We start from the raw sequence: 143,214 nt of genomic DNA on the forward strand, positions 1-143,214 counted from the left end.
ATCCAGAGATCAGGGGCGTGGAGTGAGTTGCCCAAGGGCACATAAGAGACAATGTGACAGATTCCTACAACTGGTCACTAAGGACTAGGTCTTTTGCCTCCAGATAATTAATACGCGTCACAGCTACACTGCACAAAGAGCCTCTTCAAGGGCTAGTTCTTGTCTCAGATGTTGGAAAATTTGGCCCAGAGTGTGTGGGACCTTGAGGGCTCTGCTATGTAGCTTGGACTTGAGACTTAGTGGACATGTTGTTAAGCAAGACATGCAGAGGCAGACTCTAGAAGGCTCGTTCTAGAGGCTCCAGGCCCAGTAGCATCCACCCCTTTGCCAGGAGCCAGACTCTCCCAGACCACAGCCCCACGCCCGGCCAAACTCACGTCCAGACTCCACACCCAGGGCCTCTGAGAGGGGCAGGATATGACCCCAAGGCCCCCAGAAACCCTCCTCCTCCCAACGCTGTCCTCCCTGGGACCAGAAATCCCCTGTACCATTTCCTTCTTCGTCAAGGGCCTCCCTCAGGAGGGATCTTCGCGTGAGAGAGGAACAATGATGCTTTAGGAGGATGTGGCAGGCCAGCCTGGGAGAGCTCGCGGACTGGCCCAGCCTGGTCGTCTTTCTGCACCAGGCAAGGTGGAGGCGGGTGTCAGAGGAGAGGGTGTGTTGAGGGGAAGGGGCTTGGAGACCCTTGGGATGAGGTGGGCTGGGGTCGGGGGCCTTTCTCTCACGAAGGACCCTAAGCCCCAGGGGCTGGGGCAGGTGCAAGGGAGTCAGGCAGGTCAAGATTCCTGCCCTTTTGGCCAGTCAACCCTCAGAGCCTCGGTTTCCTCACCTGTAACTTGGGCCTGGCGGGAGGAGAAGATGAAGCAGCATATGGAAGGGCCTAGAACTGTGCCTGGCCCAGAGGCTCCGTGGGACTGGTAACCTCCCAGCGATTCCTTCTGCGGCAGGAGACTCAGAATGGCTTGCACAGGGTGGAGAAGGGAGCCCTGGTTGTGTTCTGCCCCGCGGGGCTGTTTTCCTTCTGAGGCTGGCTGTGGCTGCTTTGGGGGTAGGGGTGGCTGAGCTTAGCTCTTAGCCAGAGATGTCTTGGCATTTGATGTGATACTGCTGTTGTTTTTGGCTCTCCATCTAAGACTCCTGCACGGCTAATTACTCATTGTCTTGGAGGACTGGCTCAGGAGCCTGAGAAAGGAGGCTGGTTGCTGTTTTTCTCCTGGTTAAGGAGGCAGCAGCGCTGGGCAGATGAGTTAAGTCTTTTGCATGCTCTCAGCTTTAATGACAAATAATCTATATACAATAAAATGCACATGATTTAGGACACAGTTCAGTTAGTTTGCATAAAACTCCCATAAACCAATAAAACCAATAAACACATAAAACTACCAACCCAATCAAGATATGGAACATTTCCTTCTCTGGATGAAACTTGCCTCTTGCCCTCTGTCAATACTCCCACCGCTACCCCAAATAACCGCTAATCCCCTTCCTGTCATTATACGTTATTTTTATCTTTTCTAAAATGTCATATAAGCGGAGTCCTCCAGCACGGATTCTTTTTCATCAGGCTGCTTTCACGAAGCATTTCTCAGATTCATCTACCTGGTGGTGTGTCAGTGCTCCATTCCATTTTATTGCTGAGTTGTATTCCATTATGTGTATATAACACAATTTCTTTATCCATTCATTTCCTGTGAAACATGTTGGTTGCTTTTAGTTTGGGGCTTTTATGAATATAGCTGCTATGAATGTTCTCGTACAAGTCTTTAGGTGAACACATGTTTTCATTTCTTTCAAGCAAATACCAGGAAATGGAGATTCTGGGTCATACGATAAGCGTACATGTAGTTTCATGAGGAATTTCCAGACCTTTTCTCAAAGTAGTCATACCATCTTATATTCCCGTTAGCTATGTCTAAAAGTTTCAGTTGCCCTGTTTCCTCACCAACACTTGATATTGGCAATCTTTTAGATAGTAGCCGTTCAGGTGGTAGGTAGTGGTATCTTATCACGGTTTCAAATTTGCATTTCTCTGGTGATAAACAATGTGAAGCATCGTTTCCTAGGTTTACATCTTTCATGGGATTTTGAAAATGAAACGTGAGTCCTGAACCAGGCCCTTGACCTTCTCATGAGGAGAATTTGGAGATTTGGGAGGGAATTAGAGGACCGTGTGCCATAATCTTATCTCAGCTAACTTAATTTTTAAACTTGAATTTTTCATTATGTAATATATGTAAATAAATTCATATGACAAGAATAGTAAAACATTTTGTGTAAGCCTTGAGATCCCTTTGACCAAGAGCTTCCCTCCTAATCCACTTGCATCTCCTCAGAGGTCCTTCTTTATATTTGCAGACATGTTCCCATAGAAAAATACCAAGTATTTATTTGTGTGTGTGTGTGTGTGTGTGTGTGTGTGTGTGTGTGTGTGTGTTCTTATATAAATAATATAATTCTATACAAATAATTCTTCAGCTTGCTTGTTCCAGTAATCAAACTATCGTAAAGACCTTGCCATGTCACTACCTATAGATCTGCCCTGTTCTTTTTAGTTGCTAAGAATTCCATTGTAAGGTGAATCAGGGTTTATTCATAAATTTCCCTACTGCTGGATATTTAAGTTAGCTTGCAGTATTTTGCTGTTACAAACAATGACGCAGGGAACATCCTTGTCCTTTGTTGCCATGTGTGTTTCTCAAAGCAGATTCTAAGGAGTAGAACTTGATGTAGTTGTTGTATCAGTTATCTCTTGCCACAATAATGCTGTGTAACAAACAACCCAAGACTCAATGGCTTAGAAAAACAATCATTTATTCTTTCTAACCAGTTAACAAGGTGGCTGGGCAGCTCTGCAGATCTGATTGTGGCTGTGCTTACTTATGTGTCTGAGGTTCACTGACGAGTCAGCTGGGGGATGGCTGGTCTTGAATGGCCTTAGCTGGGACAACACATCTCTGCTCTATATGGCCTCTCTTCCCCAATTAGATTAGCCTGGGCTTGTTCTCACGGTGGAGGCAGGGGTCTAAGAGAGCACGGGCAAGTGTGCAGGGCCTCTTGAAGTCTGGGCTCAGAACTGGCTCACCATCATATTTGCTCCATTCTATTGGCCAAAACAGGTCACAAGGCCACCCAGATTCAAGGGCTGGGAACTAAAATCCACCTCTTGATAGGAAGAGTGACAAGTCACATTGCAAAGTATGTGGATGGAGGTGGGGGTGGGGATAGAATTGGGGCCATTTTTTGCAATCAATCCACCACAGTTTTTGAGTGGGCACACATTCCATTTAATGGGATGCTGCCAAATTGTCCCCCCAAGTGGTTGGTCCAGTCTGCACCACGTGGGCAATGGGCAGGAAGGACTATTTCCCTACAGCATCACCCACACAGAGTCTGTGCACTTGGCCAGCACTTGGGCTAGATCTGTCATTCTCCACACAGTGCAAGCATTCACAAGATACAGGAGAAATGAAATGCATCCTCTTAGAGCATCAGTGTTACTCATCTTTTTAAGGGTCAAAAACCCATTTTCAAAAATCAAAACACAGATATAATGCATCAAAATGCAAAATTTACATGAAGTCTTAAGAAAAAAAAGCCAGATTTCAAAGAGATATCTTGCTGTCAAGGCCAGCTACTTCAGACTTGACACCATACTCTCAGAATTTTTGCATTTGTTCACTTGTGGTTCAACTAATACTGGGAGAACACCTCCCACATACCGGGTATGGTTCCAGTGCCAGAGATATAGGGGGAGACGTGAGAGTCAAGGTCTCTGCCCTCTTGGAGCTAAACATTTAGGGGGAGGAAAGAGACTAAAAACATTAATATTGTGATTTCAGAAAATGATAGATGCTATGAAGAAAATAAAACAGGGTGATACGGTAGAGCGCCTCTGGGGCTGGGGGACTTCCTTGATTCCTTGATGGTTTCAGCAAATATTTATTGAGTTCCTTTTGAGTATCAAGGCACCATTCTAGGTGCTTCTACAGAATGAAGATCCTTGCCCATCTGGAGCTGATATTCCAGGGGAAGCAGGATGGCTGAGACAGACAACAAACAGTAAAGATAATAAATAAGTCACCTGGTGTGTTAGGTGATAAGGGTTATGCCCCCCACCCTATCCCCCAGCAGAAAAAGAAGAGCAGGATAGAGAGGGGGATCAGGCCTGCGAGATGTTGGGGGCAGTGATGAAATCGGGAGGCGGGGGCCTCCTGGCAGACTTGAAGAGGGGAGGGAGGAGCCACGCCCTCCTCTGGGATGACAGCAGCGATCTTGAGCAGGTAATGATCATCCTGACCCTCAGCTTCCCATCTACAAAATGGGAAGAAGAGGCCGCCTCAGAGTTCACGCGAGGATAACATAGCGTGACCCCATCTGTAAGGAGGGTAACCCGGTGCTTGTCACAAGGGCGCTCTCAGGAGACGCGGGCCCTCTCCTGGTGGCTGAACGAGCTTGGGTGAGAGCAGCTTCCGTCTGCAGGCGGGCAGTCTGCCCACATGGCATCGGGAAGCCAAAGCGTTTCCATGGCAGACCTGGTCGGTGTTTCTATTTTCAGATGACACCTAGTGACATCTTAACAATGCTGGAATGAGATAGGACCTGGCGAAACAACCATTTCCTCCCAAGGATCCGAGCCTTGATGGGCAGGGAGGGAGGTGTCCCTGACCCAGTGCAGCCCTGAGCTGGGTTTTAGCTGAGCAATAGGGATGGGGCCTCAGGGGGGCGCTGTGGTCCCTGTAGCCACGCCTGATGGCCTCCACTCTTCCCTCGCTGCCCTGGATTCACCCTCCATCCTCTGCTCCGTGACCTGGGCCTCAGGAAGCCGACCTGCTTGGACTCATTCAGCTGCTCCCTTGCACAATGGCTTCTTGCTGGTTCTGGTCGACAGGAGTCTGGCAGGGGTCAGGGCACTGTTTCCCCAACTGCCTCCCCACGGGGCTTCCACCAGGGCAGCCCTCCTGCTTGGTATCACCACACAGGTAACCTGTCCCCTTACCCTTTCATTACGTAAAACTGGCTTCCCCGGTAACCAGCATTACGCCATGTTGGTCTCCCTACACCCGGCCCAGACCTTTGAAAACGTCCTCAAATTACCCAGCTTGAGTGTACCATAGGCTCCTTCTGGATCCTACCTTCAGTCGCTCTTTCCTCCGTCCTCCCTCCTTTCTTCTGTCCTTCTTTCTTTTCTCCCTTCCTGTCCCCTCACCTGTCCTCTCCTCCAGGCCAGGTGAAACACTAAGAATCCTCCCATACCTGGCTCAAACGTCAGCCCCCTGAGAGGTGAGGACTCTCTCCTCTCAGCCTCCTCAGCATCAGGGCTCCCCACCCCTGAATCCTGGATCCCTTTGCATTGTTACAATCTGCGGATGCCCGTCTCCCCAGCAGGACAGGAAGGGAGCTCCTTCCAGTCCAGCCTACGGACAAGTCACCTTTGTGCCCCCTGAGCCCAACACAGGGCGTGGCCCAGGGTAGATAGATGTGTGATAAACATTTACTGAGTTAAATGAGTGTACAGATGGCAAGTGTCCGGGGAGTTCAAAGGGAAGAATGGTCATAAGGAGCCCAAATCAGGGAAGGCTTCCTAGAGAAGGTGGAACTTGACCTTGGCCTCGAAGCAGGGGATGGAAGGACGAGAGAGGGGATTCCTGGCAGAGGGAATGGCATGTGCAAAGGCCCAGAGGTAGGACTGCCAGGATGTATCAGGATCTGCTGAAGTTAAGGAGACGCCAGAGAGATGGAGCTGGAAAGAGAAGGTAAAACCTTTATGAGCCTCTGTCTCCCCATCTGGAAACTGGGATCTCCATCCTGCCCTCACTAAATGAGATCACGTGGTGTGGCATAGACCTGGCCTGGAAGGTTGTGGGTAAATGAGAACTGGTGTCAGCCCAGCACGCACAGAGCCTAGGTCCTGAGCCCATCTCCATGCGTGCCCCAATCAGACGCTTGGTTCTCTGGGACTCAAATGCTTGGCTTCCTGGATCTGACTGGGTGGGAAATCAGCAGGCTCTGCCTCACCTGCCTAATCCATCCCCATCCACAGTCCCAGAGGCTGCCAGCCTCCAGCCCCATTCTGCTGTGGGCATCGCTGATGCCAGTAGGCTTTCCCTGAAAATACCCAGAAGGACAGTGGTTTTCTCAGGTGTGTTAAGCTTGGTTCAATAGCTGATGGGACATTTCACAATTAGTGTTAGAAATATCACAGGGCCCGGGACTGACATCCACCAGGCACCCTAGGTACAGTGCCTAAGCCTATTAGACCTTTAGGGACCCATGAAAATGTTCTCATGTCTCATCAACTCATAAAAAAATTAATATGACCTAATCTAGATACATATATCTTTATACCGATGCAGTTATGAAATATAATTTTCAATAAATTTTTGTGGAGTAAGGGCTATGAAGAGGAAAGTAGCCAGGATGCACATAAGTCACAATGTGGCCCTGACAATTGGGCGGCGGGACAAGCTGTCGGAGAGGAAATGGAAACTGAAGCTCAGGCCTGGGCGGCCCGAAAGGATGTGGAGCTGGGATTGGGACACAAGGCCACCCGGCTCCTACAACACTTGTTTGTTGGTTGACAGGTATTCTTCGGGTGACCTATCAAACCTCCGTGTCCAGTGTTCATTAAGGCCTCAGACTTCCTGGTTTCAATGGCCAGGAAATTGGTAGACATTCCCCCATCTCTACCCCCTCCTCTTCCTGCCATGGCTGTTCTAATGGGCAGAGCTGGGAGGGACCTTCCCAAGTGCCTGGTCTAGTGGCTCACTTACAGATGGGCCCTGAGGCTCAGCTTGGGGAGTTAAATCTCATGGCCCCAAGGGGTAGGGGATGAGGTTGGGACTAGCCCTCCCCCAGCTCCCGATTCACCATCCAGTGCTCCCCACTCCCACCCCACCTTGTTTACATTGAATCTGAATTAGACAGGAATCTGACGTTGTCCACACGGAAAGTCCCCAGTTTTTGGCTGAAAAACTTCTTGCTCAGGAAGCTCTTGGAGGCGAGCGTACTACAGCTCAGCCCTGCTGGAACAGGGTTCAGAGATCTGCTTTCTCTCCTGCCCTCACCCCAGTCCCGTCCCACCTGTCCCTGTTAGGCAGGCTAGCTGTGTCCATTCAAGGGTGAGCTCTCATCACCTGCAGGGATGGGGCCACTCCTCAGTGGTACACTGACCTGAAGACATCTCCCTCTTGAGAGCTTAAAACCCCACGATTTGCGCTTGATTCAGAGCAGAAACGTTGTTTACTGGGCATTTCCTTTAAAGGCAAAGAAGGGAATGACTCTGTCAGATCATCTTTCACTGTGGCCAAGTGCCTGGGCAGCCTGGGGATGTTGAGGTTCTCTCTAAGAGTTTGCACAGGGGGAGGGGGGAGGGGGGATGTAATCACCGCCTTAGCCCTATATGGCCCCTTAGAGTCAACACCCTTGACCAGGGCCGGGGGCCGTGAGTTCTGCCTGGGTTGAGAGCCAGGCACGTGTGTGTTAGGGCAGGGGCTTGTTGGGAGTCATGGATAGCTAAGGTGAGAAAGGTAAGATGTGAGCTGTGTTGGCGGACAGACAAAGACGGGAGGGAGGGCACTCCAGGCGGCAGGAATGGCGTGAGCAAAGGCATGGCAACCAGAGAGCCCGTGGTGTGTCTGGGGAAGAGCTGTGGCTGGAGCACAGGCTGCCGGGGCGTGGGTAGGGGGTCAGCGTGTGTGAGTGGCAGCGGGTCAGAGGGGAGGCTGGAGAGACTGGTTTCTGACCCAGGAAGTCTGGGGTCAAGAGGCCAGGAATCTGTTTTCAGTCAGCGCCCAGGTGTTTCCCATGCGAGTTGTCCGTGGTTTACACTTTGGGAATCACAGGCTATATCTAGGCGACTAGCGCTGAGGCCACTGCTCCAGGGTTAGGAAGAAAAGACAGTGTAGTTCCATAAGGAAGCAGAAAGCCCTGGGTGCCAGTCCAGCTCTGGCATTGTTGGCTGTGTGTCCTTGGGAAAGTTACTTTGCCTCTCTGTGCCCTGAGCTCCTTGCAGGTAATATTACGGCTTAATTTCCAAAGTGGTTATGAGGATTAGCTCTGAAATAGATCACCCAGCATGGTGCCTGATCCACAGCAGGCACAAGAGACATGGTTTCTTTCTTTCTCCCTTCATTCACAGGGTGCTTTTTTCCTGCTATGTTAGCAAAACCAGTGACCATCTGAGTTAGGTTGGTTTAATTGTCATCAGAGACAGAAGCCAACTCAAACTGGCTTAAGGGAAAACTGAAGAGCCTAATGCCAAAGGGCCCAGCACTGAAGGAGGCAGTGTGGGTGCTGGTCAGTCAACATTCTGTCTCTTCCTCTCTCTGCCTGTCAGCCTTGTCTTTTCCTCCTACTGCTGCACCATCTTCAAGAGGCCAAGACTGAGGCTCTCAGAATCCTCTGCTCAGCAAACAGGGGAGGGAGAGCTGCTTTCTCCTGTGACTATAGCTCAGTCCCAGGGAAGGAATCTGACTGGCTCTGCTTGGGTCAAGTGCCCATTTCTTGGACCAATCACTCTGATCAGGGATGGAGTATTTTAAGTGGTCTTAAAGGCCTATGGCCAGGTGGCAACATCTAATACCAGAGGAATAAGGAGCCCTCATTGGACAGAAAAAAGGAAATTTTTATGAGAGAGAAGGCCAAGCTATACAGCTGGAAACCTATTAAGGCCTTTCTTGCTCTATTCAGCTCTCCACCTCCAATTTTCCCTTCCAGAACAAGTTTAGGCGCCTCTCCCGCCCTGAGCACCCCTTGCCCCATACGCACCTTCCACACTGGGTCTGCCCCGCCTGGGCGTTCCTCAAGGTGGGACTGGACTCTGCACCTCTGTGGCCCTGATGTCCGTCCTGGGGCTGTGCACAGAGCAGGGTTTGAAACCACATCTTTACAACCAGCATCCTGCATCCTCCCCACTGCCTGCATCTGAACCCACCTCTGCTCTCTGCCATCCGAGCCCTGCTTTCTCCTGGGGGACATGTGACTGCCAGTTCTTCTAGGTGGGGGGCAGGTGCCCAGCCCTTGCTTCCTTCTGAGTCCCCAAGGATCTGGCTGGAATCTCCGAGGGGCTGGTACCCAGGTCACACACAGTTATTTAGCCTGCCTGAGGCTTTCTCTTTCTTCCTCGCTTGTTAGTGTGACCTGGTCACAGAGTGACCAGGCTGCATTACGCACCCGGCCCCAACTCTGGCCATGAGGCTGAAGAGGGGAAGGGCTGCAGCTGTTCCTGCCAGGTTAGGATGACCCAGCTCACAACCCTGTCGTCTTCCCCAAATCCACCCCACACGGGAGACAGGGAGCTGCTGACTTTCCCCGAGACAGTCCCTGCAAGCGCCACTGGGCAGTCATTTTATTCCCCCCAGTGGTTCATACCTCCCGGCAAAGAGACATTCATTTTTTTCTTTCTTTCCTTTTTTCCCGCCCCCCTCTTTGGTACTTTTGAAAAGAGAGTAATGTAAGTCTCAGATCCCCTCACATCATGTTAATGTTAAGGTAGGACTAAAAATAAATCTTGGGTTGCCATGGGAACCCTGTCTGTTGCTAGGTTTAGTCTGTGGGGGATTGGAAGCCCTGCTTTTTCTGGCCCTGCTGGAAGGCGGCCTTTGTGGCTGTGCAGAGCACCTGGGAGGGGCCCCCAGAGCATCACCCCACCCCCCCCCAAACTCCCACTGAAGGTGACTGGGAGTCGACTCTCCATGGGGCGTCCTACAGGGCATTGGGATCCACCTTGTAAGGAGGACGAGGGGTCTACAAAGCCACTGAAGAGAAGTTTCCAAGAAAGGGGTGGAGAAGGAGAAAATAAAGACAGGAAGAGAGAGAGGTAAAGAGAAGGAAAGAAGGGAGGGAGGGAGGGAGGAAAAAGAGAAGGAAAGAAAGGAGAGGGTACGGGTTTGCTGGGCGCCCCCTCTGTGCCACGTTCTTCTGGACAGAGCGCTGCCTCTCTGTAACCACCCTGCTGTGCAGACTTTGGAGCAGAGGTGGAGTAACATCCCCGTGTCACACAGCCGGCCCACCTGGGCCCAGAGCACAGGCTTTCTGGCCCAGTCCTGGACTTGGGACACAGGACCTCTCCTTCCCTCCCCACTCCTCTCAGCCCTCTCTGCGGCCAGCCCTGCAGGCATCCAGTGGGCCTTAAGCCACTGTGGCCCTGTCCACCCTCGCTCCTGATCTGGGCATGCCAAAGACACTGTATGCCACCCCAGCATACAGCTTCCCGTGACCTGTGGGAAGTCCCTATGTCCCTTCTCGGTTAGCCCTGTTTGCTGCAAAGCCTGTGCTCAGAAGGGCAGACTTGACAGTCAGGCCGACAGGAGTTCAAATCCAGCCTCAACACTGACTGCTGTGTGAGTTCAAGCAGTCTCCCCACCTCTGTGTGCTTCAGTCTCCCCCTCCTCATGATGGAGGCATGGGTACCTCCCAGGGGATCACTGTGGGTATGCGTGAGAAGCACCGTGTGGGCCGTGGGCCCCGGGCTGGGCACGTTGCCGCTGTTCCGATGACGATCTTGGAGAACTGCCCTGCTGGGACAGCCCGTGGCACCGGCTTCTGCCCACAGGCGCTGTGGCCCTGGCCATGTTACCCACGTGGGCACAGGGGTGCTTGAGTGTCGCGCATGAAGGCCCAAGGGTGGGGATTCTCACTGGCCTCGCAAATGATACTTCTCCCAACCGGAGCACAAGCCCCAGGCCATGGACCACCATATGCATTTCTGGAACTGGCCAGATAATGCTGCCTGAGGGAGCCCCTTGCAAAGAAATATCAGTGGGCAGTGAAAGAAGGCTGCTATCGTGCAAACGCCACCATTCCAGACTCTGCTCCGTCCCCTCCACAAACATTTCCTGACTGGATCCCAAGTGCTGCACGCAGGGCCAGGCTTGAGAAAGTGAGATGACCGCTCTGCTTTTAGTCCATGACATGCACAATAAACAGAAGAAAGATTGTTAGAAGGGGATCTGAGAGCCCCCCAAGCTCGGAGAACTCCCCTCCAGTGACGTCGCTGGGCAGAGGGGAGCAGAAGCTCTCACAGCCACCAGGGCAGGGACAGTGTCTATTTTCTGAATCATATGCTGGAGCTCATGGGTTCACAGTCCCAGTGGGTTCACAGGACCTTGATGTTTCTGCAGTCAGGTGGCGCTTAGAGAGAACCACAGAGAGATGGCTTTCGTTCAAACAAGAAGAGTTTTTAAGGGGAAGTTTGAGCAAATGCTGTGCTAGGTGCTTTGCAAGTAACATCTCATTTTATCCACATAAACACACAATAAATGGTATTGTTCTTCCCATTTTACAGATGGGGAATCTGAGGCTCAGAGAGATTGAATGACCTGCCCAAGGTCACACAAGGAAGTCCCTAAGCCCATGCTCTTTCGATTACACTAATACAGTATCTGTACTGCATAAGCAAGAACTTGGTAAGGGGGTCAAGGAAAGCGAGGTAACATTCACTAAGCACCTACCACGTGTCAAGTACTTTCTTTATTTAACGGGGTATTATACCCACTTTACAGATGGGGAAATGGAAGGCTCAGAGAGGGAAAGGCCCTTGGGCAAAGAGGAAGAGCTGTGTCTTGTTAAATTTCATATTGCCAGCCCCTAGCTCATAGGTGGTGCATAATTGCTGACTGATGCATGTTTGCTGAGGTAAGCTGCAGGGCTGGGGCAAGTCGGATTCTCAGATCTAGAGAGGGCCATGGCTGCCTCACTAGGTAGTGAGTTGCCCATTTTGAGAAGCATTCAAGTGGAGGTGATTGGCTCCTGCATGGAGCATCGTGGAGAGGAGAGGACCAACCATGAGCAATTTTTCCTGAATGTCAGTCTCTTAAGTTCAACATCGACCATATCAGCCCCACTACTTATACTGAGGCTTCACATTCATCATTTATCATCTCCCACTTTTTATTTAATTAGATGTATCCTCATTCTAAACTGTATCATTAAATCACATATGTTATGGCCTAGTTATGTAATTTTTCTAATTAAAGTTAATGCACACATATTAAATTTTTAAAGAAAAGGCTTGTCTTTGTCCCCCCAAATCCTCTCATGTACCCCAGTGGCCCCCACCTGGGGAGTGCTGTCCTAGGGGGCCACCAAGGTTTCCTCAGTCCCTCGAGTCTGGGAGAGGTGTAAATGCAGCTGGGAGGTGGGATGCCCTAAACTGGCATCTGAAGGTAGACAGGGCCATCTGGTTTGGCTCTGTTGGTTACAGGATGACAGGGGTTTGATGTAAGATACACAGAAGCTAATGAGGAACTCCGGCCTGGCGGCATGGGGTTATCTTTGAGGGGGCCTTTGGGGGTGATAGATTCGCTCTCTTCTCCACCCATGATGTGACCTGCCTGCCTGCACTCTGCCTGCTGGGACTCTGGGTCACTGTCATTTTCATCCTCCCACCAATGGGCTCCTTCCCACTCTCCTCTCTATCCTTTTTTCTCATGGCTCCAGCGTTCTCATGGCTGGTTGTGGCCCTCTGGCCTCTCAACCTCCAGAGCTAGACACCTCTGCCCCTGCTGCTTCCAGCTCAGGTCTCTCATTCCAATTCCCGGTCTGCGGAGCTGGGACGTGCTCGGAGCAGCCTTGCGTCAGTCCACACTGTGACCTGGGAGAGAGGATGGAGAGACATCTGTGCCAGAGCATGACTCTGTGTCAGACGTTCCCAGGACACCCCCCTCCCAAATGAACCGGCACGGGACAAGGACAGATAACCACAGCCGGAATCCCATCCCAGTCCTGTGAGCTGAAAGCCCCATTTGGGTCAAAAACCTCACAGCCTCACTGTCCTCTGAGCCAAGGACCACGCACCCCAGAGGATTCTAAATACCATGGGAACTGGTCCCCCACAAGCAGAAGACCAACGGGCACCTGACTCCTGGCTGCCCCCTTCTACACCCTTCACCCGACGTGCTGCTGGCTGGAGCTGGGGGTGGGGGGCAGGTATCAAAGAGCCTATCTCTTTTTTTCTTTTTTAATTTAATTTAATTTAATTTAACATCTTTATTGGAGTATAATTGCTTTACAATGGTGTGTTATTTTCTGCTGTATAACAAAGTGAATCAGCTATACATATACATATATCTCCTCCCTCTTGCGTCTCCCTCCCTCCCACCCTCCCTATCCCACCCCTCTAGGCGGTCACAAAGCACTGAGCTGATCTCCCTGTGCTGTGCGGCTGCTTCCCGCTAGCTATCTATTTTACGTTTGGTAGTGTATATATGTCCATGCCAATCTCTCACTTTGTCCCAGCTTACCCTTCCCCCTCCCCATATCCTCAAGTCCATTCTCTAGTAGGTTTGTGTCCTTATTCCCGCCTTACCCCTAGGTTCTTCATGACCTTTTTTTTTTTTTCTTAGATTCCATATATATGTGTTAGCATACGGTATTTGTTTTTCTCTTTCTGACTTACTTCACTCTGTATGACAGACTCTAGGTCCATCCACCTCACTACAAATAACTCAATTTCGTTTCTTTTTATGGCTGAGTAATTTTCCATTGTATATATGTGCCACATCTTCTTTATCTATTCATCCTATGATGGACACTTAGGTTGCTTCCATGTCCTGGCTATTGTAAATAGAGCTGCAATGAACATTTTGGTACATGACTCTTTTTGAATTATGGTTTTCTCAGGGTATATGCCCAGTAGTGGGATTGCTGGGTCGTATGGTAGTTCTATTTTTAGTTTTTTAAGGAACCTCTATACTGTTCTCCATAGTGGCTGTATCAATTTACATTCCCACCAACAGTGCAAGAGTGTTCCCTTTTCTCCACACCCTCTCCAACATTTATTGTTTCTAGATTTTGAGTGTCACAATGATACCATCGCTCTTGGCCCAACCTGGCTGGCTTCCACATGGCCCCTGGAAATGGCACTCCGCCTGGAGAGTAGGAGACAAGCCCACCGAGGCCTCGTCACTGCCGCTTATCTCCACCTACTCCCCACCCGCTTCTCCCCTGGTGTGTGGCAGCAGCCTTCCAGCTGGTCCTCCTGCTTTCAGGATCTCTCCTCTGTCGCACTTTTCCACAGCCCCCAAATGATCCTCCAATACACACCTGCCTGACCCTTGTGGTAGCGCACAGGTTAACCCACAGGTTAGCATCCAAGCTCATGGGCATGATATTCAAGGTTCCCCTGGACCCAGCCCCACCTGGCTCTCTAGCCTCCCAACTGCATGCGTGGCTCCCACATAATGCCCTGGTGACACCGGCCAGCTCAGCTTCCCTGTGTCCCATGCTGGTTCTAGCTTTATATTTGCTGTGCTCCTCTACCTAGAATGGCCTTTTAACTCCCCCATTCCTCTGCTACCAACTCTTCCTTACGGGTTAAGACTTGACAGAGACATTTGCTCCTACCCCAGGAAGCCACAGGCCCCTCTGAGATGCTCCTAGAGTCAGACCACAGCCCCAGCAGGGCTTCTGTCTCAAGATTTCCATGATGTCACAGTTGCCTGGGGGGACCCACGTTTTCCACTGCTCCTGGGGAGCAGGCACCGTGTCTGAGCCGTCTGATTCCCCAGTGCCCAGGGTAGGGTGCCAGGCACAGTCAGTTCTGGAACTGTTTTAACCCTGGTTCTCATCAAACACATCATGCCCCTACGTGCAGGGTTGGAGGTGGCTCTTTTCCGTGTGATAAATTTCCTTTGCCAAGCCTTCCATGGGTTGCCTTGAAGCCTGGGGATTTGTCTAAGGCCTGCTTTCGGTGGGGGGGGGGGGGGGAGATCAAGCTTAGTTTTGGGGGTTTCCATTTTGGTAGTGGTAGGATAAATAGATGCAGGGGTTTAGAGATTCAGCCACTACAGAGAGACCGCAAAATAAGCTAACTTGGGAATTTGCGGGCTGGGCCCAGGCCAGCTGCTGAGGTCAGAAGCCCCGTGCAGCCCAGACAGGATGCTCAGAGTAGCTGAGCGTCTTGGCCTGTGTCTCTCAAACACCAGAAAAGGAATTCCTAGTGTGTAACAACTTGTCTCAAAGTCCTCTTTTTTGCTTCCACCTGTCTCCTCTATGCCCCCACAGATCTGCCAGAAGCTCCTCTCCCTCCTCTTTTCTCCCAAATCGGCATCATACACAGCCCCCAGGAATTGTCAGCAGCAGTATATCTTTCCTGGGAGGGGTGGGGCGGGGAGGGAAGCCAAGTGGCCCTACCAGTGCAGGTCCCAGGAGACAGATGGTACAAGGGGAAGTGAGTCTCCCAAAGAGGGGTTGTAGAGTTTCTGTTGCAGAGGGGCAGGCAAATGCTAGAAACCACAAGGTACCCACCCTCAGGCTGAAGGGAAGAGGGGAGGAAGCCACTCAGCAGAACCCCGAGGTTCTATCCATGACTTCACTCTCCCGTCTCCCTCCGTTTTCCTGCCAGTGCTACCCATTGGGCCACCCAACTGGAAGTCAAAGGACATGAAGGGCCTTTGATGAGGTCCACACAGGTCAGGTCAGTGCAGCACCAAGCCAGGTAGGAAGAGGAGAGGGGCCTGGAGAGACAAAGACCAGACATCCACGCCAGGATGCGCTTTGGTAGTGGGGGAGGGGAAAGGCAGACACTGAGACCTGCATCATTTTTGCTTGGAGTGAATGGTTAAGAACAATCAAACTCCCAAAACAAGTTTTTGATAATAATAGATTTAATTCTTTATACCAATGTATAAAGGAAAAAACAAAGGATAGCCAACTCCAAGAACATGCCTTGGAAACTTCCAGAAGATGATACACGCATCAGGCAGCTGAGAGGAACGCAGAAAGGGCCTTGAGAATGTGAATCTCCGGAGCATGGAGCCACCTACCTGGCACCAAAGAAACCCATTAACTGACAAGACGCTGTCTCATTTTCGTTCATTTGCATATCCTGATGTAAGATCTCAACCTCCAGATTCACAAGATGAAAAGAAAATAATTACTGTAATCTTCTGCAATTGTTTTTGAGCTTAATATGCTGCCTAGAACCTGTGTCGAGAAATGTAATTGCATTCTAAACTGCAATGTGAAAGAAAGGGGTTGAGGCCAGGCAACCCAAGTGCAGGAAGAGAAGCTGCATCTCCAAGACCGACCAGAGGCCAAGGAGGCCTGGAGGCACAAGGAGTTCCCGGGAGAGATTTCCAACAAGCAAGGTTAATGAAGGTGGGCAGAGAGCGTGGTGGACGAGCTGCTCCACAAGCCCTTCTAAGCTCAGAAGAGCTGGGGGAACTAGAGACTATCCCTGTGCACAGAGTAGGGACTTAAGTGCTGTTCAAATGAAATCAGTGCAACAACACTGATTGAAATTTCACTCCACAGAGTGTATTGTTCATCCTCCTGGCCTCTCGAGACGCCTTTGGAACAGAGAGTTTCATGGGCAAATAACTATGGGAAGAAATGTATATAAGTCACAGGGCTCGTTAGGCTGGTGAAGGAGACTCTGAAAGAAAGGCAGGCCTGGTCTTATTTAACCCAGACTGGCCGTTTCACCATGTTGAGCACAGAGCCTGTTGCCTTTTACAGCTACTCACATCCTACGGCATTGCCTTGAGCAGAACTCCTGGGTGGGTGCTCCTGTATTAAACCAGTGACAAGGAGGCCCCTGCAGAGGAAGGTTATCAGTTTTCGAAGGGTGAGATGGTCAAATATAGCCCGAATAAGGTTCCATCTAACTCTGTCTCTTCCAAGGTGCTGGGGTTCATTCATTCAGCAAACTGTCTCTTAGCTCACACAGTATGCCAGGCACTGTTCTAGGCACTGGATACATCAGGGCACAACATAGACAAAAATTCCGGCCCTGGAGGAACTTCTGTCCTGGGGCAGAGCCTTGTCCCCTCCTCTCTCCATAGCTCTGGAGTGCTAGGGGACACCCCAGCCTTGTGGCCATTGCTGATGGGGCCAGGAAGGGACACCTGATCCAGGACAATCATTCAGAAGCTGAGTGGGGCTAATCAATTTCAGGACTGAGACACTGGAGCTGGGCTGTCAGGGTTCCGCACTCACGAGCTGAGTGATCCTAGGCAAGTTACTCAATCACTCTGAGCTCCTATTCCCTTCTAGGGTGAGGATACTGATAAAACCTGCCTTGTAGGGTTATTTTGAGAATTAAATGAGAAAGCCCATATTTAAGCTCAGACCAGTGCCCAGCACACAACTGGGGTGCAAGTGTTTGTGACCGTGTGTTTGCAGTCAGGTGAGTTGGTAATTCTTGCTCCCAGGTGTGAAGAAACTGGATTTGTCGGCTGGGCGTGGGGACCCTGTAAGGTCTGAGAACAAGGCTGACATCTGGGGACTCTGAGAAGTAAACAAAGGGAACTGATCTCCAAAGAATCAGAAAAAGGGTGCAGATGGGCTGAGAGAGGTGGACCCAGATAGAGGGAGAATGTGGCCACCTTGGTGTCTGAGAGTTTTCCTCTGTAGGCTGGTCCTCGTGTCCCATGTTGTTCCAGGTTATCTTGACGGGGTTTTCTGTTCCTGAGAAACAAGCAATCCCTGACCAAGCTGAGGTCTCCTCAAAACCCTGCTGAAGAAAAGAACTGTTTACAGCGAACACAACCTGGAGACAAGCCGGGCTTCCTCTGCCTGGGCTGCCGCTCTACCTGCAGGCTTGTCATCATGTGTTTTCCTCCTGGAGAAGGAAGAGGAAGGGGGCAGGCCAAGGTGACAGGTCAAGGGGGACCAGGCCTTAGGGAAGCCGGCCAAAGCTAATTAGCAAGGCCCAGAGCCACTTCCTACCATTCTTCAAGGCCCACAGGGTCACTCGGGGGAACAGAAGACAGACATCTGCTGTTTCTTCCCCTGCTGGAGATAGAGTCCCCATCCAGCTAAAAGTCTCCCGGCCTCAGTTCCCTCTTCCTGGAAGGAGAGCTGAGCAAGGCCGTGCCCTCCACGGCTCCGCTGAGAGGCCTGAGCAGAGGGTTGATGCTTAGAGAAGGCGGAGAGGGCACGTGTCCCACAGGGACCCCGGTGAGATCGATGGTGGTGGAGATGCTGACACACAGCTCCTTCAGTCCCGCACCCATCCGCCCTGTGCCAGCCTGCATGGGGCAGGGCCTCGAGGGAGAGCTCCTGGCTGACAAGGGAGGCCTAGGGAGCCCTGGGCTGGAGCAGGAGATGGGTGGGGGACAGCACAGGGAGGACAACTTTATAGGAAAGAGATATATTTATTCATTCAACAAACACTCCCTGCACCTCTGGGCTGAGCCCTGAGCCGACACACTTCAAGCTTCTGCTTCTGCTTTCCTCTCCCTCCCTCTCCCTCCCTCTCCTCCTCCTGTCTCTTTTTTAAAACTCTCAGCCCTTTCTAGTACACAAGTATGACAAGTCCAAGAGCTGCCGTAACAAATTGCAGTAACTGGGTGTCTTAAAACAACAAGAGTTCATTCCCTCCTCGTTCTAGAAGCTACAACTCTGAAATCAAGGTGTCAGCAGGGCCGTGCTCTCTCTGGAGGCTCTAGGAGAGAATCTTCCTTGTCCTTCCCTTAGCTGCTGGCGCTGCTGGCAATCCTCAGTGCTCCTTGGCCTGTCCATGTATCGCTCCGATCTCCCTCTGCGGTCACATGGCATTCTCCCTGTGTGTGTCTCTGTGTCTTTTCTCTTCTTATTAGGGAAGCCAGTCATATTGGATTAGGGTGCACGTGAATCCATGATGACCTCCTCTTAACCCGATTCCATCTGGACAGATGACTATTTCCAAATACGATCACATGCATAGGTACCAGGGGTTAGGATGTCAACATATCTTGTAGGGGGACGCCATTCGACCCACAGCCCTCATAGGAAAAAATATAGAAAGTAAAGATGAGTAATAAATAAATGAATAAAATCATTTAAGATTTGCTTCATGCAGAGATAACCACTCCAACGTCTTGGGATGCTCTCCCCTCTATCAAAAATATGTTATTGTTTTTGCAAAGATTCAGTTCTCCTGTGCACACCACTGGGATCTGTTTATTTCACCTGATGTTCTGTAGTGCCTTTTCTAATTGCTGTTTTTCACGCCCTGGATTAGATCTTCCCTATTACATCTGGGAATCCACTACCTACGTCTCCTTCTGGATGCAGAAAATAATAACGATATGGTCATAGCTGTAGGTTTTGGGGCCATTACAATGGCAGGATCAAGTCCATACCTATCTCACGTTAATGTAAATCTCATGACCACCCCATAAGGGCAATATTTTTGGTCTCGTTCTACACGTAAGGAAATAGATACAGAGAGGTTAAGTACCTTGCCCCAGGTCACACAGCCAATAATCAGTACACTGGCATTTGCACCCAGGCCCATCTAGTATTAGCAGACTAATACTTGAAGCTGCCTTCTTTAATGGAGATGCCTCTGAGATATTATTACGTCAGGATGCTATTAAGATTCACCTCACAGGTCTCGATGGCGGTGCATGAGGGAGAATTTGCCAGGTGAAAAAGCAGGTAGAGGATATGGTAGCTGCAAGGGCACAAAAACACTGACCAGCTCACCCTGGGAGGGAGACCTTGCTCTCTGCTTATAGTGTGTGGTGAGGGGTGGGGAGCGGCTGGGCAAGGTCAGCTAAGGCTGTGTCCTGTGAGAAGTCTGGGCGTTATCCAGAGAGCAGTGGGGAGCCCCTGAAAATGTGTCAGCAGGGAGAGAGCTGATTCTGGAGAGTACACTCCGGCTGCAGCACGGAGGATGGATGGGAAAAGCAGGCTGGGGCAGAGAGACAAGGGAGAAATGGGGCAGGCTGACCAGTTGTACAAGTAGAAATAGGGGTGGGGAAAGCAGTCAGGCCTGGAGGATCAACAGCTGCTCCCTCAGTCTTTGAGGAAAGCTGAAGTGTGAGCCATGCCTTGAGTGAGCCCCAGCTGACAGCTGCCCAGGGGGCATCTACTGCCGTCTTTTCTTTTTCTTGGCAGGGTGCCTCCCAGGTAGCATCAGGCAAAGCCTCAGCCTCGCTGGTGGGAAGCCTGGCTCCTCGCCAAGGAAGGCACAGAGATAAGTGGAGTAATGGATGTACTGAACACACAGGATTACACACTTAGGAGCTGACATAAAGCCACCCTTCTGAAGCCAGGAGATGGGGATCAGGTCCCGCCTCCTGCTTGGGAAGTTTGCGCAGCTGGGAATGGAGGAAACAGTTCCTCCTCGGGGTGGTGAAGGCAGGCCCACCCTAGTCTTTTATAGAGGCTGCTGCCCAGGATCTGCCCCTCTTCTCTTTGCATTCCCTTCATCTGCCCCCCGCCACGTAGTGGATTTAGCCTGTACTTCCAAGTTCTAAGCAGCGTCCTACCCTGCCTCAAACAGCTGTCCTCGTCCACCCCTCAGGTCTAGGGATGCACCCACATGCCAGTGATACAGTCCACCCTCAGGAGGATGGGCTCAGGCCCTGGAAATGTGGGCAGAGAATTCTGGGGTCCTGGGTGTCTGGAGTGAGGTCATAAGGGGAGACACGGGCTCTGGGTTTTGGGCTTGTGCCGCTGAGTGGACAGTGCCACTCTTGGGTATGGGAACCCGGGAGAAAAGAAGTGGCAGAGATGGTGAGGGTGAGCTTGGTTTAGACAGGTTGCCTTGAGGGGGCTTGTGGACAGAGGAGACTCTGGGGCAGAGTCAGAGGCAGGGGCTTCCCCAGACCAGGCTTAGCTACGGACACTGAGGTGGACCCCCCAGCTGCTGACAGCCACCGCCCTGAGAGACAAAGGGTTCGTTCCAAACTCCTGGGCTGGGTGGGGTCCTCCCCTCTCAGGCTGCCAGCTGTAGTCACAGGGCTTGAAGGAGGGTCAGCTGTGCCTCCTCTGGTCCTTCCCCCCGCCTGACCGCCTTGTGGAAGGTCTCTGGAGGGGCGGGGCCTTCCAGGAAGAGGGAAAAACAGGATGTCTTAGTCAGCTTCAAGGTCAGGGCAGTTTTCTAAGGAGCACGTGGACGTGGAAGAGGAGGCAAAGGCGTCCAAAGATTAAGCCTGGACAGGCCAGAGCATGAACTCTGCAACAGGGCCTTGAAGGGAGCCACTGTTGATTGACTGATTGATTGTAGTAAAATACACATAACATAAAAATTGCCATTGAGCCATTTTAAAGTGTACAATTCAGTGGCAGTAAGAACATGTACGATGTTGTGCAACCATCACCACTATCCAGAACTTTTCGTCACCTCAAACAGAAACCCTGTAAGCTACCACTGATGGAGGACGTACTATGTGGTTACACTCATTAGCTCAGCCATCCCTCCCCATAGCTTTGAGACGAACCCACTTTACAGATGAGGAGAGTGAGGCTCAGGAAAGGACAGCAACTTGCCCAAAGCTACACAGGCTGTAAGTGCCCAAGGCAGGATCGGAGTCTAGGCTTGTGTAGCTCCAGAGCCCACCATGTCTGAGGGGGCCACTGGAGGCTGTCGAGACTGGAGGGGACAGGTGGGCCAGCTAGCCCAGCTGCCAACGCTCTTCCCTGGGGGGTGCAGCTGCATCAGTTCGTATATAGGCCCCAGAAGATGGTGAGGAGGAATTCTGGTCTGCTCGGGAACTGTCTAGATAAACCAAGGCATCCAGACTGGGGGCAGGGCTCAGCTGGGGGGCAGAGGGAGCATGGCCTATACCAGGGCTTTTGATCTATTGAGGGTAACCCCAGTTAGGGACTGGTAATAGGGACAGATCCTGTCCCCAGGGGAGGGTGCTGGCCACAGCTGAGCAGAGGGTCAGAGTCCCAACTGAGCGGGAACCACTGACCAAGGTTGTAAGGCGGAGAACAGGTTGAAGCCTTGGGGATACAGGTGGGGAGCAGGCCAGTGTCAGAGAGGTCCTGCATACCAGGCAAGGGGCTGTTGACAGCTGCTGGGAGTACGAGGAAGGAGCAAGGCTTGACTCTAGATCCCAAACCATCCTAGGCAAGGGTCTGAGTCCAGGACAGCAAGCGCTGTGGCCCTCAAGTCTGTGTCTGCAGTAGACCCTGAAGTTCAGGTTCAAGACTTTGTTGTGGTGCAAAGGCCTGGAACATGCTTGCTCAGCAGAAAAGCATTAAAGTACTCCCCGTCCTCTCTCATTTCCTCTTTTCTCTACGTGTGTAAAAATGGGATTTTAGTTTACATCCAGTTTTCGCCACCCGTCTCTTTTTTCTACTTAAAAATGTCATGGAAATCTTTCCAAGTCATTTTATAAACCATCCTTCTGAAAGGCCACACAGCATTCCATTGTGCGGCTGCCTCTTAGTTTATCTAATCCAGCGGTTCTCATTCAACAGTGTCTGGGGACATTTTAGGTTGTCGCAACTTGGAGGGAGTGGGGTGCTCCTGGCAACTACTGGATAGAGGTCCAGGACGTTGCTAAGCATCCTACAAGACAAAGGACGGCGTCCCCACTCCCAATAACAAAGAATTATCTGGCCCCAAATGTCAATGGTGCCAAGGTCTGAGAAACCTCGGCCTAATCCATCCTTACGAATTGGCATTTAGGCCATATCCGGTGGTTGTGTTATCACAATGTTGCCATCAACAGCTTTTTGGCACGCAGTTGATGCTCATTATTCAAAGATTCCATACTTTTGAATTTGCCTACTTACCAAAATTTATTTGCAGTCTCAAAAGTCCATACTTGCGGCACTTTCGTGGTCATTGGCAGACACGCGCAGAGCAGCAAAAAATGTGAGTCACCCCACACGGACATCCCCAGCTGAGGGCAAACAAGGAGAGGTGCTTCTTTCTTGTTTCAGCTCTTTCTGCGATCTATTTAGTGCCACGTTTTCCACATTTCTGTGCTTTTTGGTGGTGATTCTGCTTTTTGACATGGCCCCCCAAGCTAGCACTGAAGTGCTGTCCAGTGATGCTAAGCTCAAGACGGCTGGGATGTGTCTTATGAAGAAAATACATGTGTTAGATAAGCTTCCTTCAGGCATGAGTTATAGTGCCACTGGCCGTGGGTTCAGTGTTAATTCATGAACAGCATATATTAAATAAGGTGTCTTTAAACAGAAACACACATAAAACAGGGTAATGTACTGATTGGTTGATCAAATGTAGTGACCAGATGCTCGCAGGCCCCTCACCCTGTATTTGCCCTAGAAGCAATGTTTTCAGTATTTGCTAATTCAGTGTTCGGGTGACTTCTTAGAACAGGACTACCGCAGATCATGAGAATCTACTGTATACCATGACTGCTCTGTATACATATATCCTTGAAGTGTGATGACTTGTTCAGAGGGTGTGGTCCTTGGAGTCCTTTCTTTTTTCCCATCTCTATTGAGACATAATTGACAAATAAAACTTGTATATATTTAAGGTGTACAACTCAATGTCTTGATATACATACATTGTGAAAAAAATCGCCACAATCAAGCTAATTAACATATCCATCACCTTGTGTAGTTAACTTTTGTGTGGTGAGAATACCTGAGATCTAGTCTCTTGGCAAATTTCAAGTATACCGTATTGTTTACTAGAGTCACCATGCTGTACATAAGATCTCCAGAACTTACCCATCTTGCATACTTGAAACTTTGTACCCCTTGACCAAACTTGTCTCCATTTCCCCCTTGCCCTCCCCACCCCAGCCCTGGCAACCATCATTCCACTCTCAGCTTCTATGCGTTGGACTATTTTAGATTCCACATATAAGTGAGATCAGACAGTATTCGCCCTTCTGTGTCAGGCTTATTTCATTTAGCGTTACATCCTTTAGGTCCATTCATGTTGCTGCAAATGGCAAGGTTTCCTCTTTTTAAAGGCTGAATAATATTCCATTGTGTAAATATATACCACATTTTCTTTATTCATTCATCCATCGATGGACATTTAGGCTGTTTCCATATGTTGGCTATCATGAATAAAGCTGCAATGAATATGGAAGTATAGATATCTCTTTGAGATACTGATTTTATATCCTTCAGATATATACCCAGAAGTAGAATTGCAGAATCATAAGGTTTTTCCACTTCTAATTTTTTTAAGGAGCTTCCATACTTTTATTCATAATGACTGTACCAATTTACATTTCCACCAACAGTATGTGAGGATTATCCTTTCTCCACATCCTCTCCAACAATTGTTATCTTCTGTCCTTTTGATAATAGCCATTCTAACAGGATACAATAATCAAAACAGTATAGTAATGGCATAAAAACAGATACATTAGTCTTAATAGAACAGAATAGAAATCCTAGAAATAAATCTATGCATCTATGGTCAACTGACTTTTGACAAGGGTACCAAAAACATACAAGGGGGAAAGCTTAGTCTCTTCAATAAAGGGCGTTGGAAAAACTGGATATCCACATGTAGAAGAATGAAAATGGACCCTTAACTCACACCATATACAAAAATCAACTCAAACTGGATTAAAGACTTAAACATAAGAAACCATAGAAATACTAGAAAACTGAGGGAAAAGCTTCTTGACATTGGTCTGGGCAATGATTTTTTTAGATATCACACCAAAAGCATGGGCACTAGAGACCATCAACAGACTGAAAAGGCAACCTACAGAATGAGATAAAATATTTGCAAATCATGTATCTGATAGGGGGTTAATATCTAAAATACATAAGGAACTTATACAACTCAATAAGAAAAAAACCAAAGAGCCTGATTAAAAAATGGGCAAAGGACCTGGATAGACATTTTTCTAAAGAAGACATACAAATGGGCCAACAGGCGTATGAAAGGGTGTTCAACATCACTAATCATCAGGGAAATACAAATCAAAATCACAATGAGATGTTGCCTTATACCTCTTAGGATGGCCATTATCAAAAAGACAAGAGGTAACAGGTTTGGTGAGGGTGTGGTGAAAAGGGAACCCTTATACGCTGTTGGTGGGAACGTTAATTGGTGAGGCCACTATGGAAAATAGTATGGAGTTTCTTCAAAAGATAAAAAATAGAACTACCATATGATCCAGCCATCCCATATCTGGGTATACATCCAAAGGAAACTAAATGAGGATCTCGAAGAGATATCTGCACTCTCATGTTCATTGCAGCATCGTTGACAACAGCCAAGGTAAGGTTAGGAAACGTAGACTGAAGGCAGAATCTCAGAATAATATCATTTTAGGTCCACCTCCTACCCTTTGTTATAAGCATTATTTTACAGCGTATGGAGGGGCTCTGGAGTCAAACGGATCTCAAATTTATTCCTAGCTCAGCTTCCTCCTAGTTGTGTGATGTTGGGTAAGTCACTTTACCTCTCTGAGCTTTTCCTCCCCCCACGCTGCCTCAGGGTCTTTACAAGGCCAGAAGGCTTGGTGGAGCAGGAGGTCCTTGTAGCCACAGTCTCAAAAAAGAAAGAAAAAAAAAATATCTTGTACTGGGAGAAATAAGTTAGAGGATGTCATCCGGACTCTGATATTTACTATCTCTGGGTCTCAGTTTCCCCATCTGTAAATGAGGATCTTAGATGCATGTGGATCAAAAATGTGAATTCAAAACTGCTTTATATGGCTTTATCTTACATTTCCAGTTAGACGGACCCCTTTGATTGGATTCGTTCAGTTCAGTTCAGTTTATTTCATCTTGATACAGATCAGTAGCCATGACCTGAGCCCCTTTAATATGTCAGGCGCAGGCGGGGTCAGCGGCTTCAGGAAGAGGCAGAAAATGTGTGGTTCCTGCCCCCACAGTACCCACAGCTAGACCAAGAAAAATGAGCAGGCTCTTAATGTCTGGGGCCCAGGAGGCATTTATTAAGCCTTGGGTCCAGGAAGTCTTCCTGGAGCAGGAGGGTTCTGGACCCCAGGGTAAGTAGGAGTCAGATACCCCAGGAAGGGTAAAGCCTTGGCCGTGAGATGAAACACGGCATAGTGCCAGGAGTGAACGGAGGCTGGTGGCAGCTTGGGGTGGGGGACAGCCACAGAGGTCTGCAGGGCCTGATCATGGAGGGCTTTGCAAAGATGCTAAAGAACCCGGGCTTCCTTCTGAGCAGGGAGAACGGTTTTGACCTGAGGAATGACAAAGTCAGGTTTGCATCTTACCAAGAGCGCTCTGGTTGTAGAGAAGATGCCAAGGATGGACTGGAGGGAGGGAGACCAGTGAGGAGGGGGATGGAGAGAGGAGGTGACCCTCTTTGGACCAGGCCTGTGTTGGGCCCAGCCCAAGGATGAAATAGACCAAGATCCCCACCCTCAGCCTCTGCACTAGTGTGGGACAAAGGCAACGATGAATGGAGAAGGTCTTCAAGGTCCATCAGGTGTGGAAGGTGCTGTGGAGGAAAGAGAGTAGAGGCAGGGCTGGGGGTGGGAGAAGGGCTGACTATCTAGGGGAGGGGTGACAATTCTACATGGAGTGACCAGGGAAGATCTCACTGGCAAGGAAGCTTGGGAAAAACCTGTCCCTTCATCCTTGATTCTCTCATCCACTCATCCATGTGTGCAGCGGTATCCAGGAAGGGGCAGCCTAGGGGGCCACTGCAGAGCTTACCTGGGACCCACTGTGGGTGTCTGTCCTCTCATGGTGAGTCTAGGGCGAAGCAGGGGACCAGGTCGCAGGTAGAGTAGGGAACCTCCAAAGCTGGCAGCACCCCTCACCAGCTGGCTTTTGGGAATAGCAGAAACTATGGGAAAAAGAAAAAAAAAAAAAAAAAAGCAGGACAGCTGTCATTTTACCTTGGTTTTTTTTTTTTTTTTTTTTTTTCTATTTATAAATCAGGTCTTCTTTTCAACTTTATTTCAAAGGCCCATGGTGCATCATTCCCCAGTACCCCCAGCACCGGCTCGCCATCCTGTCCCCTCCCCATGCATGGCCTGGCTGGCCTCTTGCTTTCACCATTTTTAGAATAGCTGAGTGCAAGCCTGTCTCCTGCAGTGAGCAGGCTGGAACACAAGAGCATGAGCACAGTTGCCAAGAAAATGTCCTTGGCCTAGATTCAAACCCCTGTTCCACCTCTGTCCCACTGTGTGTCCATGGGGAGGCCACTTCACTCTCTAGGCCTCTGTTTTCCTCTCTGTAAAATGGGTACAAGAGTCCATATACCTTCTGGGAGTCCGTGGGATGGTCACTTACACTCTCTGAACCTTTCTGAACCTCCAGTCAGACCATAAGCCCAGCAGGGTCTCTGTCTCAAGAGTTCTGGGAGAGGCAAATGAAGCCATGAAACTATAGCAGAGGGTCTGTGATAGGGATGGCAAGGAAAAATGTTTTCAATGCATCTGCCAAGGGGATAAGGGTGATCGTCAGAATAAGGAGGCTATGGGATAGGAAAGCAAGATGCCGGGGAACTTAGTTCAAGCCTTGCTTTTTACAGGTAAGGAAAAGGAGGCCCAGAGAAGTTGTGTGACTTGCCCTAAGGTCACATAGCATTTCAGGGGCAGATCCTGGGCTAGAACTGGGCAGGGAGCCCTCTCTCTGTGCCACTGAGCCGATTCTAGCCAGAGGCTAGGAGTTCTCCTCCAAACACCCTTCCAGGGGCCTGGGAAGAACCTGCTCAGGACCCCTCCCCTGCCCTGGAGGTGTTCTTTGCAGGAAATAATCCAAGTCCCCATCAATAGGGGAGTGATTAAATAGGATACATCTTATAGAGGAATACTGTGGGAGTATTGAAAAGGTTGAAACGGGTCCATGACACCACCAAGATATATTAAGTTAAAAAAAGAAGCCAGGTTGCTAATCAAAACCACAGTGAGCTCCCACTTCATACCCACCAAGATGGTTAGAATCAAAGAGACAGATAATAACAAGTGTTGGTTTTGAAGTGGAGAAATTGGAACCCTCATACGTTGCTGGTGGGAGCGTACAATGATATAGCTGGGGTGGAAAACAGTCTGGCAGTTCCTCAAATGGTTAAACAAAGAGATACCACATGACCCAGCAATTCCACTCCTAGGTATATACCCAAGAGAAATATGTCCAGACAAAAACTTGTACATGAACATTCATAGCAGCATTATTCATCATAGCCAAAAGGTAGAAAAAAACCCAAATGTCCACCAGTGGAGGAATGGATGCATAAAATGGGGTCTATCCATGCAATGGAATATTAGTCAGCCATAAAAAGAGGTACTGAGACGTGTTACAACATGGACGAACCTCAGAAACATGATGCTAAATGAAAGAAACCAGTCACAAAAGACCACGTACTGTATGATTCCATTTATATGAAATGTCCACAATAGGCAGGTCTGTATAGACAGAAAGTAGATTAGTGTTTACCTAGGGATGGGAGTATAGAGGGATTGGAGGGTGATGGCTAAGGATTGGGGATTTCTTTCTGGGGTACCCAAAATATTCTAAAACTGGTTATGGTGAAGCTTACACAACTGTGAATTTAGTAAAAGCCATTGAGTTGTACACTTTAAATGGGTGAATTCTATGGTATGTGAATTCTATTTCAATAAAGCTCTTTGAAAAATCAGGTTGTAGAAAAGCAGTTATAGTATGATTCTACATGTGTGAGAAAAAAAGACATACGTGAGTATGCTTGTCTGGGTATTAAATGCTCTGGAAAGGTATCGCCAACTCACTGTCTGCTAGGGATGCTCTGAGGAGAGGCGCTGGGGCTGCACACAGAGGGAGCTCTATGTCTCAACATAAAGTACAGGGTGTAAAGTTTTCACCACCTGTGTTGCTTTCATGATGAAAACAAAGACCCGCCCCGCATTTGGTCACCTTGGGCTGGCCCAGCCTTCCTTGGGAAGCAGGCCTTGGGGCTGTGAGGGCCGGTGTAGAGGCCCCTGAAGTTCCAAGAGGACAGGTCAAGAAGTCCTTCTCCCTGGGCCTGGAATCAAGTTCCCATTAAAAACCTAGCAAAGCAACTCTTTTTGGCCACCTGGCCTACCAGAGACAGGCCTGAGAGCCAGCTGGGGCGCTGCACCCAGGTTCCTGGATGGTCCCCCGGGCCCGAATCAGAGTACCTCCAACCCCTGCTCCAAGAAGCTGCTTTCCCCGAGGCCCATGGGCTAGGATTTTAGGAGGCTCCTCTTACAAGCCCAGAAGCAAGATTGGTCAGTAGCCCAAGGGCAAGGTCCCAGAGCATGCAATCCTGGGGCCAAGTATTACATTAGAGGTGCCAATCATGCTAGTCTCTCCCAACAGCCCAGTCCATCAGGGCTGGCCATCATCATCTTACAGGTGAGAAAACTGAGGCTCAGAGAGGGAAGTGACCCACCAGAGATCCCACACCTGGAGCTAGATCTGAAATTCAGGTCTGCGGCCTGACCCTACTATACCACATGCATCATTCAAGATACAAGTGAAAAACCCCCAACTCAAACTGATGCGGATAAGAGAAGAGATTTATCGATTCACGTAGCTGGGAATTAAGAGTGTGTGAGCTTCGGGTGAGGCTTGATCAGGGCTCCGACTCCATTTTTCAGTTGTTCTCTCAGTTCTACCTTCTGTTGTGTGTCTGTAAGCTTCATCCTTAAGCTGATTTCCCTCCTGGTAGCCAGATGGCTTCTAACATCTGCCAGAAAAGGAATCTTCACGCATCCTCAAACAAATCCAGAAAGTCAGAAAGAGCATTCTGTCCCAGCATTTCCAAACAAGACTCTGGAGACTCACTGTGATTAGGTATATTTGGCTCTCTCTTCCCCCTCACCGATTACTGTTGCCAGGGGCCCTAAGGCAATAGGGTCCAACCCAAGTCTGGGATGAGCGTCCGCTTTCCACGGAGGGTAGACGATCTGGGGAGCTGGGCAGGTTGTTGAGTGAAAACTAGGATAGAGAGAGGGTAGAGGATGGTGTGTAGGAAATCATTAAGACCCCCACCCCACTCTTCTTGATGAACTACTCTAAGACAATTCTGAGCACACAGTACTGAATAAAATTGTATCTCAGTTTCTCCATCTGTCAAATGGGTGAGCAGCTAGACTATGTGTTCTCTATGGCTTTGTATGTAGGTTTATTATTTATTTTTAATCAGTCACACCCTGGCTTGGGACAGCACGTTGGTAACTGGATTTATTGATATCTGAATGTTTGCCTTTGTCACCCATGTCCTGGTCTGACCACCCACCCCACCTTACCCCTTCACTCCGATCCTCTCCAGGCTCTGCTTAGGATCCTCCTGAAAGACATCTTTGCCCTCATATGACCCTGTCCAAGCCCCTTGGTCAGGCATCATGATCCTTGCCACCCTGCCTCCTGCCCACTGCTACAGCCACTGTTGCCAGAAGGGAAGAATGGTTACCCCTGTCTAGGCTGGCTCACAGGCTCCTCCCAGACTCCGAGTGGAGTCAGCGTCCCCGAATCACTCAGATCCCTAAATGGAAACAGGAGTTGCTGGGAGAGGGACCCAGGGAATGGTCACTGAGAGGCCAGTGGTCAGATACGCACTCCCCCTGGCTGTGTGTCCTTGGGCAGGCCCCTTCCCTCTCTGAGCTTCCATTTCTCTGTCTGTGAAATGGGGGGACTGATGACTCTCACCATATGACTAGCGATGATGACTAAACGTACAGTCTGTACTCACAGAACATTCCCTTCCAGAGCCCCTGGGCTGCTCCGCAACTTTCCTTACCTCCTCCCCATCTCTCTAGGCATCCCTCATCCTGGCGTCCCTCCTCCGCAGGCCAGGCTGCCCCCCCACCCAGCCCCATCCCCACCCACTGCAAACCAGCCCAGTCTACGCAAAGGGCCTTCTCCCAGCCTCGGCGACTCGAACCCACGAACTGTGAAGGAAACCCAGTCCTGTCTCCTGCCAGCATCTCGGAGAAGACACGGAAACAGAGGGGACCAGGGAGGCGGGCAGCAGCCTCGGGGCCCTGGCCCGTCTGGGTTTCCATGAACAGCTCACTGGCTGCTCCTGAAAATAAATGCAATGTGTATCTTGTCAGCCTCGTGCTGCAGATGTTTAAGATAAACCCTCGTAAATCTCTGTCCAGGGCCCGTTAGAAAAATGCTGAAAATCAGAGGAACGTGGCGATGGCCACGAGCTCAAAATCCTCCTCCCATCTCTCTCTCTCTCTCTCATCTGTTTCTTACTCTGACTCTGATTCTCTCTTTCTCCATCTCTCTTTGAGTCTCTGTCACTCTCTGTGTTCTCTCTCTACTTCTGAGTGTCCCCTTCTCTGTCTGCCCCTCCCATTTCGTCCTTCCTCTGTTCACTCCCCTTATTAAGCCGTGAGAGAGGCCCCAGCACAGAGCACATATTTTAATGTGGCTTCACAGTCTTCCAGAGAAACAGACCCACCATCTACGACATTCTTCCTGCTCCCTGGAACAGCAATTAAACAGAGGACTGGGTGAGGGGGGAAGGAGAGGAGAAAAGAAAGACTCCTTGGTAGGGGGAGGGGGCGGCTCTTCTCAGCAAAGCCAGCTGAGGGTGCAGGGGCCCTTGTGTGACTGTCCAGTGCTGTGACATCTTTCTTCCCTGGACATCAGCCTGGGGAGGGCGGCCAGGCTGACAGTGGCTCAGTGGTCAAAGCCTGACATTGGAGAGACAGTCAGGGGGACAGCAGGTGGGCCAGGGTCTCCCAGCCGAGTGATGCTGTAGGAGAGCACAGGATTCTGAGTCCCATATTCAACTCTGGGTTCTGCTCCTTGGGCCCACGTACACTTGGGCAGCTTTAATCTATTCACTCATGCTTTGGTTCATTCCCTAACTCATTCATTCATTCAACAAGCATGTTTTGAGCCCCGAGCGGGTGCGAGGTCTATGGATCTGTGGCAGGACTATGGGTTAATAATTACAGAACAACACGAGGGCATGTGGACAGGGTTGCCTGGGGATCCTGGCAGCGCTTCCAGAAATGAGACGTCTCAAGTCTGAAGGACAGGAAACATTTGGCTGAATGGGATGGGGTGAGGATGGCTGTCTGAAGGGACTGGAGTTGCCGCGGAGAAGACTACAACTTACAAATGGGAAAACAGAGGGTGTCTGAGAGGACGAGGGCCTGCCAGGGTCGGCCAGGGTGGTAAAAGTCTCCAAGGAGACAGGAAAACTGCCCAGGTCTCACCATAACCAGGGCCACCGTAATCAGATGCCCGCTGGGGCAGGCAGAGGTAGTGGGTAGGTGAGGCAGGCCAGGCAGTGGGGACCAGCACAACACTCAAAGATCTGTGCCCATCAGAAGAGGCACCAATGCTTGCCATATAGGACTAGGGGCCCGGAGTTGCCCAATGGTCCAATTTTTCATGAGAAGATACGAAATATATGATCTGGGTCCTCCGAATCCAGAAAGAAGAGGGTGACACAGATGTCGGTGAGGGAGCCATTAGCCACTGGAATCTCTACCCTTCCCAGGAATCAATATGGAACTTGATTCCTCATGTTGGCCAACCAATAAGGCAGCTCCTGGACCACCAAAGTCTCCCCCTAGTTGGCATCTCCTTCTTCCAGACATCCTCACTGTTCTCTGTGGTCTTAAAGCACAGGAAACGTGCCCATTGGTCACCGACCTTTCTCACATGGAGTTGTTTTCAGTTTGATGGACACTTGAGAGAGCAGAGATCTCCTGGGTCAGCTATATCCTCTCTTGGGGCTAAGGCAGGGGGCTTCTTTGAGTTCCTCGCCTTTCTAACATGTTATCAGCTCATCCACTCAGCTTAGAATGCACTATCATTTCACTAAGGAGAAAAAAGTAGCCACATGCAAGCAGAAACTTCTCATACAAGATACCAGAGCTCTTACTGCAAAGATTAACGGCAGTCTCCAAGGACACATAAATTAGAGCAAACTACACACATAAATAGTAGAGCAAGTGAAGAAACAAATGACTAAGCTGGGACATAAATGAAACCACAACTAAAGCTCACTTAAAAAAAGCACACATGAGGTTCTAGAAATTTGCTATGGTTGGGGAACAAGAGTGATGCTGAGCTTCCTAGCAGCCAGTGTGAAAAGGGAAATTTGGTCAGTGACATAAATCACAATGATCATGCCATTTGAACAAACCAGTTACCCAGGAGGATTATAATAATAGCTAGCCTCTATTAGGTGTTTACTACTTCTCACAAGGGAGGCACTATTTTTATCCTCACTAACAGGAAAAGAAAGATCCACAACTTGTCCCCAGTCATACCGTTGGTGGAACAAACGTTGGAATACAGACCATCTAAATTCAGAGCCTCAGCTCTAATCCATCTCGTGGTTCTAAGACAAGAATCTCTCCCAAGAATTCTCACAAGTGTGGATGGTGTGTAATGACCAACATTCTCGAAGTAGGCACAGGAGAAATTTCATGTTTCATCCCATCCATCTACGCAGTTACACTTTCCCAGCAACACACATTTCATGTCTGCAGCCCCAGTTCCCATGGAGAGTCGCCATTCCCAAATGGCTGCCATCTGGCTGCCTCCAGGAAAGATTGGAGAATATCTGGAAAGGAAGGTGGACAATCTGTCTTGAAAGCAATTCTTGCTCAATACTGTTTCTCTCACTGAGCTTTGGCTAAATATTGCCTCACTCATTCAACACATTTATCTTGAGGCTGTATGCTGCCAGGCATAGTCCTAAGCTCCAGTCCCACCACTATGAGCACAGCAAGCAGGATCCCCATCCTCATAAACCTACACTCTTCCAGAAGAGACAAACTTTAAATGAGTAAAAACACAGAGAAAACACAACTTCACATATTATGATAAGTCTGTGAACGAAGCATCATGAAGGGGGCATGATTTCTGCTGGGGTGGGGCAATGCAAGTGGTCTTGGAGGAAATACCATTTAATCTGGAAACTAAATGATGAAAAGAAACTGGCTAGGCCAAGAGGAGAGACAAAAGCCCTCCAGGCCAAGGAACAGCATGGGCAAAGCCCTGAGTAGGGAAATAGCTGAGTGTGTTCCAGGGACTATCAGTTGACTGTGTTGCTGGAATGTGGTGGATGAGGGGGAGGGTGGTAGCAGATGAAATTGGAGAGATGGCTACGGTCATATCATGATGGTCAGGGTAAAATTGGGTGTGGTTGTTTTTTTAAATTTGCTTGAAAGTAGAACCCCTGGCAAATGCCTGGATTTCTGTGATACTGTGTTGTAGCTGAGAACAGACATAAGCAATCAATTTGTTGGATGGATGGATGGATGGATGGATGGATGGATGGATGGATGGATGGATTAAAGGCTGTGTCCTGAAAGACTCATGAAGACATCTGGGCAGGACAAATTGGCTGGGGGAGACAGGAGGTAAGAGCTCCATTAAGACACTTTTGTCCCCACCCAAGCAAAGGCAGAAAGGACCTATTGGAGGAAGGTCCTTGAAGAAGCCTTTAGCTCTGCTCTGAGAAAAGTCATGTTTGGTCAAATGAAGGCACTGTGTTCAAGGAATTCAAAGGGGGTCCAGTCCATTCCAGAGAAGATTGGCTTTGGAACTGGACATGTGAGGTCTATGGTGACCTCTCTGATCAGAGCAGAGGGGCTAGAAGAAACATGGAGGATGGTAATGGTACTACTTCACATTTGTATATACCCCTGTGGTTTACAAGGCACTCTGATAGTGTGATAAAATGATTGATGATGACGATGATTGTTATTTGTTGCATATCTACCAGATGCCAGACCCTGTGCTAAGCACTTAAAATGCATTTGCTCATTTAATTCTCACTGCAATCTTGCATAGGCTGTGCTATTGCCACCTCACCCCCTACGCCCATTTTGCAGATAAGAGCACTGAGGCTCAGAGAGGTGACATAACTTGTCCAAGGCCACACAGCTGCCTCTCCAGAACATCTCCTTTATTTGTAAAGCGCCTCAGATACTTCACACTGCCCACCTCCACCTTCCCCGAGCACAGCTCTTAGTTGGCACCTGTATCCACAGCACGCTGAGTGGACGCTCTGGTATTTCCAGATGTATTTGCCTGAGACAAAGGTAGGAGCAGGGAGGGTGTAGGGGGCAGAGTGACTGGGACAAAATGAGATTGAGTAACATGGCAAGTAAGGTGCCTTCTGGGCAAAGCATTGAAGCTGTTTGGTGAGTGAATGGATCTCCTGTTAGATCTCATCCATAAACAAAGCCATGCAAGAAAAGCCATGTTCTCAAATTGCTTCTCGGACACTGATAATCCCCAGAGACTTTGTGAAATGTTCTGAAAGTTGCCCAAATAAAATTTCACTTGACTATAAGCTTGCAAAAAAGAGTTATTCACCCAAAACAATGCAAATGAAACTAGCAATGAGCTACAATTATTTCATCTATCAGACAGGAGAGATGAAAAGACAGGATAACAGGCATGGTTGGAGGGGCAGGGTGAGATGAGCAAGGATCTCTAGCACTAGGCTGAGGGAGCATACGCTGATAACGTCTTTCTGGAGGGCACTTTGGTATTGCTCATCCACAGCTTTGGGATCGAGCATATGCTTTGACAATCCTTCAGTTTGGGGAATTTATTCCTAGGAAGGAATTAGGAATATGCACCAAGGTGGTCCCAAAGGTCATCGGTGGGGCTCTGGTGTGCTGGAAGCTGCTTACACAGGGTTCCACGGACTGTGCTCCTTTGGGGTCTTCAGTAGCCTAAAATCAGCCACGGTGGAATGGGAATATTTACACCATAGAAATGGGCAAGCACCGTAAATCAGGGCTTTTTTCTCCCCCAGACAGCCTAACATTTACCCATTTAACACACTGGGTGGTCAAGATGATTTATAATTGGTAACAACTGAAATGCCCAACAATTGGAAATGGGTTCCATAAATAAGGGCAGCCAACAAATAGAATAATGTGTGGGAAGGAGCGTTGATTGATGGACACGGGAACACATTCCCAAAGGAGGCTGAGTGAAGAAGTATTTACAGTACAGTAGGTACATTCTGATATCAAACACACAGATGTGTGCTCACACATGCGCACACACACCCCCTTCCATAACGACAGACTGTATGGAAGTCTCTACAAGATGTAGCATGAGTTATTTCTAGGGAAAGCAAAGAGGGGGGCTGGGCCGGGTTGGAAGATGAACTTACTTTCTCATTATGAACTCTTTTCACCATAGAGATTTTGTTAGGAGCATGCTTTCCTTAAACTTTTTTAAAAATACATTCATCAAAATGTAACTCAGCACCTTTCTAACTCCAGCACAGAAAAAAAGGCTGGACATATATAGGCTAAAGTGTTAGCAGGACTGTGGAGCAGACTATGGAGGACCATCTGTTAGTTAGCAGACTATGGAGGACTTTTTTCAAGTTTTATTTATTTTTTTGGGTTTCCTTTGCTTCATGCTTTTCTGCATTTTCTGCATACGAGTACGATATTCTATTTCAGAAAAATGGCAACCTGTTTCACGTGTGAGGTCTTTTCTTGAGAGGAATAAGAGCGTGTTGCAAGAATCAGGATCATCAGTTCTAATGGGTCAAGAGCCTCCATTTGGAACAAAACAAGATTTTATGGTGATAACAGGAAAAATGGCTTCCCAGCTCCAGGGTCCCGAGGGGAAGCCGGCAAAACCGCTGAGTTCGAGTAAAGGCTGCCATCCCTTGACTCCTGCTGTGGGGTTTTCAGGGCAGATTTGAGGTCAGGGAATTTAGTGACCAGCCTCCGTCGCATGGGTTTTGGGAGGTGAGGGTGGGAGGGTAGATATTGTGTGAGATTTGCAAGCCTGGGGAGGTGAGTAGGCAGGGTGGCTTTGTGATCAAATATGCATTCATTCATTCATTCATTCATTCCTACAGTGAATTCTTTCACTCCTAGCTCCTAGGTACCTCCTCTGGGGCAGATCCAGGTTAGATACCTGTTGTGTCTAAGCCTTGAATCATGACGAGAATATTTAACAGTTGAGGAAACTGATGCTCAGGGAGACGAGGATGCTTGCCCAGGTATTTCTTTAGATGCAGGTTCTCTGATGCCGGAGGACATGGTTTCCTTCTAGACTTGAGGGATTCTTGCAGGATGGCCATGGCTAAGACATAATCATCAGTCTTTGGAAATTCATTCTACCTTCCCTTCTCCATCCTCTCATCAGCAGCAAACCCACTGACCCTTCCATACACAGATGAATGAGGAGGCCCTTGCTCATCAGCCCACCCCACAGCCGTGCAGGGCGCAGAAGGGGTCCTGCCCCATAGGTGAGGACAAGGGTAGCTGTCACACAGGCCCTCCTGCCGCCCTCGCCTCTGCCTGCTGCCTGTACTGGGAACCCCACCCCAGCTGCAGAGGCCTGGCAAGCCCCACTCCTGACTCCCACACCACCAAGGTCCAGGGGATGGAGGGAACAGGCAGGACAGCTAACCTGGGTTCCAGAACCCGCGAAGGCCTTGTCCTGCCTCAGCTTGGCCTTCGGTCCCAGCCCACCCTGCAGCTGGTGATTGTGAATCCCAAAGCTTGAAGCACGAGGCCGGCCTCCTGCCCCCCTGCTACTCAGCCACCCCCGGTTCAGGCCAGCTCTCTGCCCAGAGGCAATAGTTGGAGTAGAGGGAAGGGACTTCAAATCAGCCAAGCCTAGTGCGAATCCTGGCTCTAGCACTTACTCGCTGTGCAACCTGGGCAAGTCAATTAACCTCTCTGTGTCTCCCCTTGCCAAAGATCCTGGGCCCTGAAAAAGGCACTAGAGCATGGGGTTAATGATAGTCGTTAATCACAGCTAATGCAGGGACTGCTGCTTCTGACCGCCATAGAGGAACAGAATCTGGATTGACCCTCCAACCTGAAACAAAAAAAAGCGGGACATACTATACACAATAACACTTTTCAAGACACTGGGCAGGAGGCAACAGTGATTCAGGAAACAAAGGAGGACAGGTTCACTGGCTAGAGAGTTCCCAGACCATAGCATGGGGCAGAGCGAGGGGTGGAAACCAGGCAGATCTCGATGGTCTCTCTGATTTGAAGAGATGGAATTGAGAGCCCAGGGAGTCCCAAGTGGCTAGAGTTTCCAGAAGAGAGTATTGGACAGGAGGGTGCTCCAGAGACAGAGACATCCAGGGAAACTCAGGGGGCCTCCTTGACCAGTGCACACAGCAAGTAAGCTATCTGAGCTGGGGGAAAAACTACCTGAAAGAATTAGATGGAGCAGTGCCCGGTACTTATACAGGGCCAGGAACAGTGCCCGTTCGCACCACCCAGACTGGCAAACCTTGTGATGCACGGACCAACACGCAGGACACATAGAAGGATCTTACCTTAGTAGTAGAGAACAATCAGCCCTAACTCCTAAGCACTGCTCTAGTCTAACCTAACAAATCTTAAAAGCAAGACTGGAAAGGATGAAACCATTTCTAAATAATTGAATTTCATCCTAGAACAAAATATTCAGTTCCCAACAAGGTAAAACTCACCATGTCTGGCATCTAATTACAAATGTCCAGGCAGGCAAAGAGGCAGGGAAATACAACCCATAGTAAGGAGAAACATTCATCAACGAAAGCCGGCCCAGAACTGACATGAATGTTAGAACAAGCAGACAAGGACATCGAAACAGTTATTATAACTGCATTCCATATGTCGAAGAAGTTAAACAGAGACTTGGAAGATGGAAAACAGACTTCAGGAGATGAAAACTACAACTTCTGAGACATTACACTGGATGGGCTCCATGGCAAAAGATTAGTGAATATGGAGACACGGCAGTAGAGACTACCAAAAATGAAACACAAAAAGAAAAATTATTTTTAAAGGATAGAGCATCCACTGGTGCTGTGGGACAATTTCAAGCTGCTTAATATATGTGTAATTAGGTGAGTAAAAGAAAAACTGTTTGAAGAAATAATGGCCTCAAACTTCCCAACCGAGGAAATAATAGCTACTGCTTACAGGTGGTTTGCTGTGTGCCAGGTGCCATTCTAAGTGCTTACACACATTAACTCATCTACTTCTTACAATGCCTATAAAAGCTCTATAATTCTTGATTTATCCCCACTTTAAAATTAAAAAAAACAGAGGCCCGGAGGGTTAACCGATGGCCTAACAACACACAGCTGATCAGTGGTTGAGCCCAACCTGGGATCCAGGGACTTCACAGACTATTCAAATCTTGGCTCTGCCATTTGTGACTGGTTTTTTTTTTTTTTTTTTTCGGTACGCCTCTCACTGCCCCTCCCGTTGTGGCCCCTCCCGTTGCGGAGCACAGGCTCCGGACGCGCAGGCTCAGCGGCCATGGCTCACGGGCCCAGCCGCTCCGCGGCATGTGGGATCTTCCCGGACCGGGGCACGAACCCGCGTCCCCTGCATCGGCAGGTGGACTCTCAACCACTGTGCCATCAGGGAAGCCCTGTGACTGTTTTTGACATCAGTAAACAGCATGCATCTGTTATTTTTAATGGCTGCATAGTATTCCATTGTTAGAGCTTATTTCACAAATTCCTCATGGCTGAAACATGGCCTCTAGTTTTTCCCATGATGAAGGACGCTTCCTAGAACATGCACAGAGCTGAGGTGGTGGCCCTTGCCTGATTATATTCCTCAGTTTCTCAAAGTGGGGCAACTGGGTCAAAAACAGGCACATTTTGAGGGCTTTTTCTGCATATTGTCAGCTTGTCCGTAGGTAGTTTTCACAGCCCCCAGAGCCCCACCACTGACTCCCTGTGCTGCCTTGGGTAAGTGACTTAACCTCTCTGAGCCTCAGGGTCCTCATCTATAAAAAGAGTATGATATCCCTCATCTCTCAGGGCTGTGGTGAGGATTAAATCAGACACCAGGTGCCAAGCAGTCGTCATGTTACACTGTGTGGCATGTAGTAGGTACTTCCTTTTTATGACATGAATGGCATCTCAGGATGGTGTTGGTGCTTCCTTAGAACTGACCCATGGGGGTGCCTTCCAGCTTTGAGGCCAGCTCCCATGCATCTCCCTCAGAGAACCGAGGACTGCTTTGAGCGTCTCCAGCTGGAACCTTCCCCCTCTTGATCCACCCGCTGACTCACGGTCTCTCCTAAGCTGTGGAAAAACAAACCCTAGCTTGTTTTCTTTGTGTGTGGGTCCCTCTCCGCTTTTCTATCAGCTTCTTTCAGGTAGAGGAGGTTTACGCTTTACAGGCGTAACACGAAATCCCCCCACTCCACACAGACACACACACAGACACACACACACACACACACACACACACACTGTGTCTCCCCAACCCCACTGCATCCCCCCAGGGACCCATTATGACCAAAGAGCTATTTTTCTACAGGGACTTCTAGAGAGAACAGTTAATGCAAAGGGTGATGGTAACGGCAGAACCGTAGGCACCATGGGTGCACGGGCTGTATCCCATACCCTGAGCTGCGAGAGCTGGCCTTGGTCCACTGGCCATTCCCATCATGCCTTCTTCACTGTTAATGCGATTGGACCCCAAACAAGAATTTCCTAACTCAAAGATCATTTCCCACTAAATCAAATTCACGAGGAAATGTCTTCCCTTCCCTGCCTCCTCCCAAGAACACAGCTTTTAAAAATATGGTGTTAATGGGATTTTTAAAGCCTACTAGCTAATGTGAAGAGAGAAAGATCCTGGGATAAACAGGTTCTCCTGATGGATTAAATTACAAGCTTATTTGCAACAAGGAGGGGATGAATGTTTATTGAGCACATACTGTGTGCCGGGCACAGGGTCAGCATCTGCCTCCAATTGCTCACCTCTGACAATGCAGAAGGCAGCTGTGATGATCTCCCAGGTGAGGGATCTGAGGCCCAGACAGGCCAAGGGATTTGCCCAGGTCACACAGAAAGTTGTGTGCGGGCCGAGGAAGTGGGTCCAGGCTTCTCTGACTCAGATATGGGGAAGAAGTCCCCTACCCTTGGGGCTGCATGGGATTGAATGAGTCCTTTGTGGAAGCCACTGGCCTAGGGAATCAAGGTTGGTCTCTTCCCAGCCTCCCCTCACCCATCTGGATCTCTCTGCACGACTAAGCTCTGTGCACATAGTAGGTCCTTCCTCCCTAATGATTTCTGTGCTCTGTCTGTCCTTTGTTCATTCAGCCAGCATTCGTTGAGTACATACTACATGCTGGCCCTGTGCCAGAAGCCAGGGATGCTGCACTGAACAGATGATTATGTTGCTGCCCATGTGAGCTCATAGTCTAGGGGGGAGGAGCAGTAACTAAATAACCTCATGAATAAATGCATACTTGTCCCCTTGAAAAGTTCCACAAAGGAAAAGTGTATGTGTGGTGGGATGGGGGAGGGAGGTTGCTCAGAGCAAGAGAAGAGAGAGAAGGGGTAAAGGCAAGGCTTCCTTGAGGTCTGAGGGCTGTATCCAGGGGAAGAAGGAGGGGTGGGAAGCATTCCAGGCAAAGGAAACAGAATGGACCAAGAACAGGTACCTGGAGGGAGAGATCCTATGGGCAGAACCAAGAGGGACGAGATAAAGTCAGATGAGCAGAGGTCAGGCCATGCAAAGGTCAAAAGGCCATAGGGAAGAACTGGGGTTTGACACCAAGATGGTAGGAAACCACTTAAGTGTTTTAAGCAGAAGTATGACATGATCAGATTTGTGGGGAAGAGACTCTAGGTCCTGAGGAGAAAAAAGATTATTGCAGGTGAGAGGTTTAGTTTGCATGGGGCTATCTCTAAGCTTGGAGGTGCTGCCTTGGTCAGGCTGGCTGGGAAGGTAGAAGGCACTGGGGCAACAACCACACAGTACAGTCTTGTGGAAAATCAACCTCCTTCTCAAATGTCTCTCTGATCTGTTTGCACTTCCTACTCATTGAGAGACTTAGTAGAAATGTCTGCCCCTCTCCTTCTTTCTACTAGCATGTCCCCGACATAGTCCCCACCCCTAACCCTTACAGGCCACTTACACTCCAGGCATGGTTACATATCTGTTTCCTTCTTTGAATCTTCCAACAAGTCTATGAGGCAGATTTTATTTGATACCCATTTTACAGAGGTGGAAATTGAGGTTCTAAGCAGAAGAGAGGAGAATCAAAGTCCCCAGGTCATTGGCCTCTAAGATATAGAACGAGAATAGAGGAGAGTTCTAGTGGGCAGATTCTTTCGGCCTTGTCATCAATTATAAAATAAACTTGTGCTTCCTGGAAGAGCATGACAGATGCCCTCTGGCTACTGCTGAGTGTCCAGGCTGTGGGCTTTCCGAGGCAGGGACCTTCCTTATCCACCCGAATACACTCCATGAATGGCTGGAGAAAATATTGCAACGGCCTTCTCACCGGGGTACATGTCTCCACTCTCTCTGTCCTCCAATCCCTTTGCCACCTGCTCAAAATCCCCATTATCCTAGAGTAGCAGGCAAACTCTCAGGCCTATAGGGCTCTCACCATCCAGGCTCGCACTCACCCCTCCAGCCTTGCGTTTTGGTAAGAGGTGTCTGAGGAGCCATAAGGACATCAACGCAAGGCTGTAAATAGGAGAGCTCAGGAGGAAGGCCCGGGCCCTTCGGTTTTTCTATAAACTATTGCTGGACCACGTACCAAGTGCCAGGGACATACACAGGAGCATTGTTAGTCCTATTACCAGCGGCTTGCAACCGGGCCTAGAGTTCCACCATTGGCGTTGCTCCTTTGCGTGAAGGTGTTATCTCCTGACAGCCCTTGTGAACACAGAGCAGTGAACACTCGCACCTACACTGTACACCTTTACCTTGGCACCTCAAAAAGGCCAGGGTGTCAGGGAGCCGGAGCTCTACCAGTAATACCAGAACTCTAAGCAATGCATGGATAGGAGGGGTAAGTTTCTTTTTCTGTTTTTTTTTTAAATTTTAGTTGACATACAATATTATGTTAGTTTGAGGTGTACAACATAGTGATTTGATGTTCAAATACTTTGCAAAATCATTACCACGATAAGTCTAGTAACGGTCTGTCACCATACAAAGTTATTACAGTATTATTGACTACATTCTTTATGCTGAGCTGAACCTTACATCCCCGTGACTTATTTATTATTTTTTTTTTTTTTTTTTATTGAAGTACAGTTGATTTAGGAGTGGTAAGTTTTGACTCCAGTAGGGATAAACAGGTAGGTCAGCCTGGGTGGGATGGTGTAATCTACTAATAAACGTTTGGGGCAGGTATGTTTGTTATCGTATTGCTTTCCCACTTTACAACTAGAGGGTCCTGATTGCTCAGTTCACAGGGGCAACCTCCCTGGGGGCCATCCTGCCAGTCCAGACGACCTCAGACTCTAAAGCTTAGAGCAGCGGTTTGCAAAGTCTCCCACAACTGAATCACAGGGCAGGATTGTAGAAGTGCAGATTCCGGGGCCTCACCCAGACCTAGCCAATCAGGAATTCTAAGGGGAGGGCCCAGAACTCTGCATTACAGACACACTCCCCCTTGTGATTCTTAAGTCCATTGAGGTCTGATAGTCCATGACAAGGAGGAACGAAGCCCCTCAGGTGATCCTATCTACGTCACGGCTGACAGACGATGGGGAACCGGACTGTCACAGCCCTGGAAGAACTGATGAACCGCTTTCCAGGTCAGGCTGCCAACAGAGGCTCATCCACAGAGCGCAGAGGCCAGGGAGGGCCAGAGAGGGGGTCATGTCTGGGCCAGGCGTCTCACCAGGCTGGAGTGGGGCCGATGACTGGGAAGGATGCTCTAAGCAGAAGGAACAGCAGAAAGGCTTGGTGGCTGGGCACACAGTGGAGAGGGTGGGGAGCCAGACCAAGCAGCTGGGAGGACCTCCCCCGCCCACAACAGAGCATCATTTGTCCTCTCTGAGCCTGAGCATCTTTGTGTGTAAGATGAGGATAATTCCAGGTTTCATCGAGTCTACAAGGCACGTGTGTTCACATTGTTTGTGTGCCGGAAATCGAAACGCATCTTACGATGGATGGCATCTTAATTTTGGCTCACCATGGCAAAAGTACCCGCTTCCCACGGTTGGGGGGAGGATTTGATGGAAAAATGTAAGGAAAGCACCCAGCGTGGCATTTGACACACAGTAGGAACCCAGTAAGCATGAGCTCCCTTCCCCCTAAGCTGGTGAAAGGTTTTGGGAGTTGGCTCAGAAATTTCTAAAAAGGCCTCTCCCCGGTCACCTTCATTCCAAGGCCCTTTATGGAAAGTAATGCCCTGTAATAACCTGACTTGATGAGAGCAAGCTCCGGTAAGCTGCTTGTCAGTGCCGCTGGCCTGAATGACACAATTGTCTTTATAGGTGGAGTTCCTGTCCTGTCACCTGTGGGCTGTGATCAAAGGTCCATCCTCTCTGCATGGAGGCCCCTGCACTGGTTAGTTAGACAGACTTTGCTCAGTCTTTCACTGCATGCCCCTCAAGATTTATTCCCTGAGGAGAGAAGGAGGGTTTGTGCTCCAGGTGAGATTCTCAACCCCAGACCTACTGCGGGGCTCATGGGACCAGGGGGATCCCTGTGTACAGGCTGTGTGACCTTAGACAAGTTACTTAACCTCTCTGGGTCTCAGTTTCTTCATCTGTAACACAGGAGAAATAGCAATAGCATTGCTGAGGGTTCATTCATTGGTTTAACAGATATTTATTGAACACCTGCTGTGTGTCACATAGGCTCTGAAGATACAGTGGTGAACAAGGAAGTTGAGATTCCTGCTCTCATGTTGCTGGCCTCCTAGGAAGACGATAAATGAGTAGCCCTATCTGTATTACAGGAATTCTTTTAAGACAATAAAATAGAAGGCTGAGATAACTTGTGCCTGAGGGAGGAGGGGCAGGAAGGTTAAGCCCAGCTAGTCAGGATGGTCAATGTCTAGGGGACTTTTCTGAGGACACAACACTTGAGCTGAGACCTGAGTGATGAGATGAAGCCACTCAGGAGATCTGGGGAAAAAACATTCCAGTCAGGGTGAAGAGCAGGTGCCAAGGCCCTGAGGCCAGGTGAAGCTCGGAATACCTACAGAGCACCGCGAGCACAGGCCAGCCTAGTGGAAGGTGTGTTGGAAAAGTCCTCAGGAGCCAGATCGGAGAGGGCCTTGTGGGCAGGGCAGGAGGTGAGCTTTTATGCACTGGACGGGACACCACAGGAGGGATTCAGCCAGGGCGTGCCGCAGGGTGAGAACTCTGCCGGCTGTGAGCAAAATGGATACAGGAAGCCCAGCTCAGTAGGTGGTAGGCCTCACTATGATTCCAGCCCCTTCCCTGGGGGATGAGGAGAACCCCACAGACAGACCACCAGGATTGAGCACCAGGATGTCCACACTCACTGAGCCCGCCAGTCTGTTCCTGTTATCTTAAGACCCCAAACGGTGACTCACATAATAAGACCGTCGACAGCTGATGCGCTTGGGTTAAAATTATGCAGACCGCATGTGATATGAAAAATCTAAGGAGCATATATTTCGAGCACAGGGGATGCCAAAATGTAGCTGTCTTTATTTAAGGAATTATTGGGTGTGAATGAATGTTCATCCGAGCTTTTGCTCCTGGTGGTGGGGTGGTGGTGGTGGTGGCGGGTGGCAGGGAACAGGTACATGCAGCTTGCTTGCTAAAAATAGGGGGATCCTCAGTCTGTTTTCACGTGATGGGTCCTGAAATATAGCCCCCGCCTTTCCCACCCCCGTGTCAAGCTGAAGGTCAGGACAGATTCACAGAGACCCGACCAGGATGAGCTTTGCCCGGGAAAGGATCTGCGGCCACAGAGGGCCTGCCCCCCGGGGGCAAGCGCGCACCCAGGGCCTCCAGAGCCCAACTCCCAGGAGTGACTCTGGCTCTCGCTCCCCCGTGTAATATTGTGCTGGGATGCCAGGTCCAAGTGGCTGCTTCTGCCCCTAGACTACAGGGACAGGAGCGCCCACTGTGAGGGCTGCTTAGAGACTGGCAGTGCCAACACTCAGGGCTGGGATGTGCACCGTAAACAAGAGCTGCTTATCCCAGAGGCTCCCCTCATGCAATCGTGAGTGCTGTGGAGTTCAGAAGCTGATGGCCTCTGGCCAGTGGCCAGAATTGGGTCAGTTGGAGGGAGAGGCACTCACTGCTTGCAGAGTCCATAATGGGTCCATTTCAGAGATGGGCACATGAGCCTCGGGGTTGGGGTTAAAGGAGGCCCAGCTGAGTCTAACCTTTCATGGCATCCCCCTCTGACCTCCTCCCCTGTCTGACCTCTCTGGAGCCTCCTGCCTCTCAGCTCTCCAGGCCACCCGGCTGCTTGCGCATCCCTTTCATTCATTGTCACTCCCTCTTCATTCATTCATTTCCTCATTAATATTCAGCAATGGCCCTGGTCCTCAACTGGGGCACCTGAGGCCAGAGAGTGGCCTGCACTGGCAAGAAGCCCAGGCCGGAGATGGCTTTGCGCCCTCAGCTGTCTGAGTCCTAGGAGGTCGCAAGGACCCCAAAGGACCCCAGCTGGGCTATGCGGGAATCCCAGTCTCTGACAAGGTGGCCGAGAGTGGCTGGACAGTTTAGAGGGATGCCTGATCCTGGAACTCCTCCCGCAGGGTCCAGCTCAGGGGCAGTAGAGACCGGAGGGACAGGAACCTGGAGGGATCAGTGGGGAGCGCTCCACTGGGCTGTGACCAGGGCTGGCTGAGTGGGAACCATCCTGCGCTAAGCCCCGCCCACCCCCACCCCTGCTCTTCCAAGAAAGAGAGGAGGACTTTGACCTTTTGATAAGGTGAGAGATGCAAGGCAGGCAGCATTCAGCTGGGGGAGGCTTCAGGGTCAAAGACTCTGGGGTCAGAAAGACGTGGATTGAAATCTCTTAGCTCAGCCACTCAGCATCCTAGGTGGCCTTGACCTTGATTCTTTGTCCTCCTGAGCTCCCCTTTCCTCAGGTGATACCTATGTCATGTGCAAGCACACGGGGCTGCCTCCGAGCTCATGCCCTTGCAGGCCCTCCTGCCTGGTGCACCCTTCCTCAGACGTCCACCTGGCTTCCTTCCTGCTTCCCTCCCCCCTCCTCAGAGAGGCCTTCCCTGACTGCCTGGCTGGAAAGGCCACTGCCACCCACCCATCCCACTGATCTGTTTTCCCTCATTCCACGTATCACCCTGGTTTCTTGTCTGTCTTGTCCACTAGAATGGACTTTCCTTAGTTCAGGGGCCTCAGCTCCCTCTGAGTGTGTGGGTGGGCTGCGGACAGTACTCAGAGTGTTCCACTCTCCTCCCCGGGGGACACACCCACCCCTTTCAACTTCGGTGGAGGAGGGATGGGGGTAGGGATTCATGCCGTGGAGGACCCAGAATATTGCATCAATCTTCTGAGACTGGTACTAAACCTAGCTCCATTTAGCAGATGAGGAAATAAGGCTCAGAGAGGTAAAGAACTTGTTCAAGATCACACAGCGGTGGCAGAGTTGGGATGCACATCCTAACTGGCTGACTCTAGAGACCCAGCTATTTTCTTTTGGGGAGAATTTGACCAGAGGTAACAAGAATACATAGCAAACTGGCTGCGGTGGAGGTTTACAGAGAGCACAGTTTCACTTTGATCTTTCTGCCGATGTTGGCACTATTTGAAATTTCAAATTTTATTATAGCCACTCTTTCGTATTGACAATTTTCCGAAGAGAGATGTGAAGGACAGAGTCGCCCCCAGCGGCCTCTGTCCCCAGGCACAGGGCTAGGTGGCTGGGTGGCCTTCCACCTCCCTCCCCTGCCCCACCCCTGGCCAAGAAAGGCCAGTGTTGCTGGGAAACCCTGGTGCTAGTGGGGGATGGGAGCTGGTGGCAGATGGGTGGGCACAAGGTCTTTTCAAGGCAGCTGCCAGAGTAGGGGGCCTGCTTTGTTGGGTCTTTTCAAGAGCTGTGGCTACACACAACGAGGGGCCAGGGATGCCCCCTTTCTTTGCTTTCTTCTCCTACATCTGCTTGACCACCTGTTCATGTAAAGGCTCCCAGCCCCTGGCCTTTTCTTCCTGCTGGCTCTCCTGGGCTCTACTTCCCCAGTGCCTAGGCCTCTTCCTGCTCTCCCTCCTGCAGGCCCTCAGGGGTGACTCTTCAGGGCTCCCCCGCAGACCAGACAACCATTCTTCTTCCCCCAGCCCCTTCCCAGCGCAGCTGGCCTTCCAGGTCTCTGCCCATTCTCTACCACCCGGCTTGCCTCTTTCCACCTGTCTATTCATACAGGGGTCTTCACACTGGGGCCTCACATAGCCCCTAAAAGAATTTTGAAAACTACCTACAGCACACAAACAGTTTTAGTTGGCAGCTAAATGTTTTCATCATAGAAGCAAATAATTGCAAAGGATGTAACTTCCAGCATGCTGTATACCCAATAAGTGCTTTAAATAAAATCTCATCACAACTTTGGAGCTGTAGATTCCACTCCTACATTTTCCAAAAAACTCCACCTCGCAAACTGAACAGCTGACCATCTCTGCCAAACAGTGCAGCCAGGTCTGCCTGACTTTCAGTCAGAAAACTATATGCATTTATTTTCCAGTGTGTAAACATGCTAATGCACGTCTCTGCATTGCCCCTCTCTCTCTTGAATTCTGTTTCTAATTCTAAGATGGGTAAGGCATTTGACGCCTAGATAAAATAAGGCTTCGATGTCTTCTGTGTTTCTTACTGACAGTATCTTGATCTACTGCCCCAGGGATGCTCCCTCGGGAGCCGGACTCTTTCAAATTGCCTTCCCTCTGGTGCCCTGGAAGTTTTTTTTTCTTTTAAACTTTTTGTTGTGAAATATAACATGCACAGAGAAGCCACATTGTGTGGGGCTAAAGCTTGCATCAAAACTAAAATGTGCAGCTCAATAATTTATCAAAAGGCAAACATCCAGGTCAAGAAATAGGACATTTCTCGCTCCCCAGAGGCCCCTCCTTTGGGCCGCTCCAAACGGTACCCCTCCCTCCTGTTCAAAGTTGACCACTACTCTGAATTTTATGATAGTCACGTCTTGCTTTTCTCTACACTTTTATAACCTACACATACCTGTTTTTCAACATCACATAAATAAAGTCATGTCGTATGTTCTCTCTGGTGCCTGGCTTCTTTCACAGGACATTATGTTGCTGAGTCATCCAGGTTGGTATGTGGACTGTACTTCATTCTCATTACTGAATTATATTCCATTGTATGAGTATATCCCAATTTATTGACCATTCTACTGTTGATGGACACGTGGGTTGTTCTTAGTTTGGGGCTATTTGAATAAAACTGCTAGGAACATTCATGAACAGGTCTCTGTTGGGTCTATATCTAGGAGGGTTTTGCTGGATCACGGGGGTACATGTATGTTTAACTCTAACAGATACCACCAAATAATTTTCCAAAGTGATTGTATGGCTTTACACTCCCATCAACAGTGTATGAGGGGTCCTGTTGCTCCACATCCTTGCCAGTTCTTGGTATTGTCAAAAGTTTAAATTTAGCCAATCCGGCTGGGGTGCCATGGTTATCTCATTGTGAAATTGATTTTTCATTTCCCTGATTATCAGTGAGATTCAGTACTGTTTTATATATTTATTGGCCATTGGAATGTTCTTATTTTGAAATGCCTGTTTTTTTCCCCACTTTTATACAGGCATATCTCGGAGATATTGAGGATTTGGTTCCAGAACATCTCAATAAAGAGAATATTGCAATAAAGCAAGTCACATGAAGTTTTTGGTTTCCCAGTGCATAGAATTTTATATTTACACTATACTGTAGTCTGTTAAGTGTGCAATAGGATTATGTCTAAAAATGGTAAACCTTAATTAAAAAAATACTTGATTGCTGAAAAATGCTAAGCATCATCTGAGCCTTCAGGGAGTAGTAATCCTTTTGCTGGTGGAGGGTCTCACTTCCATGTTGATGGCTGCTGACTGATCAGCATGGTGGTTGCTGAAGGTTGGGATAGTTGTGGAACTTTCTTCAAATAAGACAACAGTGAAGTTTGCCACATCAATTGACTCTTCCCTTCACGAATGACTTCTCTGTAGCATGCAATGCTGTTTGATAGCATTTTACCCACTGTAGAACTCCTTTCAAAATTGGAATCAATCCTCCCAAGCCCTGCCACTGCTTTATCAACTAAGTTTATGTCATATTCTAAATCTTTTGCTGTCATTTCAACAATCTTCACAGCATCTTCACCAGGAGTAAAGTCCATGTCAGGAAACCACTTTCTTTCTTCATCCAGAAGAAGCAACTCCTCATCCGTTCAAATTTTAGCATGAGATTGCAGCAATTCGGTCCCATCTTCAGGCTCCACTTCTAATTCTAGTTCTCTTGCTATTTCCACCACACCTGCAGTTATTTACCCCACTGAAGTCTTGAACCCCTCAAAGTCAGCCGTGAGGGTTGGAATCAACTTCTTCCAAACTCATATTAATGATGACATTTTGACCTCTTCCCATGAATCATGACTGTTCTTAATGGTATCTAGAATGGTGAACACTTTCCAGAATGTTTTCAACTGACCTTGCCCAGATCCATCAAAAGAATCACTATCGGGCTTCCCTGGTGGCGCAGTGGTTGAGAGTCCACCTGCCGATGCAGGGGACACGGGTTCGTGCCCCGGTCCGGGAAGATCCCGCGTGCCGCGGAGCAGCTGGGCCCGTGAGCCGTGGCCGCTGGGCCTGCGCGTCCGGAGCATGTGCTCCGCGATGGGAGAGGCCACAGCAGTGAGAGGCCTGCATACTAAAAAAAAAAAAAAAAAAAAAAAAAATCACTATCTATGGCAGCTATAGCCTTATGAAATGTATTTCTTAAATGAGGAGACCTGAATATCGAAATTACTCCTTGATTCACGGTCTGCAGAATGGATATTGTGTTAGCAGGCATGAAAACAACATTAATCTCGTTGTTCATCTCCATCAGAGATCTTGGGTGACCAGGTGCATTGTCAATGAGCAGTAATATTTTTAAACAAATCTTTTTCCTGAGCAGCAGATCTCAGCAGTGGGCTTAAAATATTCAGTAAACCATGTTGTAAACAGATGTGCTGTCATCCAGGCTTTGTTCTTACATTCATAGAGCACAGGCAGAGTAGATTGAACGTAGTTCTTAAGGGCCATAGGATTTTCAGAATAGTAAATTAGCATTGGCTTCAACTTAAAGTCACCAGCTGCATTAGCCCCCTAAGAAGAAAGTCAGCCTGTCCTTTGAAGCTTCAAAGCCAGGTATTGACTTCTCCTCTGTAGCTATGAAAGTCTTAGATGGAATCTTCTTCCAATATAAGGCTGTTTTGTCCACATGAAAATCTGTTGTTTGGTGTATCCACCTTCATGAATTCTCTGAGCTAGATCTTCTGGATAACTTGCTGCAGCTTCTACATCAGCACTTGTTGCTTCACCTTGCACTTTCATGTTATAGAGACAGTTTCTTTCCTTAAACTTAATGAAGCAAACTCTGCTAGCTTCAAACATTTTTCTGGAGCTTCCTCACCTCTCTCAGCTTTCATAGAATTGAATAGAGTTAGGGTCTTGCTCTGGGTTAGGCTTTGCCTTAAGGGAATGTTGTGGCTGGTCTGATCTTCTATCTAGACCTCTAAAATTTTCTCCATACTGGCAAGAAGGCTCTTCCGCTTTCTAATCATTCATGTGTTCACTGGAGTAGCACTTTTTTGTGTGTGTGTGTGGTACGCAGGCCTCTCACTGCTTACTGTTGTGGCCTCTCGCATTGCGGAGCACAGGCTCCGGACGCACAGGCTCAGCGGCATGTGGGAACTTCCCGGACTGGGGCACGAACCCGTGTCCCCTGCATCAGCAGGTGGACTCTCAACCACTGCGCCACCAGGGAAGCCCTGAAGTAGCGCTTTTAATTTCCTTCAAGAACTTTTCCTTTGCACTCACAGCTTGGCTGACTGTTTGGCACAAGAGGCTTAGCTTTCAGTCTGTCTTAGCTTTTGACATGCCTTCCTCACTAATCTTAATCATTTCAAGCTTTTGATTTAAAGTGAGACGTGTATGACTCTTCCTTTCACTTGAACACTCAGAGGCCATTGTAGGGTCATTAATTGGCCTAATTTCAATATTATTGTGTCTCAGGGAATAGGGAGGTCCGAGGAGAGGGAGAGAGACAGGGGACCAGCTGGTCAGTGGAGGAGTAAGAACACACATGACATTTATCAATTAAGTTCTCTGTCTTATAATGTTAGCAGTTCATGGCACTCCCAAACAATTATAAGAGTAACAAGAAAGACTCTTGATCACAGATCACCATAACACATATAATAATAATGAAAAGTTTGAAATATTGCAAGAATTACCAAAATATGACACAGAGACACAAAGTGAGAAAAAGCGCTGTTGGAAAAATGGTGCCGATAGACTTGCTCAACACAGCGTTGCCACAAAACTTCAAATTGTAAAACATTCAGTATCTGTCAAGCACAGTAAACAAAACTGAATAAAGTGAAGTATTCCTGTATTGAGTTGTTAGTCTTTTTCATATCAATTTGTAGTTGTATTTATTCTGGAAACAAGTCCTTTGTTGGTTATATGTGTATGATATATTTTTCCCACTCTGTAACTTGCCTTTTAATTTCTCATTAATATCTTTTGACAAAAAGAATGTTAACTTTTATTGTAGTCAATTTTATCAATCCATTTTTATGATCAGTACTTTCTGTGTCTTGTTAAAGAATTTTTCTATCACTTTGAGGTCATTGAGACATTCTCTTACATTATTGTCTAGAAGTTTTACTGTTTTGCCTTTAACATGTAGATCTATAATTCCCCTGAAATTGATGTTGTGAGTGGTGTGAGGTAGGGATCAAGTTTCTTTTTTTCCTATATAGGTATCCAATTGGCACAGCACTAGTCATTGAAAAGATGTTCCTTTTCCCCCACTACTTGGTAATGTCACATTTGTCAAAAAACATATGAGTCCATGTATGTCTGGCATCTGTCTCTCTTCCGTTGGTCTATTTGTCTATCCTGTACCCATACCACACTATCTTAGTTACTTAGCTATATAATAGGTATTGGCATCCAGTAGAGCAAATCCTTCCACTTTGTTCCTTTTTATCAAAAAATGTCTTTTTCAAAAAATGGCTATCCTTCACCCTTTGTGTTTCCACACAGGGTTTACAAACTTGTTTTCCAAGTTATAATACATACTACATACACACACACACACGCACGCACACACCTGTTAGGATTTTGATTAGGGTTGTATGCACTGAATCTATAAATTGGTTTGCAGTGCATTGATTTCTTTAAAATACGGGATCTTCAATTCATGAATGTGATATATCATTCCATTTAGTTTTTGGATTCCTCTCAATAATGTTTTACAGTTTTCTGAGTATTTTTTAGGTGAACCAATTTTTTTTTAAACTCTGAAGTGAGTGATAGTACAGGCAACATCTGGATATGGCAAAATCATGAAGACAGCAATGTTCCCAGAATATTTTTTGGTACCTCCTGCCAGCTTGGTATCAAGGGGACTTCAAGCTGTGCCTAGGCCCTCCCCCAAGGCCCACTTCCCTTGCACACTTTGCACACTCTGAAGCTGACCCAGGGCTGGGACTTAGTAAATATGCATGAACTAAGCACTACCTGTCACACTCCCATCCCACAGCGTTCAACTCATTGCTTGAAAACTGACAACCCAATCCACACCAAAATGCTAAGGACCGGTCAGGCAGTGGTTCAGCCACTAGATAAAACTCTACCTTTGAAAAGTAGTCTGTTGAGTCCTTTACCATTAGAAAAGTTTTGTACATGCTCATTACAGAACATTTAAAAATTACCCACAGAGGGCTTCCCTGGTGGTGCAGTGGTTGGGAGTCCGCCGGCCGATGCAGGGGACACGGGTTCGTGCCCAGGTCCGGGAAGTCCCACATGCCGCAGAGCGGCTGGGCCCATGAGCCACGGCCGCTGGGCCTGCGCGTCCGGAGCCTGTGCTCCACAACGGGAGAGGTCACAACAGTGAGAGGCCCGCGTACAGAAAAAAAAAAAGAAAAAAAAATTACCCACAGATAGAAGGGGATAAAAACACCCATATTCCTTATTACTCAGAGAAAATGACTTGTCATGTTTTGACGCATTTCCTTTCACCTTGTTTTTATACACATTGTTCAGCCTTTCTCATTTAACATTATGACGTAAGCTTTCTCTCCCGTGACTCCAGACTCTTCAGAAGCATCATGGCCAGGAGCTCTGTAAGGTTCTGTGAGCGACAGCTGTTTACTGAACATTACCTGTGGTAGGAGATGTTTGTGAATTCATACTGGAGTACGCAATGTGTACTGAAGAACTCTGGGCATTTCTTAGCTTAGTCCCTATCCGTCTGGGATTACATCCTCAGGATAGATGCTTAGAAGTGTATTTCAGACTCAAAGAATGCAAACAGAATCTTATGAGGCATTTCAAAGCAGGAGTTAGAACCTGTAACCGTGGCTGCCCGTGGGGCATGTGTTTCTTGAGAACTCACTATTGCCAGACACCCCTGTAAATGCTTCAGGCCTATCAGCTCATTCCCTCCTCACACACCTCTCAGGGAGTTCCTATCATTTGCCTCATTTCACAGAAATAGAACCTGAGGCACAGAGAGTTGGAGTGGCTAGCCCAAGGTCACAGGCAGTGCGTACCCAGGCTGGGATTCGAACCCAGACACTCTGCCCCCAGGTCTCCCACCCTTAACCACTCCGGGAGGATGGAGGATAATGTGGACTCTTCTCCACGTGCTTGCCTCCTCTCATGGTCTCCTTCCTCTTGGTCTAAGGAGCCTCTTCCCTCTGCAGGTGAGGGGTCAGTGAGAGTGAGGACCCGACTGTAGGGGTCCCACCACAAGCACGAGTCCCCTGAGTCCAGCTGTGTGACACGGGCAAATCCTTCCCCTCTCTGAGCTTCAGTTTCTTCATCAGTGAAAAGGGCGAAAAGGCCACGAAGGGAAATGGCTCGGTGAACTGGACAGCGCTCCTGGGTGCTGGGCTTCCACGGCCAGTGCCTCGGCACCAGCTCTCAGGGCCACCTCCCAGTCACCCATCTCTGCTGGCTCGGGTCCCATCTCCTCCCATCCCACCTGTACTGTCTGATTCTCTCCAGCCAGCGAGGGCGCGACCCTAGGCCTGGCGCAGAACGGGTGCTCCTGCAATGGTTGTGGGACTGAGTTTTAAAGAGCCCTCGTGAGATTTCACCCAGTTACGGGACAAGTGGGGGCAGAGCAAGCAGGGACCAGAAATTGTTGGGGGAAGGAGTGGGAGATAAAAGAGGGTATTTATCTTTCTATATCTATCCCTCTGATAGAATTAATGGTCCTTGTTTCACGAGAGTTTAGCCTGTCACTGAGTCCCCATCGCTCTGAGACATAAGGGCAAGTCACAGGGCAAGTAAGAAGGCGAATCACTATTTGAACCCTGGTCTATGGGACCAAATCCTGGACTGCCAACCTGGTCCTGTGCTTCCGACTGCAGTGTTGCAATACACACAGCCTGAATATCACAGTCCAAGACGAATCCCATCTGATCCCCAGTAAACCCAGAAACTGATTTTTCCTGGCCATTTTACAGATGAGGACACTGAGGCCTGCCTGAGGCCCCAGTTGGGTAAGTGCTGCAGCCTCGAGTTGATCCTGGGCTTTCCAAGTCCCAATACGTACCAGAGCTCCCCCAGCCACACGGCACAGACACCTTCCCTCAGGCTGGGCAGACGATGATGAAGAAACCTCTGAGCGTGAACCAGACCGTGGTGAGAAGCCTCCAGCACGGGCTGGGGTGGCTTTGATGGATTCCCTACATAAACAAGGAATAGCGTCCCTCAGCACAGAGAGCAGACAGAGGCCCCAGCCTTTCTCTTCCTGAGGCAGTAACAGTGGTTGCTGAGATGAAGAGCCTGGTCTGAGCCAGTCTCCATGCCAGGCTCTGGGGCAACGGAAGGGCCACTGGCCTCATTTACTCTTCCCAATAGTCAGAGAAACAGACCCTGTCCCCCGTCCTTATTTTTCAGGGGGAGAAACTGAGGCTTAGTGAAGGAAGTTGCTTGTCAGAGGCCACGTGGCCAAGAAAGGGCAAGCCAGGGGTTTTGAAAAAGTCAGCCTGGCCGCAGGGTCCAAACCGTACCCTGCTGCACCTGCTGTGGCCCCTGGTGGCATCCTTCCACCACCTCACCCCCAACCTGTCCCACCAAGGTCTGCCTCTGTTCTCTGGCCTTTACCAGCCTCGCCGGGCTCCTGGCAACGTCTCAAGAAATGCAGCCCAATCGCGTTTTACACTACAGATGTGTTTTGGAGAAAAAGTGTGCTCCACACTGGATCTTATTCCAAACTCGCGGTAATTCTAACCTCAGGCCATTTGGACTGAGCCTCCACTCTGCGCCGATCCCTTCCCAGGCTGCTTCTCATTTCATTCCCACACTGGGAACAACTGTCCTCATTCTACAGATAAGGAACTTGAGGCAGAGCAGGCACGTGACATGCTCAAAGACCCTCAGCTAGGCAGTAGTGGGCTGGGTGTGCACCCAAGCCAGGGGCCCGGGGCTGGACTCTTTCCCTCTGCACCATCTCCCATCAGGGCTGGAGGAGGACCTGGGTCTGCCCCCCAATCCTGGAGCCCACCGAACCCACTGGTGGTGCAAGTGGCCTGGCCTCCTGGACCAACAAGGCCCTGCACATTAAGATACACACATCCCAGCTGTCCCAGATCCCAATCTGCCTCAAATCCCTGACAACCTGGGATCCTCCACTCAGGTTCCTGCTGCAGCCCACATGGCCCCAGAGCCTCCGTGATTCCCCTGATGCTCTCTAGCCAGTGCAGGGCCAGCTGAGGGAGGTGAAGATTGCCTGAAAGACCCCAGGGTCACAGGAAGCCAAGCGTCCCAGGCCTGCCAGGCATAACCCACGCTTCACATGGCCTGCAGTGGCACCACGGGGCCCCAGGCTGGCGTAACTCCTCTGGTCCCCTGCTCAGGCTCCCCAGACCTGGCAGCTCCTGACCCAGCTCTGAGGAGCTCCCCCAGGACATGAGACACCACAGTGTTCAAGGCCAAGAGAAGCAGCTTCTTCTACTGTCCCACCCCATGTCCGCACTCTGTTCCCTTCCTCTAGAAGAAACGTCCTCTTCCCCAAGCAACTGACCCCAGGAATAACAAGAGTTACTAATTAATAAGAATGGTGGCTTAGTTTTATTGTGCATTTACCATGTGCCAGGCACTGTTCTAAGCACTTGACGTGTATTATCTCATTTAATCCTCAAAACAATCCCATGAGGCTAGTACCCTTATTAGCCCATTTTACACGAGGGGAGTGAGGCACAGAGAATTTGAGTAACATGCTCAGGGTCACACATCTAGATAGGAGGGAAGCCAGACTATGAAGCCAGGTAGGCTGGTTCCAGAGACTGAGCCCTTAGCCAGCACATCATCTGTGGATGAGATCCAACCCCTGTCCCTGGGGTTTATCTATTGACTCATCAATTCGTTCATTCATTAAACACTTACTGACCACCTATTCTGTGTCAAGCACTTTGCAATCATAATCTCATTGAAAGTTTATAGCGCCTATCAGGTAGGCGTTATTATCATCCTCATATTACAAATGAGGCAACTGATGTCCAGAGAGGTTAAGTAACTATGCAGAGACACACAGCCAACAAGATTCAAGGTAATCAAGTAAGTAGCCTAGCTAGGATTTGGCCCTTTCCACATGCATTATTCCAGTTTTTCTTTAAAAGTCCATGTCCCCCTGGTGGGTTCTCCACAGCTCTAGGAAGGCAGCAGGGAAGAGTGGGCTCTCCCAGGGCCAGGACAAGCTGTGTGCCGGACCCTGGGATGGATCAGCACAGGCCTGCCCTCAAGTTGCTCTAGGTAGGATGGGCTGGGCTCTTTGCAAACTCCCAGCCACCTGAGGGGCCGACAGGAGGAATGCACAGACTCTGGGGTCAGAGCAGGCTGGGCTCCTGTTCGGGTCCTGCCCTCTTGGCTGCGTAGATTTGGGCAAGTTGCTGTACCTCTCTGAGCCTCCCAGCATGTCATATAGGAGGGAGATGATAATGGCCCCCACCTCTGCTGGAGGGGATGAAGATTTTAAAAGGCAACAAATACAAGCAACTCCTTAACAACCCTTCACTCCTTTTCTCACTCATAGGGTTTTTATGAAGATTAAATAAATCAGAACCTAACATGTTCAGCCATACTGCTCTCTGCCTATGTGACCGGGGCCTTGCTACCTACACTCTCTGGGCTTTGGTTTCCCCATCTGTAAAATGGGCATATTAATAATACTAGGGTTGTTGTTAGCTTAATACATCTAAAGGACTCAAAACAGCATCCAACACTCAATAAATGTTAGCTATTACTGTGTCGTAATTATCATTGTAACTGCACAGTAAGTGCAAGTTATTGGGATGATAAATTGATTTCAATTCACCCCCTGCCTCAGGCTTCCATCCCATGGCCATCATGACCATGTGTCTCAGAGCATCTAAGCTCTGTCCTTGTGTTATGAGAAAGCTGAGTCCAGGACACCCATGACCCCAGCCTGTGGCAGAGAGGCCTCCACTGGATTTCAGGAAAATGCCAGTGCTTGGCGTTTTCGGATGGCCACCATGGGACCCATCCATCTGAATGTTGTTGATGTGTCTCTGGGTAGACTCTAGAGGAAGATTCTGTCCATTCAGCCTTCCTGTGCACCAGTGATGAGCTCCCCTTTGGAACTGATGCCAGCACCAAGTATGTATCTGCAAGGGAACAGGACAAGGAAAGCCATGTGCCAGGGCTTCTTTCCCTTTTTGCCTTGGCTGCCAGGTAAACTGTGGCCAGATTTAGTATCACACAAACGTGATTTGCTCATTGAGGGCGGCCCTGCATGAACATAGGTATGGGAGCCAGAAAAACTCAAGACACCTGTCTCCTCTGTTCACGACTGTGCCACACTGGATGAGTGGCTTTGTGGTTCTGAGCCTGTTTCCTCTTCTGTAAAAAGAGAGAGAGAGCTAGAAGTCTCTGAGTTCTGCTTCCTCCTGGATGTGTGAACTTGGCAGTTCCCTCTTCGCCCTTCACTTCCGTTTCCTCTCCTGTCAAACAGGAATTATGTTAATGACCACGTTACTAGGCTGTGAGGAGGATCGCTCAAAGGGCACAGCCTGGTGCCCACTGCATGATTGGCACTTTGTAACCAGGAACTGAAAATATATTGCTTTTGTGGGTGAAGACCGTTGGTTTTGGAAATCGAGGTTTGATGGGCAGTTTGCTGAAAAGTAGAGGCCTCCCGTAGCAATTTTAAAACCAAGATTTGTGGTTTGATTGTAGCCTGGATTCTCAGTTCTTGAGTTGCAAGGACGAGTCTGTGCAAATACCCTTGGATTCCCTGGAGGAAGGAGTCTTCTACCCAGGAGTCTGCAGTGGCCATAACCCCCACCAGCTCAGTGTGTGCCCTTTTTACGAGGTGCACTTGACGGCCTGCCATGCATGGGGCAGGATCTGCTAGGGCATGCCCAGAGGGAGCAATGCCAGGGAGCAGAGCCTGGGCCCTCCCTCTACCCACTGCCATGGGAGACTGTGCCAACACTGCACAGTCAAGAGAGGCAGCCCCACCCAGGGGCCCCTGCAACCCAAGCACGGGTCCTGGTGCCAAGGGAGGGTAGCATTGTCTCCACGGTTTTGGATGTGGCTAAGGGTGGGGGGCAGTGTGGAAGTCAAAGCCAGGAGAGGTTATGACTAGAGGCTGCTGTCCTGGCCCAAGGATGCCCCGCGTCCTCTGCTTCTGTTTGCACACCTCCTGTGACTGGGAGCTCCCTCTCTCCCAAAGCCACCTGCAGCTTTGCCTTCCTTCTCAAGTGTGGTGCCCAGAACCAAAGCAACTTCTCCCAGAATGGTCTAATCATGCACTGGAGCGGCAAGCTCTTCCTTTGCTCTACAGACCATACTTCTGTTAATGCGTCCCTATTTTATTTGTTTCTCCCCACACATATCACTATTGATGACACCCAAGTCCAGGGCTGCTATCAACTAAAACTCATTCCTTCACAACTCTTTTTTACCCCTTCCTTCTTCCATCCCTTCCTCCCTCCCTTCTTCCATCCTTCTTTCCTTTCTTCTCCCGTTTTAGAACAATGCCCCTCTGCAGTCAGTTTTTTCAAATGTGTATTGAGCATTTGGGCATGCTACTCCTACTCTGGGCACTGGGGATTCATAAGTGAATATGTCCTGGGTCCTGCCCACAGGAGGCTTCCCATCTGCCAATGGAGAGGACAGAGGGGTAACAGCTAAAGCAGCTGCCCTGAGGGTATAATTGACAGAAAAGACAAAGTGCAGGGGGACCTCAGAGGGGTGAGCAACTACCATATATGCCCAAATATTAGGTCACCCAAGTAAAGGTTAAGGGCAATCCCTATTCTCCCAATGAGAAGATGCACAGTAAAGTTAAATAATATAAACTTTAAGGTGTGGAGACGAAATAGTCAAACGGCTATTGTAATATTTATTTCTTTACTGAGAGAGATATATTTTAAATCACTTTTATATAGTTAAATTTTTAATATTTCATTTATTTAATAAAATATTAATTTGGAAAGACTGCTTTTGTCCAATCTAAAATTTCAAGAAACTACTTGGTTCAAACTCTTTACACGTGGCTTTGACACTAGTGTCACCATCAGCTGGTGGGAGGGTGGGGGGAAAGAAGTTTTGGTTTTCCAGAGCACATCTTAATCACAGGGACCAAGATGCTAAAACACAGCCCTTTTGGATCCAAGCGTCAGGTGACCACTGGACACTGTGTCCCCTCTGCAGGTACCATCTGCATTGCATTAGGACAGCTGGGGCTTCATTTGCAGGTGTGCATTTGTGATCTGCACAACCCTGCCACTTATTTGGGTGCTCTGAAAGTGACCTTTAAAAGGCCTGTTTACGACAACCTCCCTTGCCGTCACCCTTTGTGACCCTACCTTTGTGACACTTGCAGTTACAAAATCCTATTTGCACTGCACTGCTTTATATGAGTAAAATTTCCTAGACTCCTTTTATAATAATACTGACCTCTATACGCATCCCAAACTCACGTGGATTGAGGGTATATGGAACTACTGCACCTTTCCCGAACAGGACTTTGTGTTTAAAAAATAAGTGACTGAGAGAGTACCCGTAATATGAGAAATTGTGACTCAAACACAAGCCAACCTTATGTTCAGACGTATATGATAAATCAGGGTGTGGTGGGGAATAGAGAAGGCTTCCCAGAGGTGGAGGCTTTGAGCTGACCTTGAAGGACGAGAACCCTTTTGGGATGGGTCAGGCACTCGAGGCAGAAGGCACCAGAGAAACTGAGCTGCGGGGGCTGGGGGCGGGCGGGGGCTTGTTCTCCCGGATACCCATCTTTCAATCACATATCTCCAGGCCAGCTTTGCCCCTTACTGGGAAATTTGGAGCACCTGTTTTCCACTCTCTGCGCCTCAATCTGCCTATCTGTGAAGTGGGGGTAATAACACATTTCATAAGGTCATAAAGGTTACAAGAGCATGGAAAGTAAAGCCGGAAAAAAAAAAAACTGGTTTGGAATTGGGTCTTCTTGGGCAAATCATTTCACCTCCTAAGCCTCAGTGTTCTGATCTGAAAAATGGAGCCCAATGAAGGCAGGGGTTAGCAAGCTTCATGCCCCACTGAGTGTGGTCTGGGTTCCTGCACAGGAGAGGTACCGAGATCTGTGGGGTGAATGAATGAATAAGGAATGCCTGTTACTCCCTCTGCCAGAGACACTGTCTCCAGCTCTTCCCCTGCCGATTCTTTGCTGTGCGTCGGATGGAGCTGACACGCCCCCAGGTTCTCCCTGAGCCCCGCAGAGTTACCCCATCAGTCTTGTTTTATTTTCCTCCTGGCTTTGATCATTATATTATGTGATCTTAATTGCTTGCTATTTCTGTCTTCACCACTAGACTAGCATGGCTTGTCTGTATCTACAGTGCCCGGCACAGCCTGTGGCACAGAGGATGTGCTCAATAAATATTTTAATGAATGAGCGAGTGAGTGAATTGATGAATGTATGTTCCCTCCTCCCAACCTTTGGACACTGTCTAGGTTTCTCCTACTTGTAGGCACGAGATCCCAGCCCAACCCATCACCCTGGTTGAACTGTTTTCAAGCCCTTTACACTGTCCGAGTTGACCTTGTGCTTGTGTTTCCGTCCCGGACCTCCTCATCCCCCACCCCTACCCCCGCACCTTCAACATCCCGCATAGAAGCTCCGCAGGGCGAGGGCTTGGCCCCCCTGTGGCCCAGCGCCTGGCACACGTAGGCCTTCTTACAGTGTTGCAATTAATGACAGAAAGGCCAGCAGGCTAACGAGTCTGGCATCCTGAGGGCACCTAGCTGCCCAGCGCGCCTTCCTGCCCCGGGCGCGGGAGCCGCGAGGGCGGGAGGCTCGGCCGTTCCCCTCCCGCCTCCCGGTGCAAACTTTCAAAAGATGCTGCGGCCGCGGCCCCGCCCCTCTCCGCGTGGTTGGAGGCAGCGGGAGGCGGGGGCGGAGCCGGCAGGCCCCGGCCGGTGGCTCCGCCTCCTCCTCCCGTCGCTGCTTTCCTCACCGCACCCTCCCCAGCTGCAGCCCGCCGGCTCGCCAGTGCAGCCGCGATGCCCCGGAGCCCGAGCCCGACCCCGGCCCGGGTTCCCGGCCCACCGCGTATTTAGCCTCCGTGCGTCCCGAGCGCGCCACCGCCAACGCCGCGCCCCGACGCAGCTATGGGCAACACTGTGCACAGGACCCTGCCAGGTACGCCGGGGAGCCCCTCCCGGGAGTCGGGCGCTGGGGTTCTTCTCTCCTCGGGGGACCCTCTGGGTGACTTCCGGAGAGCCACCCCACCTACCCTTGGAGCCCTCGGCGGGCGCGGCGGCTGGAATCTCTGGTGCTTCCCGACTCCCGGCTCAGCGCGCGCGGAGCGGCTGAGCTTTGCGCTCTGGGAGGGCGGGTACCGCGTCCTGGTTACCTTGGGGACCCCGGTGCTCTTTCTCCCGGCTTTGGCCAGATGCGCGAAGGGGCCGTTGGGACGATGCTGCGCGACCCCTTGCCTTTGTTCCAGCCCAAGGGCGCTGATGAAGGAGCCCGGGGCGCTCCAGGGGGGTGAATGGAACCAGGCTCCGCAGGGCTTCCGACGGCCAAAAGCCGCCCGATGTGCCGAGACTGCAGCGGCTGAGAGTTGGGGGGGGGGTGCTCGCAGGGGTACCTCAGTTACCAGCCGCTCAGCGCCCCCGCGGTACATGCTGCCTTGGTTTGGCCACGTTCCCACGCGCACCCTGGCTGCGCCCCCCTCTGGTGTCTGCTCAGCTGGGAGCTCTCTAGCCCCTTGCAGTCGCCGCTGTCGAGCGCATCGCCCCCTAGTTAACACCGCCCCAGAATTTCCGGAGCCAGAGTAAGGGGATCCAGAGCTGGAAGGAGGTGGGGGTGTGAAGACAGAGAGGCCTTGCTAGAAAATACCTGATAATTGTGGGAATAGATCAGCGCTGCTCAAAGGTTTGGAGGCTCAGCGTCTGGCACTTTGCCTACCCCAGCGCGATATGCAAAGAAGCTTCACAGTAAAGGCGTGTATTCCAATTTTATAATGAAGAAATTGAGTTTCAGTGGAGGCGAAATGACACACCCAAGGCCATGTTGCTAGTGGGGAGGGGGTCTGGATTGGGACCTATGTCTGTCTGCCCACCCTCCTCCCTGCCAAGTCTTTAGAATAAATCTTTATTTTGCCTTAAGGCTGGGCATTTGTAGCAGCCTTTAGGCAGAAGGTGAGAGACACATATGTGAGGTTTTAGGAGGAGAGGGAGGTATCACCTCCTCTATGCTCTAACAGTCCCATATAGCTCTCTCCTTCATAATTACATATAAAAAAATAATTATTTCTTCCCCTGGAAGGGATTGAAATGGACGGTGCTGAGCCCCACATTCCCAAGGCCTGCTTATAGGAGAGGAGCCCCTCCTTCTGCTTTATAAGCCCCTGGGCAGCTTTCAGGCCACTGCACACAGAATTTACCAAATCCCCTGAGAGGTGAAGTCACCAGCAGAGCGTCACCAGTTAATCAGTGGCAGAGGTGGGATTCGAATCCAGGTCCTCTTACCTGAGAGTGGCCACGCCTCCTATGGCCAGGGCTACTGACGGCATGGGGATGGGAATGGGATGGGGAGAGCCTGCCACCCAGTCTGGAGGTGTCCAGGGATATTGGCAAATAGAGCAGCAGATGTCCTCCCAGCCACAAAGACATGAGCCCCTTTGTGGGATTTCTTAATTAAGAAATGTTTATGCTGTTCTAGTAGAAAAGCCATTCTGCCACCTGTGGGTCAGCCTTGGGGTAGATGAAGGGACAGAGGCATGCCAGGCGGGCTAAATATAGCTGGATATTTATGTAGTCTCCATCCCACTCGGCCCTCTCTCTGTGGACAGGGCCACCCCGCGCTGGGAGCCTGGGGTTAAGGTCGGTTACTCACGGCAGTAGCTAATCATGGAAAATTCAAGCTCCACTGGTGCTGAAGCTTGCATTGAGTTTGAGGAAGGAGATGGAACTGGCATTCCTGTGCCACATCAGGCTGTAGGTGCCAAAAACATGAAGAAACATTTATTGTTTTCTGACCTGCCCGTAATTAGTTTCTCACACACATTGTGCTGTTTTTTGCACCTCTGTGCTCAGTACGTGACGCTCCCCACACCTGGAATATCCTTTCAGTGTCTAGTCCATCTCTCAAAACCCAGCTCAGTTGTCACCTCCTCCAGGAAGCTTTCCCTGACCACCCACACCTTTGCTCTGCCACCTAAATACCTTCTTGTCTCTGCTTGTTCATCAGACCACTTTGCATTGTCATCACCCGTCTCTACTACTCGCCTTGGGGCTGCCTGAGGACAGAGCCCACGTCTTGATCATCTTGTATCCCTGATTGCCCAGCTCAGAGCCTGGTGCCTGGCGGGAGCCCAAAAATTGGCGGTGGAGCTCACATGTTGCCTGCATCTTAGGCTGAAAGAACACTTGGCTCAGTGTTGCCCTGTAGAAATCCTTGTGCTTTCATTCTCAGGAAAAGGACACATGCGTGGGGTTCCTTCTACGGGACTTGAAATAGAGAGCTGGCATTTGCCGAGCACCTGGATTCCATGCCAGGCTTCCTGCATATGTGGCTTCATTTATATGCCAAGCATGCTTCTCCTTAAGGCTTCCGCACTTGCCGATCCCTCTGCCTGGAACATCCTTACCCCAGATCTCCACATGGTCTCCCCCTGCTTCTTTCACGCGACTCCTGCCATTGCCCCTGCCCCCATCGTCTCCCACTCCCTCTCCCCTGCTTTGTGTTTTTTCTTAGCATGGCTCACCATGTGCCATGCTGTACATGTAGTTAGCTGTTTATCGTCTGTCTCCCCAGGGAGGATTTTGCCTGTTTTATTCACTGGGGTATATTCAGCATCTGGAGCAGTGGCTGGGACATAGGAGATGTTCAGTCAATATTTGCTGAATGAATGAATTTAGTTCTTGCAACAGCTCTGCAAGGTAGGGATTATCATCTCCATTTTACAGATAAGGAAACCAAGTCTCAGAGAGGTAAAATGACGCATCCCATTTCACATGGGCCAACCAGTTGGCAGAACCAGGATTGAATCCAGGTTTATTTAGCTCCAAAGTCCTGCAGTCTTCCCCTGACATCCATGGTTCAGATACCATTTATTGGGTGCCCCAGAGCACACCTGGCATGCTATTGTATACAGTAAGGAAATGCCCCCAGAAAAGAATGTCTTTTGTGATCGGTTGAGGGAAAGCCCCTTGGTGGCCCTCACAAAGGGCATCAGCAATTCAGATCAATGGCCCATAAACAAGTGTGCAGGGTTCAGCATGGGAATTTGCACTTGCTATGCTCTTACTGTGTGCATTCCCCATTCCCTTTCTAGTTGCAGTTCAGACCTGCAAAATAAGGTGCCATTCTCCTCCATTTTACAGATGAGGAGACTGAGGCACAGAGAGGTTGAGACACCTGCCCCAACTCACACAGTAAGGCAGTGGTAAAGCTGGGCTTAGCAGACCCAGGTCTGTCTTGTTTGTGATATACTACATGGTCCTTTTTTCTGCACTCCTTTAGCCTTAATCTGGGTTTTGCAAAGCAAAGAAAGAAAAGTGTAAACATGCGTGGGGTTGGGGGGAGAGGAGGGCACAATTCCAGCAGGGAGGGGGATGGGAGGAGGAACTCTCCCCCTCCTCCCACCAGCACGTTTCAATCCCTTCCCTCCACACGCCTCTGGGGCTCACCCGTAGTTCTGGTTGGAGAAGAGTCTGAATTCAAACTGTCGGTTGGGTTTAATCATTAAGTCAGTCTATGCTTGACCAAGTCAACGGCCCTTTCTAGTGTTAGTTCAGTGAGTGGTATCCTGGAGCTCTGGAGTGAGGGAAGCGTGTTGACCCTGCTCTGTGCCAAGCCCTGAGTCATGGGCTTTACCCACATTACCTGTTTCAGATCCTCATAACAACGCTTTAGAGGGGCTATATTTACCCCTCTATTACCTTGGAGAGGTAAAGGACAAAGGCTCACCGGTATAAGGGGGAGAACCAATCTCCCTAACCTAGATGGTCAGTCTGCAAATGCTACGTCCAGACCGGAAGCATCTGCTCCTACTGGGCCACTCAGGTGCCCTCCCAGTAGAGCCTCTTTCTTTATTTGACCTGAATACGGAACCGTGTGGCTACTGGGCCTACATGGGTCAGATCTGCTGCCCTCTGGCAGTGGGCGGTGATGCTCTGAGGGCCTGGCAGCCACTCTTTTCCCTGGATCTGGACCGTCTCAGCTCTAGGGAGGACAGCAGCCTTTGTCACTCTCACAGCCATCACGGCGGCTGCACGGATGACCCAACCAGGGACGTTCCCCTCTCTCTGCACGGCTCTTCCTCCTTTACCCAGTCACAATGTAAAGTTAGGTGGGGCTTGCCCGTCTTATCTGGCCCCATCTGCCTCTCTCCCACTGGGTCATGAAGAATCACTTTATAGCCTCCCAGTTGAGCTAGAGGCCTGAGCCTGAGCCTCTCAAAGTGATAGTGGTTCGTCCAACAGCCCTGAAACCTACCAGGCTGTCAACACATGGTCAGGGGCCCTGACTAGTCAAGGTTCCTTGGTGAGGGCCTGCGAGGATGCTGGGGGCTGGCGTGGGCGTTGGGGGAAAGGATGGAGCAGTCTTATCCATCAGTGGAAGTGAGGAAGAGGAATGGGTCTGTCCAATGTATAGGAAACATGGAGAAGTTGCCTGTGGAGAATCTGGAGCCAGAAGGAACTGGGGCCTCCCTCTGTTTTTACCCTCTTATCCCACCTTTTCTCCCTTCCTTCTCTCTCCCCAGGCAGGAAAGGGGGGTAGGGAAGGCTTCCTGGGGGAGGCGACATCTGAAGGAAAGTCCAACTGAATGTCTGCCTCCCCCATTCGAATGTCATCTTTTTCTGCCTCTTCTGTAGCTCAGTTGCACCAAAGCCATCCTGATCTCCGCTTAAGTGCCGTGTGCCCAGGCTGGGTGACCCTGGGATGTGCCCTGCCCTGCGTTTTCCTGACTGTGCACCTTCGTTCACTTATCTGACACCTGTTGGGCATGTGTCGTGTGCCAGCCCTGGGGTTCCGCCCTGAATGGGATGGACAGCCACAGGCAGGCCCCGTGGAGCTGGCCACTGGTGGGAGAGGGACAGAATGTTCTAGTAGAGCAGGTCACGTGACTGGTTATATCACTGCAGAGCGTAAGGTGCTGCTACCCTGTGCCTCAAAGAGGGAGGGGCCGATGTCCGACACCCCGAACAAGGCCTGGCCTTGTTGTCTGTCTACTGTGGGTCGTGCACAACCACCTTTAAAAAAAAAATCCTAATGACACAGAATAGGATAAAAAATAAAATATCGAGTGCCTTCGCGTAGGAAGAGTATTTTGGCCTCAGAAACTTTGGCTTCAGTTGTGCACGTGTGCGTGCACCTGTGCGTGTTGCATGTCACAATGTCAAATGCGTTTCTCTCCGTGGGTCACAGTGGTTAAGGGCTATGGTGAACCCACTCACTGGTCTACAGCAGGAGGAGGTCTGGTGTCCGGGTCTAGACATGCATCTTGGAGTCAGGCTACCCGGGTTCAAATCTCAGCGCGGCCATTTCCCAGTGGAGTGATGTTGGGCAAGGACTCCCCTCTCTGTGCCTTGGTTTCCTCCCTGCAAGTGGGGAGGATTCGTAGCTCCCCGCAGTGGGTGGGAGTGAACATTAAACGGAACAGAGAGGGCGAAGGCTTTAGCACAATGTCCAGGGCAGTCACTGTCATGGTTATTGTTGCCACCATGGACAGGAGAGGCCTCAGGCCTGCCCCTGGGGTCCCTAGATGGGGCTGGCTGACAAGTGCCCTTCACTTCCTGCCTTGAAAGCTCTGCCCCAGGTGACCACGAGCCCCGAGCTGAGGGGCTGGATTGGGAGTCATCCCTTTCATAGCACTGACAGCAGTTCCCAAGGGTTCCTTGAGCCCTGTCCAAGACACCTCATTTCTGAGGAGAAGAATCTGCCTGGCAGGTTGCATTTGCAGTTTGCATCGGCTCACCAAACTTCCAGGTCTAGTGGGAGAGACTAACAAGGACAGGGCAGTTTGGTAAGTGGGGGAGGGGAAGCCCAGGGGGCTGTGAGAGCCTAGAGGAGGATGCAGGGAAGGCTTCCTGGAGGAGGTCCTGTCCAGCTGAGACCGGAAAGCAGAGAAGTTAGCCACAAGGGAATGGGAAAGGCTGTTCAAGGCAGAGGGTTAGATGTGCAAAGGCCTGAGGGGAGGGAGAACGGTGCATGTGAAGGGGGAGCTGCAGAGTTTGGGGGTCCCAGTGCAAGTGGTGGTAGCAATATGAGGTCAAAGCGGTGGGTAGAGGTCAGGTCAGAGGAAGAGTGGTTTCTTGCAGGCCGGCCTGCAGTCAGAAGACTTAGCTTTCTCAGATGCCACACTCCCCGCCAGGATGATGTGCTGTGTTTGCTGGGCTGGGCCGCAAAGGCTGCTCAGAACAGGCTGTTTAATCTTCCCCATGGACAAGAAGAGTCAGCTCTGTCCTCTTTTGGACCAAAGGGCTTTCTGTACTTGGTGGTGCTCTATAAGGGCTTAAAATAGAAGCCCAGAAGCCAGGTGTGTGGTGAGAGCTTAAAGCAGAGAGGGAAGAGGAAGGGGCCCAGCGTGCGGTAGGTTGTGAGCGACCACCTGGGGGGTGTAGCCCAGTGGTCAGAGCTGCAGCACACCCGCCCCATGCCAGGCCCTTTTTCTGTTTCATCCCCTTTAAACCATCAGGACGAGCCTTCCAGAAGTAGTCTCCCACTTCACAGATGAGGAAACTGAGCTCAGAAGGGTCATGAGACCTGCCTTGGGTCAGGCAGCTAGGAAGTGGCAGAACAGAATTTGATCCCAAGCCTGCCTGACCCCAGAGCCCCTTCCCCCATCACTATGGGGCGCTGCCCCCTGGGGCTTCTTGGGGCTGCTGCCCCTTGGCCTCATCCTGAGCTCCTGCGTCCCCCCTCCCCACAAGCGGTCCTTCCTGCAGGCACACCTTCTCACCTTCTTTGTCCTGGGAAGGTGAATCGCCTCTGTCCCCAGCAGCCAGGATGATGCTGCCTATAGAAAAGGTCCATCCGCCAACCCCGCTCACCTCGCCCCAGGCCTGGAGACTCTAACTAAAAAGGTGGAATCCTGCCCTGGAGGAGAAGGGGTGAACTGGAGCTCTGCACCCCTTCCTCCTGCCTGACTAGGGCTCAGGCTCCTGATGTGTCTGCCTGGTAAAAGCTGGCCCGTGCTCGGCCATCCCCACCCCCCACTGGCAGGTGTCACCATGCACCCACATCCTTTCCCCTGAGCCCGGCTGCTACCCAGAGCTCCAGGCAGCCCCTACCAGTCGGTCAGCAAGGGCCTGGGGCCAGGGTGAGCGCCCTTTGTCACCCTGCACCCAGGCTTTCCTGCAGGCCAGGAGCATCCTGTCCCCCTGGTGTGCTGTCATTGTTAACAGAGTTGGTAATGGCACAGGCTGGGGGCCTCCATCCCTGGGTCTGAGTCTTAGTTCTGCCCCTTATGATCCAGACGAACGACTTGACCTCTCTAAGCTTTGATTCCCTTTTTTGCAGAAAGGAGATAGTGATGTTACGTCTCAGGCCTGCAAAGCCTCTGACAGATAGTGAGTGCTCACAGGGGGCACCTGTTATGATTATGTATTCACTAGACAAACAAGCCCCTGCTCGCTGCTGGGCCTGGTGCTCCCAAGGGAGACAGACACAAAAGAATAATAATAACCACTAGCTTGTATAACTCAGCCAGGCTGTGCCAGACACTGTTCTCAGCAGGTACCTGCATTTAGCCCTCAGGACAAGCCCTGTGAGAGAGCTACTATTTTTAGTCCCATATAACTATTGAGAGAACAGAGAGGGAAAGTAGCTTGCCTAAGGGCACACAGCTTGGGTAGTCCAACATGATTCCCACTAGAAGGAAGCAGTGTTGATGTGGGATGGATGACTGCCAGGTCAAGACAGGGGGTCAGGGGGGGCGCATTTCACATTTGCCCTGGAAGCCTTCATAGTATTGAGCAGAAACCTGTGAGCATTTAGATCTGTCTGGCAGATTTCTTTTTCAGATTTCTTTTCAGATTTCAAAACCACCACTTCTGAGGTGGTTTATCTCACATCCCACCTTTAGGCATGGCAGGGTAGGGCCACTCTCCCGGTGGCTTATGGGGACTCCAGCTGACATTCCCAAAGTCTGATGTGTAGATCTCCTTTCAACCCCCTTTCAAGGCAGGCCAGGGGACGACTGATGTCCTGAGAGTTTTCTGGCGAGCAAAGCAAGGGCCACGTCAGCCCCAGAGGAGCAAAGTATCCCCAGCAGCATAGCCTGGGGACCCTTGGGACCTGAGAGCTGCCTGCAGATCCATGAGGCAGGGGAGCAGACTTGATAGGGAAGGGTGCTGTGGACCGAACACAGACATGACCAGACGTGTATGGACATCACATGAGATTTCAGCTCAGTCAAAGGAAGAACTTTCTAACTGTGGAAGCTATCTGGAAGTGGAATGAGGGCAGTGGGGGAGAAAGTACCCTTTGCCAGAGTGGCACTGGTGTTTAGCCCAATTGGGACTTGACGTGGACATTGTAGAGGCAACTAGAGCATCAGATCGATCCGGGATGAATTGTCCATTAAGGTGCCTTTTGATCCCGGGGCCTTAATAAGAAGTGCTAGCCAGTGCTCATCTGCTGAACGCGTGGAGGGCCCTTCATAATCTCTCACTTTTCTAATCCCCCTGCCAGTTCTGCATGTTGGGAGGCTTTAGCCCCATTTTACAGATCAGGAAACTGAGGCACAGAAAGATGAAGCCACCTGCCCCCTTCTGGGTCTGTTCCCTCCCCTGTGACCTCCCAGCCTCAGCAATTTTCCACACTTAACAGCAGGTACTTCTGAGCAGCAGCCATTCTTGGATATCAGTGCCAGCTCGCTCTCCTCCCTTCCCTTTCATTCTCCTTATTACCAGGACTCAGGGCAGCTCAGAGCTGGCCTCTTGTATCACCTCTGGGCAGAGGGGAGAGAGTTCTTTAATGAGTAAACCATCTGGGGATACGGGTGGGGGGGTGGTGGTGTCCGGGGCAGTACTGGCAGTCGGCACAAGGCCCACAGCTATTAACAAGTGTGTTCTGTTTACATCCTCAACATTACCCATTGTTTACATCATAATTATATCCCTCAGGCGCGTGTTTTCTTTCCTTTTCCCCAAGGAGATGCCCACCCCTCTCATAAATTCCGAGAATGCTCAGAATCACCACGTCCCACCTCCCAGTTGGCAGATCAGGACTCTGAGGACAAGAGCCTTGCGAAGGGTCACCCAGAGATTACAGGTGGGGTCTTTGGCTGGAATCCCAGGAGAGATGGTGGACAGAGCACTGGTTTTGGAGGTAGTCTCATGTTCAAACCTCAGTTCTCCTCTATGTAAGCTAAGTGACCCTGGGCAAGTCACTTCCCCTCTCTGAACCTTCATTTCCCATCTCTAGGATGGGGAGAATGACGGCGACCCCCCTCATGGGGTTGTGATGAGGAATAAATCGGAGACTCCATGAGAAGTCTGAGCCAGCATGAGATGGGGACTCTTTAAATGGGCATGTCTCACCCTCTTTGCCAGAGGTGATGTTGGATTCCTTGAAGGCAAGGAATCTGTGCTCTTGAAATTGATGAAAAGGAGAGGAGCAATAGGACCAAATGGTCCTGCTGGGTCTCACCTCTCAAATCCCTGCAATAGATCCCTGAAGTACTCGCTGGCTGGCTAGGGAAGCAATTCCACATAATGGTTAAGTGTGTGCATGGCTTTGGATTCAGGTCTGAGTGAAATCCTGACCCAGCTGTTTGCCTGCGCCATGACCTTGGGCCCTCCCCTCCTCATCTGGGCCTAATGTCCTCATCTGGGGAATGGGTTCGTGAGGATGTAGAGAGGCCCCAGTGAGCCAACAACTCTCAGATCATCAGAGCTTAGGACGTATGATGTGGAGATTCTTATCAGGACTCCTGAGTTTGCATTTCCAACATTCATCCTTTACTTCTTGGGTCAGGGGCAGAAGCCCATGCAGACTTCCTGCAGGCATCCTCAGTCTATACTCACTGGCTTTTGGGAGCCCTCAGACATTTGGAGAAAGGCCAGTCTGACAGATGAGGGGGAGAGGAAAAAGAAAGCTGGATCTTTGGAGAAGGAAGGAGAGTGGGAGGGGCACCCTTGAGTCACTTCTCTGTGGGCCTCAAAGCCAGACATGGCAGGGAAGGAATCTACTTTAGTTGAGGAACTACTGTGTGCCAGACTCTGTTCCTTCCCTTTAGGGATAACTTCTACACTTTGCCCAAAGCACCCATCGCATCTTCTTCCTAGCCTTGGGAGCCAGGCTGGTATGGTTCTAATGCTAACTCCGCCACTTCCTGGCTGTGTGGCCTTGGGCAGCTCTCCCAGCCTATCTGAGCCTCCCTTCCTCACCAGCAGTGGGTCTGGTAGCAGTCACCTCCTTCAGCACTGTCAGGAGGATCCCAGGAAGTCTGGTGGGTGGAGGGCCAGCCCCAGGCTCCGGATGGCCCCCTGGGAGGTCTGCCTCTCTGATCATGCCCCACCTCCAATCCCCTTTTAAACCTTGGGGACATTAGGCTCTGGGGTTCCATCCCCCTGCTATAATCTGCCACTGCGTTCCTTTTTTTAGATGTTGCTTGTTGTTCATCCCGAGTTCTGCCAACCTGGGGCCTTTGAGTTGCTCAAAACAGGCTGATGGATGACCTCCACCACCACACCTGCCCCTCTCTGAGACCAAGCCAGGGCCTCGCTCCACCTCTGTCCCAGAAGGTGGCTTATGCCTCTTGCACATAGCCTACTTTTTTCTCGTAGGTCAGGGGGTAAGCGAGAGACCTTGGGAGGAATGAGGCATAAAACAGGAAGGATGCAACCTTCAGTGTCAGACGGGACCAGATTCAAAAACAGGCACTGGCCTCACAGGCTGGGTGGTCTCTGGCCAGGACGTCCGCCTCTCTGGGCCTCAGTTTCTTCACTTGGAAGCCACCTGGCAGGGTGCGGCCATGAGCGAATGGGCCATGTGGTGAGCCCCCGGCACACACGGGGAGTGCCACAGAGGTGGGCTCCCACCCCTCGGGGCCAGCAAACACCACCCAGCCATGGGGTTTGTGAAGAGCATTTCCTCAGCTCCAGAGGTGAGAACAGTTGGTGTTCTAGGAGAGTTTCCAGCTGCTTTTGAGCCTGAAAAGCAGGGCCAGTGGGCCTATTGTTTCAAAATTGGGACAGGGGCCCTGAAGGTGCCCATCTAGGGCTGAGGAGAGTGAACAGCCAGGCTCCTGGGCACCACCCAGGTTGGGGGAGTGGCTGCTATCAGGGCAAAGAGAAGGAGAAGGCTGGCCCATCAGCTGGCTCAGCAGGCAGCTGCCAGCAGCTACCTGGAGGAGAGGCAGGTGCCAAGGGACAGGACTGTGCCAGCGGTTAGAAGCTGCGTTTGAAACCTGGACTGGTTTTCCCGCTCCAGCTGTGCCGGATCATTTTGATAGGCAGGGAAGAAAGGAACGGGCAATTTCTATGGGAAGACCCAGGACTTGAATCTCATTTTTCAGAGAGACGGATCCTCAGAGGCTCTTTCCCTTCTCCAAACCCTTCAGTGGCCCCCAGAGCCTTCTTGAGGACCTTAACCTCCTCTGCTAGGCCTTTAAGACCCTTTGTGTTGTAGCTTCTGACTCCCTCTCTACCCTCCCCTTTCCCTCCTACGCTCTATTCCCTGCAGTTCCCCAAGCGCGCTCAGCTTGTTCTCGCCTCCAGGCCTTTGCCTGTGCTGTTCCCTCTGCCTGAAACACGGTTCCCCACCCTTTATCATGCCCCACCCCCAGCCATTTCTTCCTCAGACTGCAGAGTGGCCCCTCTGAGAAGCATCCCCATGGCCCCAGCCCTCCGTGCTGACCACCCTGTGCAGTCATGGTGTCTTGTGTCCACGCCCCCTGCTGGTCTCGCAGCTCTGGGGTCAGGGACTGTGTGTGACTCCTCAGTGCGTGCGTCCCTGCAGCCAGTGCGGCCCTGGCATGGAGCAGATGCTCCTTAAATGTCAGATGAAGGAGGAAGTGAGGTACTTGAAAAAGAATGAGGGCACGTTCCCCCCCACCCTCTGCAGCAGTGGGGTCCTAACCCTGGGAGCCGGCGCTTCTGAAGTTGGAGCTTCCTGGGTCCCTTTATCAAGAAGAGACCTCGACCGAGGGGCCCAGCAGAGGGTCGGAGCCGGCTTGGGAATCCCGACTCTGCTGAACACGCTTGGAAGGGGCGTTGGGATGACCTCACTCCCTGGGAACTCAGTGCATCTGAGCCCACTTGAGCCAAGAGGGCTGCCACTTAGACCTGGAAGGAGAGGGCTTTTCTCCCAACGAGCGGTGTCGCGTGACCTCCGGCCTCCCCCCGGGCCTCCTTGCAGCTGCTGACAGGAGTGTTGTGCCTTTCCGGCTGCACTGTGCTGACCGGGTTCTGTTTGCAGAGAATAGGAGCGGGGAGGAGCCTGGTGGCGGTTTCCAAGTGTGGGCTGGCCCCTTTCCACCCTGGGTGCTGGCCGACCAGGCCTCTGAAACAGAGAACAAAGTCCTGTTAGGCTGGAGTCCGTCTGCTGGGTGCGTGTCACTGCCCTTTTTGGCAGAGGTGAAGGAGGCTTGGTTATTTTTTTCTAATCCACTTTCAAACCCACCAATAGAAAAGTTACTTTCTGTTGCCAAAGGAGACTGATATCCCCGCCCTGCTTTGGGTGACGGGGAAGCCTTGCCAAACGCCAGCCTTGCCTTTTCCTCTCTAAAGCCCGCGTGCGCGTGCACACACATGCACCCTGTTGCTTCCTACCTCTGTCACTTGAAACAGAGACTTGTTACTGAAGGTCCACAGTCTGAGGTTGGATGTTGTGCGGTTCAGAAAGCCCCTGAAGTTGTACATCAGATTGTGTGAGTGGAGTGTGGGTGTGTTTCGGTGGGAGAGGGGCCGGTACAGCTGTCATGGTGCTTAGCAAGGCACACGACCCCCGCCCCCAAAGGCCACAGGCGGCCGCCTTGGAGAGGGGACAGGGATGGGAGGAAGGGCCCGAGCCTGGCCCTCTCCTGCCACTGCCCAGCTTTGCTGCCTTGGTTTCCTCCTCTGGAAAATGAAGGTGGTCAAACCTACCCTGCAGGGTTGTAAGAATGTAAACTCAATCCACAAAGGCCTGTGCCGGCACATAACGAAGGCTCAGTAAAAGGCTAGTTAAATCCTCTAGTGAGAGGGAGGGGCTAGAATCGACTGTCCTCGCAGTTGGCAATTCCCTTTGCCGGTGGAGCGGAATCTGATGAAAATTTCAGCCAGGATGCCATCTGCTGAACGCCAGCAAGCTGGAGGCCGTCATCTCGGCAGCCAGAGAAGCTGGAGCTGTTGCTTCCTGCCATCCTCCTGGCAGTAAATGCCATTTCCTTGGGCTCTTTTTAGATCAAAGGAAAGGCTGGGTTGGGGCGATGAGCGGGCATCATTCAGGGGTGGCACAGTGCACATTTGGGACGCCGCTGGGATGGCTTAAAAATAGGTCTCTGTCCTTGGATACCCAGGGAAAGTGGCCCTGGGGTTTTCAAGAGGCCTTTCCTGGCCAAGGTTACCAACCCTCTATGGGAGAAACAGTGCAGGATATAATCCCCTGACCCTACAAGTAGCCATCTTCGACCCAGGAGTAAACCTTTTCTCGGCAAAGAAACTAAATAAGGTAACTAAAGGGGGTGGGGGTGGGGTGGGGGACCCAGTGTTAAGTGAACACCTACTACGTGCCACACACCGAGTCTGACCAGCTGGCCTCATTCATCCTCAGAGCAATCGTGCAGGGTGGAGATGACTCTTACCAGTTTTCTAGGTCTGGTTAGGGGATGGAGCAGAGAAGTTAAGCATGTACCTCAAGATCACACAGCTACGAAACAACAAAACCAGAAATTTAAACCCCCATCTGCCTGACTCCAAGCCTGTGCTCTTTTTAACCACCTCTCACATTGAGATTTAGAAAATAAAAGTGTGGGAGAGATGGAGTGAGGGGCTTACCCAGGGGTTGGACCTGATGTTCCCTGCAGGGGAGGGAATGAACGTTTAGTGCGCATCCATCGTGTGCTGGGACTCCTCCTGGGAGCTTTCTGTGCTCTCATCGCCCCTCCCAGCAGCCTGAGATGAGGCTCTGCATTCACACACTATTCACAGATGGTGACTTGTCCAAAGGCCCCTCAGACAAATTAGCAGCAAAGCATGGGTTCGAACCCAGAGCCCGTGAGGGCCATTCTAAAGCACTGATGTGAGTAGATCACAGAGCAGCAGCCCGCGGAGCAGTTCTGATGTCCCCCTGCTTTCCCGAAGGACTAGCCCAAGGCTGGCAGGGGCAACATTTGTTTAGCCAGAACAGAGCTCCCTCCTCCCTGAATACCAACAGCCACCCATCACCCACCCCCTAAAATCTGTACTCGTACGTTTTCAAGTGGGGCATTGCTTCCTTGACTAAACGCTGGAAAGACCCTTCCCTCTGGTCTTGGAGGGGCTGCAGCAGCCTTTGGTTAACCATGAGGGGTGGGCCAGGACTGTCCCCTCCTTCCTACACACAGGAAGAGACTACAGAGTCTCCCCTCGGTTCCCACCGCATAGAAACTCCTTCCCCCTGCCTTGTTCTTAGAGTCTCTAGACCCAGTTCCTGGCCAGAGAGAGGGAGGCACACCCGCACGAGGCCAGTGGAGACTCTGCCTCGCGTGAGAGGAAAGGGTCTGGTCCCTGGTGTGGGCTGGGGGCCCCTCCCTGGCAGAAGGTGACACCTCACCGGTGACAGGGTGTCCATTTAAATCTGGTCCTGGCACCAGCAGCCAGGAACCTCTGTGCCCATGGACTCAGCCATTTGCGGGAACAGCTGAAGTCATCTCCAGGAGGGGAACGGCAGGGGACGTTTTGGCTCTCGGTGGAATATTCTGCAGTGGTGAAACAGAACAGTGAACGCTTGGGAGCCATGTGGGAAAGATGCTTTTTATATAATGTTGAGTTAGGAAAGAAAAGGCAGGAGCCAAAATTAAATGTGTACTTCTGGCAAGGAAGTTAGAAAAGGTACTCAGTACTACTTAGTGCTTAGTCCTTCTGTGCTCCTTATGGAGGAAAGTCGGGGCAGGAGGAAAGAGCGCTGGTTTGGGGTCACACAGAGCTGGGTTCATATCTCCTTGCAGCCGCAGGAAGCTTTTTTTTCCTGGAAAATAGACAGTAATCCTGTGGGTGAGGATTTGTATTAAGAATTAACTGCAACCTTGTATCACTTGTATCAAAGACATACGGCCCAGGACATGGTGCCTAGTGAGGGCACAGCCAGTGGTTCTTCCGTGGATAAGGGCCAGGCAGGATAAAGGCCAACATGAAAAATGCAACGTGAGTTAAGGTATGAATGTGGGGAGAAGAGGGGAAATTTTCTCCTTCTTCCCAAACTTTCTCTAATATGGCTGTAGTGTTTATTGCTGTAATTTAAATGACAAAGTTCAGGTTTTCCATTGACGTCCCTGAACTAGGATGTTCTCCGAGGCCCGTGGGGTCCGTGGCCACAGTTTTCTGTTTCATGTAGAGGCTGCTTTCCCTGAGCTGAGCTAAAAGCAGACGCTGGCGTACAATTTGCAGATTGCTTTTTGTTCTTTCATTTTGAGCATTTTCAATTTGTGTAAATAACACATCCTCTTAGAGACTTTTTCACTCTGGTTTTCTTTATCTCACATCAGGACTCTGGCCTCAGAGGAGGGAAAAGTAGTGTTTATCCCTCATTCCCTGAAGGAAGTTGGATCACATAATCAAAATTAAACAAATATGTAAACTTCGCTGTTACTTGGCTGCCTTTTATCCTAACATATAGCTGGTTTAGCAGGAAACATCCCCTTGTAGTAACAAAGCAGTATCTCGCCACCCCCCAGCATCCATTGAAATCGCCAGGCCACTCTGAAGGAGCAGCCGCTTAGGGTTCCCAAGCCAGTTTTGTAAAGAAAGCCTCTGATTGAGAGGTAAGGTTGGAAAAACAACAGTGATGGGAGCTGAGATAAAAATCATCAGATAACGGTGGTTTGTGGTCTTTGGTGCTTTTGATCTCTAGTCCTATTTAATGTTTCCTGGAGAGGTTGCCAGCGGCGGGGACCTTGGAGAGAATCCGGTCTGTTAGACACAGGAGGAGACTGCCGCCCAGGGTTGGGTGGCTGGTACAAGGCCACAGCGTGCGTGGAGAACGCAGCCTCTGCTGTCCTGGGCGGCCTCTTCGGATGGTTTACACCCGGGCAGTATTTCCCCCACGCGTCTGATTTTTGTCCTGCCGGAATTGCTGTCCAGTGGTCCCTTACTCTTATCTTTGTGGTTCCGGAGATGGCCCACAGCCTGGCTCTGTGTCCACCCTCCTCTCTGCCTTAGGGGCCCTCCCTAACAGGCAGTGCCGGCCCGCTCCACTGGAGGCCCCTAGTGGCTCCCTCTCCCCGTGGTGTGCGCTCTGAGCCTCCCAGGCTGGCGTTCAGGGCCTTCCTGGCTGGTCCCTATGATGCGATGGCACCCTCACCCCTCACCCCTGCAAAGCAGTGGCTGCCCAACCTCAGATACCCTCTGTCACACCTACCGTAGTACTTACCCTCCCCTCCAAGTCCAGCTTCCCCCACCTCTGCCCCTAGTGTTCCCTCTGCCTGGAATGTAGACTCCCTTAAGACCTGGCTCTGTGGACATAACCCCCTGCCCTCCGGCCCCTGGCTGAGTCTGGGGTCTCTTCTGGGCCTAATAGCCCCCCAGTGCCAATGCCTAATGGGGTCTCTATTGTTATTATCGGTCCCTAATGTTCATGTCTATTCATCTGTGTGTCTTCTCTTCCACGGAGAGACTCAGCTCTCCACAAGGGCAGGATTGTATCATCACCTGTGCTCCCTCAGTGCTTCACACCAGCAGATGCATCTGCAGAAAAGATGGATGGATGGGTGCATGCATGGATGGATGGTTGGATGGATGGATACGTAGTTAGAAGGATGTATGGATAGATGGATGGATGGGTGGGTGGATGGATGGATGGATGGATGGATGGATGGGTAGATGGATGGATGGATGGATGGATGGATGGATGGATGGATGGATGGACGGGTGGGTGGATGGATGGGTGGATGGATGGATGGGTAGATGGATGGATGGATGGATGGATGGAAGGATGGATGGATGGATGAATAATGGAGTGAGCATTTTGCCTGCAGCCCTCCTCCACCAGTTCAATGCCTAGCAGGCCTGCCTAGGGGTACAAGGAATCAACAGGTGGCCTCTGCATCCCTCTCCTACGTCAGGGGTCTATAGCCCAGACCTTCTATCCATCCTGTGTTGATTCCTCAACAGCAGAGAGAATAAGGTAAAAAGGCAGGACGGAGGTCACACAAACATGGCTTCAATTGAAGCTCTGCCTTTAGTGAAGCCAGCTGTGTGACTTCAGGCAAATAAATCAACCTCTCTGAAACACCATGTCTTCATCTGCATGAAGGGGATAATGGTAGTCCTTCCCTCATATGGTTATTATAAGGATTAAATGAGGAAATGCATAGTAAGTAACCAGGGATGGAGGAGGAAAGGTGGGAAGGATGATGCCCCCACCTCCAGATGGGACCACCTGGGTTTGTGGCCGGTGTCCAGATCCTTTGAAAGGAGACTATCCCAAGATTCTCCAGGTCCTTTGGGGCAAAATTCCCCTAGAAATGAATTATGAAAGGTGTATGTTCTAGAAAAGCCAGCCTTGCTTATAAAGAATGCCTTCCTCTTCTGTGGGTAAAGGGGAAGGGAAATCAGAATCCTGGCTTGGGTGTCCTTTGGAACCTTGGTATTATAATCATGTTATTAGTTGCTTATTAACCACATGCTCTGTGCCAGGCAGTATTCTAGGAACTCCCTCCACATGTTCATTTAGCAGCTGTGTGAGTTAAGCAATGTCCCCATTTTACAGGCAGGGAAACAGGCTAGAGAAGTGATAGGATCTCCGGCATATCCACAGCCGGGAGGTGCCAGAGAGCTGAGATTCCAGGATGCACTGGGGATCCCAAGAGTGCGCCCAAATTGCCTTGCTTTTTAATAAAAATTACACAGAGAAAAGCAACCAAAGACTCCCCACTACTCCCCAAGAATCCAAGGCCGCTGTTCCCTTTAGAGGGACTTTGCAGCCCACAAGCGGCTTTTGGAGGAAGCCTCTAGATGTGGAGGGATTTGATGGGGATGGAGAAGTCAGTTGACCCCAGCCTGGCTCTTGTGACCAGCTCATTGGTGTTGGCCTGTCTGGGAGTGAAACAGCTCTGAACAGTTTCAGAGGGGCCTAACAGTTTGCGAGGGCGCCTAACCCTCCTGCCTGTCTCTTCCCGCAGACTCGAGCCCGCCCGCGCGCCTCCTGGCCACCCGGCCTTGCTGCGGCCCAGGCCCGGAGCGGCGCCCAGTCCTGGGCGAAGCGCCGCGTTTCCATGCACAGGCCAAGGGCAAGAACGTGCGGCTGGACGGCCACTCGCGCCGGGCCACGCGGCGCAACAGCTTCTGCAACGGAGTCACGTTCACGCAGCGGCCCATCCGGCTATACGAGCAGGTGCGGCTGCGCCTGGTGGCCGTGCGCCCGGGCTGGAGCGGGGCTCTGCGCTTCGGCTTCACGGCGCACGACCCGTCGCTCATGAGCGCCCAGGACATCCCCAAGTATGCCTGTCCTGACCTGGTCACGCGGCCCGGTTACTGGGCCAAGGCGCTGCCCGAGAACCTGGCGCTGCGCGACACTGTGCTGGCCTACTGGGCGGACCGCCACGGCCGTGTCTTCTACAGCGTCAACGACGGCGAGCCCGTGCTCTTCCACTGCGGTGTGGCCGTGAGCGGCCCTCTCTGGGCGCTCATCGACGTCTACGGCATCACCGACGAGGTGCAGCTCCTCGGTAGGTCGCGGCTCCCGCTGGCAGGGGGATAGGGCGGCGCCGCCTGGACCAGGCAGCGGGTCACCGCGCGCATGAATGTGTGTTTCTGTAACATTCACGAATACCGAGGGCTCACTTTGCCAGGCGTCTTCTAAGCAGTTGACACATTTCAACTCATTTCTTTCTGGCGAAAACCTACTACCCCCGTTTTACTGATGAGAGAACTGAGGCACGCAGTGGTTAAGTGACTTGCATTGCAAAGCCAGGATTGGAACCCACACGGGTGTGGTCCAGAGTCCATGGTCAGGCCCAGGTTCGTTCACCTGCTCCTTCGTTCAGTTCCGTGCTCATTCACTCATTCTTTCATTCATTCCTGTGCTCATTCCTTCACTCCCTTGTTCACTTGCTCGCACACTCATTCATGCAAGTATTTGTTCTTTTGCTCGCTCATTCATTCACTCATTCATATATTCACTCACTCACACGTGTTTATTCATTTGCTCATTCATTCACTCACAATCCATTTACTGGTACAGCAGTCAAACATATGGCCTAGTCTTCTAGTATTTACAGTGCCCAGGCAGTCGGCAATATGTATCGAATCAAGGCCCACGGTTAAGGGGCTCACTGGGGAAGCAGGCAGGCAGGTGTGGCTCTGGCTGTAACAGAGGAGGTGGTGAGAACTCACGGGGCTACAAGTCTGCTGCTCTTAAGACCTTATTTCTCTCTCTCTCTCTCTTTAAACTTTTTTAAAAATTAGGTAAAAGTCACATGACAGGGTTTCCCTGGTGACGCAGTGGTTGAGAGTCCGCCTGCCGATGCAGGGGACACGGGTTCGTGCCCCGGTCCGGGAAGATCCCACATGCCGTGGAGCGGCTGGGCCCGTGAGCCATGGCCACTGAGCCTGCACGTCCGGAGCCTGTGCTCCGCAACGGGAGAGGCCACAGCACTGAGAGGCCTGCGTACCGCTTAAAAAAAAAAAAAAAAAAGTCACATGACAAAAAAGTACCATTTTAAAGTGTATAGTTCGGTGGCATTCAGTTGGCAACCATCACCTGTATTTAGTTCCAAGATGTTTTCATCACTCCAAAGGGAAATCCACACCCATTGGGCTGTCACTCCCCATCCTCCCCTCCCCCCAGCGCCTGGCAACCATGGACCTGCTTTCTGTTTGCAACCTTAGCTCTTGAAGTCACAGGTGGCACCTGAGCCAACCCAGCCTCCATTTCTGGGGGAGCAAAAGGAGAGCAAGTTTCTCAGGGGACACAGCCCTATATGTCACTTACCTGCAGTGAAGGCACAGATCTAAAGTTTGAGTTTTGACAGATTTATACACCTGTCCATAAGCCAAGAAAGTTCCTGCCTGCCCCTTCTGAGGCAGCCCCCCTCTCTCCCGGGGCAGCCGCTCTTCCGATTTTTCACTATAGATTATTGTGCCTCTTCTTGAACGTTACATGAATGGAATCATACGGTATGTGCTTTTGTTTCTGACTTCTTAATCTCAGCACAAGGTCTTTGAGATTCTTCCCTGTTGATGGTGTATCAGAAGTTTGTTCCTTTTTTATTGTCCAGTAGTATTCCGTGATACGGATGCACCACAGTTTGTGTATCTGAACGTTTGGGCTGTTTCTGGTCTTTCAGCCCTGCATCTTGAGGGAAAACTCTGGCCCCGGGCTCCTTGCCTACCACCATCCACACCACCATTGGGCAGGGAGGGGAGATGTATACGTTCAGGCTCCCCAACTCTCCAGGAGAAGAAAGGCAGCAGAATTTCTGAGCAGTTAGGAGCAGAGGGTTGGGAGTCACACGGATCTCTACTCCACACCTGGCTCTCCACTTGCCAGCTATGTGGGCTTAGCCAGGTGACCAAACCCTCTCTGTGCCTCAGTTTCTTCATCTGTAAATTGAGTTCACGATAGCACCCACCTCGTGGGATTGTTGGGCAGGGGAACATGAGATGGTGTATGAAAGGGATGCAGCACAGCACCTGGCACATAGAAGGCGCTCAAGAAATAACAGCTAAGAAGCAAGAATCTCTGCCCGTTTGCATGGGAGCTGAAGCACATGTCTGAAATCCAGGCTTAGGCAGACCAGGTTATGAAGAGCTACCCACCCTCCAAGCTGGGGCCTTACTTGGGCATTTTCACTGTGTTGCCCCACACTCTTTTCCATGGAAGATTTTGGTATTTCACCTCCAGGAAATGTAGGTTTCTAAAACCTCCTCTAGATCTCCTGTCACTCTTTTTTGGAGCTGTTTATTCCTATAGAGCAGGAGGACAATCAGGCCTCATTTACCTGTTCCCTCAGATAGCCCATGTCTCAGGGTAACAGCCGAGAAATCACAGCCACTCCATAATCAGCGCAAGTAGATTAGGATTTAAAAAAATACAAATCGGAAGCAGCCTCTGATGACTTCATGAGACTGAACAAGCCTGTGAGGAGTCACGGACTCTTGCCCCTGTTCATTTGTTCATTTAACAAGCCTTTATTGAGCCCCTCCAGCATCCCACGCCCCTTGGAGGGAAGGAGAGGGCCCACTGGAACATCAGTGGCAGGTGGCAGGCACGAGCCTCAGTTTCCTTATCTGCCAGTAGTGCCTGCAGTGAGCTGGTTGACAGGGAGCAGCTAGCACAGGTGCCACGGGGCAATGTTCACAATTACATGCAGATGGGGAAATGAGATTAGAAGGAATGCTATCTCTCCGTGATGGGATCATAGGTGAATTCCACTTCTTTCTTTATTACCTCTATGAGTTATCTTTTTTAATATATATGTAAAAAACCTTTTATAATCAGAAAGGGCAATAAAGTTATTTTTCTTTCTAAAGGTTATATGAGATAATGGAGAGGTTACTGACATGTGATCAAGGCTCAATAAATGTTTCCTTCCCAGGGAAAGAGGAAATTGACATTGATTGCATCGGGGTAAAGGGGATATGGGTGTTTTTCTTCTTTTTTTCCCCCCAAGTTATCAACAATGATTTATAATCAGAAAAAAAAAAGTTATAATAAAAATAAGAAGAAAGCGAAACAGTCATGATTTTGTACGGTTTGAGCCTGGGTAATAGATACTCTGCTGTTGCCGGCACAACATGAGAATCAAAGAAATCCCACCATAAAGGGGGTCCCTCCCTCCCAGTTGCTGGAAGAACTGGGCTTCTGAGGGTGGTGTCCACAGTACCAAGTGGATAAATAAAAAGCAACTGATGTTAGTGTCATGCAAATTCCTCTGGCTTCCTTTTCCTCAGTAGGAACAAGGGGGTAACATAGTTCCCTTAGAGAGTCTCAGCTGTGAAACTTCAGAATAGGGACCCCTCATCCCTCCCTCACCTCTCTCAGACCACACTGGATAGACCCTCAACACCAAGCTAAAGCAGCATCTGGGGAAGGTTGTCAAGTTTAGGATGCCCGGTTACATTTGAATTTCAGAAAAATGATGAATAATCTCTTTAGTACAAGTATACCCCATGCAATAGTTGTGACATCGTTATAAAAGAATTTGTTTTCTTTTTTTAATTTTGATTTTATATTGGAGTATAGTTGATTTACAATGTTGTGTTAGTTTCAGGCGTAAGGCAAAGTGATTCATTTATACATATATCCATTCTTTTTCAGATTCTTTTCCCATATAGGTTATTACAGAATATTGGGTAGAGAAGAATTTGTTGTTTATCTGAAATTCAAATGTAACATGGCATCCTATATTTTATCTGGCAACCCTCATCTGGGAAGTGTCCTCCCCGTCTGGTGGGACAGGGGTGCACTGTATTTGCCCTGGAACTTGAGCCAAAATTAAGTCTCAGAAGCAAAAAGAGATTCGTAGGCCTTGCCTATTTCTCTTACCTGATGAAATTGTGCTTTCAGCCCAGCATTCCTCCTGCAGGGGGGTCCGGCTGCAGCAGAGAGCGCTGCTTCTCTGTGGCCAGACCCTCAGGTCCCCCCTCTTGTGACATTCAGTCTTTCCTCAAGATAGGACGACTTAGCCCCTTTTAGATAAAGAATCCAGGGCTTGGAGAAGGGAAGTGACTTGCTTGTGAGTGGCAGAGCCAGGATTAGAACCTTTAGTTCAGTGGTTCTCAGCCTTGGCTGTACATTGAGGTCACCTGGGGGGCTCTGAAAACCCCACTTCCCGGGTTGCACCCAGACCGATTAGATCAGAACCTCAGGGAGGTGGTGGTGGGGGGTTGTGGCTCCCAGGCATTCAGATTTCTTAAGGGCTCCTCGGGTGACCCCAGGGTGCAGCCCGGATTGTGATCACAATGATCCTCTTTGCATGGGTGCCTGTCCCTCCTCCCTGCCTGGTACCAGGCTGAGCTCTTCAGACCTCTCAGTTCAGGGCATGGTATCATCACACAAGCCCCTTCTCTTGTTTTGACTCTTCTGCTTCATCTCCGATCCCCGCTCCCATTCGCGCCTTCCCCTGCCCAGATAAGCGTCACTCTGATGTTTGGCAGCCCTTGGGCGTGTGTATCTTTTAAAAATATGTAGAGGGCTTCCCTGGTGGCGCAGTGGTTGACAGTCCGCCTGCCGATGCAGGGGACGCGGGTTCGTGCCCCGGTCCGGGAGGATCCCACATGCCACGGAGCGGCTGGGCCCGTGAGCCATGGCCGCTGAGCCTGCGCGTCCGGAGCCTGTGCTCCGCAATGGGAGAGGCCACAACAGTGAGAGGCCCGCGTACCACAAAAAAAAAAAAAAATGTAGAGCTGTTTTGTATGCATAGGTAGATGGTATTGTGCTAAGGATTTTATTCTATTTTTCTTTTTTCATTTGCCCCATTTTAAGATTTATCCGTATCTGTTTCTCTGCTTCCTTGTTCTCTAATGGCTTCCCGCTTTGATGGACACCTGGGTTGCCCCCATGCAAACTGCATTGCTTGATACATTCTCCCACAGGGCTGCCCTGTGGCTGCTAGTTTACTGTTCTCAGGGGCATCGACCAGGATGAGCTTACTGGGGCCTGGAGTGGTCCATCCTGAGAGCCTTGATTTCTCTGGATGCTCCAAGTTACTTTCTGCTGATTTTAGTAGTTCTTGGACCCAAGAGAAGAAGGTTCAGCCGGGTCATGCACACCTCTCCTGGCTCCTTTTTCTCCAAGGAAGCCCTTTTCCAGAGCTCTGGAATGCAGGCCCCATGCTGTCCTGAGGCAGCCCTGTCCCTCTTCCAGGCAGCTCACTAGTGGTCAGTGTCATGGCCTCATTATCCTTCCTCTGTCGAGCAGTAGAAGGCTGGTCAGACTGAACATGGAATGCCAGCCCAAGGCCATGGCATTGCAGGCTATGCTGTCAGAAACCTTTGGTTGCAAGTGACAGAAACCAGTTCAATCTCACTCAAGCAAAAAAAAAAAAAAAAAAAAGGGTGGGGGGTGCATGGGGAATTAATGTCTTCTGTGACTGAAAATTCCAGGGAACAGCTCCCTGTTAGACTGGCTTGATGCAGAGGCCCAAGAAATAGCACCCAGAATATTGGCCTGCCTTTATTTCTTGCTCAGCTGTAGTCTTTGTTGGTGTCATCCTCCACCAGGCTGTCCCTCTGGGTTGGGGGCAAGGCCACCAGCAGCTCCAGTCCCATGTCCCACGAACTAGCAGGAGAGCTGCTTTCCCACAAGGTCTAGCTAAAATCTCAAGATCTAACCTCGTTGATCTCCATGGCTAGAGGGATGGGATAGAGTGACTGGCCAAGTTAAGACTCCCTCCTCAAGGCAATGAGTGGAAATGGGGCAGGGGGAGTTCCCTCAAAAGAATAGTTGGGTGCTGAGATCAGAAGAAGCAGGGATTGGGTGCCTGATAGCCAGCAACAGTGGCTCTCCAAAGGCCTCGTAAGGGAGTCATTAACCCCCCCTGAAAGCCTTGAGCCCTTTCGTTAATTTATTGGACCTACTCTGTGCCAGACACCACGCTGAGGGCTGTACCTGGGTGATGTCTTCTGGTCCTCACAAGAACCCTGTCATCCCCATCGGCAGACCCAGCATGGATGGATAACTTGGCCAGGGTCACCTAACAGCTGGTGGTTCTAGAGTCAGTGTCTGTTCACCAGTGTTATGAACAAACTGCTTGATAAAGACTTGAAGTTGTAGATCGAAATCAGAGCCTGCAGGTCTGAGTGCATCTCTCCGTGCTGCAGATAAGGAAACAGAGGCCCAGAGAGGGGCAGGGATTTGCCTGAGGTCACCCAGCTGATCAGTGGCTGTGGTGGGCAAGGGGCTTTGGTCCAGGACCCGAGAGGTGCCTTGGCCTGGGACCTGTGAGCACCCACATCAGGCAGGGAGGAGCGGCTTCAGCTGGCTTCATCTGGAGCCCCACTGGGGAGCAGCAGAGGGTAATCGGCTTTTGCAGTTAATGTTTTCTTTACAAACAGCCCAGATCAGCACCCAGCTCCCAGCCCCACAGTAAGGCATTTGCCTGGTAGGGTACCCCGAAGGCTTATCCTTTCCCAGTCAGGAGTGAGAGCTCCAGTCTGTGGCCACGTCCTACTAGGGGCCCCTAAAGGCCCACTCTGTGCCGGGCATGACACCAGGCCCGTGGTTATTCCTTCCACAGCGCTGCCATTCGTCCTCCCCATGGGCCTGTGAGGCAGGTGTGAAACTCCCCAAATTGCAGAAGGAAGCTGAGGTCACAAACCGCACTGGCCAGGGACCAGCTGAGGTCTGTCTGCCCTGGTCCAATCTTCTCTGATTGGCAGCAGGGAGGCATCTGGAAAAGCCCGGGCTCAGTGCCCAACATCCTCACCTTCTCTTCTCGATCCCAACACCCCTGCCTTTCTGCCTGCCCTCTTGCGGCCATGGTAGAAGGAGCTCTGCTCCTGTCCCCTCTGCCTGTTCAGGGGCATTCTCCTGTCATTTGTCCCTTTCTCCAGCCTGTCTTTCCCTCTCCACAGAATCATCCCTATGAGCACATACAAGGGTTCTGGTAGCTCCCATCTTTAAAAGAAACTGCCCTTGACAATCTCTTCCACAGGCTACTACCATTTCTCTGCTCTCCTTCAGAGAGAAACTTTCTCAAAGGTGTTGTCTATACCACCCCCTCCCATTTCCCTCTTCAGCTCAACCCAGTGAAATTTTTTTTAAATATTTTTTAAATTATTTTTTTTTAATTTATTTATTTTATTTATTTATTTTTGGCTGTGTTGGGTCTTCGTTGCTGCGCACCAGCTTTCTCTAGTTGCGGCGAGCGGGGGCTACTCTTTGTTGCGGTGCGCGGGCTTCTCATTGGGTGGCTTCTCTTGTGGCAGAGCACGGGCTCTAGGAACGCAGGCTTCAGTAGTTGTGGCACGTGGGCTCAGTAGTTGTGGCTCACGGGCTCTAGAGCACAGGCTCAGTAGTTGTGGCACGTGGGCTTAGTTGCTCCGGGGCACGTGGGATCTTCCCAGACCAGGGCTCGAATCCGTGTTCCCTGCATTGGCAGGTGGATTCTTTTTTTTTTTTTTTTTTTTTTTTACATATTTACTTTTTATTGAATTTGTTAATGTTACAGAGTTTTTGCACTGCCAAACCATGCCTGAGAATTCAAAGAAAGAAATGGTACAATGGACAGCCTCATCCACCCATCATACAGCATATTAAAACTTGATTCATGTGCATTTTGATAATTTCACAATCTTTTAAAAAGTTATAAGAAGGGTTGGAATTTTAAATCTCCTGCAGGTCTTCAGATTTCTATGCCATTAAGTAACATTTCCACATATTCGTCTCAGTTCATTCCTCAATAACATAACCCCCAACGAAATTTTGCTGGAAAAAATGCATACTTTTTAGGGGAAATATGTGGCTCAAGGTCCAAGAGGTTATTTGTTAAAAGATTTTTGGTTCTCAAATGAAGTCTTCAGATTAACCAAGAATCCTTTGTTTCTCACTCATCCAACCTCTCCTTGGCTGGCTCAGCTACTCACCCAAGTACACCAGAACGTAGGCATCCTGCCTGCCACTTCAAATAATGCCAACATTATTGCCCAGATATGGTTCGCATCTGACAGCAGATGACTCTGTAACACTCCTAGGAGTGCGATTCCTGCACTGACACTTATCAAGACTGAACTCCTAGAGGAAAATGCTCCCACATCAGGATAGTTTTACTCACCCATTTGCTTCACTCTTGCCAGTAGCAAGTCTGCAACTCCTACATTTGGCAAAGGGATTTTATTACAGAGAAATCCAGACTCTGCATCAAGTGGTCACATGCCACTTTGAAATATTTCTATTGAACCGAAGATACAAAACTAGGAAATTACCAGACTATCTCATTAGATGGAAAGACTTTTCAGTAATCCTGGGTAGCGTCCTGATGTCCTTTTCCAGGACTAAAAATTACTGGATAGTTTAAGCTGTAATCATTAAAAACAGAAGTGCTACATCACCTGTCTTTCGCCCCTGACTCTCCAAATGAACAACGTAAAAAGACACACCAGGAGGTTGATGACAGAGCTAGGCTGAGACAATCACTGCGTCTAATACGTTAAACGTTTGGGCACAAGTGCATCTGGAATTCTTGTCAGAGATCATGCAAGATCCATGAAACTTCAGTGGGTTTTAGGTTGAGGTTCTGCTCTCACTGCTTTGAATTTATAAGGACACATCTGTGACTCCCTTGGCCTGGGCAGAAAATATACTCTTTCCACAAGTTTACTATACAACTTAGACCTGATTAGAGGAAGCTTTAGCAGCACCTGAAGTAGAGCCCCCTGCATCTACTGCCCTTTGTATCAAAGGCCATCTGGTTCTGCTCTAGGGATTGGCAAATTCATGAGACGTTTCACAATTCCAATGCATATTTCAGGTTACTTAGCCAAGCAATATGCTCTGTCAAAGAACTATTCCAAGTCAAAGCAAAAAAAAAAAGAAAGAAAGAAAGAAAAAAAAAGCCTTAATATGGAACACAGAAAAAGTACTACCCAAATAAAAAATTACTAAAAAAATAAGATTATTCCCCCCCCACACCCCTTTTCCCACTTGGTGACCCGAGTTTGGTTGAATTTAATTTGTGGTTACCTCAGAATACAACTCAAAGTTTAAATTATAAATCACAGCCCTACACAGATTATCTGAACACATCAGTTCTTTAGAGAGCGGCATGTTCCAGGAAGTCTAATACCCACTACAGAGTGTTCCTTATGAATGGGGCACAGGACAGGTTAATTAAGGTCACTTAAATCTTCATCTTTTACAGCAGATCAGAACCCAGAAGATGGCTGACTTTCTGCAGGATTTCTGATAGGAATCCAGTAGAGCTGGTTTCAAGTTTCACATCGACACTTAAAAGCTGTAACCTTCTTATCCAGAAGTTGTGATCCACATGAAGTCCACAATGAGTGCAGCAAATCTGAGGTAGTCAACCCTTACGAAGGCTCAGTATTTCCGGCTTTCTACATGCTTGGCAGTGGACTGCAGGGATGGGAACTGTGTATCACTGTAGATTTCTGGTGGTCCTTGGGGTGCTTTCCTTGTTGTGGTCAACCTGGCCCCAGGAGGCCTATACACGCCACTAGTCATTGTCGGTTCTGGGGTTTCTGTAACAACTACTGGAGCCGGAGGTGCTTGTACCGGAGCTGTTTTATTCCAGGGACCTGAAGATTTTTCTACACCACCACCACCTCCTCCGCCTTCTTCCCAGTTATCACCTGGATCTTCTCTTTTTTCATTTTCATCTTCTTCCTTTTCACTTATTTGCATTGCTTGAACTCTTAGGCCGCTGTAATCAACCTCTTTTTGCTCAAATTCTTTCCACTCATCTTCATCCTTTGTCACAACCTTGGTGGCGGCCCCGGGGCCCGTGGCCCCCGCGCCCGCGGTCCCGCCGTCGCCCGGCCGGGTCCCCACGCCCGCCCCACCGCCCGCCGCGCCCGCGGCTCCGCTGCTCCCGCCGGCGACGCCCGCCGAACCCGCGGCGCTTGCCGCCCGGTTGCTCCGCTCCTTCTTCTTCTTCTTGTCTCTCTTGGCGAAGAAGTTGTCCAGGCTCCGCTCCTCCATCTCAGCCATGGTCGCGGCCTCCTCGGCCCGGATGGGTGGGGCCGGCGGCGGGCGCTGCCCGCGGGGCTCCGAGCTCGGGGTCGAGGCCGGCTCGGCGCTCAAGCTCCCAGGCGCGGCGACGCCTCAGCCCCGCGGGGTCGCCGAGGCGTTTGCGGCGGGGCGAGCGGCTCCCCCCGCGTGCTGGCGAATGGTGGTACGGCCCTCCTCCGGGCTCGCGTGCCGCTGTCGCCGCCCCGCCCGCCCGGGCTGCAGCGACGGCGGTGCAGGATCCCGCCCGCTCCGCAGCCGGAGGGCAAAGGGAACGTTCGGGCCAGAGGTTCCAGCGAGAGTGCTAGGCTAGCGGCGGCGCGTGAAGGAGGAGGACGCGCGCACGCAGGCCCAGATAGGAGGGGAAGGGGGTTGGGGAGGGAGGGAGCAGGTGGATTCTTAACCACTGCGCCACCAGGGAAGCCCTCCTTCTTACTTTTAAATCATATACTACAACATGCACGTAGAAAAGTGCCTAAACAACTGTAGAATTTAACAAACAAATGAGGCAAGGCCATTTCTCTCATCTACCCTCTTTCTCCAGATGACATGAGCCTGTCGCTGGGCCTTGAGTCCCATCTCCAAGCTGTTGGCTCCCGAATCCATATTCCCAGCCCTGACACCTCCCCTGAACTCCAGAGTTCCCTCCTCCTACTCACATCTCCTTCTGGCGTCCGAGAGGCTTCCCACATGGAACACGTTCACACAGCCATCCCTGTTGTCTGTGGATGGTACCACCCACGTGGTGCCTCAGCCGGAACCTCCGGGGTCATGCTGGACTCCTCTTTTCCTCCCCCGGCAATCATTCCGTCAGCGTGTCCTGTCACTTCTGCCTCCAGGACACGGCGCAAAGCAGTCCTTCTGAGACACCGAAGTGACTGATGGATGGTCCCCTCTGTCTCCAGTTCTTCCAGTCTTCATTGTCATCTTCACACACAGATGGTTTCTCTTGGGGCATAAATTCTGCTTTACCTCCAGGCCCAGACATAGTGGACCTGAGAGAGCCAGGGAAGAGAAAGAAAGGGAAGAACTGAGCTCCATCCCAGGCCAGAGGCAGGCCCTGGAGGTGGCCCAGGGAGAGTGGGAGGTCAGGGCACCCATCCCAGCCATTCCAGCCTCCGCGCGCCTGGCCTCGGACTGCTGCTGCATGATGGTGCTTGGTGGGTGATCGTGGGGGGGTGGAGGGGGGTACTTGTTGGACCCTTCCTCTCAGAGATATTAGGTCCCTGGGGACCACAACTCCGCTTGGCCTGAGGCTGGGTCCCCATTGCTGGGCAGCTGTAAGAGTTGCACAAGGAGAGCTGAATTTTGGAGGCAGCGTTGCTTGTCATAAGGAGCCCGGCTTTGGAGTTGCGTAGCCTGAGATGGAATCCCATTTCTGTCACCGCTGGCTGTGTGACCTTGAATAACTCACTTCGTCTCTCAACGCTTCGGTGTTTTCCCACTGTGAAATGTGCCCATTTTGCAGAGCCGCGTGGGATAGTGGTAAGGATTGATAAGGGTAATGAGTGCATGGAGGTGCTTCTGGTAGGTGCTCAAGTAAATGGTTGTGTATACTTTCATCAGGTACAGGGAGTGCATTTGGAGACGAGTCGCAGGTTAGAGCCAGGAAGTTCTGATAAGCTTCCTTGATGGCCTCTTGATGTGGCTGGATTTCTGCCTGTAGCCAGCTGGCTGATTCTCCATAGAGAAGCTTTGAGAGGTGGATTCTGAAGGGTCGGGCCTAGGCCAGCACTCTGCTATCTTGGGCCTGTCTCACTCAGGGACAATGCCTGATAGGGACGAAGCTCCTTATATAAAGGAAGGAGACCCAAGCTTTTCCAAGGGGCTACTGTGTGCCAGGTCCCAGGTTAAGTGCTGTCACATACTCTGTAACACCAGCCTCAAAAACATACCAAGCTTTCACCGCCTCAGAGACTTCACACATGCTGTTCCCTCTGCCTGAAATGCTTACTCTCCACCTCCCAGCCACCACTCCCTCAGCCTTTGTGTCATAGCTCCGTGATCAGAGACTGGGCTGTTCTGACCCACTCTCAGGCCCCACTTCTGACCAAGTCCCCCTTTGACACACACAGAGAATCCCAGTTCTATCACTTCCTGGCTGTGGGACTTGGAGTAACTCACCTTGCCTCTCGGAGTCTGAGTTCCCCACTGGAATGTGCCCGTCTTTCAGAGCATCGTGAGACGGCAGCTCTTGGTGGCAGTCATCACAGTCTGGAAGAAGAGTTAGTTTTCTGTCAGTTGCTTCATTAAAATCTGTCTCTCCCACTGCAGTGAGAGCTCCATGGACCCAGAGGCCATGCCTGCTTGTTCTCCTCTTCAGCCAGTGCCCAGCACAGTGCTTGGCACATGGCAAGTGCTCTATACATTTTGTTAATAGATGTTTAAGGAATAATGATAATTACCATGTTTTGAGCACTTTGTGCCATGCTCTGTGCTAGACCACCGGTCCCCAACCTTTTTGACACCAGGGACTGGTTTCGTGGAAGACAATTTTTCCACGGACCGGGTGGGGGGGGGATGGTTTCCAGATGATTCAAGTGCATTGATTGATTATGGTCTCTGTGCAGTCAAACCTCTCTGCTAATGATAATGTGTATTTGCAGCCGCTCCCCAGCACTTGCGTCACCGCCTTGGCTCCACCTCAGATCATCAGGCATTAGATTCTCACAAGGAGTGTGCAACCTAAATCCCTCGCGTGTGCAGTTCAGAGTAGGGTTCGCGCTCCTATGAGAATCTAATGCCGCCGCTGATCTGACGGGAGGCAGAGCTCAGGCGGTAATGTGAGCGATGGGGAGCGGCTGTAAATACAGATGAAGCTTCGCTCGCTTGCCCTCTGCTCACCTCCTGCTGTGCGGCCTGGTTCCTAACAGGCCATGGGGACGGATAGCGGGTCCGTGGCCCAGGGGTTGAGACCCCTGTGCTAGACTCTTTATAAAAGCATCTAATTTAATCTCTATAACAACATGGGTGGGAGTGTGGGGGGCAGGTATCATCATTATTCCATTTTTTTAAAACAATTTATTTTATTTTTTTATACAGCAGGTATCTATTTTATACATGTTAGTGTATACATGTCAATCCCAATCTCCCAATTCATCACACCACCACCACCGCCCCCGCCCCCACCCCTTCCCCCCCTTGGTGTCCATATGTTTGTTCTCTACAGCTGTGTCTCAATTTCTGCCCTGCAAACCGGTTCATCTGTACCATTTTTCTAGGTTCCACATATATGCATTAATATATGATATTTAAGCTGAGGAAGCTGAGACTTCAAGAGGTAAAGTGACTTACCTAAAGTCACATAGCCAAGAAGGGCTGAAGCCAAGACTCGAACCTAAGTGTACCCATCTCCAAGCCATGCTCTCAATTAGGATGCTATACTGAAGGACAGGCTCTTACGTGGAGCTGTTAGGGGCCAGGAGGAAGAGCTTTGGGGGTGGGGGACAGAAGCAGAGTGTGTTGGCAAGAGCAGAGGCCCACGGCAAGCCATGGCTAATGCCTTTAGGCTTGGCCTCACAGGATGACTGTGGTAGGGCAGCGAGCCCTGGGAAAATGCATTACGCCAAGAGGCTCCCAGAAACACCCACTTGTCTAAAATGCCTTTTCAAAAAAAGTGCTTGTTTTAGTCTACTTTTATTCATGTTTTTTTTCTGATTACAAAATCAGTGCATGTTCATTAGCGAAAAATGAGAAAATCTGAAAACCATAAAGAAGGAAATTTCCACCCAGAGATAACCGCCCTCAAATTTCTATGTATTTCCTTCCTATATCTTTCCTCTGTATCCCATGCATACATTTCCCACATAATTCGAATCAAATCATATATTCGGTTTTGTATCCTCAGCTGTTCATTTAATATTATATCACGGGCATTTCCCCCCCATTGTTACATATTAATTGAAAACTTGATTTTTCAAAATATTGGGGTTTTTGATGATAAAACTTTGCAGTGTATATGTTTACTGTAGAAAAGTTGGAAAATACAGAAAAATCTGAAGAAAATCCCTCATAACCTCACCCACCTGAGAGATAATGACCATTAACATTTTGTTGTATGTCTCTCTAGAACTTGATTTCCTATGCACATATAGTATTATAGACAGATACATACAGACACATGCACACATACATACTTTTTAAAAGGACCAAACTGAAATCCTGCTTCTTCCCTCAGGTTATGGGGAAGCATCCACTAACGCAAGACAAACTCAAATGTCCACAGATCCCAAGCAAGTAGTTGAGATGGGTGAAGGGGCCAGCTCAGGGCCATGGGGAAGGAGAGCAAACCACCTCTGCAAAAGGGCAAGCTGTAACCCATCGATGACAGGCGAGAATTCAGGTCCTGTGTCACTAGACCTGATTTTCCAAGAGAGGCTATAAATCCAGTGTAAAGTGAATCTCCTGACTCTTAAATACTGGCCACTAGTTCAAAAAATATTTTGAAAGACCAAGGGGTGATTTATTCAACAAACCCCTGGAAGGGGAAAAAAGAAGAGGCAACCATAGCTTAAAAGAGACCAGTGACAATGAGTGGGCTTTATTTGGACCTTCATTCAAAGAAACTGGGAACAAAGCATATTCTCACACACAATAAAGAAGTCTTTAAATTTTAGAGAGACATACTGAAATTTTTTGAGATAAAATGGCATGTCTAGGATTTGCTTCAAAATAATGTAGGAGGGAGAACTGATGGGGGCATCAGTGAAACAAGATTGGCCATGAATGGTAATTGTTGAATCTGGGTAAACAGCATTCATTATACTATTTGTATGTTTGGTTTTTTTTAAATAAAAAGTTAAAGAAAAGAAAAAAAAAACCAAACACCAGTAGGCCAACCAGACAGGTCTGTGAGCCAGCATCAGAACTTGGATGGCCAGTTTGCAAACTGCCCTGTGTGGAGCAGGGGTGGGGAGTAACATATGAGGCTCTCACCAGGGGTTAGGGCATGTTTTTTGCAAAACCATGTTTGTTATTATGATTTAATTTTATATTTGGAAAACTAAAGAGGAAGAAATATTTTTTTCCCCATGACATAAATTACAGAATGGTAACAAAATCTTAGCTAGAGTGGTTTGGTTTAAAAAGTCTGAGTAACACTTTTTCTTGCTTCCTTTACTTGCTTTGGTTAACAAGAAAATTTTGATCACAAAAACAACTTCAAAATACTTTCTTTCCCTGATATCTTTGTTATTCAGAGAGGCAGTCAGTCTCTGCTAGAGACCTCATTCATTTATTCATCCAGTAAGCTACATAATAATGAAGGCTATCTGCCAGGCACTCTGCTAAGCCCTGAAACTTGGTGGTGAACAGACTGTCACAGACACGGCCCTCCAGGGACTCACATTCTAGATAGGGACAGTCAACAAGTAATCTGTTGATACCAAAGTATGAAGAGCTGGACGACAAACACTATTTTTATTTGCTTTTTTACTTAATATAGATCAAGAGCATTTTTTCATGTTACTAAAAATTGTTCAAAAATATTTTCATGACTGTGACTTTTAAAACACGCCCCCTTAGTTTCCTGTCCTATACAATGAGGCCATTTCTTGCAGAAACCTTACACATTCAAAGGTGGGGTAGCACCCAGGCACTGTGCTCCCTGCTGCAGACACAGCAGTGAGGACAGGCCCATGCCCCGCCTTCTTTCAGAAGCAGCATGGAACCAGACAGCCCCGGGTTCGAGTCCTGACTTTGCCACTTAATTGCTGTGCAACCTTGGTCGTGCTCCCTAGCCCCTTTGTGCCTCAGCTCCCTTCTTTACCAAATGGTGGGTGATAACAGTACACACCTCACAGGTTGTATGAGGACTAAATGAGAAGCTGTGAAAAGGAGCTTAAAATAACCTGTCACACAGTAAGGCCACAAACCCAAGGGTTTGCTCTTTCCCTTGAAGCTTATGTTCTGGTTGGGGAAGCAGACAATAATGATTTTTAAATGCCCTTTAAATATGTGTATGTGTAGCTGATTCACTTCATTATGAAGCAGAAACTAACACCAATTAAAAGAAAAAAAAATCTTCAAAAGTATGAAAACCTCTGAGGGGGGTGGGAGGAAGGAAGAAGGGGGAAAGAAAAAAAGGGAGACGAGAAGACAGAAAAGAGGGAAAGGAAAGGATGGAGGGATGGGAGTACGAGAAGGAGGGAGGAAAAAGGGAGGAAGGGCCTCATCTGCCCGTCCCAAAGATAAGAATAGTCAAGTGCACTCGGGATGATGCTTAATCCAATTCTGTGCACCTGAGGATCTTAAATAACCTCACGAAGGAATCAGAAAAAGAAAGGGAGGGCTCAGGTGGGGGTGGGGGCGTGGGGAGGGCAAGGCGGGGGCTCCTGGCCGGCTGCGCCCTCACTGCCCTTCTTCTGCCCTCCCCGCGCAGAGAGCGGGTTCGCCGACACGCTGACGCCCGCGCGCCTCGGCCAGGCCCGCTTCAGCGCCTGCCTGCCGCCCAGCAGCCACGACGCGGCTAACTTCGACAACAACGAGCTGGAGAACAACCAGGTGGTGGCCAAGCTGGGCCACCTGGCGCTGGGCCGCGCCCCGGGCCCGCCGCTCGCCGACCACGCGGCCGCCGCCATCCCGTGCGGGCCCCGCGAACGCCCGCGGCCCTCGTCGTCGCCGGCGCTGCTAGAAGCCGACCTGCGCTTCCACGCGACGCGCGGGCCCGACGTGAGCCTGTCGCTCGACCGCAAGGTGGCCTGCGCGCCGCGGCCCGACGGCGGTCGCACGCTTGTCTTCTCCGAGCGCCCGCTGCGGCCCGGGGAGAGCCTCTTCGTGGAGGTGGGCCGCCCGGGGCTGGCGGCGCCCGGTGCGCTGGCCTTCGGCATCACGTCATGCGACCCGGGCGGGCTCCGGGCCGCCGAGCTGCCCACCGACCCCTACGCGCTGCTCGACCGCAAAGAGTACTGGGTGGTGGCGCGCGCCGGGCCCGTGCCAAGCGGAGGCGACGCGCTCAGCTTCACTCTGCGGCCCGGCGGCGACGTGCTCCTGGGCGTCAATGGGCGCCCGCGCGACCGCCTGCTGTGCGTCGACACCACGCAGGCGCTCTGGGCCTTCTTCGCCGTGAGCGGCGGCGCCGCAGGCCAGCTGCGCCTCCTCGGTGAGTCCCCCGACCGCGCTTTTGCGGGGCTCACCTCGGGAATCCTGGCACCACTGGACAGGTAGCCGGAGCCACTGCTGAAGCCCAGCCGGTGGTCCCCTAAACTTGAGCGCGCATCAGAACCGCCTGGCCTCCACCTAGAGTTTCCCATTCAGTGGGGGTGGGTCCTGAGAAGATGCATTTCTAACCAGTGCCCCGGGGATGCCTTTGTCGCAGCTCCCTGGACTACACTTTGTCCACACCAACCCAGGTACCCGCTGGTGTCAGAGCCTGACAGGGAAATTGTCGGTGCAATTTTTATTTCCATTATTATGATTTATTATAAATATTTTTACGTATGTAATGTATATTAAGTGTAGGAGAAAAAGAAAATACAACTACATTTAAAAGAGGAAAATGAGAATAACACCGTCCACAGAAAGTGGAACGCAGGCTTGAACCACCCCGTTTTGAGATTGAGTCTTGCCTTCATTCATGCCACAAATAGACACGCAGCACCCTCCTCCAGCTGTGGGCCAGGCCCTGAGCTCGTGGGATGGGGCACGGCAGAGGAGAGGACACAGACCATGGAGCGCCCTCACGTCCTCACAGACACCCAAATGGAGATTTGCACGGTGTGGTGTTTGCTACAGCAGAGGGGCTTCTCTTCTTGCCAGCTTGGTGGAGCGGGGCTGGTGATCAGGGAAGGTTCCCAGAGAGCACAGCTCCCTTTTCGTGTTTCAAAAAGTAAAGTCCAAACGATAACAGAAACGATGAACATTTCATATGTCACCTCATTCAGTTTTATCCTCCTGAAAATTGAAGCACAGGGAGATTAAATAACTCCCAGTCACGTGGCTGGTCAGCCATGAAGATGCTGGGCAAATCAGAGAATCCCTGAGCCTCAGTTCCCTTCAGTGTAGAAAGGGAGTGATGACGTGCATCGTGGGGTTGTTGTGAGGATGAAATGATGAGGTGCATATAATGCTTTTAAGCAGGTGCCTGCCACATGCAGCATGTTTAATAAGTAGCAATAGTAACGACAGTGACTGTTGCTGTTTGAGGACAGAGGAGGAACAGGGTAGTGGTGGTTGTAATTTGGTTGGTTTGGGTTTGTTGTTGTTGTTTTTTTTTTAAGGGACCATCAGACAATAGTCATCATTTCAGCCTGAGATGAGTTGCCCAAGTTCCCACTGGGACTTTGCAAGAACTAAGCCTAGAGTCATTCTCTCCCCCTCCCCAGCACCTCCAGAAGAACCACGATGAGCCTTTGAGTGGTCAGGAAGAGAAGGCAGGAGAAGCTAGAAAGGAAGTGACTGCTTTTAGAGGCCAGGGACTTGCCCTCCTGATCCCCGTCTGACAGCAACCCTGGTTCTGTAATCTGTCCATCCATCCTCAAGTAGGGTAAGGGAAGGGGCATGTCTCTTCACATCAGAGATAACCCATCATTATCTGAACCAACAGTGAGTTCAGGGAAGAAGACCCATCCATGTTGAACACTAGTTGGGAGTCTTGTAGTTGCAAGTAACGAAACCCCACTCACAGTGCCCTAAGCAAAAAAGGAATTTGGGGGGTATACACATGCCTCAGAAGTCTGGGAGTATATTGGATGGATTCAGGAACAGCTGGATCTAGGTGTTGAAAGGATGTCCTCAGGATTCCACCTGAAAGCTGTACTTTCCTCTGTGTTGGCTTGACTCTCAGGCAGGCCCTACAGCACCAGGCTCATCTCCCCATGGAATGGGCCCCTTCTTTCCTAGTAGTTCTAGTAAAAGTCACAGAATTTGGCCTTGCAGGCCTTGCTTGAACCACCACTGAGACCAAGGGTGGAAGTTCTTATTGGCCTGGCCTAGATCGTGTGTGTGAGGGTGAAGTAGTGCCTCAAACAAAATTCCAGTGCTGTTTCTGAAATAAACAAGAATGGAGGCTAGGCGGCAAAGACCAGATGTCTATCACACATGAACGATTCCATCCGTTCTTAGCAGAACCCTGTGAGGTAGCTCTTGTCCTCCCATTAGATACATGAGGAAGTGAAGGTGCAAAGCAGTGGAGAGCCAGGGACTAGCAGAGCAGAGCCCACCTCCCACTGCCCCTGATGGAGTCTCTTTGGTCTCAGGCACCCTGCAGTCCAGCCCAGCAACCACGTCCCCGTCAGGATCCCTCAGCGGCTCCCAGGACGATAGCGATTCCGACATGGCCTTCAGTGTCAACCAGTCCTCCTCGGCATCTGAATCATCCCTGGGTAAGGAAGGGCAGACCTTCAGGGATGGGGGAGTGGAGGGTGCAGGGAGACAGGGGCTCGCCCTGGTGGCTGTACCAGCCCTTCCTGGGGCTAAACAAGGTGGCTGCCTTTCCCCCGCATCCTTTCCTTCTTCAGCTGTAGGGAGGAGAAACATCTGGATGTGGCATCCCAGAGGCTGATAATGGTGCTTGATGCTTGGGGGTAGGAGCCTAGGAAAGGGGGCAAAACCCAGGAGAATAACCAAAACTGGTGTCTCCCCAAGTTGTCCCCCCATGGATTCTGCCATAGAAGCCCTGCCTTCTTGGGATTGCCCCAGCAGAGCCCACCTGAGAACCACGGATTAAGGTCTGCCTGTTCTCCCTTTCTGCAGTGACGGCCCCCAGCTCCCCACTGAGCCCACCAGTGTCCCCCGTGTTCTCCCCACCGGAGCTGGTGGGCAGCAAGAACAGCGAGTGCGCGGTGTGCTTCGATGGCGAGGTGGACACGGTCATCTACACGTGTGGACACATGTGCCTGTGCCACGGCTGCGGCCTGCGGCTCAAGAGGCAGGCCCGGGCCTGCTGCCCCATCTGCCGGCGGCCCATCAAGGACGTCATTAAGATCTACAGGCCGTAGCCTGGCCCGCCGACGGCCTTGACCAGAGCAAGGTCACCTTTCTGAAGCCCACCCCCACCCCGGGCCGGGCAACCACCATGGCCGCCGGGGAGTCCAAGGGCAGCAGCTATCTTGCCTGCCACTCTCCAGGGGTGGGCAAGGCGTGACAGTCGTGGACACGAGGCCCCCGGGGGTCTCAGTCCAAGTGAGGGTTGCCTCTGGCTCGAAAGTGCTTTGCCCCCAAAAGGCCGTCCCAAGAGCGAGCTCAGGAACTGCCTGGCAGACTGCCCTGTCCCCCGGTGACCTCTCAGCTGAGAAATGGCGTCCTCTGTGCAATGCCTTTTGCTGGGGTTGGGTTGAGTGTGTGTGTGAGAGAGGGGGAGGGGAGGGAGACAGTCCAGAGAGGGCGAGTGTGTGAGAATGACCTAGAGAGAACGTGTAGGTATTTTTCCAGGGATCCTGGCTCTAGGAGGTTATTTAACACTAAGGAATGTGCAATCCGGAGCCCAGACGGTAGCGTGACTAGAAGTTGTTCACTTTACAGGGCTGTGACGTCAGCTGGTTTTGAATGTACAAAGCCTGCACCTAAACAGAACTCCCTCAGGTGGTATAGAAAAGGGACACTCAGATTTTCTAAGGCGAGGAAAAAATAGCTCCCTGTTTACAGCTCCGAAGCGGCAACTCCTCGGGGAGTAGTTGGGCGGAGAACATAAGAGAACAATTTGCTTTTTCAGTTTCTAACTCAGTCTTGGAGAGGAGTTTTGACTGGGTGCTGGGGCCAGAGCTCTGGGCAGTGTCTTCTCCAGAAGCCTTGTCACCCCTTCAGCCCCAGACAGCCTGATTACAAGCACACCACCCCTTGACTCCATCCCTACCTGCTTTTAGTCTATAGCATCCTCACCGTCTCCAAGGAGAAGACAAGCAACAGGTTCCCTTTTCCTGGGGGGGGCGGGGGGAAGAATCCTAGATGCCGGTGAGCCACCTGGGGTTGGAAAGGGTCACTCCGAAGCTCTCCACATTTCCTGCTGAAATCCGGGGCCTGGCATTTGCCAACGGCTGTGGGCATCACCAGGATGACCTGCTGGCCAAGTAGGGGAAGGAAGCAGGGCTTTGCAACCGGAAGATGTTAACTGATCATTAGGATGTTAACTAGGAACTGAGACACTCGCTGAAAATGCTGACACTGGGACTATCCCCCTCCCCAGGGTTATTTGCTGGGCATTTCCTGGGACCCTGGCCCTGCCCCAACCCCCTCCCCCCTGCCTGGGCCCATCTCTGCAGACTCCCGGACCACACCTGAGCTGATGGGCTGGGAGGCCTGCAATTCCCTTCTGGGCCCCACCTCTGCCCTGTCTTGTGCTGTACCTTTAGGGAGGTCCCTGGGCCTCTCTGTTTCTCAGTTCCCGATCTGTCCAAGAGGAAGCCTGGTACCTGCCCACTCCAGAGCTCTTGGCAGGACTGGCACATTTTAAAAGGCCCAAGACACCTTGCAAAGAGCAGGTATTGTTTTTAGTCCAATTCCTAATCTGTTCCTCTGTTGAGGGAAGCGGGGAAGGGAGGACCTTCAGAGTTTTTGCCTTCACGTAACAAGTGTTGGTTGCGTGTCTGGGGTCCCCCTCGTCAGATCAAGGCCCATAAGGCCAGTCAGTCCGTGCCCTTGTGATGCTCCAGGTCTTAGACCATCTGCTTCTCCTCTGCCTGGTATTCCGACCTGATCTCAACTTCAGAAGCCCTACTCTTGCCCCTTCAAGGATCCCTGATTAGTTCTTTTTCCCTTATGAACTTGGGAAACATGCCCAGGTTTTAATTTTGCAGCAGAATCTTTAGGGGAGTGACTGGCACCCCAGCATTTGCCAAGATAAGCGTTTGCACACCTAGGCGGCGCGCGGCACCCAGCTGAAGTTGGTCCGCTGGAGCCTTCTGTTTTCCCCGCGTGCTGGGTGTGGGCAAGGCCACGCACAGGCCCCCTGTGAGAGGGCTAGCCACCCACAGGACCGTGGTTCTCCAGGCAGCAGCTCCACTGACTGGATTGAGCCATAGTCGCAAGCCCCGGTGGTCTCGGCGGCCTGGGGGGCCAGCTCCTCTCTCTTGTCCCCTCGGGTTCCAGCCAGGGTCAGTGCAACCACTGCCAGGAATCCAGGGATCGAGGGCCTGGACCCAGGGTGGACCAGGCCATGTGCCTGGTGACCTGTTACCTGGGAAGAAGGGAGCTGGTGGCCTGTTTAACATGCTCTGCAGCTGCTATAAATAGCCTCCCTGTTTCCAAGAGGAATTAAGGGTGTGTTTATCTCCTAAAAACCAGACATTTCCTGGTGCTCGAAACAGATTTCTTCAGCGCTGCAGAGGAGCTGCCCACACCGCCCTCTAGGTTCCGTCTGGAGAGGGGGCAGGAGGAAGAGGGAAGGGAACCCCTCTCCTTTATTTGGCATCACTGTGTGCCTGGCACTGGGCTGGAGAGGTGCATCCCCATGTCAGTCCTGTGAGGGAGGTCTTAGTACCATATTGAGTCGTATCAAAGACACCACTGATGACAAAACACACCATTCTATGTACCACTAAGGGAAAAACACTGCCGATTTCAACTGTAAGGTGCCACAGCTATTCGATTCATTTTACTCCGACATAAGTGGAGAAGCTGTGCTCCTAGAATCAGTGAAATACGATATTATCCCCAGTTGGCAGGTAAGAGAACTAAGGTGCTGGAAGTGAAGCAGGAGGTGACAGGACTGGGCTTCAAACCCAGGAGCGCGTGATGCCAAAACCCACGCTCTCCGCTGCTTGGCCCTGAGCCCAGAAAGCTCGAGACTGCTTGAGTTTTCTTCCTTGAAGCTCACCTGGGAAGCACCTGGAGAGAGCTGGGCACCCGCCCCTGTGTGAGGGTTCCAGCCCCAGACTGCGGCCCCTGTGCTGCCCGGAACCCTGGGAGCACAAGTGTCCTTCCTTTCAGGCTTATCTGCCTACTGTCCACCTTCTCCCGGCAGAGCTGAGCCACGTGTGAGCTTGGGTCCAACCCAAGGGCCTCCTCCTGTTACGTGGGGGTGCCCATCAGGGGAGACACTTGTCCCACCACCTTCCTGGGCCTCATGACCACCACCCCCCTAAGTAGGGCCCCCAGCGCAAGGACAGGAAGACCAGAGGATACCCCCATTGTTGTGGTCTGGTGCCTGTTCATTCTGAACCGCCAGAGAAATTGAGCTGTTTCCAAGTCAAGACAAACTCCTTTTTCTAGCCCATTCTCAGAACTGGGAGTCTTCTAGGATTTAGCTACCCAGGGCAGCTGCTCCCCTAAGTACAGCAATGCTTTTTCAGTCATCCGACAACCACTGGTCAGCGTGGCCTGTGTTCTGGACAAAGGGATGGGAACCGGGTCTAAAGACAAGGCCTGCAGGGAGCTCGCAGTCCAGAGCAGGAGGTGGGCAGATTTGTAAACTTGTATTGGACCCATCTAGTGCTGGGTCCTGTGGTAGCACTTAGTAGGTACTCATTAAAGATTTACTGAGTAAATCAGAAATCAGGTTATGAGTCTTCAGGGTTTGGTAAAACACCGTGTATACATGCACACAAAGTCATTCAACAGACATTTGCTGAGTGCCCACCAGGCGTGGGGTGCTGGGAGGACGGAGCTGAGCGGATAGGACCCCAGCTCTGATGTCAGAGGGAGTGACATTATGAGACATTTGGGGCAGAGTCCATGGGCTTTCCTGGCCATTCTGTTGCCTCGGGGGTCTATCTTAGTGAGTACACAACTGCTTTCCAGACCCAGAGCCCCCTGCACACTTCAGAAAGCCTCCTCTGAATTAGGAATGCCGGGCATCTCGTAGTCACTGAGTTGCTGCCGAAATGGCCTTGGACAGAACCCTCAAGAGCCCCACCGACCGATAATCGCCTTCAGGTCTTGCCAGGGAGACACAGGGAGGTAGCTACCTGCTACTTTCAGGCCTTGGGACCGGTGACTGGCAATCAATCCCCAAGTCGACAGAGAACCCCCAGTCAGTTCCAGAATAGGGTTGTGCAAACTCTTGGCGAATGAGAGGCAGTCACCTTCCGCTGCTCAATCCTGTCTCTGACCCGGTTCTGGCAGAAGGACTCCGGCTCAGGAACACGTGTCCTCCCGGCATCTCTCGGTATTTAATTTTCTCACCGTCTTTCTCAAGTCCCTAGTGAGATGACTTGTACAACAATTTGTCTGTGCCTTATGAAAGTGTCTGTGCACTTTTAATCCTTTTTGAAAGCAACTTTAAAAAGTGGGCCGGGGACTAGCATACGTGGTAGTGTTCTAGAAATCTGTGCTCATCACTGAAACCCTTCTGCATTGTGTATTTGATGTTGGAGTGAAGAAGTGTACGTCCCCCGCCCCACCCCACTACCTGTGTACAGACCTTTTTAAAAAATGTCTCTTTTTCTGATTCAATACTGTGACCTCTCCAATACAGTCTAATCTTTGGAGATCTGTAATAAAGGTTTCAAAACCTGGGGGGAATGGGTGGGGAAGGGTTTGCACTGGTCCTGTGTGTTGTGCTCTTGCGTGTTGTGTGTTTTGATTTTTGTCTGTTTTTATCCGTTTTATATTAACATAATTTTCCTGTTTAAAAAAACAAATACAACTTTGGCTTGTTAAGAAAGTCTCTTCAGGACTCAGTTTTAAAAATCACAGTTGCCTACACAGTTGGGGAGTGGAGGTGAGGGATACAAATCATTGCCAGCCTTGAGGAGACAATTTGCAAAATGTCTATAGAACCCTGAGAATATTCAAACCTTTTGCCAAGTAACTCCTGAGAAAATATCCCCAGGAAATAATTCTTGTTGAGGATAAGCTCTATATATAAAGATGTTCATTGCAGCATTATTTATAATGATGAAAAACTAGAAGCAAGCCTGATGACCAACAACCAGGGTTTATAGTTGTCCCCCACCATTCTGTCATCAGGGGATTGGCTCCAGGACCACCCTGCCTTGGAGTATCCACGGATGCCCAAATCCCTTATATAAGATGGTGTCGTATTTGCATATAACATACGCACATCCTCCCATATACTTTAAATCATCTCTAGAATACTTAGAATACCTAATGCAAGGCAAATGTTATGTAAATAGTTGCCAGCCCAGCAAATTCAAGTTTTGTTTTTTGGAACTTTCTGGAATTTTTTTTCAAATATTTTCCATCTGAGTCTGGTTGAATCCACAGATGCAGAACCTGCGGATATGGAGGGCCAACTGTACTTGCCAAGAGCTCTTGGTTACAAGTGACAGAAACCCAACTGAACGGGCTTTGGAGAATTAAAAGGCTCAGGTAACTGAGAAGTCCAGTATCAAAACCTAAGAACTCACTTCGGGTGCATTTCGATCCGGAATCTGAAAAGCTGCAAGAGGATGTGGTCTTTCCCCCTCTGCCTCTGCCTTCTTTTGTCCCCACTTCCCACACAAGTTCTCAAGACAGCTGGCAGCAGGTCCAGGTTATATCCTGCCTTTGAGCAATCCCTGCGTGGACCAAACTGGATCACGTGCCCCTTCCTTAGCCAATCATGGAAGCTGGGGAGATCCGGGGCTCTGATTGGTCAGACCCAGGACATGCGCTCACCTCCACCCAATAGCCTCACCTGTTGAATTATGGGTTGGGGGGTGGGAATCAGAGACCCCATGGGAAAATTGAAGCGATGTTGAAGGAAAGCTGGGCAGGGAGGAACAACAGGTGTCTAAGAAAGGTTGAATAAAACATGATACAGATATATCCCTGGGAAATAGTATGGGCTGTGAAACCAGACTGCCTGGTGCTCACCTCCACATTGGGCCAGACACTTAAACTCTTTGTGCCTCAGTTTCCTCATCTGCAAAGCAAGAATAATACGAGCTCCTGGTTTTAGGATGGATGTGAGCATTATTGAGACCATGCGGGTGATGTGCTAGGCACAGCATCTGGCACTCAGCAAAGAGTTTATAACACAGGAACATGTTTACATTAAAATATACTGTGAAAATCAAGATATAAAACTGCACATACAAAAAACAAATAACCCAATCAAAAAATGGGGGAAGATCTAAATAGACATTTCTACAAAGAAGACATACAGGTGGCCAAAAAGCACATGAAAAGATACTCAACATCAGTAATTATTAGAGAAATGCAAATCAAAACTACAATAAGATATCACCTCACACCGGTCAGAATGGCCATCATCAAAAAATCTACAAGCAATAAATGCTGGAGAGGGTATTGAGAAAAGGGAACCCTCCCACACTGTTGGTGGGAATGTAAATTGGTGCAGCCACTAAGGAGAACAATATGGAGGTTCCTTAAAAAATTAAAAATAGAACTACCATGTGACCCAGCAATCCCACTACTGGGCACATACCCAGAGAAAACCGTAATTCAAAAAGTACATGCACCCCAATGTTCATTGCAGCACTATTTATAATAGCCAGGACATGGAAGCAACCTAAAAGTCCATCAACAGAGAATTGGATAAAGAAGATGTGGTACATATATACAATGAAATATTACTCAGCAATAAAAAAGAGCAAAATAATGCCATTTGCAGCAACATGGATGGACCTGGAGATTGTCATACTGAATGAAGTAAGTCAGACACAGAAAGACAAATATCATATGATAGCACTTACATGTGGAGTCTAAAAAACGGGGCTACAAATGAACTTATTTACAAAACAGAAGTAGAGTCACAGATGTAGAAAACAAGCCTATGGTTACCAAGGGATAAGGGAGCGGGGGGAGGGATAAACTGGGAGATTGGGACTGACATATATACACACTACTATATATAAAATAGATAACTAATAATAACCTGCTGTATAGCACAAGGAACTCTACTCAGTACTCTGTAATGGCCTACATAGGAAAAGAATCTTAGAAAAAAAAAGTAGATATATGTATATGTATAACTGACTCACTTTCCTGTATACCTGAAACTAACACAACATTGTAAATCAACTATACCCCAATAAAAATTTGAAAAGCAACAACAACAACTCAAAAACAACCCTGCACATACACTTTGATTGGATGGATGTAAAACAAACAAACAAACAAAACAAACCACCAACAACAACCAATAGCCCTAAAACCTGACCATGCATTGGAATGACCAACAGAATAGAAGCAAAATGTCCATGGGGGTTGTGTCTGGGTGATGGCATTATTGGTAACTTTTTTTCTGCCATGTTTTCCAATTTTTCTATAATGACCAGTTATTACTTTTAATTTAAACTTCTTATTTGGAAAAATGATCTCCCTGCTCTGCAAAACCCGACAGGCACAGCTGGCCCTTGCTAGAATTCAGCAGGAATTCCCAGGCTGACTGTCTGCGTTTGAGATCCAAATTTAGTCACGGTGGAGATAAGGGCTTGCTAGTTTCTAGTGGAGACCAGGCCAGGCTAACCAGTTTGGTTGGGCTTCCTCCAGGCCAGGCTTTAGAGCCCAGATTTCTGGGGTGGAGCCTTGCAGCAGTATCAGGAGTGGGGGGAAGGAAGAAGAGAAGTTGCTGCCCAGGGCTCTTCCTCCTGGCTTGTTAGAACAGCCCAGCTAGGTGACATTCAATTTTGGAAACAGTGGGGTAAGAGAAATGAACCAGCATTTATCGAGCGGAAGAAACCGTGATTTTCACACATTCTCTCAATGAATCTTCACCACAATATTTGTCTCCTCATTTTACAGGGAGGAAACCAGGCTCCCTCCAAGGTAGAAGGAGTATTAGACCCCAGGTGTGCCTGTTCCAGAGTAAAGAGGCAAAATCTTTCAGAGGCACATTTTCACCCTTTCCCTGAGGTCTCAGAGGCAGAGTCTGCCCAGCACTTAATCTAAACGCTTAATCCCTGAACCAATCTCCGTCACACACCCACACCTGATACAAAATCAGGTATGACATGGCCTTTACCCTCAAGAATCAACCAACCTGGAACGGGAAGGCAGACCCCAAAACAGACATGTTCAGGCTAGTGTAGTTCTGAGGCTGCTGGGACAGATCAAATCCAAGGCGTAAAAGCTCTTGATCATTTAGTGATGTAATTTAAGCATCCTTCTTTCTCCTGGATGTTCAGGCTTTTACCAATGCCTGGGCCATACTCCCAGGCACATCATATTCTTGTCTAAAGCTTCAGTGTACAAAGCCCACGCCCTGACCCTCAGCATCCCTGATGCAGCTAGCCTCAGAGGAGTTTTGCCAAAATATATATATAAAGACTTCTCTTTCCCTCATTTCCTGGCTTCCCGCAGGACAAACAATCCTTAATAGTAATAATAATAATAAACAAATCATTTAATGACCACTTACTATGTGCTAAGGACATCCATTGGATCCTCATGACAGCTCTTTGAGGTAGATCCCATCATTACTCCCATTTATGGAGAGAAAACCAAGACTCAGAGAAATTAAGTAACTTTATCCCACTGTGCGTGGCCTCTCAAAGACAAAAGGATTTCTTCTTTTTCTTTTTGTAATTATTTCCCAGAATCTAAACCCAGTGATTTTTCAAGGGCAAATGGGCCTGGAACATATTCACTTGTGTTTTCATTGATCCTACAAACAGCCATTCAGGTAGGTATTATTGTCCCATTTTACAGGTAAGGGAAGAGAGGCTCAGAGAGGGCAATGACCTGCCTGAATCACACAGCTCGTGAGCTGTGGAGCCCAGGTTGTGAACCACGTCTGGCTCCTTCCACGGCATCATGGCTTCTCTGTGAGTAAACTGTAGGGAGGGGGAGGGGGAGGGGGAGGAAGAGGAAAGAGAAGAAAGAAAAGGAAGGGAGGGAGAGGAGGGAAGGGGAGAGAAGCGGAAGGGAGAGAACCAGGCTCAGCACCTAGAAGGGCAAGGAGAGAAAAGCTGTCAAGCCAGGTCCTCAACTTACATAACGTCTATTAGCCCAATTCCAGGGACAGAGAATCTTTGCTTCTCCCTTCAGGCTCAAGTCTCCTGGCTCTTGGAAGCTGGTTTTGGCTCCCACACAGGGATGTGGAAAATGAACTTTCCAGGCATCCAGCTATGGGAACAGAGCCCCAACCTTGGCTGTTAAATGTACCCAGGGGAAGCTTCCAGAAGTCCCTGGGGCAGCTGCATCAGAGTGCTTTGGGCAGGCTGGTCCCCTTCCCTCAGCCCCCTCCCCTCCTGGCTATGACCTGCCCAGGTCTAAACCTTCCTCTCGCAATTCAGAGCCTCAGACTCCCCGCCTGCCTCTCCCCGATGCCAGGGAAAGGCTTCAGCCATCCTTTGAGGACTCTGGAGGAACTGCTCAGGAGTCAGCCGGACAGGCCAGAGTTCACATCCACACTTAGACCCCAACAAACTGGGGCACTTGGTCTGCCCAAGGTGCCTTCTTGGGGTGCTGTTCATCTCGAAGTCTGTGTGGCTGCGATGGGGAGGCTCCCTCTCTGCACCTCACTTCCCTGCCTCTAGGTGGGGCTGTAGAACCACTCACTCCCCAGGTCCTGAGGAGGCTGCGTTCCGGCTTGTCAGTTCCCAGCAGGGTATCCACTATGATGGAGTCTAGCATAGGGGGATGAGAGCGCGGGCTCAGGAGACAGACAAGCCTGAGGTCCAGGCCTGCCTCTGCTGTGGGGCAAGTTACTGACCCTCTCTGAGTCTCAGTTCCTGCATCTTTGAGGTGAGAGGGTGTCAGCCCCGTGGTGGACTGCTCAGGACGCTCCGTGTCAGGAAGTGGCTGGCACTTAGGAAGTGCTCAGTAGGTGGTTAGCATTTTTACCAGTACTGCAGGCCTGCTACACCACCTCCCCCATTCATCCCGCTCCTCCCTGTCCCAGCTGGGCCAGGGGTCACCTCTGTCACCCCACAGTCCCCTGGGCCTCCCTCCAGGCCCCGTACTACCTCAAGGAGTGGGCCTGTGACACGGCTAGCAGCATCTACAGGCGATCAGCACAGGTGTCCCAAATAGTAGAACCTTGATTTCAACATCTCCCTCCCCCAAGTGTGGAATATCTGGCATTAGCACACCTCCTACCCACAAGGAATGAAAGCGCGGGACGATCAGATGGCAGGGGCTCCCAGGCCTCTGAGCTGGCCCCAGCCCCTCGCCCCTTGCTTGTTTTGGCTCCCTGTCAAGAATGCTGGCCCGGGCCTGGGAGGCTGACTGACCTCAGACTCCGGAGGGGAAGTCACACTTTCGATCAACTCCCCGGAGCAGCCCTGCATTCCAGGAGGGGCGTGGGAAGGGCCAGGCTTCCCCGGCTGAGCTGAGCGGAGAGCTGCCTGCAGCCTGGTCATCCCCGCAGCAGCCTCGACACTGGCCCACGCCCACCTTGGCGTCCCCTAGGGGAACCTGCCCCACCAGGGAGGGATGGGGACGGGGGTCTGGGAGAAGATACCCAAAGCCACCACAGGAAAGAAATGCAGGGAGGTGCCCAGGGAGATGGCTCTGGCTTTTCCCATCCACACCCAAGCTTCCAGTGCTAGCTGATTTGCCTTTTCCAGTGTTATCCCCATCCCCACAAAAACAGGAATCTTCTCCATTATTCTGAGCAATTCAGGTCTCCCTCAAGCCCCTGTTCCCCAACAGGTGGTTCCAAGGCTGTCTGGAGCTGTCCCTCCCAGCCCAGCCTTGCTGTCTAGACCCCTCCCCGCCCCCGGGGTTGTTTCAGCCAGGGTTGTTCTCGGGGGCGCCAGTCCTGGGGAAGGCTTCCCTGGGGAGGTCACCCAAGAGCTGGGCTTCGGAGCATGGACAGCGGTTGGCCGGCAGAGAGGATCAGCCCAAGCATGGTCTACAGCAGAGTGCAGCGTGAGCACAGAGGCTGTGGACAGCATGATGGGTGGGGCAAAGGTCCCCAGAGACATCTTCCTTCTGCTACAACCAGCCTCTCTTCCTCCAGAGGTTCCCACGACTCCCCTGGCTGGCGGCTCCTGGGCAGGCTTCCTCCCACAGGCCAGTCTCCAGAAGGGACAGAAGAATGGGCCAAGGGCAGTGGAGTAGCCTGGGCAGGGGGTCAGGAGAGAGGATAGCCATGTGATGCTGGGTGAGGGCTCCATCCCCTTGGGACCACGTTTTCCCCATACCCACCATGAAGCAGTAACCCTAGAAGTCCTGAGGTCCAGAGAAGGGAGCCTTCTGGGCTCCTCCTTGGGGGAGATTGGCTGATTCTTTCTAGAAGATGGAGCACTGTCGTCCTCTAGTGGCTTTGGTGAGAGGCGGCAAAAACCAAAGCAGAAAGAAACTACTGGACAGGTAGTCACGGTCCAAGTGCTGACGGATCTACTGCCCTGCCACACCCCACCCTCAGCAGATCCTCAGATGTCACCAGGTGACCTGGGAAGCCAGGCTCCTGCGAATGGCGTTGCGGATCTGGGTAAGCTTGAGGAGGGCATGTTAGGGTGACAGGCTGTGCTGAGGTTACATCTGAGTCTGGGGTTGGGCTGGCACTGAGGTGGGGGACACGGTGAGGGTGAACTGGGGCTGGGCCCAGGACAGGTTCCTTCCCAAGACCCCACAATGCTGGGAGGAAGGTACGTGGTTCCTAACTCTGGTTCCCACCTCAGGCCACTGATCTGACCGGCTCTGTTTAACCCACATATGAAACCCTATGTCAGGCACATTAAAATAAAACAAGGAGCCCATCAGTAAACTTGCTCAAGCCTCTTAGATAGCCTCATCCACCAAAGGGCAGACAGCAGAAGCAAGAAGAACTACAGTCCTGCAGCCTGTGGAACAAAAACCACATTCACAGAAAGATAGACAAGATGAAAAGGCAGAGGGCTATGTACTAGATGAAGGAACAAGATAAAACCCCAGAAAAACAACTAAATGAAGTGGAGATAGGCAACCTTCCAGAAAAAGAATTCAGAATAATGATAGTGAAGATGATCCAGGACCTTGGGAAAAGAATGGAGACAAAGATCGAGAAGATGCAAGAAATGTTTAACAAAGACCTAGAAGAATTAAAGAACAAACAAACAAAGATGAACAATACAATAACTGAAATGAAAAATACACTAGAAGGAATCAATAGCAGAATAACTGAGGCAGAAAAATGGATAAGTGACCTAGAAGACAGAATGGTGGAATTTACTGCTGTGGAACAGAATAAAGAAAAAAGAATGAAAAGAAATGAAGACAGCCTAAGAGACTTCTGGGACAACATTAAACTCAACAACATTTGCATTATAGGGGTTCCAGAAGGAGAAGAGAGAGAGAAAGGACCCTAGAAAATATTTAAAGAGATTATAGTCGAAAACTTCCCTAACATGGGAAAGGAAATAGCCACCCAAGTCCAGTAAGCACAGAGAGTCCCAGGCAGGGTAAACCCAAGGAGAAACACACCAAGACACATGGTAATCAAACTGGCAAAAATTAAAGACAAAGAAAAATTATTGAAAGCAGCAAGGGAAAAATGACAAATAACATACAAGGGAACTCCCATAAAGTTAACAGCTGATTTCTCAGCAGAAACTCTACAAGCCAGAAGGGAGTGGCATGACATATTTAAAGTGATGAAAGGGAAGAACCTACAACCAAGCTTATTCTACCCGGCAAGGATCTCATTCAGATTCGATGGAGAAATCAAAAGCTTTACAGACAAGCAAAAGCTAAGAGAATTCAGCACCACCAAACCAACTCTACAACAAATGCTAGAGGAACTTCTCTAAGGGGGAAACACAAGAGAAGAAAAGGACCTACAAAAACGAACCCAAAACAACGAAGAAAATGGTAACAGGAACATACATATCGATAATTACCTTAAACGTGAATGGATTAAGTGCTCCGACCAAAAGACACAGGCTCGCTGAATGGATACAAAAACAAGACCCATATATATGCTGTCTGCAAGAGACCCACTTCAGACCTAGGCACACATACAGACTGAAAGTGAGGGGATGCAAAAAGATATTCCATGCAAAAGGAAATCAAAAAAAAGCTGGAGTAGCAATACTCATATCAGATAAAATAGACTTTAAAATAAAGAATGTTACAAGAGACAAGGAAGGACACTACATAATGATCAAGGGATCAATCCAAGAAGAAGATATAACAATTATAAATATATATACTCCCAACATAGGAGCACCTCAATACATAAGGCAACTGCTAACAGCTATAAATGAGGAAATCAACAGTAACACAATAATACTGGGGGACTTTAACACCTCACTTACACCAATGGAAAGATCATCCAAACAGAAAATTACTAAGGAAACACAAGCTTTAAATGACACAATAGACCAGATAGATTTAATTGCTTTTTATAGGACATTCCATCCAAAAACAGCAGATTACACTTTCTCCTCAAGTGCGCACACAGAACATTCTCCAGGATAGATCACATCTTGGGTCACAAATCAAGCCTCAGTAAATTTAAGAAAATTGAAATCATATCAAGCATCTTTTCTGACAACAATGCTATGAGACTAGAAATGAATTACAGGGAAAAAAACATAAAAAACACAAACACATGGAGGCTAAACAATACATTACTAAATAACCAAGAGATCACTTGAGGAAGAAATCAAAGAGGAAATCAAAAAATACCTAGAGGCAAATGACAATGAAAACACGATGATCCTTGGGGCTTCCCTGGTGGCGCAGTGGTTGAGAGTCCGCCTGCCGATGCAGGGGACACGGGTTCGCGCCCCGGTCCGGGAAGATCCCACATGCCGCGGAGCGGCTGGGCCCGTGAGCCATGGCCACTGAGCCTGCGCGTCCAGAGCCTGTGCTCCGCAACGGGAGAGGCCACAGCAGTGAGAGGCCCGCGTACAGGAAAACAAAAACAAAAACACGATGATCCAAAACCGATGGGATGCAGCAAAAGCAGTTCTAAGAGAGAAGTTTATAGCAATACAATCCTACCTCAAGAAACAAGAAAAAATCTCAAATAAACAATCTAACCTTACACCTAAAGGAACTAGAGAAAGAAGAACAAACAAAACCCAAAGTTAGCAGAAGGAAAGAAATCATAAAGAGCAGAGCAGAAATAAATGAAATAGAAACAAAGAAAATAATAGCAAAGATCAATAAAACTAAAAGCGGATTCTTTGAGAAGATAAACTAAATTGATAAACCATTAGCCAGACTCATCAAGAAAAAGAGGGAGAGGACTCAAATCAATAGAATTAGAAATGAAAAAGGAGCAGTTACAACAGACACCGCAGAAATACAAAGCATCCTAAGAGACTACTACAAGCAACTCTATGCCAATAAAATGGACAACCTGGAAGAAATGGACAAATTCTTAGAAAGGTATAACCTTCCAAGACTGAACCACGAAGAAATAGAAAATATGAACAGACCAATTACAAGCAATGAAATTGAAACTGTGATTAAAAATCTTCCAACAAACAAAAGTCCAGGACCAGATGGCTTCACAGGTGAATTCTATCAAACACTTAGAGGAGAGCTAACACCCATCCCTCTCAAATGTTTCCAAAAAATTGCAGAGGAAGGAACACTCCCAAATTCATTCTATGAGGCCACCATCACCCTGATACCAAAACCAGACAAAGATACTACAAAAAAAGAAAATTACAGACCAATATCCCTGATGAATACAGATGCAAAAATCCTCAACAAAATACTAGCAAACAGAATCAAACAACACATAAAAGGATCATACACCATGATTAAGTGGGATTTATCCCAGGGATGCAAGGATTCTTCAATATATGCAAATCAATCAATGTGATACAGCATATTAACAAATTGAAGAAGAAAAACCATATGATCATCTCAATAGATACAGAAAAAGCTTTTGACAGAATTCAACACCAATTTATGATAAAAACTCTCCAGAAAGTGGGCATAGAGGGAACCTACCTCAACATAATAAAGGCCATATTTGACAAACCCACAGCAAACATCATTCTCAATGGTGAAAAACTGAAAGCATTTCCTCTAAGATCAGAAACAAGACAAGGATGTCCACTCTCACCACTATTATTCAGCATAGTCGTGGAAGTCCTAGCCACAGCAATTAGAGAAGAAAAAGAAATAAAAGGGATAGAAATTGGAAAAGAAGAAGTAAAACTGTCACTGTTTTTGTATTAAAAAATTAATAGAAATTAATTAATTAATTAAATTAAATTAAACAAGGAAAATACAATCAAGAGAAACCCTCGAGTCATTATGCTAAGTGAAAAAAGCCAGTCAGGAAGTCTGGTCTGGGTTTGTGACAAGCTCTGAAGACAGTAAACTCAACCGTGTTTTTGGTAGAAGGGGCAGAATCCCAGCACGAGTAGCCGGCATCATGGAAGCATTGGATGGTACTGATGGCCGGGTGTGGAGTGGAACGCCCGTGGGTGAGGCTGGATGGGGTGTGTCAATGACAGCGCCATAGCTCTATCCCTTTCTCTGCACATGGCAGCCCTGACCGCCCAGAAACACATCCTCTCAGCTTCTGGTCAGAGCTCCTCTTTCCATCTTTACAGCTCAAGACCTGCCATTCCATCTCACTGGAACACATTTAACATGAGAATATTGCTAAATTATAAAGGGAAAAAAAAGAGCTACAGACCCTATCTATAAACAACTTGATAACCTTAAAATATACATGAATAATTGACATAGAAAAAAAGCTGGAAGGAATACGCCAAAATGTGAACAGTGGTTATCTTGATGGAGAGATGATGGTGATGAGTGGTTTTATTTTCTTTGGCTTCTCTGCATGTAAAATAAAAAATTTTTATCAGGAACGTATACTGTAGTATATGTATATTGTAGTTGTCTAATACAAGAAGGGTCTGGACAGTGTGCATAAAAAGAGAGCTGGCAAGACAAGACGATCTTCTAAAGAGAGTGAGCAAAGTGGAGTCCAGTGAGTAAGCCGATTTCTCTAACGCAACGTAGTCTCTGCCCTCACCAGTCTCATGGTCAGGGAACGGGGACAGACATGGAAGCAAATGGTACAAGAGTGACCAGCACTATGACTGGGGTAAGCTCAGGAGAATGTGGGAGCTCTGATCAAGGCTGAGAAGGTGGGGGAGGCTTCCAGGAGGAGGGAACCCTTGAGGAGCATCTTGAAGGGGGAACAGATGGTCTCCAGGTGCAGAAGAGGAAGAACGATTTGCCAAGCAGAAGGAACAGTACGTGCAAAGGCCCTGAGGCAGCTTCATTCCAGCCTGGGTGGCTCATCAGGCCAATACAAGCAAATAAAACCAGGAGTTTCCTGGTGGTCTGCTGGTTAGGATTCGGCGCTTTCACTGCTGTGGCCTGGGTTCACTCCCTGGTCGGGGAACTCCCGCAAGCCGTGCAGTGCGGCCAAAAAACAGACAAGCAAAACCACCAAAGGTATAAGACGGAGGCGGTTTGGAGAGGATGGTATACTCCACCTTGAGGATTGCTTTTGAATATATTTTTAAACAGTCCCTTTTATTTTCCCTTCCTACTTCACATAGAATAGAAAACACTTAGCTCTGATTCACCTGTTAAACCACCTCCCAGAGCTGTGGTTTCCCTGAGAACTTGCAAATTGCCCAGCGAATGCTAAGATGTTTGATCAGAAGCGGGGGCATCTCCAGGGCTGTATATCATTCCCCACTTGTCTGCCAGGGAAGAAGTCATGCCCTGGGTTGGGGGTGACATGTGGGCTCTGTTGGCTCCGTGACCCCAGCAGAGTCGTTGGCGCTTGTTACCCTCAGTTTCTCCAGTAACCAAATAGATACATGATGGCCCCAAACAGCCTAGAAGACCTCTCACTGCATGACCTGGGTAGAGTGAAATTGTGAGACCCCAGGTGGCCTTAAAAAGCCTACCCACCTCTGCTGGAGAGAGCAGTGACACGTGTCAGGCTCAGGCTACCCCCTTCTTCATGGATGAAGGACAGAGGATGTGTGGGGTCCACCCTGACCATGCCCCACTCTGGCTCCTCCACTCCTATGACCCCTGCCACCTCACTTTGTTCTGCGCTAGCCAGAGTAAACTGCGTTACAAATGTGGAAGGCTTGTACGTTTTAAATATTAACTGAGTCTCCCTGACCCCCGGCACCTCCCTCCCTTACCTGGGACCTCTCCCTCCCTCCATACTCAAAGGAAAGATGCCACAGGGCAGAAAGCAACCAGGGTGCAAGGACCCAGCGCACAGTAGACGCTCTAAGACCAATCTAGGGCTACCACGTGGAAAGATGGGATTGAGAATTGGCTCTGTGTTGTACACCTACTCCCGTCAACATCTTGGCATGACACAAACCCCTGGAACTTGGCCATGACCTTGGTGGAAAGGTAGAGAACCCCGGTGGAATGGGGTCTCAAAATAGAAACGAAGTTGTGGGGAAAGTCAGCTCATTTCACACATGCCTGGGTTAACGGAGTGTATCGTGTACGCATGCTTCTCTCTCTGTCTGGAACGTTGCCCCACCATACTCCAAGGGCATACACTCACACACACTTTGCCTGGATCGTACCTACTTACCTGCTCTCCATTCAAACCTCACAGTTTCCATATGACTCCTCCAGAAAGCCTTCCCTGGCAGATCCCACCCCTTACCCCGACACCGCCAGACTGCGTTAATCTGTGATAATTTGCTTACTTCTCTATCACCTTCAGTAAACCATTAGCTTCTCAAGGGCCGGGGAAATGTCTAGTTCATCTTTTATTCCGCATGCTAAGAACAGTGTCCAGCTCTTGGTAGGCGTCCCACAGATACTTCTCCACTTAAACAAATGACTACATGGTGGGGGAGGAAGACAAGCATGGGGAAGGTTGGGCCATGCCCAGGGACCATGACCCCTCTGTGACTGTGTTCTGAACTTTTCTTGCCTCCTACCTGCTGACTCTGTCCAACTTCCCTCCTGTCCACTTTTTGGGAAGATTCTCAGAAGAAACGCAGAGTAGAGGGAAGCACAAGAGGCATGCAGGAGGAATTTGGAAGAGAGGGTCGGAGAACCTATGGGTGGAAGAGGAAGGTAGGAAATTAGTCCTTTTGATGGTGACTGAGAGATACAAGTGGAAGAATTGTACTATGTTGACACTGCGTTTTTTGTTTGCTGGACTCTGGTCTTGATCCCACAGCAATTTTCTCAGACTGGACCACATGGACCACAGCTCTATAAGCATTACATCCTTGAGAAACCCCAACAGAGAGTTCTTGCCTCTTCTCTCACTCTTCTCCCAAATCAGCAGAAGGGAAGAGAGATTTCTCTTTCCTGGCCTGCACAACCCTTCATATCTTAGACCTATGTTAGCTCTTCATTCAGTAAAGTTTTCTTGAGCCCCCATATATCCCAGGTGTAGAATGTCCTTTACTTTCTTATGCTCTTCATCTGCAGAATAATCCCTCTGAAAACCTCCACCTGAGTCCCTGAAGTGGGCAGCTATTACATTTTCTCCTGCCCAGCCTTCTTCCCCTTATTTTTTTAAATTAAAAAAAATATATTTATTTTTTGGCTGCGTTGGGTCTTCGTTGTTGCACGTGGGCTTTCTCTAGTTGTGGCGAGCGGGGGCTACTCTTCGTTGCGGAGCATGGGCTCTAGGCGTGCAGGCTTCAGTAGCTGTGGCTTGCGGGCTCAGTAGTTGTGGCTCGCGGGCTCTAGAGCGTAGACTGGGTAGTTGTGGCACACAGGCTTAGTTGCTCCGCGGCATGTGGGATCTTCCAGGACCAGGGCTTGAACCCGTGTCCCCTGCATTGGCAGGCAGATTCTTAACAACTGCGCCACCAGGGAAGTCCCTTTCCCCTTATTTTGGAAACAGCACCTCAGGGGAGCCACCCTACCCCACCCCATCCATGTGGATCGTGCTGGCTGATCTCCTTGCTTCGGCTGAGAGCTGTGCACACGGCCTGGCCAATCAGTGCTTTCCACCTCCTCTGACCTCACCCGACCCTGATCCATTGTCCACGGAGCAGCTGGAGGGATTTTCTTAAGACTTAAACCAGATTATATAATTCCTCTGTTTAAAATCCTTCAAAGATTTTCGTATGAAGCCCAAAGCTCCTTACAGGGGGCCCACAAGGCTTTGCCACCTCAAAGTTTCAGCTTGAATGTCATTTACTCAGAATACTCTTCATGACCATGCTATGCGGAGTTTTGTTTATTTTCTCCATAGCATTTATCACGTTCTGTCCTTTTACTCTCTCTCCCTCACCCTATCAGAGGTGAGTGGAAGCAGAGACAGTTTATCTCATTCATTTTTTATCCCCAGCACCCGGCACATGGTAGGTGTTCAGTCAGTCTTTGAAGAGGGCTCCGGAAAATGACCTGAGGTGGGGGAGAGCCGAGCGGACAGACGTGCTGGGCTACTGCAGTGGTCCAGGGCAGAAAGGCAGGCGGTCTGCACTCAGGGGGTACGGGGCCAGTAGACACAAAGGGACAGAGGGAGGATGTGTTTTGGGGGCAGAGATAACAGAATATGCTGATAAATTGGGAGAGAGAAAAGGAGGAATCAAGGATGACCCCTAAGTTTCCAGCTGCAGCAGCTGTGTGGTTGGTGGTACCAGTAGACTTGGGATGAGAGGGCAAGTTTTAGGGCAGAGCCTACACTTTATGTTTGGGATATATTTGTGCTGAGCTGTCTGTGAAACACTCAAGAGGAGGAGTTGCCTAGGCAGCTGGACATATGAAGCCAGAGCTGGGGGAACAGTCTAGATTTGAAACAGAAATAGAAATCGAGATTTTATGGGCTTAGCTGGAGAGACGATGTAAGTGGAGAGAAGGAGGGAGCTCAGGACCATTGAGGATCCCCGAGATCTGAGAGCAGGAGAGGAAGAGCAGCCAGTAGAGAAGCAGGCCGGCGTGGTGTCCTGAGCTGAGGGGAGCTTCTCAAAGAGAGAAGTGAACTGCGAAGATACTGCTGGAACGTTCTTATGATGAGAACAGGGACGGGCCATTAGATTAGCAATGGGGAGGCCCTGGCGAGCTTGATAAGAGCGATTTCAACGGAACGGTGGACACAGATGTCTGATGAAAGTGTCCTGGAAAGAGACTGGGGAAAGGAAGGAGAAAATGTGCAGCCAATCTTTCTGCAAGTTTGGCCGTAAAGGTGAGTAGAGAAATAGGGTAGCTGGGAGTGTCTAGTATCATGAGATTTTTGTTTCAACAATTGATTGATGGATGGACTGATTTGTTTTAATGGTATTTGGCATTTGAGAGTTCTTTGTGACCCAGGACTACGCTGGGCATCACCAGATGTTTAACATCCCTGGCTCCTCCCAATACAGGCCAACAGAGCCCCTCAAATAGAGTGACAACCAAAAACCACCCCCCACATTACCCAAAGCCCCCTCATGTGCAATACCAAAACGCAGCCACAAACCAATGCTGTAGCACAGAGGTGGGCAAACTGATTCTGTAAAGGGCCAGACTGTAGCATTTTTCAGCATTACAGACCATCAGGTCTCTGTCACAACCACTCAGCTCTGCTGCTGTGATGCAGGAGCGGCCATAGATGTACCTGAACGGATGGGTCTGGCTGTGCCAATAAAACTTTATCTACAAACGCAGTTGGCAGGCCAGGATTGGCCCGAGGGCCAAGGTTTGTGGACCCCTGCGCTGGCATTTTGCATACTGGTGGGGACCAGTTAAAGAAGAAGGCATTGGTGATGCTGAAGGGAGAGAAAACCAAATAAACAAGGCTCCTGAGGTAGCCAGAAGGGATCCAGAGCCCCAGAGGCATGGTGGCTGTAGGGGGAGGATGTTTACTTCTGTGGGGCAGATGCAGGAAGGTGGTAGGTGCGGCGGTGGCGATGTGAGTTTTGCCTCCGGAGACCTCTGTTACTCCGTGGAGTGAGCTGAGATCACCGATTGAGATTGTGGGAGAAGTCAGGGCTTTGAGGAAAGAGACCCAGGGGGAACGGGACAGGAAACCTTCTAGAGAGCCACGGTGGGTGGCACGGCAGCGAGGGGCCGTCTGACCTCTGGGATCATAAAACGGAATTGAAAGTGAGTTCCGTCAGCTGGGTGGTGGGATTTATCAGCTGCTCAGGGACAAGCCCACAGAAGGCAAAGGGTTGGGTTCACCAGGGTTAGGGTTTTGCCAGGCAAAAAGCTGGAGAGGAGGAGGCCAAGCCGCAAAGGGTGTTGGCGGGGAAGTAAACGATGGGCCCTGAGATCTAAGCTGGGGAAGGAGGAGGGGCAGGGGGGAGGAGGAGGGTGAGAACAGGCTGAGGCCATTGGGTTCATGGGGACAGTGAGCTTCTTGGCTATGTGAGCTGGCAGGACGGGAAGCGCTGTCCGGGAGCTGGGCACTTGGACTTGTGAGGGGTCGATGGTGGTGCGGTTTCTGAGATGAGAGTCCAGGGCGTGCAGCGGGGTGGACGGCTGAGATGGAGGGATGGAAAGGTCACTGGAGGTGGAGGGGGTGAAGCTGCAAGGCCTGTGGTCTGGGCGGGTCACTCACCCCCAGGAGCATCAGGTCTCCCCAAGTGTCCTCAGCCATCTGCGAATTAAGGGGCGTCCAGGGGACTGGCGATGGCAGCCCTGAGGCAGCCTCTGACAGAGCCAGATGGCAGTCTCCAAGGAGGAGAGGGAGCCAGGAACCTGCAATTCCATCCCCGGGCTCCCAGGCACAGGTGTGAGGGTGGAAACATCTTCCACCTGGGGTACCTAAGGGGTACCGTGTCCTCCGGGGCAGCCTGAGTCCCATCAGGCAGGAGGGAAGGGACGGCTCAGAGCAGCTGCCCACCAGCCATGGGCAGAGGTGGGCTTGCGGACCTCAGAGAGAACAGAAGGTGTGGGTGTCTGCGTGTGTAAGTGAGTGTGAGTGAGTGATCGTGGATGGGTGAGTGTAAGTGTGAATGTGTCAAGTGTCAGCGTAAGAGTGTGTGTGGATGGCGTGTGTTAGTGTGTGTGTGAGGATACGTGGGTGGGTGAGTATTAGCGTGTGTGAGCGTCAGTGAGTGAAGGGGTGTGGGCGAATGTGGATGAGTGTGTGCTTGTATGGGGATGAGTGTGTAGAGCATGAATGAGTTTGAGAGTGAACATGTGTGAGTGTGAGTGTGGATGTGTCCAGTGTGAGTGTTGGTGGTACAGTGAAAGTGTGGGTGCATGTGAATATAGGGGTGGTGAAGGTTACTGTGTGTGTGAGTGTGTGCCTGTGGGTGGGTGAGTGTGAGTGTGGGGGGAAGGTGAGTGTATGGGAAGGCCTGTGAGTGTGGATGTGTGTAGGTGTGTGAGTATGTGTGTGTGGGTGAACAGGAGAGAGGGTTGGTTTGTTTCTTGTGGGGGGGGGAAGGGGGGAGGGAGAAGAGGGAAGATGGACAGGACTGGGTCAGCTGAGGGGCTGTACAGAGCAGGACAGGGATGAGAGAAAGTCTGGAAGATGACTGAAGGCATTGAGGGGATTATCCTGAGGGTCCTGGGTGGGGGAACGGGTTTGACCCCGTTCAACTCCTGTGGCCCTAAGTGAGTGGTGGTTTCTAGGGCAACTGCCCCTCATGGTCCCACAGCATGTTATTAGCATCTTCTGAATTGCTACTGTATGCTTTTATCATCAAGTCTAAGTATTTCACATTATCCCATTGATTGGATGATCCATAATTTATTCATCATCCCTCTATCAATGAGCATTTAGATTGTATGCAAATCCTTTCAATTATTAACAGCACTATCATGTAGGTCCTTGAAGTTTTTGCTCATCTCACAACTGCTTCCACAGGATAAATTCCTTGAAGAGGAATTGTTAGGTCAAAAAAATATGCGGGCTTCCCTGGTGGCGCAGTGGTTGAGAGTCCGCCTGCCGATGCAGGGGACACGGGTTCGTGCCCCGGTCCGGGAAGATCCCACATGCCGCGGAGCGGCTGGGCCCATGAGCCGTGGCGGCTGAGCCTGCGCGTCCGGAGCCTGGGCTCCGCAACGGGAAAGGCCACAACAGTGAGAGGCCCGCGTACTGCAAAAAAAAAAAAAAAAAAAAAAATAGCAAAGATTTATGCTGTTAGATCCACGCTGCCAAAATGCTTTCTGAAAAGATTGAAACAGTTTACAACTTCACCAGCAATGTGGGAATATCCACTTCCCTGTAACGTCACCAACCCTGGGTATAATTTTTTTCATCTTTGATCAATTAGATATTAAAATATATAGCATCTCACTAATGTTGCAATATACCGTTATTTCATTATTGGCAAGCGTATACGTTTTATTATTTGAGTATGGGCTATCTTATTGTGAATTGCCTTTCCTTATCCCTTGCTGACTTTCTGGCAAAGTGTTATTTGTTAGTAAGAGTGCTAGCAAAAACAACAGTCCTTTGCTAGCTGTATATGTTGAAAATATTTCTCATCGTTTATTATTTGACTTTCAAGTTTTGTTTAGATGGTTTTTAATAGAAGAAAAAAATTTAATTGATGTTGTCAAAGCTATGTCTTTTCTTTTACGTTTTTTGCCTTTGGTGTGAAGCTTTAAGTTTCCAATTCAAAGATTATATAAATATTCACCTATATTATCTTCTAGTACATTTATACAGTTTTAACATTTAGATAATTGAATCATCTAGAATTTATTTTGCTTTAACTCTTAAAGTACAAATCTAACTTTACCTTTCAAAGTGATTTTTCACACTTCCCCCTCCATGCTTCTTTGCTACCTTTGATCACTTGTCCAATTACCATTTACTGAGCTCCTACTGTGTGCCATTCTCATTCTTGCCTATGCACAGTAGTTGTCTTGGAACCTTCCTGGGAGCTCCTATAAGACAGATTCTCCATTTATTGATTTTGTTTTACCTTAATGTCTTCTTTAAGGCCCTACCTCCAAATACAGTCGCATTCAGAGGTACTCGGGGTTAGTGGAAGCAATATTCAAAAAGATAGTAGCTGAAATTTTACAGAAGTTATGAAAGACCTCAAGCCAAAGTTTCAAGAAATGCCGAGATCCTCCAAGCAAAACAAATACAAACTCACATAGGCAATTCACAGAAAAATGGCTGAAGATCAAAGACAAAGAGTGAATCTCATAAGTAGCCAGAAGGAAAAAAGACACATTAGTTTCAAAAGAGCATTCAGGCCTTCCCTGGTGGCGCAGTGGTTGAGAGTCCGCCTGCCAATGCAGAAGACACGGGTTCGAGCCCTGGTCTGGGAAGATCCCACGTTCCGTGGAGCAGCTGAGCCCGTGTGCCACGACGGCTGAGCCTGCACTCTAGAGCCCACAGGCCACAGCTACTGAGCCTGCGTGACACAACTGCTGAAGCCCAAGTACCTAGAGCCCATGCTCCACAAGAGAAGACCCTGCAATGGGAAGCCCGTGCACCGCAACGAAGAGTAGCCCCTGCTCGCCGCAACTAGAGAAAGCCCGCACGTAGCAACGAAGACCCAACATAGCCCGCCCCGAAAAATTAATTAATTAAATTTAAAAAATATATTTAAAAAATTTTTAAATAGACAAAATACAAAGAGTATCAGATTAAAACTTTAAAAAACCCCACAATTTAAATATAAGGATAAGAAAGGTAGAAAGTAAAAATATGGAAAGAAAAACATCATGCAAACAATAATCAAAAGTGTAGCTGTACTACTACCCCCAAAAGGTAAACTGTAAAAAAAGCATTACTAGAGATAGATAATGATAAAAGGCTTAGTCTACTAGGAAGCTATAATAATTCCAAGTTTTTATGTACTTAATGACATGGTCCGGTGATATACAAGGTAAAAGTTAACAGAACTGAAAGAAAAAGTATCAAAGAAATATCAATCACCAAGGAGGTAGCAGAGCAAAGCTGGGGGCAGGGGGTGGATTGCTGAACACTCTGGAGCTCGAAGGAACCGGGTGTTTTGCACGGAAGTGGAAAGTCTCGAAGAGGTTCGGGGAATCGAGGAAGACACCCACCCCGTTGACTTACCCCGGGATCCGTGAGTTTTGCAAAGTCAAACCACCCCCATTTGAGAGAACTCAGGGAAGAGGCCTCCTCAGGGCATGGGGTTGGGGGTGATGGGGGATGAAAATCACGGAGGGCTGCTGGACATGTGGGGCATTTGACGGCATCTTCACTACGTCAGCTGAGCAGGGCACGCAGAGGAAGGGCGTGGAAAGGGAGGGCCAAGCCAGGGACACGGTGGAGGAAGGCATCAGGGGAGGGGCGTTTAAAGGAAACAGGGGAAACGCACATGGTGGATTTAGGCCAAACAGGCCCTTTGAGGAAGGAGTGACCAGGTCCAGCAGACAGAGAGGTGCCTTCCTGGGCCAGGTGCTGGTAGATCCCCAAACTCTAGCTCCAGGCTCCCTTCTGTCCATCCTTTCCTAACCAGCCATTGCGGGGGGGGGGGGGGCTCCCCCATCTCCACTTCCTCTCCCTTGTGGTGGCATCCTCACCCACAGCTTTAATAAGTGCCCCTCCAAGGGTGATCCAGACCCCCTTTCTCATTTGGGCCACTCTCTGAGCACTGGACCCTGCAGGCACCGTGTCCTGGACAGCTTCTCCAGACCGTGGTTAGGAACTGCAATCTGACCCTGGACCTCTTGAATGCCCCAGCACCCTCGCCATCAATCAATTACTCAATCTATCGATCAATTACACAGCAACCCCCTGGGCCTCATCTCGTGTTCCAGCCTGTTGTGAAGTCCTGAATCTTGGGCATCATGTTGGACCCTCTCTTTCTCACCTCCCACATCCAATCCATCAACCAAGCTGCATTGCCCTCACCTCCTAATTACACCAGCAATGTGTCTTCTCCTCCCCAAAGCATCCTAGCCCATGTGACCATCATCCCCCCCTCGGGAAGGCTGCAGCAGCCGCTCCCTGGTCTCCCTGCTTCCAACCCCTCCAACCCGTCCTCATCAGAGCCTGGAGTCCTCCTGTCACTGAGATTCTGATCCTGTCACCCCACCCCAGAACCCTCCAATAACAATGACAACAACAATAACGATATCTGCCAGCACTCCAGGGCCCTGCACTGTTGCAGGCGTGTTCCTGGTGCAGACTCATTTACTCCTCACCAGAGCCCTGCGAGGGGAGCTCTGCCACCAGCCCAACTCTCAGAGGGAGGAAACTGAGGCACAGAGAGCTTCAGCAACTTGCCCAAGGTCACCCAGCTGGCAAAAGGCAGAGAAAAGATTCAAACCTAGGCAGCTTGGGGCCACAGCCCACACCTGTAACCTTAACACCATCCTGACGCACCCAGGTCACAAGAAACCCGCTGGCTGAGGCTCAGAAGTCCCTGTGAGGTCGGCCGCCCACCGCCCCAACTTCCCTCCCACCACAGCGCCCCCGCCCACCCACCCCGCTTGGCTAGACTCCTCCAACCTGAACGCTCCCCAGGCTTCCTCTCCACCGAGAGCCTTCGCACATGCTGTGTCCTCTGCACAAAACTCCCCACTGATGCCCACTCCCCCTCCACCCTCTTCTCCCACTTAACTCCTAATCATGCCTCTCCTCCCAGGGGCCTTGGCTGACTCTGCCACAGGCCAGGGCCTCAGGCACACACTCCCACGCACCCTGAATTGTTCCTCCATGCATTTTTAATACAAGCTGTATTTCTGCATCAGCGTGAGTATGTTCTCTGTTCTCTCAGATGGACTGTAAGTGCGGCCAGAGCAGCCACTGTGTCTTTGTTGGTCCCAACGTGTCGCCGGCGAGCGCTCAGTAGGCACTCCGAAAGTGTTTGTGGGATTGGAGGGATGAATAAACGAAAGGATCAACCCCTGGCAGAGAAGGGCTGTCAGGTTCTGGGGCCGGGCTCCGGGCCTTCCTCGCCTTTGCACGCCGACCACGAGAGGGCGCTGTCACCTGAGAAATCGCCCAGCGGACTCAGGTCTGCCCCGCAGCCTGGGGTCTCCTCCTTCAGGGGTGAGCGCGGTGGCCTCCTTAAGAAGCACTTAGAGCAGCTGGAAACTAAGACCGAGTTTGACTCCTTTCCCTGCGGCTTCCCAGCTGTGTGAGCAGTGGACGTTCAGCCTCCGTGTCCCCATCTGTCAGGTGGGGTTGCACAATCAGCTGCGCCCGCCCCATGGAGCTGGTTCTTCCCTTCGCACAGACCTCAGGGTGATGGCAGAAGTCCTCGCTGGCCTTGTGAGAACCAGAGCCCAAGAACCTCAGGGAGCGGAAACGGATGTATTTGCTCCAAAACGTTTGTGGGGGAAACCAACCTGAAAAAGGACTTCTGAGTGGGCAAGAAGAATAAATCCTGGTCCCTCTCACGTGTCATTCAAACCTCACAACTCTGAGACGTAATGTGTTGTTGTTCCCCATGTTTGATGGAAAAGGAAACCGAGGCACAGCTGCACAGGGTGGAGCGTGGTGAGCCCCTGCTCACCCCCTGCCTGCCAGCTGACCACCCCTCCACGCCGGTGCATCTCAAAGTGTGGTCCCCTGGCAGCAGCAGCATGGTTCTGGCGCGCGTTAGAAACCCATGCCCCCACCCAGAGGAATACAGTCCCCCTGGAGCCATCCGTCTTCCCAAACTGTCTGTCTGAGTGATACACTCAGTGATTGCTAGCGATCTTGTAGGACCTCTGAGATACATCACGATACCAAGTGAATTGGGTTTTTTGGGGGGTAACATTGGTTTATAGCATTATATTGGTTTCACGTGTACATTACATTTCAACTTCTGAATGCACTTCAGTGTGCTCACCCCCAAAAGTTTAGTTTCCATCTGTCACCCTTCACCCATCTTGCCCTCCCCCCACCCTCCTTCCCCTCTGGTAACCACTACTCTGTTCTCTGTATCTATGTGTTTGTTTTTGTTTGGTTTGCTTTGCTTATTTTGTTTGTTTCTTTTTATTTCACATGTGAGTGAAATCACATGGTATTTGTGTTTCTCCATCTGACTTACAGCACTTAGCATAATACCCACAAGGTCTGTCCACGTTACCCCAAACGGCAAGATTTCATCTCTTTATGGCTGAATAATATTATGTTGTGTGTGTATATCTACACACACACAACACAGCTTCTTTATTCATTCATCTATCGATGGGCACTTACGTTGTTTCCATATTTGGTTATTGGCTGCTATGAACATAAGAATGCATATATCTTTTTGAATTAGTGATTTCCTGTTCTTCGGATAGATACCCGGAAGTGGAATTGCTGGATCATATGGTAGCTCTACTTTTCGTTTTATGAGGAACCTCCAAACATTTCCATAGCGGCTGCACCCATCTACATTCCCACCAGGAGGGTTCCCACACTGTGGAGGCATGTGTTTCTCCACATTCTCTCCAGCACTTATTATTTCTTACCTTTTTTGATAATAGCTGTTCTAACAGGCACGAGGTGGTACTTCATTGTAGCTTTGATTTGCATTTCCCTAATTATCAGTGATGTTGAACATCTTTTCATGTGCCTCCTGGCTATCTGTATGTCTTTGTTTGAAAAAGTTCTATTCAGATCCTCTGTTCATTTTTCCAAATGAGATTTTAAAACTAACCCAAAGAGTCCTATATTAAGGTTAACCTTGAATGACCCAGAATGATCTCATTTTGTGCCATCAGGGATAATGTCCTCCCATTGGCAGGGCAGCAGGGGTCCCTACACTCGCTATGAGAAGGGCTGAACGTGTGTCAAACATCAAAGTTTGAAGAAAGAAAATTCTAGAAAAGACCCAGAAATAAATCCTCAATAAAATTAGTGATCAGGTATTGCTAAAGATATATAACAAACCTAAAGTTCCTCATTTAGATATTCGGAGAATTTGTACTTTTAGTTGAAGGAATCATAAGGATATGAGATGGTTTCACAAAAAAACAAACAAACAAAAACAAACAAACAAAAATGCATGCTCTGAGGCCCCACCCAGGCCCCCAAACCAGAGATTCGGGGATGGGCCTGGCAACCTAAAAGCCCTCTGGGGGCTTCCCTGGTGGCACAGTGGTTAAGAATCCTCCTGCCAATGCAGGGCACACGGGTTCGAGCCCTGGCCCGGGAAGATCCCACATGCCATGGAGCAACTAAGCCCATGAGCCACAACTACTGAGCCCATGAGCCACAACTACTGAGCCTGTGATCTGCCACAAGAGAAGCCACAACAATGAGAAGCCCACACACCGCAACGAAGAGTAGCCCCCACTCACCAAAAGTAGACAAAGCCCACACAGCAACGAAGATCCAACGCAGCCAAAAATACAAACAAATAAATAAATAAAAGCCTTCTGGGGCTTTCTGAAACACAGTCAAGTGTGGGAACCCCAGGCTGCTGCAGCCCTTCCTCCGGTGTAGGAAACGCACCTGCCCAGAGGTCAGGGGAGGACAATGAGGAAGGAAGTGTTGAGGGACCACTTTGGGACCCCAAGAAAGAGGAGCGGGAAGCTAAGGTAGCCCCTGGCTCACGTGAACCCCGGGAGGGCAGGACCCACCAGCCGGAAAAGCCCCACAGCGTGTCTTGCAGCTTCTGTGATAAGTGGGACCACTCAGACAGCCCTGGGGTGCTCAGACTCCCCCTGGGGAGATCACTGACCATGATCTCTAGGCCTCTCGCCTAGGAAGAGGCCCAGGAAGCCACCATCAGGCCCCCGCCTTTTCCTGTACTGTGACACTGGGAACCTCAGGCGTGGAAGGAGTTGGACCAGCCAGACCAGGTGTAAGTTCTGACTCTGCCCCTCACTGGTTCTGTGACCTGATCCACTTTCTGTCTCCTCTTCGACCTTTGGATTCCTCCTGTATACAATGTAGCCATAATGAAAAACAAGAGCAGTTCTGGGAATCAGACGTGGCTGGGTAGGTGGAGGCAGCAGGAGGAAAAGGGCGTACAGCGCCATCCTCAGAGCATGGAGTTTTGTCCCTGGGCTAAAGGGGAGCCTTGGAAGGGATCAGCCCAGGAGAGACACGATCAGATTTGCATTTTCCAACACCGCAGAGGCTGAGATGGGGAGGATGCTGCACCCGCTGGGGCTCCAAGTACCAGCTCCAGGCCAGACACTCGGGGTCCAAATCCTTGCCCTGCCCACTCCCCACTGCTGCAGACTTTTTTTGACTTAACCTGCCAATGCCTCAGTTTCCTCATCTGTTAAAGGAAAATGAGAGGATTATGAGAATTAAGTGAGAGAACCCACCTAAAGCTCACGGCTGGAGTAAGTGCTCAACCTAGGGTAGCCAGTATTGTTGATCAGTAAGATAGCCATAATCAATGAGTGCGATAGTCTGTGAAGACCAAATGGGACGGAGTCCCCGACGGCCCTTTGTGAGTGCCTTAGGAACAACTGTGACCCTGGTGATATAGTATAACAGGACTCCCCGGCCCTTCTTGGGTGCCCCAAGCCAGGTAGGTGCCGCTGGGAGCTGATGCCCGGATTGGACTCCAGCCCCCATCCTGCCGGTGCCCTGGCCCGACCCGCCCACATGACCCAGCTTCCTGTTTGTGATGCCAAGGCTGGTGGGAGGAAATCAGTGCCCCCGCCCTGGGGCTGGAGGGCAGGAATGTGGACGTGGTGACGTCAAAGCGTGTCCTAGTTCTGGGGAAGTCAGGATGGGAAGGGCTTCCTGCAGCGTCGCCTTTGATCCCAGGCCTGAGCTGGGGGTGTGAGCCAGCCCTGAGGAAATGCAGCCATCGAAGCATTTTTTTTCTGATGGATGGCCCCAGGGGCCAGTCAGGTTCCTACCCCAACACAGCTGTGTGGCCCCCAGGGGAAATCACCTCCCCTTTCCCAGCCTTAGTTCCCCCAGCTGTAAGGGCAATAAATGTTCATCTCAGAGCATCCTTCACTCATCAGATACATAGTTAGGGGACCCAGCCCTGCCTGCCTGACGAGGCAGGGAGGGAAGGAGGCACTGAGCCAGCAGACAGTGACCCAAAGCATTTCTGGAGATGGTTGCAAGGAGCTTTACCAGAATCAGGCTTGTGACTCAGGCTGAAGCCTGGGCTCAGGCACTTCCTGGCCCAGTGACTCAGTTTCCCCAGCTCTGCAGAGACATCATACAACAAAAAGTGTTCCTTCTTAGCCTTGCAGAGGCATTGAGGCATGGCTGGTATGTAGCTGTCTGTGAGGGTCCTTCATACTACCATCTATCAAGCACTTACTGTGCCCTCAGGGCTTTACATAGGGGTTTTCAATCGATTCCCAATTGAGCCCTAAGAGTTAGAGACTGGGATTAGTCCCATTTTACAGAGGGGCAAAGTGAGACTCAGAGAGGTGAAGGAAATTGCCCAAGATCACAGAGCTAGAAAGTGGCAGAGCCAGAAAAAGACCACTGGTCTTCCTGACATCACCAACATGACCTCCTTTGTAGAGACTTCCTAACAGTAGCAGACAGGGCCCTTGACCACGGCAAGGCCACCATTTCAGAGCATGCTGGGGAATCTTCCCCATAGAGGGGGTCTCCCACCCACTCTGCCAGCCTGACCCTCAGGCCCCCAAAATGTGAGGAGATCACCCAGACCATCGAAACCTGTGTGCAACTTCTCCAGGTTGATCACCTGTGTCACCCAGAGCACCAGATTCAGGGCCTGGAGGCAGTCTCACCCCTGCACCACACTCCCTGGAGGATGGTGGCCCAAGCTCTCCACCCCTGTGTGGTGTTGGATGAGGGAGTGCACACCCAGGGTCACTGGGAAGATGTCCTGGCTCATAGCAAGGCCTTGGGACAGCATGGGTGCCCCGAGAGGGAGGAACCATGAGTGAACTTTCCTGGGAAGGGCACCAGGAGTAGTTTCCAGAACCATCTACAGCCCTCTACTCCGTTCTTCCGCCTTTCCTGCCCACCCTCTCGTTGCCTCTTTGCCTTTCTCTAAGACACTGCTCAGCCCCACTTTAGGGCCAGAGAGACCTGGGTGAGAATCCAGACTTGGCCATCACTAGCTGTGTGACCTTAGCCATTTTTTCTTTCTCTAAGTCTCTTTCTTTCTCTCTCTGTATAAATACATCAGAATAACACCGGCCGCGTTTCACGTTGTTGGATATTAAGGCATCGTGCTTTGAAAGTACCTGGTACAATGTCTGACACAGAGTAATCATTTGATAAAATCACGGCTGTGGAGATCGACATTTATTCATAAGTGTCCAGACACAGGAACGTTTCCTTGGGTGACTGTGAAGCCCTTTCCCCAGATGCCCAGTAGGTGGTAGCAGAGACTCCTTGTTAGATGACACCTTCCTAGCCCTGGTGAGACGTTGAGCCTCCTGAGAGCATCCAGGGCTGTTAAGCCCATCAGCAGGTGCTTCTTGCGTACCCCAGCAAAGCACCCAGGCCCAGGGGCAGTGGGAATAAGGGGGAAGGGCCGTAACTTCTGGCCAGTGGACAGGTCAAGAAGGAGAGTACTGACCACCTCAAAAGAAAGCTCGTTTTCAATTCTTTTGCATATATACCCAGAAGTGGGATGGAGGGATCATATGGTAGTTCTAGTTTTAATTTCTTGAGGACCCTCCATACTGCTTTTCATAGCAGCTACACCGTTTTGCATTCCCACCAACAGTGCAAAAGAGTTCCAGTTTCTCCACATCCTCACCAACACTTGTTTTCTTTGTTCATTTATTTTGTTTTATTTCGTTGATAATAGCCATCCTGACAGGTGTGAGGTTTTGAAGATTAGTGACGTTGAGCATCTTTTCATATACCTGTTGGACATTTCTATGTCTTCTTTGGAGAAATGTGTATTCAATTCCTTAGCTCATTTTTTAATCGGGTTACTAGTTTGAGTTTTAGGAGTTCCTTATGTCTTTTTTTTTAAGTATTTTATTGTTGTAAGAACACTTAAGACGACACTTAAGTCAGATAAAGACAAGTATCATATGATATCACTTATATGTGGAATCTAAAAAATGATACAAATGGACTTCTTTACAAAACAGAAACAGACTCACAGACTTAGAAAACAGACTTATGGTTACCAAAGGGGAAAGGGATAAATTGAGAGAAAGGGATTAACAGATACAAACTATCATACAAAAAATAGATAATCAAGAAGGACCTACTGTATAGCATAGGGAACTCTACTCATTACTCTGTAATAACCTACACAGGAAAAGAATCTGAGAAAGGATAGATATATGTATATGTATAACTAAATCACTTTGCTGTACCTGAAAGTTATACAACATTGCAAATCAATTATACCCCAATATAAAATAAAAATTTGAAAAAAAAACCCACTTAAGATGAGATCTACCATCCTAATAGATTTTGAAGTGCACAATGCAGTACTGTCAGCTACACACACAGACTATACAGCATATATATAGAACTCACTCATCTTGCATAACTGGAACTTTATACCTGTTGATTAGCAGCTCCACTCCCCCCCAGCCCTCAGGCCCCGGCACCCACTATTCTCCTCTCTGTCTCTATGAATTTAACTACTCTAGGGACCTCATGTTAGTGGACTCATGCAGTACTTGTCCTTCTGTGGTTGACCTATTTCACGTAGCACAATGTCCTCCAGGTTCATCCATGTTGTTGCTTATTGCAAGATTTCCTTCTTTTCTAAGGCTGAATGATATTCCATTGTATGTATACATCACATTTGCTTTATCCATTCTTCTGTCCGTGGACATTTAAGTTGTTTCCACATCTTGTCTATTGTGAATAGCGCTACAGTGAACATCAAACTAAAAAGTTTCTGCAAAGGACACAATGAACAGAGTGAAAAGGCAAAGAAAGAAAGAAAGGAAGAAAGGAAGGAAGGAAGGAAGGAAGAAAGAAAGAAAGAAAGAAAGAAAGAAAGAAAGAAAGAAAGAAAGAAAGAAAGAAAGAAAGAAAGAAAGAGAAAGAAAGAAAGAAAGAAAGAAAGAAAGAAAGAAAGAAAGAAAGAAAGAAAGAAAGAAAGAAAGAAAGAAAGAAAGAAAGAAAGAAAGAATGTTCTGGTGAAAACCACCACTTAAAAATCTGAAAAAAGATGGTGGGGAGAAGCCCAGGAGAAGGTTTGGGGCTCCCGAGCCCCAGCCACTCCTCCACAAGTCTCCACTGCCCTTCTCACCCCTCCTTCATCTCTTCCACTTCCTTCCTCCCTCCTTTCCTCTCTTCCTTCCTTCTCTCAACAAATATGCACTGTGTACCTACTGTGTGCTCTGTACTATGAGCTGGAAACACAGCAGAGAGCAAGACAAATGCTGTGCCCTCTAGAACCTGCAAACTAACCATGAGACACAGAATAATCAGATAAACTGAAGGGACAAGAAAGATCCTTCCAGATTCTGTCAAGTATCAGGAGAAAATAAAACAGAGTGATGGGATTCAGTGCCCAAGGAGAGGGATGAGGAGTGTGGCGGGGAGACGGGCCAGGCTTAAGAGCATCCCCACATACAGACTCCAGGCCTGCATCTCCAAGCAGGCCCAGCGCCCAAATGACCTTCCCAAATGCAATGTGACCACATCCTGCTGTTCTCTGGACTCCTTCAGCTCCCCCCGTGGTAGAGGATGAAGCCCTAGCTCTGGACTTGACCTTCTCGCTCCTTCATCCACTGACCCCTACGGACCTCTCCAGCCTCCTGCTTCAACCCCCAAGCCCTGCACCCTGCACCATCACCCTGAGTGTTCATATCTTCCTGAACAAACCCGTGGTGCGTGCTCTCAAAGGCTGAACACTTTTACATGGGTGGAGTCCTCTGTCAGGGTCACCTTCCTGGTCTTCTTCACCCCAATAATTCCTACATGGTCTTTAACATGTAGCTCCGGGGACTTCCTTGGTGGTCCACTGGTTAAGACTCCACGCTCCCAACGCAGGGGGCCTGGGTTTGATCCCTGGCCAGGAAACTAGATCCCACATGCTACAACTAAAAATTCGCATGCCACAACTAAAAGATGCCGCCGCAACTAAAGATCCTGCACGTGGCAACGAAGATCCCGCATTCGGCAACACAGATCCCACATGCCAGAACTAAGACCCAGCACAGCCAAGTAAATAAAAAAATAAATATTAAAAAAACCAAAAGACAAAGAAAAGATGTAGCTCTGCCTTTAGCAACAATCTCTGAGCCACCCACCCGCACCTAGGCTGGTAAGGCAGTCCCACACCCCTCTGCTCCGATCACAAGCTATGCTGAGCTCTACCTTCAGGGCAATTATCACAAGGTAGCAATTGTCTGGTTACTAGTCTGCCTCCCCAACTAGACTGTGAATTTCAGGAGGATGGGCTTCATGACTTATTCACCTCTAGAGCTACAGTACCTGGCACAGCACCTAGATGGAGTCTTTATTATTTGTGGAAGGAGGGAAGGAAGGAGAGAGGGAAGAGAGAGGAAGCGTAGGAGGGAGGATGAGAGGGAGGGAGAGAGGGAGGGAGGGGGAAGGAAGGGTGAGAGGAAATAGAGCATTTTACAACTGGCAAAGTGTTCTTTCACCTACATAATTTTATTGAAAAGCTGGGACAGCAAGGAAACCTGCAGGGAAGGGTCCACACATCACACCATAAGACTTTGATGATTTTTGCTCAATCCGCAGACCACTGTTTTTAACCTTAATCTTTGTTTTTAATTGGCTCACTGAACCAAATTAATCTTAAGAGGAAATGTTGCATCACTACCCTGAGCGGAAGACTAGGATCACCTCCCATCAACAAAAAGTTTTCATAAAAATGAATATAGGGGCTTCTCTAGTGGCGCGGCGGTTGGGAGTCTGCCTGCCGATGCAGGGGACGTGGGTTCGTGCCCCGGTCCGGGAAGATCCCACATGCCGCGGAGCAGCTGGGTCCGTGAGCCATGGCCGCTGGGCCTGCGCGTCCAGAGCCTGTGCTCTGCGACGGGAGAGGCCACAACGGTGAGGGGCCTGCGTACCGCAAAAAAAAAAAAAAAAAGAATATAACTGGTGCTTACCATGTGCCAGACACTCTGCCAGGCATATTACTAACTAACACTATGAACTAACATTAACTTGTTCACCTCCAGAACAATCTTATTGGGGTACCATTATATCTCAAATACATAGTTGGGGAAACTGAAGCACAGAGGTCTTAAGTACTCGTCCAATGTCACAGCTAGAAAACAGCAAGGGTACCATTGGAAACCAGGCAGCCTGGCTCTAAGAAACAAACATAAATAAAACAATGTCCTGTCTTCCATCTGAATATTATTGCCTTCTTCAGCTCTGTGCCTGAAGCCTCTCTCTTTGTTACAAAGGGAGATCAGCAACTGCTAAAGTGGCATTAAAGCCACAGTAGCACGAACCTGAGGCTTTCTGACTGAAGTAATCCAACGATGGAAGGGGAATCAGAAAAAGAATGGATTTCTCACAGTGTAATTTACTGTTATTTCATGCCAAGTCTGGAAAATTGTCTCTGCTCGAGCCGGCAGTGTTACAGCCCACACTTTGGGAATCTGAAGCAGAAGGAGCTCCCGGCAGTATCACCAGCACCCTAAGCATTTTCAGCTCAGAATATTGTCCAAAATCGTAGGAGGCAGAGCCAGAGAGGAAGTAAGCAAGGTGCAAAATCAACAAGAATGGTCAAAACTCTAATATTAAACAAATAAAAGCAAATTAATCTAACTGTATAGCAAATTGATATATCATTGTGATATCATGAGACCACAGAGAGGGGAAAAAGAACAAATCCAAAGAACCTCTTAACACAGCCAAAACACTGTGCTGCCCTTGACCTAAAGACAGTAGAACCGGAAAGAAGGCCTAAACTTTATGTAACAGGTTTACTGTGGTTCACCAGGTCTGAAACTGTATTGTGGTTATTATAGCACTGAGCAAATCAGCAAATACATTGATGTTCTTGGCAGTCAGGGTTTCCAGCAAGGGACATATAAATATGGGAGGGAGAAAATTCCTGTGGTGTTAGACTGGAATTTGAGGGGGTAGTATGAGCTCATGCTGTAAATGTATTTAAACACAAACGAATGTTGATTTCCAGCTCTGTCTGCTGAAAGGGCCGGGGTCAATGACACCCCAATAAAAATGAGCCCGCCTAGCACCCAGATCTCGGTTTCTAAATATCGTTCCCCAATAAAAGGAACCAGGGCCGGTGGCGCAGTGGTTAAGAATCCGCCTGCCAATGCAGAGGACACGGGTTCGAGCCCTGGTCCAGGAAGATCCCACATGCTGCAGAGCAAACTAAGCCCGTGAGCCACAACTAATGAGCCCACGTGCCTCAACTAACTACTGAAGCCCTCATGCCTAGAGCCCGTGCTCCACAACAAAAAGAAGCCACCGCAATGAGAAGCCCGCACACCGCGACGAAGAGTAGCCCCCGCTCGCTGCAACTAGAGAAAGCCCGTGCACAGCAACGAAGACCCAACACAGCCAAAAATAAATAAATTTATTTAAAAAAAAAAAAGAAAGAAAGAAAATTCTTCTTCTTTTTTTTTTTTTTAGAGTTACACATGGCAATTTCAAGTTCACCACTTGGTTGTAAGGTTTGGGCTGGACATTAGTGATGTAATCTCCAGGGCGATTAGAGGACAACCACCTAAATGCCATGAGATGTAGTACTTTGTCCTAGAGGGAACCCCCTCAGTCTCTGCTGGTATGTGTGTGCGTGCGTGTGTGTGTGTGTGTTTGTGTATATATATACATAATTTATTTATTTACTATATGTATAATCAAGTTGAAATATTTTGTTTGCTGAATAGGCTATATCCTTTCTCTTTCATTTGTCTGCTGGAGAGAGATGTATTAAAAATATCCCAAGTTAAATCGTGGATTTATAAATGTCTCCTTTTATATATGTAGAGGCTATATTTTTAGGTGCATACACACTTATGATAGCTGTGCCTTCTTAAAAGATTTTCCCTTTAATTCTATGTACTTTCCCTCACAGTCTCTATTAATATAATTGCTTAAAATCTAGTCGTCTGATATTCATATTGCTACACTAACTTTCTTTTGGTTAGTATTTGCACATTATTCATTTTTCCAGGCTTTCGTTTTCAACTTTTCAGTGTGGTTTTATTTCAGTGTATCTAATTTTTTATTGAGATATTATTGACACATAATATTGTATTAGTTTTAGGTGTACAACATGATGACTTGGTATACACATTTATCGTGAAATGTTTGCCACGGTACCTTTACTTAACATCTATCACCTCACATAGTTACAGTTTTTTTACTTGTGATGAAAACCAGAAAGTTCCTTGTTGTGAGTGGCAGTCACCACATACAACGCATTGTAGCGTGTTTAGCAGCAGCCCTAGCCTCTACCCACTAGATACCATTAACAACCAAGAACGTCTCCAGACATTGCCTCTAGCCCTGTCCCCTGGGAGGCAAAATCACCCCTGACTGAGAACCACTGCTCTAGGTGAAGGTCAGAGAGGTGTTTATTGAGCCATTCTTGCAACTTTTCTGTGGATTTGAACATTTTCCAAATAAAATTTTTGAAAGCAACAGACTACACATCAAAGTGTTGGCCGAAATAAAATGAACAATATGAGAGCTGTGAATTCCAGTTTTATTTGGGGACTTACTTAGGACTACAGCCCAGGAGACAGCCTCTCAGCTCTGAGGAACTGCTCCAAAGAGGTGGGTTTGGGGAGAGGCGGGGAGGTGAGCATGTGTGTGATTTTGGAGAAGCGGTATATATAACCATGCAAACCTCTCGGTAGGGTCTCTGCTAGTCTCAACCAACAGATATCTCAGTTAATGATTTTAATGCTTTTCTAAGTGTGGAGAGTTGCAAGAAATTGGGTTCATAACATTTTCCCCTGAAAATATCTAACTACGTGAAGGCCTGTTCTGCCAGTTTTCCCAGAGCACAGAGTGCCTCGTTCCTGATCTCTGCCCCGACCTCCTTTCAGCGGGTGCTGAAGGTCAGCGACCGCAGCGGCGAATGACTTAATTCTTGTAGAGCCAGATAGAACATTCTTTAATTGGCGAAAGGAAGATGGCTGTGGGAGAGGGGGCCGTGTAGATGGCGGGGCCTTTACTCCTCTGGCCGAGTTGCTACAGCTCTGCGGTCCCTGTCGCCTGGGAGCTCCTTGATGGTATATGTCTTTTTCATCTCCATCACCCCACAGAGGGCCTAGCCACAGTGATACGGTCAACACTGGGCAAATTCACAAGGCCGTCATCTACATCTGGGGATCCACTGATTGGCCGTCAGGTTGGACGTGTCACCAGCTGACGGGGCCAGAGCCAAGAGCCAGCTGAGATGAGGTAGAACGTGGAAGCCCAGATCCGAAGCACAAAGGGTAGGCAGCAGCCTGGGAGCTCACAGAGATGCAGGAAGGTGTCTGAGAGCCAAGACTGGGCAGGGACCAGTATGTGGCCTGAAGCTCCCGGGGGGCCCGGCGTGGAGTGTGGGGACTTTTGATGGAAGCAGGCAGAGGGGGGATCTGGAGCAGGCAGCAGGGAAAGGAAGCCGATGCAGCCAGTCTTTTTTTTTTTTAATTTATTTATTGTATTTATTTATTTTTGACTGCGTTTATTTATTTTTGGCTGCGTTAGGTCTTTGTTGCCACATGCGGGCTTTCTCTAGTTGCGGAGAGCGGGGGCTACTCTTTGTTGCGGTGGGCATGCTTCCCATTACGGTGGCTTCTCTTGTTGCAGAGCACAGGCTCTAGGCGTGCGGGCTTCAGTAGTTGTGGCACAAGGGCTCAGTTGTTATGGCTCGCAGGCTCTAGAGCGCAGGCTCAGTAGTTGTGGCGCACAGGCTTAGTTGCTCCGCAGCATGTGGGATCTTCCTGGACCAGGGCTCGAACCCATGTCCCCTGCATTGACAGGCGGGTTCTTAACCACTGCACCACCAGGGAAGTCCTGCAGCCAGTATATTGAATGGAGACAGAAGAGCCATGCCTGAGATGGGAGGACATTAGGTCTCCAGCTGCAGCCCTCCAAAGACAGCAAGATCCCTGACTGCAGCCCTCCACCCCTGCAGCCCCCATTGCCACCCCAAACTGGACTAATGGAACATTCCAGAAGGAGAGACTTGGACAAGAAAAAGGAGGAGGGGATGGTGGCATCTTGGGACCACAGCCCCTGCATGGAACTAGTATCTCATCTGGTCTGTGCCTGAGAGCAGACAGTTGGCTTGAATCCAGCCTTGCCGGAACATCTGTGGCAGTCCCAGAGCCCCAAAGGCGAGGTTACCAAATACTGAGGAGTCTGACCGCCCTGCCTGACCTGGCTCTCAGCACTTCTCCAACCTCCTCTCACACCACTGATTGGCTCCCTCTTATCACTGCAGCCACACGGGCCTCCTTGCTGCTCCTTACACTAATTAAAGTGGTCTCCTAGCCCCAGGGCCTTTGCACTTACTGTTCCCTCCATCTGGAATACTTTACCTCACATCCTCTTAGGCGTCCTTCCTCACTTGATTCAGCTCGAATAGTACCCTCTGAGGGAGACCCCACCTGACCACCAACCCCAGCCCTAAACCGTTCTACACTGACCTTATTTCTTTCATAGCAGCTATCATTTCACTCCTGAAATGATATTTTTATTTGCTCATGTGTTAACTGTCTCTCTTGCTAGACTGTAAACTCTGTGAAGGTGGAGACTTCGTCCTGTTCACAGCTATAAGCTCTCTAGGACAAGGTCTGGTACATAGTAGGTACTCAATAAATACTTGGATGAATGAAATACTTAGATCACTTAGAATAGTTTTCTGGGTTTTGTTTTTGTTTTTTGGCCACGCTGCGCGTCTTGTGGGATCTTAGTCCCCCAGTTCCCCGACCAGGGATCGAACCCAGGCCCTCAGCAGTGGAAGTACGGAGTCTTAACCACTGGACCACCAGGGAATTCCCAGAATAGCCTTGTTGTTAAAATTGGGTACCCAGGAACTTCCCTGGTGGCGCAGTGGTTAAGAATCTGCCTGCCAATGCAGGGGACACGGGTTCGATCCCTGGTCCGGGAAGATCCCACATGCCGTGGAGCAACTAAGCCTGTGAGCCACAACTACTGAGCCTGCGCTCTGGAGCTTGCCAGCCACAGCTACTGAAGCCCACGTGCCTAGAGCCCATGCTCCGCAACAAGAGAAGCCACTGCAGTGAGAAGCCCGCGCACCGCAACAAAGAGTGGACCCCGCTAGCTGCAACTAGAGAAAGCCCACGTGCAGCAAGGAAGACCCAATGCAGCTTAATTAATTAACTAATTGAATTTTAAAAATACACAACCAAGTAGATATTTGTTTAAAAAAAAAAAGTGGGTACCCCAAATGCAGATTCTGACCAGCCCTGGAAAACCCAACAACCCAACGTTATCCTGGAAGAGACTCTCCCTGGAAGCCTCCAGCCTACAGAGCGCACCTCACTGCCCCACACTGAGGACCCATCTATGCCCCTCCTGCCCAAGGGGGCCACACAGTCCAGCCGCCATCCCTTTCTTCCTACTATCCCAGCAATTCTGCTGGGAAACTGCCAGAGGTGGGCAACTCACTCCCGCAACGTTGGGCAAGGCACAGGATTGGGCGGGGGCATCACTGAGGGAACCCTCTTGCTCACCAGAAGGGCCCCTCCCAGCCATGGCAGGGCTAGAAAGGTGACTGTCCCTTTAGGGAGAGCACAGGTTCTCAGTACCCTGCTGCTGCAACAAAGCTTCCAGTTCAAGATCATAACCTTCCCCATTAAGACCTCAAAGGGCATAGGTCCTGGTTCTCAGAGTCATCAACGCTTTTCCTCAATCCTGCTCCCACCCAAAGCCTTCCTGAGGTCCCCACTGCCCTCAGAGCGAGTGTAACCCCTTACCTGACATTCAGGTGCTTCATGACCTGGAGCTGCTGCTATCCCTGGCAGCCCCGCCTTCATCCCACACCTGCTCACCTGGCTGCTCACATCTCCAGGGTACCCGGGCCCTTTCACAGCCCCAGGAGTCTGCATGAGTTGAGCCTCTTCCAGGACATCCTCCTGGCAGGGACGGAACTTGTCTCTCCCATGGCTGTGTTCCAAGCCATCTCTGCACACCCCGTCCCAATAGCAATAGCAAACCTGTCTTGAGCTTCCCACGAGCCCTGCATGTTCTAAGTGCTTTGCATTAACTCACTTAATCCTCACAACAAACTTACAGTAGGTGTTATTCATTCGTTCATTCATTCATTCAACAAATAGTTACATATTTATCCTGGGCCATGCTGTTCTAGGTGCTGCGGACACAGCAGGGAACAAACCTCACAAAATTCCCTGCCCTCTGCGGCTTACATTCTGGACAACTAAAGTAAAATACAGGATTACTGAGTAGTGATTAGAGCCATATGGGAAAATAAAGCAAGGAGGGAGACAGAGAGGGCCTGGGGGGATGGGGGCTGCCCTTTAAATGTTGGAGTCAGATGACATTTAAGCAGAGACTGGAGAAAGGTCAGAAAGCGAGCTAGGCTCGTATCTGGGGAATAGCATTCCAGGCGGAGAGAACGGCCAGGGCCATGTATAAGGGCAGGACTTTCCTCGGCATCAGAAGAGTGAGCAAAGAGAGAGTAGCAGCAGTGAGACCAGGAGATGAGGCTGGGAGGTGAGGTGAGGCCACATGGCGGGGGTGGGGGGCGGCAGGTGTCACCGGAGGACTTGAGTTTTCCCTCTGATTGAGACAGGGAGGCACTGAGAGCACTGAGAATGAGCTCTCGGGAGCCAATGTGGAAGCAGAAAGAACAGGGAGGTGAGAGACGATGCTGGCAGAGGGGTGGATGAAGGGAGGAAAGAAGATCTGGCTAGGTCTGAAGGTAATGCCAGCTGCACTTCCTGATAGTCAGATGTGGGGCTGAGGAAAAGAGAAGAGTCAAAGCTGTCTCTGAGTTATTGATCTGAGCCCCTAGAAGGATGGAGGTGCCCACTCCCTTACAGATAAGGAAACGAAGGCACAGAGAGTCAGCTAATCTGCCTGGGATCA

At 49.8% G+C, this 143,214-nt stretch overlaps 1 protein-coding gene, 1 long non-coding RNA gene and 1 pseudogene across 4 annotated transcripts; 1 reads left to right on the plus strand and 2 right to left on the minus strand.

Moving 5' to 3' along the window:
* Positions 1–18,205: 18,205 nt before the first annotated feature.
* LOC132597119 (uncharacterized) lies at positions 18,206–62,595 on the minus strand. Of its 3 annotated transcripts, XR_009563508.1 has the most exons (5): positions 62,272–62,595; positions 55,083–55,215; positions 26,311–26,443; positions 22,462–22,571; positions 18,206–18,707 (listed from the first exon to the last, which is right to left on the minus strand). It is a non-coding gene; the product is annotated as an uncharacterized lncRNA (long non-coding RNA). The 3 variants fall into 3 exon arrangements; XR_011377353.1 differs by lacking the exon at positions 55,083–55,215 and having other exon boundaries at positions 62,392–62,595; XR_011377352.1 differs by lacking the exons at positions 55,083–55,215; positions 62,272–62,595 and adding an exon at positions 53,237–53,399.
* On the plus strand, positions 61,995–105,342 carry NEURL1B (neuralized E3 ubiquitin protein ligase 1B). Its single transcript, XM_030829922.2, has 5 exons — positions 61,995–62,177; positions 80,296–80,841; positions 97,183–97,902; positions 99,998–100,123; positions 100,494–105,342. Exons 1-5 carry the CDS (start codon positions 62,147–62,149, stop codon positions 100,736–100,738), a joined length of 1,668 nt encoding a protein of 555 aa, XP_030685782.1. The 5' UTR covers positions 61,995–62,146; the 3' UTR covers positions 100,739–105,342.
* LOC132597118 (protein CDV3 homolog pseudogene) lies at positions 88,255–91,172 on the minus strand (annotated as a pseudogene).
* Positions 105,343–143,214: the final 37,872 nt, after the last annotated feature.

The sequence above is a fragment of the Globicephala melas genome, chromosome 3, assembly GCF_963455315.2.
Source record: "Globicephala melas chromosome 3, mGloMel1.2, whole genome shotgun sequence".
NCBI lineage: Eukaryota > Metazoa > Chordata > Mammalia > Artiodactyla > Delphinidae > Globicephala > Globicephala melas.

Bases quoted from the DNA above. Each gene is read 5' to 3' on its own strand.
- NEURL1B (XM_030829922.2), top strand. From the start codon at position 62,147: ATGGGCAACACTGTGCACAGGACCCTGCCAG. The intron at 80,842-97,182 runs GTAGGTCGCGGC...CTCCCCGCGCAG, and splicing joins CGACGAGGTGCAGCTCCTCG to AGAGCGGGTTCGCCGACACG. The intron at 100,124-100,493 runs GTAAGGAAGGGC...CCCTTTCTGCAG, and splicing joins GGCATCTGAATCATCCCTGG to TGACGGCCCCCAGCTCCCCA.